At 40.5% G+C, this 144,179-nt stretch overlaps 7 protein-coding genes and 1 long non-coding RNA gene across 8 annotated transcripts; 2 read left to right on the forward strand and 6 right to left on the reverse strand.

Annotated features, from left to right (window-relative positions):
- Window positions 1-342: 342 nt before the first annotated feature.
- Window positions 343-38,900, reverse strand: LOC307025876 (voltage-gated delayed rectifier potassium channel KCNH4-like). Its single transcript, XM_079660835.1, has 16 exons — window positions 38,686-38,900; window positions 28,991-29,224; window positions 26,721-26,852; window positions 25,859-25,989; window positions 17,238-17,478; window positions 15,748-15,905; window positions 15,347-15,548; window positions 14,141-14,335; window positions 13,417-13,616; window positions 12,876-13,125; window positions 12,585-12,799; window positions 7,860-7,898; window positions 3,600-3,982; window positions 2,633-2,724; window positions 2,202-2,278; window positions 343-1,281 (listed from the first exon to the last, which is right to left on the reverse strand). Exons 1-16 carry the CDS (start codon window positions 38,759-38,761, stop codon window positions 487-489), a joined length of 3,420 nt encoding a protein of 1,139 aa, XP_079516961.1. The 5' UTR covers window positions 38,762-38,900; the 3' UTR covers window positions 343-486.
- Window positions 38,901-43,352: 4,452 nt separating this feature from the next.
- On the reverse strand, window positions 43,353-48,807 carry ghdc (GH3 domain containing). The gene is made up of 11 exons (XM_079660593.1): window positions 48,667-48,807; window positions 47,964-48,254; window positions 47,159-47,355; window positions 46,859-47,053; window positions 46,594-46,713; window positions 45,743-46,040; window positions 45,209-45,398; window positions 44,761-44,832; window positions 44,493-44,626; window positions 44,283-44,371; window positions 43,353-44,195 (listed from the first exon to the last, which is right to left on the reverse strand). Exons 1-11 carry the CDS (start codon window positions 48,731-48,733, stop codon window positions 43,974-43,976), a joined length of 1,875 nt encoding a protein of 624 aa, XP_079516719.1. The 5' UTR covers window positions 48,734-48,807; the 3' UTR covers window positions 43,353-43,973.
- A 281-nt stretch (window positions 48,808-49,088) lies between these two features.
- Window positions 49,089-54,890, reverse strand: LOC307025737 (FERM domain-containing protein 6-like). Its single transcript, XM_079660594.1, has 13 exons — window positions 54,037-54,890; window positions 53,332-53,422; window positions 53,063-53,142; window positions 51,982-52,040; window positions 51,669-51,882; window positions 51,441-51,596; window positions 50,938-51,003; window positions 50,738-50,806; window positions 50,311-50,485; window positions 49,730-49,891; window positions 49,400-49,510; window positions 49,282-49,304; window positions 49,089-49,201 (listed from the first exon to the last, which is right to left on the reverse strand). Exons 1-13 carry the CDS (start codon window positions 54,106-54,108, stop codon window positions 49,160-49,162), a joined length of 1,320 nt encoding a protein of 439 aa, XP_079516720.1. The 5' UTR covers window positions 54,109-54,890; the 3' UTR covers window positions 49,089-49,159.
- LOC307025738 lies at window positions 50,362-53,158 on the forward strand. Its single transcript, XR_013804246.1, has 2 exons — window positions 50,362-50,499; window positions 51,756-53,158. It is a non-coding gene; the product is annotated as an uncharacterized lncRNA (long non-coding RNA).
- A 364-nt stretch (window positions 54,891-55,254) lies between the features above and the next one.
- gpam (glycerol-3-phosphate acyltransferase, mitochondrial) lies at window positions 55,255-75,799 on the reverse strand. The gene is made up of 21 exons (XM_079660592.1): window positions 75,609-75,799; window positions 71,224-71,360; window positions 70,970-71,089; window positions 69,976-70,049; window positions 68,480-68,593; window positions 68,230-68,379; window positions 67,884-67,983; window positions 67,498-67,634; window positions 66,485-66,581; window positions 64,734-64,946; window positions 64,397-64,510; window positions 63,728-63,813; window positions 62,960-63,075; window positions 61,712-61,782; window positions 61,014-61,281; window positions 60,201-60,358; window positions 59,991-60,068; window positions 59,712-59,849; window positions 59,400-59,589; window positions 58,058-58,116; window positions 55,255-57,946 (listed from the first exon to the last, which is right to left on the reverse strand). The coding sequence occupies exons 2-21, from the start codon at window positions 71,305-71,307 to the stop codon at window positions 57,830-57,832; spliced, it is 2,484 nt and encodes an 827-aa protein (XP_079516718.1). The 5' UTR covers window positions 71,308-71,360; window positions 75,609-75,799; the 3' UTR covers window positions 55,255-57,829.
- An 829-nt stretch (window positions 75,800-76,628) lies between these two features.
- Window positions 76,629-79,052, forward strand: LOC307025126 (large ribosomal subunit protein eL19). Its single transcript, XM_079659722.1, has 6 exons — window positions 76,629-76,686; window positions 77,790-77,887; window positions 77,978-78,100; window positions 78,362-78,482; window positions 78,590-78,700; window positions 78,860-79,052. The coding sequence occupies exons 1-6, from the start codon at window positions 76,682-76,684 to the stop codon at window positions 78,981-78,983; spliced, it is 582 nt and encodes a 193-aa protein (XP_079515848.1). The 5' UTR covers window positions 76,629-76,681; the 3' UTR covers window positions 78,984-79,052.
- An 11,387-nt stretch (window positions 79,053-90,439) lies between these two features.
- On the reverse strand, window positions 90,440-117,944 carry LOC307024091 (SH3 and cysteine-rich domain-containing protein 2-like). The gene is made up of 11 exons (XM_079657908.1): window positions 117,482-117,944; window positions 106,513-106,882; window positions 104,114-104,208; window positions 97,946-98,030; window positions 97,660-97,772; window positions 97,487-97,550; window positions 96,259-96,314; window positions 96,001-96,089; window positions 93,877-93,928; window positions 92,731-92,868; window positions 90,440-92,405 (listed from the first exon to the last, which is right to left on the reverse strand). Exons 1-11 carry the CDS (start codon window positions 117,569-117,571, stop codon window positions 92,307-92,309), a joined length of 1,251 nt encoding a protein of 416 aa, XP_079514034.1. The 5' UTR covers window positions 117,572-117,944; the 3' UTR covers window positions 90,440-92,306.
- A 13,071-nt stretch (window positions 117,945-131,015) lies between these two features.
- med1 (mediator complex subunit 1) lies at window positions 131,016-141,527 on the reverse strand. Its single transcript, XM_079659710.1, has 15 exons — window positions 141,332-141,527; window positions 140,090-140,196; window positions 139,398-139,476; window positions 139,025-139,079; window positions 138,541-138,673; window positions 138,318-138,418; window positions 138,141-138,215; window positions 137,641-137,804; window positions 137,385-137,496; window positions 137,122-137,246; window positions 136,896-137,023; window positions 136,242-136,443; window positions 136,021-136,116; window positions 135,788-135,893; window positions 131,016-135,493 (listed from the first exon to the last, which is right to left on the reverse strand). Exons 1-15 carry the CDS (start codon window positions 141,450-141,452, stop codon window positions 131,638-131,640), a joined length of 5,460 nt encoding a protein of 1,819 aa, XP_079515836.1. The 5' UTR covers window positions 141,453-141,527; the 3' UTR covers window positions 131,016-131,637.
- Between the last annotated feature and the right edge of the window lie 2,652 nt (window positions 141,528-144,179).

Below are 144,179 nucleotides of genomic sequence, written 5' to 3' on the forward strand. Positions count from 1 at the left end.
AAAGAATAAACAACTTTACCATGCAAGGAGGTTACAGGTATTATCAACAGCAAATTGCTCTGAGGATGTTGGAAAAAATAAACAGTATATACTGGAACATTTATTTTTAAAGACACACAGTAAATTCAAGATAATGCACAAATAACATGCTTTTGCATAGAAATGGTGTAGATTGGATTTTTTTTTTAATATGAAAGCCCAGGAATTAAGAGTGGGTATATTCAGCACACATTGACAAACACTGTAAGAAGTTGCATTATATTCAGTCAGTGAGTATGCACCTGAAACAGTTTAATCTGTGAGGTCTGGACACCACGACTGCTCTGTGTTCTGAGTCTGGACGCCAATGCTGGCTCTTCGCGACGACGTGCTCTCGCTGTCCCTGCTCTCCATGGAGCCCCCGTTCCCCAGCAGGCACTCCAGACTGGTGTGGTCCATGGCAGACGGGTCGCCCAGAGGAGGACCGGGTTCTAAAGCCTCCGATCCTTAATCCAGGGAGGATCCAAGAGGGTCGGGTGGCAACGTGGGTGCAGAGGCAGAGGGGTTTAAGTCCTCCATGTGTAAGATAGAGTTGTCCTGTATCAGATTGTGGGATGTTGGGGCGGAGATCAGAACACAAATGTCCTCTCGTGAGGCTTGTGAAGAGCTGAAATCAGGGGGCAGACAGAGGTGGGGGTAAGAGCTGGGCGGGGAGTCCAGCAGGCTGTGTGTGGACGTAGCTGGACGGGCGCCGGACAAACGGCAAGTGTACTCATCTCTCTCACTGGGAGGGTGGAGGCACAGAGTGGGCTGGGACTGGCTGATGGTGGTGGGGCTCGAACTGAGAGGTCTGTTGTCGGAGTGTTTGTGCCCAGGTTGAGGCGCCAGGTCTGGGCATCCACCCTGGAAGCAAGGGCTGACTCTGAGAAGAGGAGGGCTGGTCCGTGGATGTGTAGTCACGCTCTCAGGGCCAATGGGGGCAGAGTTTGCAGAGAGACAATAGTTTGCAGGCGGACTCGAGGATTGGTTGCTCACTGTTAGCGTCTCACCAGCTCCACCGTAGCTCAAGTTGGAAGCATGCGGGACACCTTGGTGGATCCCAGGGTCGTTATGGAGGTGGTAGGTTGGAGGTAAGTTGAAGGGCGTGCCGGGGTCGGGGGCGACGAGGTGGCCAGACACCGTTTGGACGCCATACGGATATGAGACTTTGTAGTGATGTACAGATAGATGAGACTGGAGAAGGTGCATCATGTGTTGCAGGCTCCTGGTGATCTCAGATACTTCCTGGTTTAGTGAGCCCATCTGCGTAGAGAGGGCACAAAGTTTAGCTGTGACGTAGTCTTTGAACAAATTCTTGCCTACCTTACATTTTATATTTACACTGAGCAATGGAGGCAAAGCACAGCTTCAAAGTACAAACAAACAGTTTTGCCCAATTGAGTCCCCCACTCATCGTCTATCTTTGAGGTTAAATATTGGATTTATGTCCAGGTATAATTTTAAGTTGGTCTCCCAAAAAAGAAGCAAACCCTTTTTAATCCCCTCTATGACTTTTAGAAATGGCTTCTTATGCGGTAGTGAAATCCAGAGGGACACAAAGTGAGGTAACTGACGCAAATAGGGAAGGAAGCAGACAGGGAACTGAGTACAAGGGAGCGAAACAAGAAGAAAAGGGAGCAAAAAGTAGAGCTAGGTTGTCATCTTAACTGTTTTTTTTCTTCAGATTGACGAGTCAGCACTCCTGGCTACCCTCTGCATTGCAGAAGTGCCCTGCTGATTAATTAATATGAACCTCACACAGCACCTACCTGGGCCCATCTGGATCCTGCCAATGCACCTTCTTTAGCTTTATTTACATTCAGGTGAAGAGTGCAGAGCAGACTGAGATATAAGTAAAGACTACTTCCCCCTGTGTACGTGCACAAACAATGGCTTATTCTGGATGGGATGCCAGAAAATAAAAGAGAACATATGTTGAGTTTCCTTCTTATTTTGTTTGCTCTAAAGTTAATTTTAAGACTGAAACAATATATTTAATACCAAAATAGCATGCAGATCATATTTTCTAGTCAACATTTCATCAATGCTACTGTATTTGTATTTTATATGCCCAAAATACTTGAAACGAAGAGAGGGATTCCAAAATAATATATTCAGATCTTTTAGGCTACGTTTCCTTTGGTCCGATCAATGTGACTTTAGGTGAAGGGGCTGTACCTTACCTTTTGGTTGAGTTGACTGATGCTGTGTCGGACATCCTCTGTCTCCAGCAGCAGAGCGGCATTAGCCTGTGTTAAGTCTGGGTAAAACAAAAAGAGGTGGACTGAGTATGCACTGCATGTATACAGTGGAATATTTTACAAGTAAATGTGTTGGACTTCCACTGAACTGAATGTAATAGTAATCCCAGAACGATAGCAATCATCAGTAAGAGCTCCGGTCACACTATGTACGCTGCTTTGACCCCTGTTGTCCTTTTACATTTTCTCTGACTCTTTGGACACATGGCTGTCATTTAATTCCCCCTGCCCTCTCATATTTCCCCCAGAAGGACGTGGGGAACATTATTGGATCCACAGTTTGACCTCTTGAGTTTACCTCCAGCCATCTGGCACCCGGGTGACCCTCGCAGCTGGAGGCGGGCTCTGCTTACCTTGGGTGCTGCCTCCCGTGCTGGCTCTAGGCCCGCTGTGCTCCACGTTGAAGTGGAATGCGTGTCCGTTGTCTTCGATACCGTCTACGAGCCTGGCAGGGAGGAGAAGCTGGAGTTAATGTAACAGTAGAGCTTTTTCAATTATCATCAGAGCTATCAGAGGGCACAGGATTGGGCCATGAGATCTGCTGTTGGCAGGGGCCCATGAGGGTTTGAACATGAGGAGGAGAGCCCGGTCTGGAGGGGCGGACACCCGAGCTCTCTGAACCAGCACGCACCCATATCTCGGACTTACTGGATGACTCAGGGATACATTATGAATACAGATGGTTGGGGCAAGAGGATAAGGTGCTCTGGTAATGAAATGCAGTGACATCTGCTGAAATATGCAATGCAAATACACTCCATTTACATTAAGTGGATAATTCAAGTACCTGTGGCACGACTTTAGGTGTCTGTTACTGCGACACCTTACTTTAATCCGTCAAAGACCATCATAGATATGTACTGTAGTCTAGTTGGATGATGTCGATGGCACAGGCAGTTTAGTTCATACATTGTTATGTTATTTCTTAAAGGGAGGAAATTATAACAAATATTACTTAATGTAAAATATTTGAAATAGGCTCAAAAATGTATGTAGCACTTCAGATAATATGGCTTATTTAAAGGTAATTTACTTGTAAGACTCGTGCTGTTCTAAATTAGTTTCCTCATGGTTGATTGCACATAAGGAGTTGCTTTGGTTAAAAGCGTAATGTAAGCTGAGCGAAAACAGCGTGATTGCAACGTAAACAAGACATTTTAGCTAAGGATAGCACTAAGGATGAATGTTGTTCCTATATTGCATGGCATTGCATTACGATGAATGAATGGGTGTTCAAATATTTCAATTTTTATACATTTAAAAAGTCATTCTGGCTTCTTTTCTGCTTGTCTTTTTTATTTAATTGTATTTGCACAATACCTGGGACTGAGTTCAGGGGGTCCAAAGCAGGTAACGGTTGGGATGAGCACCTTTGAAGGCTTTTGCTCGGCCCCCGTCGCTACCTGAGCTGAAGTTGAGGCTGTTGAGGATTTAGGGGAGGAGTTGTGCTCTTTTTTGGACGGCGGCTGTGGGGACGAGCTCTGTCCGTGGACGGCACGACTCAAGTTGGGGGAACGGCAGCGTCGCAGAGTGTTAAACTGACGCAACTCGTCCCCCAGGAGGTTCCCCAGAGAGGTGCGGCGAACAGGGCTGCTGAAGCTCGGCAGCAGGAGGTTTCGGCGGGAGCGGGTAGCCGGAGAGAGGGGGAAGTCGTCAGGGTCATCCCCCTTTGTCTCCACGATAGAGGGGAGCCTGGATTCCTGCTAAAAAAGTAAATAAAAATGTGACATACTGTAATAACTTAGGGTGACCATATTTTGATTTCCAAAAAAGAGGACATGCTGCCCCCAGCCTCGAGATACTTAATGATACTCAACGTTTACTCAAAGATGCCTTATTGTTTTAAAGTATGCCTCTTCTGTATGGATATACAATTATTATTTATATTATTTTACTGTATATAACACAATAATATCTCTCTATAACCAAAGACACACCAAACCAAGGTTACTCAACAATCAACATGCTTTATTATACCTAGAATTATCTCTGACAAATCTCAAATACACAAGAATAACTTAAACATCAATCTGTAACAAAATAATAGCTCTCTTTTCAAGTCTTACTGGACACAAATAAATAACAAAATATATAGTAGAAAATAGAAAATCCAGCTTTAACAAATAATCTCTTTGTATCTTGTCAATGTAAACAATAAAACAGTAACCTCACAAAGATACTAATGTAATTATTTTAAAAGTGCACTATGCAGTTTTGGATTTCACATTTGCATAATTGCCATTAGTGAACATAACATAACATAACATTTGATTACCTAAATCAAACCAAACACATTTTGAGTCACCATGAACCAAATATAAGCCTACTTTAAATGTTTGTAAACACAATTCCAGGCCCTGTCATTGTAAACAACCACAGTGAAATGACAACTTTTCACATATTTCTAGCTTCAAACTGTTTTCTAGGGTCCCAATTTAAAATTAAAAGTTTAAAGTTTCTCTCCCACAGCTACATAGCTTTCTCTCTCTGCATAGCTGCATACTTCAATCTTCTTCATCCTGCTTTTCTTCTTCATCCTCCTTGTCTGCCCATCGATATTTAGCTGTGGAGCTGATCTTTCCCAGCAGGTTTCGGTTGCTCAACAAATAAGCATGAAAGTCTTTGCAAGACATGTCTTTCAAATTGTATTGCACAAATAGAATCCCCTTCAGTGACTCAACAGACAGCTGGTTCCTCTCCTTGGCCCACTGGCTCTGCATCAGTGAGAAAACCCTCTCAACATTTGCATTGTGAGAGGAAAGTGCAAAGACAAACTGTGCAATCTTCAGTAGTTCTGAGTAACATGCAATGCTTTTGGCCTCCTCAAAATATTTGGTCCACTTCTGGTGCACCTGCAGGCCACTGAACTCCTCATCACGGTTGCACCTTTCTGTGAATCTCTTCAGATTGGTGACCTGGTCAAAACACTTGACATCATCAATTACCACCCCCTTCTCTACTAGGAACTTGATGCAGGCCTCCACATCATTCCACTCTGGTGGCTCACTCAGATCCATCCACGTGAATGTGGAGAACTCTTCCATGGGAGTCATCCACTTCTCCAGATACTCCAGACATGTACTGTACAGGCCTTGCACATCAGCACAGAACTGGTCATATTCCTTACCAAGTCCATCACTACGCTTTTGTGCCAGTAGTCCCTTAACTTTAAGGGACATGAAGTTGTTGCTCTTGCGTTCAAGAAGAATGGTGTGGATGCTGTTCATTATTTTCTCTACCTCCATAATGGAGTTCTTCTCCTTTTTCATGTCTTGAATGTGGGTGTGGAACGCAGACATGAGTGAGTGCATGTGCCAGAGGTAGATCTCACTGAATTCGTTTACAAAAAACTTCTTGATCACTATGGGTGGTTTTTGCTGAGACAGAAAGAATGCCTTTAAGGCTGGAAAAATCTGTATCATCCTCTCAATGCCTCGGAACAATGACAGCCACCTTGTCCTGCTGTGAGAAAGCATCCTTCTGTTTTCAATGTCAACAAAATCACAGTACTCCTTCAGGCTCTCAGTGCGCACAGTGTAAATGTGGAAGAACTGGTAGATTTTGAACATGATATTCTCAAAGTCAATATCTATTTTGTCTGCCTCATGATGAACAAAATTATTCAATATGTGTGCTGGGCAACCCACACCGATCAGAGTGTTCTTCAGCAGCAACCTCTTCAAATTTGCAAACACATTCTTTCCCCCTTCATCACGTCGGATTCCTCCAAAGTTTGTGTTGCAATTGTCGCCAGTAAATGCAATGCATTTTTCAGACAAATTGTTTTTTGCCAATGTTTCAATGAGATATTGTGCAATGGTTTCTGCTGTCTCATTTGGTGTGTCTTTAAACTCGATTAATTTTGTTTGCATGCCACCCCTCTTCCAGTCAAAGTACTGGATTAGGATTGGGAATATTTTCACTGCTCCGTGGTTACTCCCGTCACTAGAAACACCACAGTACTGGATTTCTTTGAGTGCTTCATGTGCGACATCAATCGAGGGGGGCGCTATAACACCATTGACAATGGCTTCGGTTTTAGTGCGCGCACTACTGAATTTTTTGGCAGTGTCAGAGTCTGGAAATGCTTTTTTTAGCAAGGCACTTGTGCAATCCATAGATCTGTAGCTGTTGTGATGTTTCACAGTGTGAAATGCAAACGCACCCTCCGCTGCATTTACAGCATCCTCTGTTTTGCCTGGTCTAACAAAGAAGTCTGTCAACTTTGCCGACAAACTCTCACCTTGCACAGCTTTCCTATGTTTGTCTGTGTCCATGTGCGCTTTAAGATCGTCTGCACCTTTATTGGACACACACACGTATGTGCAAGCTTTGCACACGGTGCACTCCGCCTCCCATTTGTTCCGACCGGAACATTTGGAATTTCTTCTGCAATTCATCTGTAAAAGTACATTTGCGCTTTGGCATTGTGAATGTGAGCGGCGGTCCGCTCTGTCCCCTTCCTCTGTTTGTGTGTCAGCGTAGTTGTAGAGCCGCCCACAAAGCTTCAGACTCAGGGATTACGTCACACATGCAACAGAGTACCGTAGTATTCTGTGCAATTCGCCAGTCAATTTAAGTACATGCAAACGGTCCGCGAAACCCGGACATTTTCATGAATTTATAAACCCCCCCCCCCCCCGGACGACCCGGACAGGGCGTGAAAAGAGGACATGTCCGGGCAAAAGAGGACGTTTGGTCACCCTAAATAACTGGACCCTTTTTATTGAAATGTTCACTACCAAGGTGTGCATTTATCCTAAATCTGCCTGTTTTATTTTGAAGGATGGTGATGATTATATATGGTGACACTGAAATATTACATTTGAAAGCTGCTGATTATTGTGTTATTTAGATTTTAAGATAAGATAAGATGGACCTTTATTAAACCCAGTGGGGAAATTCAATAGTTTAAACAGCAACAGGATGAGATTGAAAAACAGGACAGCACAGATTCACACAAGATTAAAGATTAATACAATTAAAGATACAAATTCTAAGTATACAGGTAAGTAACTGTTAAAATGAGAAATGAAATATGAGATATCAATGGGATAGAGCTGATCATATTTTCATTACATAATTCTGCTTGTGAGTAAAAAACTATTAACTTACATAAACTTTTAATGCAGACACAGTGAATTCTGTAAACAGTGTTTTAATAGTGGAAGAATAAGGCTGGAGATGAGCATAGAAAAGTAGCTCATAAGGTTTCCCATCAGGAGAGCTATACTGACCCAGTTAGCTAGCTCCAGGGACTAAGCCACTCTACTTTTAAATGGGGTTCAACCTGTAGGGGAAGTCCTAGCACAAACCCTCCCTCAGCAGCACTCACAAGCAATATATATAAGTCCCCTGAAAACACAGGAGTTTTACCTTAAAAGAACAGAAACGCAAAAACTCTGGAATTGATTTGACACAAATGCACCTTTAAAGACAATTGCATTGGGGTCTACTTTCAAAGAAGTCATGAACAGGCTTTGGAAAGTATTATAACTTACAACTACGTTCAGGAAACCGTGTGTGGTGCTAAAAAGAATAATGAGAGCCCTGAGAGAAGAAAACTTAATTTGAACTCACGTGGTGAAGCCTGGGAGACCGTGAAAACCTGCTGAGACCCTGCAGTAACAAAAAGAAAGCGAGAAGGATTACAAAAGATAGTCTCGAACCAAAACTTGTTTTTCAAAATACTTCTGTAACAAACCTTTAACTTGAATTTAAATGTATTTACACATTTAGGAATTAATGGTGCCTTTTGGAGTTTACTTATCGGCATACAGAAGTCATGTAGACTGAGGGCTGAACCATCACCTAAATATATTACAAATCGATACGGATCCATTGTTTGAGACATCTGTTTTTGACCTCCAAGTCTACTTCCAGTGGTCAGCAACACATTACAAACATTCATTGTTATTCCTTATAATACATTCTGAAAGATAACTTTAACTAACGCGGAATATATCTTGGCATGTTACCACCACCTGTTGATCAGTGGAATAGTGGGATTCCATTGGGAGCTCCATAAAGAAAGTAGAGGTCAAAGACTCCACAGGGAACATATTATTAATTTAGCTGATGTCTGGCCATTTTTAAAATGCATTAAATCCAAATGTGTCATTCTAAATGACCTTGGCCAGTGATAAAGCCTTTGCTTCACACTCTCTAAACTCGAATGCAGAAACATCCCAGTGAAGGTTTGTCTTTCTGCTGGCTAAATTGTAAGCAATTTAGAAAAATGGCCAGCTGGATGGGAAATGAAACTGTGGTAATGGGAAGTCTTCCTTCATGTGTGAGAAATATGTGCTTCTGACAACAGGGCTTAATGTGACAACACAAGCCACAGTCTATCGCTCTACCAGTGAAATAGTGCCAGTAATGCTCCTTGATGCAGAACGGCAATTCACAAAGGAAACACATTAAATGTAATCCTTCATCGAGAACAATACTGAGTTTAAAAATCATAAAGACGGTTCAAAGGAAAACCTAGTTGGACTGCATCTCCACAGATAGTGTTGCTATGTGAAAGGAAGAGAGGACAAATATGTGAGTCTATTCAAGGCAGGGACTAATTCCCCTCATAACGAAAAACTAACCCTGGGGCAACACGGACTGATTAGCCAGCCAGAGATATCGGTGCCAAATTAAAAAACATCAATATCACTTAATGGGGCACAGATGCCACAAGTGTCCTACATATCAAAGTGGGTTTGCAAAGACTTCATTGAGGGAAGGTTTTCTGTCACTTTTAAGTGTGCTGTCTTGACATACTTACAAAACCTTTTACAGACATAGAGAGTGTGTCAGTGTTTTGCATGATGGGCCACTTTTCAAATCCAGAATTCATTTTGTGGGATCTGTTTTTGCCATGAGGTATTTATAGTTCATTTTGAATCAGTAACAAAGAAATCCAAAACACAAGAGGGAAAATCTGCAACTATGGTATACAACCAGGTGTTATGGTTAGAAGATGAATCAATCTCACTAAATATCTGGAAATCGTGTTGGCGGATAAACTGGGTTTATTACAAACATTGTTGATCTATTCTACTGAAAGCATGAATTGAAAATGTTGAATAAAACCTTTTTTGTCAAATCTTCTCTGAGCTCCTTCAGTCCTGTCCTATCCAGTCCAACGTGTCATCAACATTTCTCTAGCTTTAAAGAAAACATTCTCTCTCCCACCACATGGTTTCCAGTGGCTGTCTTTATCAACTTTGTTAAGCTGTCGTTGTCATGTGAGGCTCCACAGGGGGTTGCTTCCCTATAACTCCTGACCGGCCAGCTTGTTCTTCACACTCCAAGTCTACCGACAACTTAACTCTCCCTGTGGCGACACGGTCCTTATACTCTGGCATATCTGGACTCAGTGCTGGTCCCCTGGAGGTGGAATGACCTTAGCACTCTGCCCAGGACAGCACAGTCCCCCCTTATCTCTCAAAACTCACACCCCCTTAAGAAATAAACAATAGTCGAATTTGATAGAATTTGCATTCCCAATCATTTTACCTGACCTTAATCCTGCAGCAAGTTTTTTAAGGCACTAAAGGGAAACAAAAACATATTTGACATTGACATATCATTTCAAATTGCTAGAGGCTAACTGTGTTGTTATGCCCATTGGTGCTGAGCAGGTACAGCAGGTGTTCATTGTTTGTAATGATTTTTCACTGGCTGCAGCAAAAACAACTCTATGAGAGCAGTAGGAATAAAGCCAAACATCAGAGTTGCGCCCCACAGCCAATCAATCAGCTGAAACTCACCGGAAAGCTCCGAAAGCCAAATGGGACCTGACCTTTCTAACAAATATGATTATGATACATTTAAATTATAGCCACGTTTAAAAAAAAAAAATCTTTGAACTATTAGAGTGTTGGTAATCAAACAATTTTCACGTATTTGACTCCTACAGTTTAAATCATAAAAGAATAACTTGAAAGTCAACTTTAAATGTTGGTCCGATGTTAAAAAGAAAACACAAACAAGTATTTGTCTCTGTTTGCATTTAACGAAGTGAAAGAAGCTGTGTCATGGCCTGGCTCTTGGCCATAGCAAAAACGTGGAACGGACACGATATAAGGAAGGTATTTATTATAAAGAAAACAACTAAACAAAAGAGCTAGCACAATGGGATGTGTTAATCAGTAAGATCACTCAGTAGTGTAGGTGTGGGTGTGTGAACATGGTGTGGTGCAAGGTGTTGAATGCCAAACTAAGAGGAAGGGGGAAAAAAGCATAAGTCTGGTAGCTGCTCTCAAAAGCAGATCCTCAAGCAGAGAGAGCGAACGAGACTCTGGCTCGAGCCTTTCACTCCTCCGGTACCGGCGGCCAGGTGCCCTCAATCAGCGCTGATAGGGAGGAAGGGAGATCTTTAAAAGGGCCATAGACACACAACAGGAGAGAGTAAAGCAGGGGTCGTCACAGTTATAAGATGTTATTGTTCTCTAACAAAAAACCCATGAAATCGAAATTAAATGGACACCACTGCAGTAAAAGTTCAAATGACAAGATAAAGAGGAATACCTTTTACTGTAATTGGCATTCCCACCATCTGTTTGTTTTCACTATGACTGATTGCTGTACAGTCAGCATACAACTCTTATAAGTATCTCTCAAGTGTAAAATAACCTCCCATCCTACAACAGCCACCCATGTGTGTGTGTGTGTGTGTGTGTGTGTGTGTGTGTGTGTGTGTGTGTGTGTGTGTGTGTGTGTGTGTGTGTGTGTGTGTGTCAGGAGTCTATTGGACCTGGCAGCTCCACCAGACAGCTGAGCACTCCTTCATCCTGTCAGGGGGGAGGGGGGGGGGGGTGCCCTGGCTTTGCGCTTGAGCATAAACTCAAAGCAGATGGTGTGAGATACAAGTAGAGGGCCAGTACTCAGCAACACCGCAGAGAAACCTGCTTGAATCACAATGAAAGACTATCATAACTCTAATCATATATGTACATATAGGGCATGCATACACAGAGGAGGAGTTTCTGAGCAGAAGATACTTTTTCTCCAATAATAATCCATTATGCATGGGATGTGTAAGAGGCTAAATTTTATCTATGATGTCTCTTTTTGGAATTAAACAACAACAAAATTATCTTTGTGTTTTAGAAAATATCATCATTGCAGTTGAAGCTGATTCATCTAGGCTAGCTGGCAACAATACATCCAGTAAATTATTGCAGCCAGCATAGTTTCCCTGTTCTAATATTCCAAAGCAAACAAATAAAAAACAAAATGAATGAACTAATGAGCAACCAAACCATCAGACAAAGGGAAAGGCCTGTGGGAGCTAAGGGAAGTGCTTGAAAGTATAAAATGCCTGACACAGTGAAATGAGGATGAGATTGGTAAATTCCTTTGGGGAGAATTGGCAGTTTTGAGATTAGTCTGAATACATTTTTTTTTCCAGACAGTTAGAAAAAACGCTATGCAGGACAGCCATTTATGTTTATGCAATGTCTTTGTAATGATTTAAGCTATTATTTTGGGGGGGTTTAAGACTTACTTACTTGAGACACATCATTTAACAATGTCCGACAACATGTGTTACATGTGTAAGTTCAACGGGTGCATTTTTCTGCAAGTTTGGAGAATTGTCTTTCCTTGCATAATGCTTTCTTAAATAACTGTGAGGGGCAGCAGCATTGAGAAGAGGTCAGTGTCTGGGTGTAATGTCATCCTGCTGGGCTTTGGGGTGGCAACATGGAAGAGATACGGCCGCCTGACAGTGGCACCCATGCATAGAAATTGGTCTGACAATCAAGCCACCAACAGCCCTTTGGTTGTTGTGGTAGAACAAGTGTCAAGGAGAGTGAGAAGCACACCTTGGGCGGGGGGGGGGGAACAAATGTGTTGTATTGTGTGTTGTGGGCTCTATTCTATCAGACGATTGTAGGGGGAAAAGGTTTGTGTCTGGGTCAATTTTTTTAGCAAGAAAAAGTTGTCTTACACACAAACATGAACTTTTGGTGTTAGCACTCTAGAATCAAAGTGCACATTTTTGACTCTTTTGAACCAATGTTTAACTGTCATGCAGGCTGACATTCATTGTAGAAGTTGAATAAATAGTTTCTAGTTTCTTGACCACAATATCATTAAAAGACACTTTGAATTTCTGACTTTCCCAAGTACTACCGCTATTCTCATCTACATTTTCTGTGTGCTTAAACATGTGCGTAATACTCAGAGTTAAGCATACTTGAAAATCTGTGTTCTTTGCCAGTGACAGCTTTAAAATTCTGCCCCAATTTGAACCCCAACTACTTTTGACCAACACCAGATATCTGTGTGTGAGTTTGTTTTCAGTACCTCATCCTGGCTGCCCTCACGAAGGTTATAAGTGAGGTTGTTGTGGATGTTGGATGCGAACACACTGGCGTACTCCGGATACAGTTCCAGCACCTCTCTCAGACCACGCACGTTGATATACTGCAGGTCGCAGTAGGTCAGCGCCTTCACATCGGCGTTGGTCTTGATCACCTGGTCTGGTCCAGGCAGGTCAGAACCGAAGAGGTTCCCTTTTACTGAAATCCAAAAAATACATTATCACGATTGTGATTTTATACAAAAACATGATGTCAAAAAAGCCCAAATACGAACCTATTAACGCCAGCACCATGTGGTCTTTCAGCACCTCCAGGGACCCGGAGCAGACAAAGTAGTTGGCATGCAGCGCGTCACCGTGACGGATGAGGTACTCGCCAGGGACGCAGAAGGAGGTTTTTATATGGAGGGAGAGCGAGCGCAGGCAGCCACGACTGGCCCCCAGAAAGACCGGCAGCTGGAGGATGTCCTTATTCAGATGCATGGCGATGTCGGCCCGCAGCTCATCAGGGAAGTCATGCAGGAGCTGGGGAAGTGTGACAGATGTAATGAGGTGTGACACTCATTGGTAATTAGGGAGTGGACTGTGTTGCCACCAGTTACCCTCTTGTGAATTTCAATAGGATGTCAATTGGTTGTGTATGGGGCTGGGCAGCCATGTGTTTGGAAAGATCAGGAATAATTGCAGGTGCAAAGGGTTCTGATTTCAGATTTCAGTGCTCAATTACTATCTAAACATCGCCTCGGAGTTTCAAAAGGGCAGAAAGCACCATGTCCTAAAGTGTTAGATGACAACAACAATGTAAGGGACCCCTACCATGTTGACATCTATACCATTGTTGACCGACCACGTGGTCTGGAAGTACTCCAACATGCGCTGCTTGATCTGCTGGGGCAAACGGTGGACACGGATGAAGTCCTTCAGGTCGTTCATGCGTGTGTGGTAGAGAGAGCGCCGGGAGTACATGCGCTGGATGATGGCCGTCACGTTACCAAAAACCAGGGCATGCATCAGTGCTGTGTGAGGGAGAGAATAGACAAGTATTAAAGCCCTTAATGATAATGATATAACGTTTGGATATTTGTTCATAGGCAATCTAAATTCTATTCTGAAAGCTGTTCTTTTAGCACAATTTTAATGGGTTGAAATGTGTTTCTATACATTTTCAAGGGTTACATTTCCTGCTTTAAAATATGAATCTCAATTTCTATTGATCACAAAACAAATCTCACACTTGTTACTGTTTATTTGTCTTTTGATTCCCACGGGGAGCTCAGAAATTGATAGCTGCATTTATCTCTGTTTTAACAAGCAGTCTGTGAACAAAGCATAATTACCTTCCGGATTGTTGCACCAATAATTGCCACCTCAGCTAAAATAATCTGTTTATTGGTTTATAAAGATGGCTACAAGCTGTGTTTTAAAGGCCAGCCAATTCCTCCATCCCACTTCCTGCTGAATCACTAATGCTGGCGTGCCACACAGAGGCACTGATATGCCAGGACACCAGAGGGACAATGAACCGTGGCGTCAGACATACCGCCGATGAGCATGGTGCAGATGGAGAAGATCTTCTCAGCATCGGTGTTGGCACAGACATTGCCGAAGCCCACACTGGTCAGACTGCTGAGGGTGAAATAAAGGGCGGCGATGTAGGAGCTGCGCACTGTCGGGCCGCCCACCGTGCTGTTGATGTAAGGCGTCTCCAGCCGTTTGCCCAGCTCATGAAGCCACCCTTGAAGGAGAAGGCAGAGCAGGAGCGAACAGTGTCAAAAGGTTCATGTTAGCATTGTGTCTGCGTGTCTCCTGTCGGCTCTGAGACAGATGGTAGTGTCAGGATGGTGCGGGATTACCTGGTCTTGGACAGACAGCAGTGTGTGTTTGGGTTTGTGTGTGAGAAAGAGATGTCTGCAGTGTCAGGAACTGGCATTTTGGTGAGGGACAGGGTCGAGTTAGACAAGGTCTTGCAGGGTTAAGAAGGCATAGTGTTAGCAGGTGTGCACTAACCCTGCTACTGTATAGATGGAACAAACTGCCAGAAATGTATAGATAATCACATATAGGGACACTAATGGAAACGGCAAATTAGGCTTGATGTTGAATCGTATTTATTTGTATTTTATTTTGCTGTAGACTGTCACAGTATGTGTGTTGCCGTTTATGTTCGTTTAAAAATAATAAATGGTGGTTAAACTGTAGAATTAAACAAGTTTGTAGTCAATTTGGACATAAAAAAAAAAGCTTTGTACTAATGCAGGCAATTATGTAAATAATAATATGTTCAGAGAAGTGTTCAGATATCCTAGAGATAATTCCTAGACTAGAAAAACCTGTCAAGTTTTTAGGTTTTTGTCAACCAGTTGCTTTTTTGTATCAGGATTTGATCTGCGTACCCACGGCCCTCATTAGAGTGTCAGTCAGGTATTCGCAAATATATCACCACTGAGCAGGTCTTCACAACCAGTTAAGGGGACCATTTGGGACTACAACTAAATCTAATCTATTTTCTTAATTATTGGGTTTTTCCTTTTATACAGAGAATTTAACTGACGAACAAAAAGGTAAAAAAAATCAGCGCAGAAAGCGCAGCGAGGACAATGAATACATGATGGCACATGGTAAAAACAATGTGAAACAATTTCTAAATGTATCCTTTACCGAGAAACAATGCATGATTCCCCCACCTTTGCTGCATAAAACCCCCAACCTGACCTTCATACAGCAGCAAGGCCCCAATCAGACTCACCTATTTCCCTGGTATCATTGGTCGCTATCTCCCAGCGTCCAATCATGTACCAGATGCAGGCCATCCAGTGTGCCAGCAGGGCAAACACAGACATGAGTAGGGTCAGCACCATGGCGCTGTACTGGGAGTAGCGGTCGAGCTTCTGAAGCAGACGGAGCAGGCGTAGCAGGCGAACTGTTTTAAGCAGGTGGACAAGGGAGGTCTAAAGAGGAGAAGTGGGGGATATTGTGAGGGAGAAAAGGAAAGAGGAAGTGAACCCATGTGCCATGTTATAGCTGGAAACACACTTTGACTAGAAAAACACAGCTGAATAGCACAGCTTGGGTAAGCAGTGATTTGCTTTGCTCAAACAAATGTGCTTATCTTGTATACAATGTGCTATTTAGGGAGAGTGCATTCACCACGGTGATGTTAAAGGCATACAGCAGGTCAAAGGGCAGGGCAGCCAACAGGTCCACAAAGAACCAGCTGGTGGCGTAATGGATCCAAATGGAGCGCGCCTCAACCACCACCTGCCCTGACTGGCTCACATAGGTGGTGCGGAAGTTCAGGATAATGTCTGCAAATAAAACAAAAAGGTTATTCTGTTTCCCCAGCGATTAAAAGATGGTATAGGCATTCGTCCAACTGGAATGTAAAAAGTGTGTGTTTGACTGACTGATTGTTAACAGTGAGAAAAGGTTTGTTATAATGACAACAATAAATGATTTGAGATGACATGTTAGACGCTTTTATCCAAAGCGACTTACATACTCAATACTGTGGGCAATCCCCACAGGAGCAATTTTGGGGTGAAGTGTCTTGCCCAGGGCCACAACGACATGCTGACTGCAGTGGGGTTTGAATCTGTGCTCCCCTGATCCGAACACCAACACACTAGTCCACTGCGCCACACGCCTCCCGAGATGAGAGGAATATGCACGCAAATATAGAACAGCTTGAATAGGAACATACAAATCATGGAGAGACAGGTCATCTTAATCTTAGTGTCAGAATGTGGCGATAAGCACATAACAAGCAGACCTCTGGCTTTGTGGTCTGATGTAGGAAAACTCATCTGTGATGCAAGCTGTGCATGTTTGCGGAGAAGTTGGCTCATCACTCAATTCACCTCTCAGTTATGAAAATCTACAAGAAGGTAGGATGTTTATGCCAAAATGTTTCATTTCAAATTCAAATTTCCCTGAATCCTTTTGGCTAGCATGCTTTTTGTGTGCTATTTGGGGCTTCTTTTACATGCAATCTATCAATGACATGTCTTTGGAAGTCAAATTCCAATAGAATAAAAGTCTGGAAAGTGATATAATATATTGAGCTTGCAGAAACAAAGTTGACAAAAGTCCCTCCCTAGCTTGGCTGATGGCGTCTCTCCTCGTGCCATGCTGAGAGACTCGGACATTTTCTCATACACTAAAGGGAACATGTTGAGGTTCAGCCACCTGAATTCTCGGGTGCATCCCTTTGGACAATAAAAGGCATTACAAACTAGGAATTCCTCGGAGAGTGGAAGGAAATTCCTAAGGGAATACACAACCAGGTTGATTAGAACTTGAACATGGGGTACTTTCAGTGGGAAAGGATGCCTCTGTGGCTCTTGGATACCCTGTTGCCATAGGCGTCAAGAGAGCAAAGAAAATGGACAGATACCTAATGAAAATGTCATGTCATCATATATGTTTTTGAAAAGCACCAGAATGCTCTTGTGATTCTTAGTGTCAAGTATAGTTCCACATGTATTGATTTGACCAAACATGACCATCAAGATGTATGGATGAAATTGGCTTGATGGTGTTTAAACCACAATTTGTAATCTACAATAGCAATAGGTTGATCCACAGAGCAATGACTTCAGGTAAACATCATGGAGCCGTGTCTTCTTTTCATCACTAACCTATCATAAAGAGCATTTCCACTACAATGTCACTGGGGATGGTGGAGCGCCCGTCTGTGACGGTGTCATCGTACGGTGTGAAGCTGACGTTGTAGGGCACGGTGACAGCCACATAGAAGGTGGCCAGCAGAATGAGCCAGTCCCACAGCGCCTTGGACACGCTGTAGTGGAGCAGAATGAAGCGTGACTTCTTCACGGCCGCTACTTTATACTCCGGTATTGAAGGCTTTTCAATCATGCTCTGTAAAAGAAGTGAGAAAATACCTTGGTAAGAATACATACACAGTCATTAAGATAAACACAACAAATAGCCTCTTATATTTCAAGCTTATGTTGATATATATACAAAAAACACCTGCAACACATTGGAGAAGCTGCATCACTTAATGAAAAGATGGTTATGGGCAGAGCTGTGTAAATAAATATTATTCAGATTTGAGATTGCCTCGCCAACATTTAGCAGAAACAGTTGATATAAATGTCAATGCTGTCTATTGTGCCCTGACCGCTAATAATTTAATACCGTATGCAACTCAAGTGAAACTGAAATGGCTATGCTGCTTGGTTATCTATTCTTGACAGCCTCCTTATAGACAATGATAAACCTTTTAAATGGCTGTGCAGTAATAACACCAAATGGCAGATATAGGCCTGTGGTCAGTGAGGGGGAAATTCATTACCAACAATGACGCCTTATACTCTCATACATGACTTGGCTTTGGCTTAGATTCGTCCCTCCAAATGCCATTAGTGCTTTAAGCGTCCAGCGGTACGGTACAATTGCCGTCAGCAGCGTTTATTTCGAAAAGTCATGCTTATTCATTCCACTCATTTACTTTTTATTGAGAAAATCCAATTGCAGGAAGCTTGAATTGCTCTTGCTGATGAGGTGGGGAATCCATTCGATGCATAATGAGAGCGCAGTTCTCCAAATGGAGCCTTGCACTCGGCACATAATAGCCTTAACTATGTTTAGGAGACAGGAGGAGAAGCTATTAGATTTGACAGTGGTGAGAGGGGAACAGAAAGGAGAGTTAAATGAGTAATCTATCCTAGAACACCGCGGCCCCTTCAGAAACAGTTGGTGGCAAGCATCAAGGAGGTTGGGTAATAAAGTCGCAACAAGAGATTTCATTATAAGGGCTGTGAAGCTAACTTGGAGAGAATAGACTGACTAGTTTATAGCAACAGAGTGCTGCAGGAATGAGTCCTAAAACCAGAAATATAAGTTAACAATTTTGCCCTCCATGTTCTCAAAGTCAACCATTTTCTTTGCATGCGTTTCTCATGAGATGTGGCCTAATCGGACTACAAAGGTGGTCAGGGAAATTAAACATCCTCATGAGAAGTCTGCTTTTACAGTGGTGTTTGAACTTGCACTCTTGCAAACTATTCCATCTAAAACTTTCTTACTTGTAGATCAATTAATGTATCATGGTATGAGAACATATTTTTTTAGAAAAGATAATCGTGTTAAATGAAATTACACCTAATAACCTAAGAACAGAAGTGATGGTGTGAAGTTTGTGTATATCCTAATGTAGCTTTTTACTTCAGTTAATTGCATTTATGTCGTAATTTTTGTTGAGGTAACCAATGCTATGGGTTAACTGCCGGTTTAGCCTACAAAAGTACGTCATCCCTGTAGCCGTCCTTTCTATTGGGGAAGGATGTATAACTTTTTCTTGTATTATTCTTAGAAAAAAAATACCGGGGGATATTTAAACCAAATCTTAAAGTTCAATGATGTTCCCAGCTAAATAACTTTTAAAGCTGTATTAATTGTGGCTGCTTGACACGGGACATTCAATGTATTCCCAGTGAAAAATAGCAGAGACCTGTCATCAACAGCAGTGGCATATGATGACTAACTGTGTCAGCAAAAGCTGTTTATTTTCATTTGCCTTACAACACAAGAGGTCAGTGCAGCCAACTGACCTTCGGCACCCAAGGGCGTCACGTCCCAATGATTAAAAAAGAAAAGCCCAGCACTTTGGGGACATGCATCTCACACAGCCACAGCTGGTCTGCTCTTCATTAACTCACAATGTGGCTAAGAGCTTACTGTTCCAACTACAAGTCCCAGCATGCTCTGGGCTCCAGCACTGATATCATGTGTCTCAAGCACTCCCTCAAGCAAGAATCTATTGCAGAGGATGCTCAGCCAATATTTTTATACCACAAAATAATAACTTTCAACAATGCAGCGGGAGTGCAGAACAATAAAAACTGCAGTCAACCTCTATCAATTGACTCCTTGCTTTGCTCGGTACTTATTATTTGATTTTAGAATCACTGGTCTACTACTCTTGGCATTAAGATCTGCCGTTTCAACAATCAATAAATTGCCTAACAGCAAGCAACTAAAGATACACATATGCTGTCTGAAAGTGTGTGTGAGTGTGTGTGTTTAGAGGGCAAAAATAAAAAGAAGAAAAACATATGAACTGAGGGAAAGTAAGATGTGAATGTGAGCTCTGCATTTCACAGTCAACCAAATAAGTATTTGAATCAAAACTTTAAAATGCCTCCAGATTAGACGTTTTTGACAAGTGCATTAAAGTGAAAAGAATTGTGGCTCTCCCCTGGGAAGTGCCTAAAATGAACAGCGTGCCTTGTTATACTGTAGTGCGGTACCTGATACACTCATGGGTTGACAGCATCATAACGGCCAGAACAGACACAACAACAACTCAGTGTTTGTCTTCAGGCAAAGAAAAGCTCAAGCTGAACATGTTTTGAAGAGGCAACGCAGTGTGTGGTTTACGGTCCAATTAATGATTTTGCTTTCTTCTATATTTTGAAAATGTGGTACACAAAATGTACTTTTGAAATCAGTTTACGGATTTACATTTGAGTATTTTTATCTCAGTACTTTAGATACGTTAAGCAGTCACTTGCCACCTCTCTATGTTTTGTCTTTAAGGCTTTAATCTGAAGATGCATGTGTTTTACAGGAAGGAAATAGTATAGCACCCCCCTTTTCTTCCATGCCTGGGATGATAGGCTACAAATAGAGATCAGAGGAGATGTGACTGGCCGTGCTGTGGAGGCAGAGGAAGATAGCTAACTTCTACTGAGAGGCAGACAGAAAGACACAGAAAGATGGACAAAGTCAGAAACATATAGAGGGAGAGACAGAGTAAGAACGAGTAAAAAAGAATGGGAAAAATATATGCATAGAAGGCAGTGGTGGAGTAAGTATGTTTGACCCGTGCTTAACTTAACAAAGCAAAACTCTATATATCAAATGAATGCCCTGAATATCCAGAAACACTGATTTTGCAGAAGAAATGTCAGTGTCAGCGTTATTTTGTTCATGCTATATTTCCTAAACAGGATGTTTTTTTCAGTCAAGGTCCCCTTACAAAAGAGAGAACAGAGTCTATGAACTTTTAAAACCCAAATATTGTGAAAGCATTATGTTCAATATTGTATAGTTGCCAGGTCATTTACTTTTTGAGTATCATATTTTAAAATGTTTTATGTATTTTATATATAAAAATTTAACAGTATTTCCCTCTAGATTTTAATCAAGTGTGGACAATGAAAGTGTTCCTGTTGAGGACAAGCAAACCATTTTCAAATTCCGAGTGGAGAGGCAGCCCTTCAATATTTGAGCTGTAGTGGGAAAGCAAGAGCGAAAGGGAGGGGTAATTCAGAAGCAGAGAGAAATTGGTGGCTTCACAGAGTGACTGACAGACAATCCAGAGGGATGAAGCCGAAATGAGATGACGTTAGAGTGACAGATGGAGAGGGAGAGAAAATGTGCGAAAGCAACAAATACAAAGAAAGCTAAATGCAGGGGGAACCTAGGGCACCAGTGGTAGTAAATAAGTAGACGTACTCAAGTACTGTACTTACTGTAACTACAATTTTGATGTAGGCTACTTCACTTGAGAACTTCAATATTTTGTTACTTAATTCCTACACTAGTACACACTATGAACGCGACACTCCGCGTTGCCTAGAAACCACCAAAGCACAACGCAGTGCGTTTTTTGAAAGTGCATCAAGTGGTGCTAGTAACGGTGGTCCTATGATAGCAACTCTAAAACATGTCTCTCTCAACTCTGAAGGTAAACAGACTAGAGACACAACGGTCATTGATCTTGTGGAGCAGATGCGCGCATTCCAATTCAAGCTGGACATTTTCGCGACCGACTTGAGCAAGGGTCGGATGCTGCATTTTCCGACGCTCCACAAACACATTAAAATCCCCGGCACAAATCACGGATGTGATGACAGATTTCATTTCGAGGTTGAAAGAGAACTTTGCCGGTCGATTGGACCGTGATGGGCTTTGCCAGAGACCCCTTCACTGTCGCAATAGAGGGGGACCGTACCCACCAAAGCAAAGGAGGTGGTCCCCTCCATCGACGAGGGGAAATGTACACTGGAACTTATTGACATGCAGTCATCCGTAACCATGGCACAAGAGCAGCGCAGTAACGGGCTAGCGAAGTTTTGAAGTGACGTTAACAAACAGCAGTTCCCTAACGTTCAGAAAGTAGTGATCTGTGTGCTCAGTATGTTTGGATCAACATGTATGTGAATCAAGCTTTTCACACATGAACTCAATAAAAAGTAGCACTCGCCGCTCCCTGACTGACAGCACTCTTCACGAGCCAAAAATCACTTCTCTTGTTCAAAACAAAAAATGTCACTTCTCCCATTGAGAAAGTATTGATCCATTAGAGTCTAATGCATCAATATTTATAATAAAACATTAACAATATTAATCTAATATGGGCTAATCTGCATAATGAGTACTTTTACTTTTGGTACTTAAAGTATATTTTAATGCTAACACTTTTATGTCTAACATTGTGATAGCAGGACTTTTACTGCAACTGGGTATTCCTACACTCTGATACTTTTTCCACCTCTGTAGGGTAGTAAAGAACGATGAGAGGTAGAGACTCAGAAAACAACTAAGACTAACTCGATTACCAAATATAAATAACTCTATGAATGCCGATCATTTGACACATAAACCAAACAAATAGACCCTGGGATGTGTTTGTCAGTTATTATTGAGAAAGTAGTAGGCTATTAACTACTCACCTTAACCAAATTCTGATAATAATCCATGTTTGTTCCAGGTTTGTTTATCTTTTCTTAGTATTTTTAGTTCAATTATGCGTTATTATAAAGCTAGTTTTTTCCAAACCGGTTGTTAGCTAAACTTGCTGCTTGCTACGTTAAACTTAAGTGCCGTTTCCATGGTTACCCACAGTGTATTTTACCACTCAAACGGTAGAAAATATGTAAAATGTAAGTAGTAGCCAGGGGCGGACTGGGACTACAAATCAGCCCGGGACTCTCGACCGGCCCACTTCGGTACCGCCGGCCCACCGCGGTACCACAAGTAAACCGCAAGTAAATTGTCGACGGGGGTCTAGTGACTTACCGCAGAGGTAGACATTAAGGGTAAAATGCAAGTCCACCGGCCCGGAGTATGATATGTATTATCACTGGCCCCACCATTGTAACCACTGGCCCGGAGCATTCGTCCAAAAAAAAAAATCGACTAATAATGAATAAAATTAACACATTTGTTGTAATTGTAATTTATGCACTACATTACTACTTTTACTACAACATTTGAATCATCAGTTCTTCCTCATTTTCCTCAATTGTTCATACTTGGTTCATTAAAATAATGATATTGTGGTCATTGTTAAAAAATGTCTGCTATTATTATGAGTATTATTAGGCCTATTTGTATAATGCACTTTCTGCCTTCATGTCATTAGGAGTTAGACATGTAATGGCTATGTAATTGATTTGATTAGAACCTTCATTATCCTAAACTGCTGGGACATTTCGCCAATACCTTTATATTGTCTACTCTTCACTTACTTGTCAGCATAGGTCGGCATTGGTGTACAGAGCCGACAGAAGACCTTGTTTATATTGGCATCATATTGAGAGGTGCAGCCAGTGACACGTCCTAAAACCAGGAAGTAAGCTGCTGGTTCCCTCGACACAGCCGGATAATCTCCACATGTCTACCCTACTTTTATAATGTTCGAATCATAAATATAATCGATAGATTATAAAAGGGTTTTAGGATGCGTCACTGCACCACTAGAACTGAGTAAATGTATTTAGTTTCCCACCTCTGCATATTTATTTCTCATTCTCCATAACTCAAGTACAAAACTAAATATATCGTTTTTATACATAAATTCCCCCAAAAATACAGTTTTCTATTATACAATACAAATATCCACACAGTGTTGATCAGATATTGAAGGCTTGGCTACAATCGCCTAAGACCTGCTTGTCACTTTAATTCATAGTGTTTATTAATCTCTAAATCCTGATTTATTTAGTTTGCTTTGAGTTCTATAGCCAAATCATTGCAAATATTTACCACACAAATTGAAATAAAGATGAGAACATGGTTGCAATGTTGCTGTGAAGAATATTATGTATTGCTTTATAAATTATTCCTGTAGTCCTAAATTGTACAACATTGCGATTTCCAGATATAATTGTTAGGCTATACAATTATATTATTTAAGACTTTTATGATGGTGCATTTTAATATGAAGATAAGTGCCATAAGGGAAAAAAAGAATATGTTTTAGGGCATTCATGCTTTCCTAACATTTTCGACATTCATCAGAAACTTCATTCAGAATTGATATTATGATATTATGCTTTATGAGTAGGCAATTTTATGAATTGAACAGTAACATCGGAGGGGTGCATGAAGAGACAATCCAGTCAAATTATGAGTAATACAAAGTGGGAGTCTGGAGTTTGAGTCTATTGCATGTCATTATTGCTTTGAGTTTCATTCTCATTCAAGATGCATTGTATCTGTTTAACACTGTTGGCAGGTCTGAACAAATATTTTCCACGATCCCTGATAGATTCACAAGACACATTGCAATGAGCTGTCAAATACCCAGAAAAACAAAACAACACCTTACAGAAATAGATCTAATTTGTATTCTAACCAGTAGATGTTTTTGTTTTGTATCCAAAAACACACAGTTTGCCTGCATTTATAATATGCACCATCATCACGGGCTTTTTATGAACTACTCATAGTCTAACTAGTCTGTATGTTACTTTCAGTCCCTCCCTAGGGATAGAAATGAATTAGGCGCTGGCTATTTTCTTCAGCATGGAATTGAACATTTTTTATGAGTTAAAAGAAAAAAGGTATGTTCAAACTAAAATGCTGAATATGGTTCATGATGTGCTTACTGTGCTCATTTTCTCCTACCTACAATTTGATTTTTATGTAAAATACAGATTTTTTGGCCTCTTAAGAGAATTCACATATAACATCTGTGTGAATGACTAAAAACTTTAAAATGTTAATGTACCTAGTGGTAGAACACATTATCGCTGATTGTTGAGGGTTTTATGTGTTCATTTTTTTTGGTGCATGAGATTGGACTATTAGAACAGGTGTGTGCATGATATCAGTGAACTGTGCCATCTGTAAAAAGGTAAGAATGGAGGCGAGTCAGCAGGAGGTCTGGCAAACTGAGTGGAGGTTTAGCACGTGGATTTCCGTGAAGACACCTGCAGGTCGGTACAGAGAGCAGCAGCAGGGCTTTTGTTTCGTGAACAGGATGCGGGTCAGGTTCATGTGAGGGCCTTTATCACTGCCTTTACAGAAACGTTCTAATTTGGGTGCTTTTTAAAAAATCTGAATTGATAATTTTTTCGGTTAAACGTTTAATCATTTGGTCTATAAAATGTCACACAAAAGTAAAAAAAAATGGACATCAGCCTTACATGACCTTTTTAAATAGCTTGTTTTTTGTCTTACACACATTCAAAAACACAAATTCCTCATTTAACAACCATTTAAAACTGAGAGAAAGCAGCAACTTACCATGTCAGCACGATAGCTTAAATATCTACAGTTAAATGTGGTGTCTTGTAATAACAGGAAAATATGGTAGATATTCTAACATAAATGTTCCCAAGTTAGATACGAAGTACCTCCTTTTTCTTTCTACCTGAAACAACTTTTCCTGTATGGTATCTGAGAGCAAACCAGGAGCTCGGTTTCATGAATAACATTTTCCTGGAGTGCAACTGTATTATTCACAGCCTATGAAGGCCTTTGTTCTGTAGAAATAACAAGTGGGAATGAAACCGATGATAGCTAGGGTCTATTTCACCTCAACATGGCCCCTTGAGGTACTTGAAACACAAACGCACTTGAAACACAAAACAGCACACTTATCTGAATATGATTGAAAGCTATAAGGAAAGAGTCCATTGTATCCTTAAACAACAACTTACATCAATATATATACTGTATAATGTGAAGATATAGCGGCCTAATTTTGACATAACAGCAAATGTAATTTAATGGAACATGGTGGTGACAATATGACATTCATCATGTAGCTCCTAATTTGAAGTGTTGAAATTCCCACAAAAAATGATGATGATGATGGGAATCTGGATCAAGACATTTTATATTTCCTTCCTAGATCTCATCTCTTAAATATTAACATTTTTAATTTTACTTCAAGATTTAGGGTTGTGCATTTCATGGTATCCCAGAGGGCATGTGTCACACACAAATATACCGTCGCAGCCAATCAGCAGTATTTGAGAGTAGTAAAAGTACTTACATCCCCAAGGTTGACATCCCTTTTTCTTCCCCTGCAGAACTGGCTGGTCAGATGGTACAGCACAGTGCGTCCACGCTTCCTGGCCTCCCTGAAGTGAGAGCTGCTCTTCCTCCTCCTCTTGTCCTCTGAAACTGTCACAAAGTTGCTCAGATCAGCGCAAGCTCAAATGAATTATTCTATTTGAATCTTTTTTCAACCCTCCCCAATCTCTCTCCTCTGACTGACACCTTTTCCTTTTTTTTTTTCTTTAAATATCTTTCTTTGTTTCTTATTTTTAATTGAATTGATATAGTTCCCTTTTTAAATTTGTTCTACTTTTCAACTGTGATTCTCATTGTTAAAGGGGCAGTATTTTCAGTTTTTTTTAAGTTTCATATATCCTTTTAAAGATGATAAAGAATAAGAAAAGATCAGGGCATGTCAGTAAGTAAGACAAATAACACTGAGGAATATTCGTCAACATAAAGTAATTACATTTCTTTTTTTTATGCTGAATATTCCTCCCTGTTGCAGTTCCCCAAGTAAGACACAAAAACACCTCCAACTAGTAGGTGCTTGACTTTCCTTTCGATTGCATTTCCTCACAATGATTTCCCCCGGCATACTGCTTGATTTTTGCAACAGACTGTGTCCAGGTTCCACTCGAGGAGATCGACGCCCGAATCAAACTACCATTGCGAAAATATTGTCTGAGTTCGGTGAATCGGATTCCAACACAACCACAAACTGCTGGGCAGAATGTGACAGTGATGAACAAGAGCAAAGGTAGAAACGGAAAGCTGGGAACCAGAGGATGACCTGCTCGTAAATCATGCTCCAAGTAAGCAAATACTTTTCTTTTCTAAGAAACCCTGTAGCCTACCTTCCTTCTTGCTGTTGTGGTGGGCCCTTCCATAGGTGTCGGTGATGTCCTTGAATGAGAAGAGGAAGAGAACCATTTCGCCCTTTTCGTTCTTTATGGGCACGATGTCAAGCAGACACCAGAAGGCCACACCTGGAACAAAATCAGAAATCTCTATTTATTGAAAGAAGGAAAATCGTCAACATGCAGTGTAATGTTATAGATCTCTTAAGGACTTCAGTGATGGCTCCAAGCACTGTGATATCCCATGTCATCATGCCAGCTCTCACCATATTTGTCACGTATAGCCTTTCTAAAAATATACCTCCAATTAGATATGGATCATGTTCAGGGGGAGTGTGCACAGAGAGAAAGAGCAAGTCACAGGGTTGGTTTTGACAAGTCAGGCAGGGAAGGAGCGCCATAGATGTAAGACCTCGTCGTAACCCAGAACGCTCATTAGCTACTCTGCAGAATCGCTGCTCCGCATCTCTTGTCCCCTGTGTGTGCTTGTGTGTGTGTGTGTGTGTGTGTGTGCTTGTGTGTGTGTGTGTGTGTGTGTGTGTGTGTGTGTGTGTCTGTGTGTCTGTGTGTGTGTGTGTGTGTGTGTGTGTGTGTGTGTGTGTGTGTGTGTGTGTGTGTGTGTGTGTGTGTGTGTGTGTGTGTGTGTGTGTGTGTGTGTGTGTGTGTGTGTGTGTGGCGCCAAGGAAGACAATAGTTATGTTGTGTCTTGGCTCAAGGCTGTGGGTGTAACTACACTGTACAACATGAGAAAAGCTATTTGTGTTTGTTTTGTGCTTGCAAGCATTAGGTGCTAAAAGTACATTCACTAAAGTATTGTACACATTTGAGGTACTTTTAGTTTACTCAAGTATCTTCTTTTAACGACCATTTTCTACTTCTACTCTTCCACAGGGGGAAATCAAATGCTTTGTAATGACAGCTTTGGTTACTGGTTATTTCACAGATAAGGATTTGTAATACGGTACTGAAGAAAATGAAATGCATGAGAATGGAAATGGTGTTGTGTCTTAACGGCATTATGTTTTTTATTTGGGCATATAATAAATGATTGTGTCTTTCCCCTCATTAGTTATACTGTCACTTCCTTACTGTAACTGCATTACTGTACTGTGAGAGAAGAAGAAAAAAATGAAAAGAAAAAGCTATTTTCACTACGGAGCAGATTTGGTATCCATCAGCATAATTAGCGGTTCTCACACTTCGAGGCAGCAGGTCTGGAAAGAGAATCCTGTGTGCCGATCAGAGAGGATTAAACTGTGTTGTATGTTCTTTTGAAATGCATGCCATCGTATTTTGAGTCTGATACAGGTTGTCAGAAGGATTAAGAAGAAATGGATTTAAACTACAGTGGTAAACAAACACATATACAGTATGTACAGTACCTTGTATTTTCTACACTATAAAACGATGACTGGGGCGAGGTACTGGATTGAGATCTGCTGGAAGTGTGCCTCTCTATTGACAAATGTGTAGAAGATTTAAAAACAAGTTCAGGCACTTGTAAATGTCCTAAATCGTCACGATTTGCCCAAAATGGTGATATTAAGGATGCATTAGAAGTGTGTGCTATGGTGAATGAAATATATAACATATATTATTTTCATGAATGTGTCCCATGCTCAATCCTATATGTGACTGTATTTTTTGATGTTTACTTGTTGACAGCACAGTTTCAACTGTTAATCATTTTTAGATTTGTATTTACTTTATTTTGTATTATTATCTCACCTTTTAGTATCTTATATGATGCCATATGTTTGAATCTAGGACAGTTCTTGTGTAAACAAATTAGATCAATAAACATATGTTAATAATGAATAATGTATTCAAGACTGACTTTAAGAGTTTTGATCCGGCACACAAGTTCAGTCCTTCAGACCGTTTGCCCTCATGTGAAGGGATAAGAAAAGCGGACTGCAGATTTTCACTTGACCTTATGGTTTTATTTTAATACTAATGAGCACCAAGTGCAAAACGTATTGAAGTGCTGACATGCTTTATTTCAAATTCAGGATCACTGTCGGGAATCATAATAAAACCAAAATGTTAAATCTAAAAATAAATGTGCTCTCCATAGAGATGAATACAAACTAAATCACACAATGAACTGATACAGCAGAATCAGACAGAGCAGAATCCATCCAGTTCAAATCAACTTAACACAGGATGAAAGGAATGTTAATTGCCAAACAATCTTTGAAGAAAATGAAGATTATGCCAACACATTTAGGGCTCTCTCCTCCCTATCTTCTTTGCCGTGCACCCACCATTTTTCTTGTAGAAGTGGACCTCGGCCTGGTACTCCTCTCGGCCCTCCAGAGCCTTCTCCATCTGCTGGGCCACGTGCTCGCAGGTGTCCATGCCGTACAGGAAGCGGCAGCTGCAGTTCTTCTGCATCACCTCAGTTCTGGTGAAGCCCGTCAGTTCACAGAAGCCGTCCGAGCAGTAAACGATGGGGTAGCCGCGGTGACCCTGGGCGTTACCCAACAGGAAATTACTGTCTGTTAGAAGGAAATGAAAAGGTGTTAGAAGAAGTTCGAGGCCAAGGTGAGACACTTTTTCTTTCTCTAATCTTTAGCAGATGAGCGGCTTGCTTCCGTCTGAAGTTTATTGAACTATAATCAAAGTCTTTTAAGGTCTTTGAACTTTTGTCAAAGTGGTCCAACACTAGTTTAGCAGTTCAAAGTAAACATGAATCAGACTTTGGTGTGGACTCAGTGTCGGGCTAAATTCATTCCCCAGAGCTGTCATCATCTGATTTCAGGTTTACTGATGTCGAGGGTTGAAGGGAGTGCTGTGCTGGGCAGCAGAAATAAAAAACAGCTGACTGGAGTTTAAAAAGTGCACAAAGGTCAGTGTTAGGCGTACTTGATTTGCTGATGGGAACATATAGGAACCTAATGGTTGTATAATAGAGGAATGTGAAGTTATTTGATAAAAAATTGAAATCTGCATCAGCAGAGACTAAAATCCCAACGTTCCCCCCTAGAGGGAGTATCTTTTCTTGATGTACACATGTCTGTTACAACAACGGAAACTGCTTATCATGCGATTATGTGCAATTCCCTTCAGAATTCATTATTGTTGTCTATGAATGACTTTGAAATAATCACACAAAAACATATATTTCAAGCTAATTGACTTCACATGAGTTATTAAATTGGCTTCATATGAAATTTTTATCCGGGTCCTATAATAGAGAACCGCAGTGACGCGTCGTAAAACCCGGAAGTAAACTTCTTCCGGTTCCTTCTTGAAAAACCAATGCAAATTCTCCATAGGATTTTGGAAAATAGCTCGAAATAAGGTCTGTGGTTGACAGACATTTAAGAGAGGGATCACGTTTTGTTCAGCCGGATAATTTCCACATGTCAACCCTACTTTTATCATTTCTGAATCCTAAATCTAGTCGCCAAAAGCGAAATGCTAACGTTATGCTATAAACGAACTACAATAACCCAATAAAACCCAAATAACCCAAACCCAATAAAGCACTGGAATATTGCACCCTTGTTCTTGTTGCATGTTTCTTCGCCTGTGCATCTCAAGGTAAGGATAGTATTGCAATGTGACTCAATGACCTGACGGATACCCAGTAGATCCACATATCTAAATGTCCAATTAAAATGGTGCAATATGACATCTGATGTGCAGGGTTTCCCATTATGTGGATCACATGATGTGAATATTGCACTCCACCTGTGCTGTTCATTCAGCACCAAGGACTCAACGCTCTGCTTCTTCACTGTTCCTCACTGGGCTTCAGCACCATGGACAGTTCCCCAGCAGCAGTACGGCTGTGTTCCTGCTCTGCCACAGTGACTCCCGGCTGCGGTGCGTTTGTTTGCTCCTATATATAAACATGTGAATCCTGGTGACAGGTATAGTTTGACTTCACACTTTCCCTCGATTGCTGGGTGCATGTGACCTTAACGAGCTGAAGCAGCTTCTTGCTGCAGTGTTGCCGCTTTGTTAGAAGAGATGCTTGAGCTACAAGTGGAATAAAGTGATATACACGTCCAAAGGGAAAACAGCTTAGCAAACTGGTGCCAAAAACATTATTAAAATAAATAAGGAAATAATTGTCCACAGATTAGCGATTAATGGAGCAGACACAATAGCAGCTGAACACTAGTAAGCCAACAGCATATACAGTAAATCATTGTTAGTTTTCTTAGTTTGGTAAAGTTTGCACTTATGCCATTGCTTTTGGTGACAGATTCTGGACAATTAAGACAAATATTCACCCTTTTTAGTTTAAGTGTTCAACTTTTCTTCTCGAGAGCTGTTCAGACTGTATCTACAGAGTCCCTTGTGTGACACATTTGTAATCCTAATAGGATACGTGACTATACTGTACAGTATATAAAACACATGAACATGTATCCCTCCTGGGGTACAGAGAGCTCTTGGATTGAACTGGATACCAAGTGGATTAACCCCGTCCCCGAACACGTACAAATCTACGGATCAGGGTTATTGATGTATTTAAGGAAATATGAGTGCATAATATTTAGCTAATTCTTTGCATTACAAAGGCATTACATTGTGCTCCACAGTCTCTGACATCGTTGCACTGCTTAACTGAAAACATCAACCTCGCTATTTTCTGTACGCAAAGCAGAAAGGCAGCGCACTTGTAGTCTAAATTCTCCCGATTCCACAGAGAGCGAGACTAAGAAGGAGCGGTGTTAAGCAGCTGCTACAGCGCTTTCCGCAATCTAGCACTTTAATTGGCCAGGCTGAGCCGAAAGAAGTCTATAGGGGATGTCTTTTCTGAGCGGTGACAACCTTTCTTGGGTGTGCAGTGAGCAGCAACTAAACTGTCAGAGTGGAATTATAGGAAGAGACAGGCATTAGTTGGATCCATCAACAGGCAGAGGGGTCTTTACGTCTATTCCTTTGCCTTGCTACAGTTGCTGTTCCCCAGACTTCAACATGGAGAAACTGATATGTTTCTGTTCCCTGTGCGCTGCGGATCCTGGGGTTCATGTAAAGCGATTAATAGCTGTTGTTTTTTTTGCTTTTATAGTTGTTTGTGCATGCAAAGTCAAAACTCCTAAGATGAATTGCTCAGCTTCTCTGTGTCTATGTATCAACGCCTCAACAAATGATCCTATAACAGTGGCTAAACACCATGTTTTAGCATAGCCTAATACAATATGTCCTCTTTCTAACACCCCATCTGAGAGAGCCAGCAGGTGTTAGAGAGCAACCGCATTCATCTGTGGTTTATGTAATGTTTACCTAAGAATAGGTTCATCTTTACTTAGGATCCCTAAATCGGTCTGTAAAATAGGTCAAGGGCCAGGGTATAGTCATAAATCACTTTGTAAGGATGTATTAAAACCAACGAGTGCCAGCGGGAAAACAACTTTTATGCTGCGCTTCGAGGAATTGAAACTGTACTGCTTCACACTGCGGATAAGATTAGTCGTTGAAGTTATAAATGTTATTGATCTGCTCCATTCAATTTAGCGAACTCAGGCTTTCTTCAAAATCCTTTAAATCAAGGTGGATTGGTTTGTAGTTTGTGTTGAATACAATGAAAGAAATAGCTCAACATGTATTTGCTGTCTTGCCAAATGTTAAACAAGAAGAGAAATAACATTCATATTTGCATGCTAATGTGAAGCTACAGACTACAGTCAGCATACAGACTGGAAACAGCAAGCATGGCTCTATGTCACCACTAAAAGCTCACTCAAAGACACATCATAACTCATTTGATTACCAGACCAATTATAGTTTTTGGGGGGTGCATGAAGTCACTGATTCAAGAAACAAATGTGGCAAATCGTGCCTTGAAACACCATCCTGTTGTTTTTAAGATTTGGATTTCGGATGCATTAAACATAGCATCATATCAAAAGGTGAGGAGCTTTGGAACTGCTCGGACAGACTGTGTAACCTTTAAAAACAGCCCGGCTAGCTGTTTCAAAGCTAACAGGCTGTCAGCTCCAGCTACATATTTGCCGCACAAATATGACGGTAGTAACAAAATCTAACCCTCAGAAGGAAAAATAATTTGCAGAAAGTACTGTTCCTTCAAGAAATTGATGCGTGTGAGGGTGTCAGTATATATCCTTCAAATCGGATGAGGTCCTCGAAAAGAAAAAGCTCTTTCAAGGCTTCACTTTGGCTTTTACAAACACATACTTATTTCTCCTGTGGTAACTTCGTAAGCAAGCACTGAACGCCACTTAATAAACAGTTTCTGTGGGCATATTTGTGTGTGTGTGTGTGTGTGTGTGTGTGTGTGTGTGTGTGTGTGTGTGTGTGTGTGTGTGTGTGTGTGTGTGTGTGTGTGTGTGTGTGTGTGTGTGTGTGTGTGTGTGTGTGTGTGTGTGTGTGTGTGTGTGTGTGTGTGTGTGTGTGTGTGTGTGTGAGATGTTGACAATGCCTCAATTCTTAGGCTGTAATCCTCTCAGGGATATTGCTTTGAGTGGCCGCTCCGCTGTGCTAGCTCCCTTAATTACACATCTGTGCTGACTCGCTGCAACTGTAATCTGACATGATGATGCTACATGCTACTGCTGACTGCAAGCCGCCTGCATCGTGTACATGTTGCACAATTTCCTCAGTGTATTAAAGACAAATGAAGCCCGCCCACTGCTTTACCAGATAATTAGCAACCAGCAGCATGTAATGACTTATAAGAGAGGATGGGTGAGAGTACAAAGAAAGGTGGCCTTGCAGGAGAGAAGGTCACTGGTTGGGTAGAGAGGTCTGATCAAATCATCAATGAGGTTTATTTGGAAATTAGATATTAATAAGAGTATTTTCCAACAGCATCAGTGCAAAGTTTTATTAAAAGCTTGTTCCAAACCAAAGTATCTGTGCTGTTGAATCCTAAAAAAAGCTATAAGGACTGCAAGCATGTGGCGCCTTTATTCTGGGAACGGTGCAAAATGCATTACAAAGACTCACACCAACTCACACCAACCTAGACCAACTCACACCTACAAGCACCCACCGATGGAGGCGGAGGTCCCACGTAAGGAGCAGACCTGCACATCAGGAGCAGATTTAGATCGTAATCAAATACATATATTTGGGAGGAGGCCGTAACCAAACCACCCATACTGTAAGTGATAACTGAATGAACTCCATTTACAGACTTTGACAATGCCAGCTAAATACTTTTGCTGTTGTATGCAAGTAAACACAAATTTTTTTATCGTATTGTTGTCACATGTTTCGAAGAAATATTACTTTGTAATTGTTATCAATGTCAGTCGAGTATATCATTGTTTTATGGTTTAAATCATCCTTGACAGTGCTTTACTTTCTTTCAGCTATTTTATCAGCCCGTTAAACGGCTGTTATCAGTTGAATTGTGGGGGAACTTCCACCAGCAACTTTATGAAAGGCTTGCAGTTTTAATAAACTTCACTTTCATTTACACAATGTCACATAATGTTAGGTAATGTAGCGTAAAACAACATACATAACGGACGCTAGTTGAGCTTAGTTAAGTTATAACTCACTTTTAGTTTAATGCACAACACATGTAGTACAGCTAAGAACAAATGGACACAACCTACTTGTATTTGGATTGGTCGGGAACCATAAATATAGATGTGTACTTCATCTAATTATTTGGGTAGCAGGCCCCTTCTTAACCATATTTAGGAGGCTCTTCATCTCTCATAATGTAGTAGAAACATAGAAAATGTAACAAAACATTGGGATTAACTCGTCACATGGCAAACTAAATACAAGAAGCTTCAGCTTTCCACTACATACAGTATGTAGCAGTTTTCTGGTATTTCCAGCCGCCACCAACTCATTAGCGGGGTAACATTGAGCCACATAAGGTTCAATCTGACTCTAACACATCTCCTCTTAAATTCATCCACCCATCGCCTTATATCTGAAAAGTGTTCAGGGGGGAAATAAACCCCGTTCTTATCTCTGCCTGCAGCTGCCCTGTGGTTAGGTCGCCCCACATGGCAAGCGCTGCTGTCAACGGGAAAACGCCGCCGGGGAGGTCATGTGAAGGAGCTGAGAGCGGTGGGAATGAGTGCAAAAGACTGACGTGTGTGCTGTCACACAAATACGACAGTGGCGGGGCATGATGGAAACTCAAAGGTCGAGTTCTTTTCGCCTGCGTGACAACAAACATCAGCCTGCAGAAGGGCGGAGGTGCCGCTCTATGAAGGGACCCTGACCCTTGACCTCGGTTGATTCCCCTTCAGGGATATACATCGCAAACATATGGAGACATCATATAGAATCAGCATTATAATGCAAAGCTGCAGATCTTTGGGGGAACAGGAACGCTGACTTTGCCACGAGACAAAGGTTACTGACTTAACCTGTTCTGACATTTGCCCTGTAGTGTGGGGAGGTCGGTGCTCCACACCAGTTATTTTTCTCAATCTGTTCCATTATAATCAATTTAAGGTTAAGGAACTGCAAACCTCTGATGGCATTAACATTTGAAATATAAGCTGAATGATAGATAAGGGCTATTAAAAGCAAAATGCTCTATCATTTGTCATACAGAGCAGTTTTCATAAAGGCAAAGGGTGGTCTCGTTTTGCATGGAGACACAATGTGAGTAATTATATGGATAGCTAAATAAATGATAATGGGAAGATGATATTTACATACACAATTGTTTGAAATACATCATATATTTATTAGAGAGGGCAGTCTAGGCAAGGGCGATGTAACAATGACACATTACATAAAGTGAATGGCTGCTAAGTCAGCAGTTTGTTTTTGTTTAGCTGATGATAAAAAATGTTTTTGACTATGTGACTAAATATATGAGACAGACATCATGTTACATATTTCAAAGCGGCTTTATTTATTTTAACTATTTAATGTAAAAACATTGGTTCAATGTGATATCGGCGTTATGTTTTAATTATTGAAACCCCTCTTTTCATTGTTTTTAAGTGAAATGCCAAAGATGTGATACATATTGTATTTAACTCTACTTCAAGCCCATTTTGAATATTTAACACTGCAGATCTTTTTTGTATGTGTTTGTCAAAATGAATGATGGACAGGAACATCTGTTAACGGGAATAATGTATGCTATTAATTGCAAATGTTGCATAAAATTGCTGAAAAGGTGTGCAGAAGCATCAAGTTTGACTTATTTTGAAGCTGAAAATGGTTTGTTTTTGTATGCAGATACATCTTAATGTTGTAATTGTGCTCAGAGATGGTTTATTTCTCAACCAAAAAACAGGATGAATATGTCACTATATTTATTATTTAGTTTGAATATGGTTAACTTAATTCTTGATATAGCTTTACTTTTGTGGTTTTGCAGTGTGTCGGACTGGAAACACTTTAAATATGCATCTGGAGGCGTTTCAGTTTAAAACTAAGAAATTAGACAAAGTATTAAGTTCCTACAGTCATCTTTTACGACAAAAAAAGGATTATTGGAATATATTTGTGTAAGATGAGTTTTAAAAAAAAGTCATTTGTGTAAAAGTGGACCGTGATTGGCTCTGAAGTCAGTGCTATGTGGTCGCAAAGGGAAAGGAAGCAAAACACAGAAACTGTCAATAATAAAAGTGTATGTCTGTATATAGAGCCAGAGTTTGTTCAAAGTCAAGGAGGAAAACCACCTTATTCTGAATGAGGTTAAAGGCGGTCTGAGTTGACCCAGAAAAGTGATCGCAGCTGCACGACCCACAATGCCATTTGTTTAAGAAGCACCTTCCTTAAACAAGAGAGCAGCTGGATTCTAAAAGTCCTTGATTAGAAACCAATTCAAGTGTGTTCTCTTTAGCGGACACTCTTTTTTCAAAGACCAAAGTGTTCAAGCATCATCCATGTCAAGTGGCGGGACCGTGTCGCCCCGGCAACAGGAAGAAGCTATTTTGAGCCGTTGGGACACTGCCCCTTCTTACGGAGCCACAGCCTTATGGTGGGCTTTGTGAATGGCTTGGAAGTGGCACAAACTGGCATGTAGTTGCAGGGAGGTGTATCCTGCTGCTACAAACACACTTTCATCTCGGCCATTAACTGGTTATTTATGCACAAGCAAGCAGGGGAGAGAATAAACACTAACAAAAACTGACGTTGTAGAGCAGATATAAAGTAGTTGCCATGCAGTATGAAGATATGAAATAGTTTGTTGATTTGCCATCCTTACATGGTGAATGTAGGCTCATCTGCCCAGAGTTACAATCAAGCTGCAGGACTGTTGAAGTTGAGGACTTAAAAACCACAGTGTAAGAGAGAAATGGCCCCGTGGCCCTTCATGTTCCTAGATTTAAGTACCAATAATTAATACACTTATACCAACAGAAGAGAACTTGGCAGATCAATGAGGTTTCTCTTCTTTTTAAGGGCATAGATTAGCTAATATTACGACTTATTCAGAGAATAAAGCAACCGGTCGATAAGTCGATTGACAGAAAAAGAGTCCGGGACTATTTAAATAATTTATGTTGTGCATTTCCTTTTTAAAACAAATGCTGTTTTCAGCCTCTAAAATGTGGGGAGGTGTTGCTTTTATCTTATTTATGTCATGTTCAAGAATATCTTGAATTTTCTTTTGAATAACCAAGGATTTTTGGATTACATTTTTTTTACTTTGAGAAACAGAGATGATATTTTTTTTACAATTTACTCACATTTTAAAGTAATTCATCTATTAATTTATAAAGAAAAGTGGCAAATTCATCAAAAAGGAAATGAGTTGAAGCCCTATTTGTAGCTGAAAAGCTTCTGTCGATTGGTGATGTAGCACATTAGAATAGACATCCAGCCCCAAAGCAAAGGGTTTTCCTCCCCTTCCACTGGGAGGTTAGGGGAGACGTCCACCCAGAGAGCAGCCCTGAGGATTCGGCAGGGAGTCCATGTTTAGCTCAAGAACCCCTCAGCAGGACAGATGCACCATGGGATCGCGACCCGTTATCCTACGGCTGAACTTTGTCGTCATCTCTACATCTGATGTGCATCTTCTAAACACACAAACCTCTTCATCTGTTTTTCAAACTACAGACAATGTTCCTGATCATGTTTTAAGCTCCTGAGAAATCCTCTAACGCCTCATTAGAATGCCTCACGAGTCAAAGCTGTAATTGCGCACCCACATCAATTACACAGTAATGTCCCCCATTTCACTGTGTTTATTTCCCTGAGTCTGCAACCAGCCGTTCTTTCAGGCTCAATCGACAACAAAACACAGAAATCCCCACGGTATTTGTTTACAACGAGCCACAACCTCCCCTGAGGTGGCACAAGGTACAAAACAAGACACACGAGTCAGGCTCGACTTGACTGGCTGCCTAATGGCTGCAGCGGCTAGTCTGGAGCTCACTGTGTGAAACAAATGTGAAAGGACAACATGATTTCTGAAGGTCAATTTTCGGCTGCTGTGTCTGACTGTAAAAGTCGCAACAAACTTTTCTCCACATTGCACTGCCACTGCCTGCAGACGGGCCTTTGGTCAGGCAGTGCTGATGTGTTGGTGTTTAGATACAGGGCCCATGGACCGATCTGAGAACACACACTCATATTCACTCTCAAGATTCAGTCTCATCTGCCTGTGGCTCTCCTGCTTACATTTTGTTTCTTTCAGATTTTTTAAATTCCAAATACAGTTAATGTGGTCAACAAAATACAGTAAACTGAAATATGACAGGGTAGGGTTGCACACCACACTCCAACCACGGAAGTGGAAGTTACATGGGAAGCAACTTAAACCACTTTGCAACCAGAAAGCTCCAATTTGAAAGTACCAAAACAACAATATACTTTCCTTCTTTAAGGATATAGTGAACACCTTGCAATAAACGCATTGTACATGTTTGTTATCATTTTATATACACTTTACTGTTATGTTTACATTACACATGTTACTGTGTCCTCTTCGCTGCATTTTTTTCTTCTTAATATGTTTCTCATTTGCAATTTCCATAATTTGCACCTAATTCTGATTATCCTGATTGTGAATTCAAAGTACTTTGCACTTTGTACTTACGGGTGCCATCGAAGCGGGTGGCAATGGTGTCCAGAAAGGTGTTCTGAGGGGCCAGGAGGCCCTTCATCACTGGCATCTTGACCCAGACGTGGGACGGCCAAAAGCTGGCTGGCGGTCACACCATCCCAGAGGCACGACAGGGGGCTTCCAGGGGCTCTCAGCAGGTGCAGGACACTTCGAGGGTGACAGTTCGGCGCTGGTTGCAGGGTCACACATTTACAGTAAAAGCGACCCCCCCCCCCCCCCCCCCCACCACACCTTCCTCCAAGCGATGTCTCTCCCAAAGACAACAGTGCAGTCTGGGAGGACTAAAATAGCTCACTCCAACAATGCAGAGGGTCCAGGTGTGTGCAGCCTAGAAATGAACAGTAGCAATCACCAGCAGCTGCTCAGTCAGCAAAGAGAGATCAAGTCCAGATGACGCTGACATCCAGAGAGCTTCAGATCACAGCTGTTGCTTGTCGGCACTTTTCAAGAACCAAGGGCTCATTCCTGCAGGAACATGGTGGAAGTTATCCTTTAAGTCCACAGCTTCGCTCTTTAAGGAGGGGGGAACAAATCTGCAAGACAAAAATGACAGAACATTTGCTCCTACACCTCTGACACCCCACAGCTCAATGCCGTCAGGATGCTGTGCCACAGTAGTTGCATCTTCTCTCTCTCTATCTCTCTCTCTCTCTCTCTCTCTCTCTTTCTCTCTCTCTCTCTCTCTCTCTCTCTGGCTACCATCCACTCCTCTAATATCCCAGCCAATGAGATGATGGCATCCTCTGTGGGGACCTGTTTTCATCTGTGGTGGGGGGGATAGAGAGAGAGGAGAGAGGGAGAGAAGGAGTGAAAGCACGTTGAGGGAGGGGAGGGAAAGGAGAGAGGGAGGGAGGATGCTTTCGGAGCAGCTGACAACACCATTACACCCCAAGGTGCTACTATCAGCACATGGCTTTTGTGTGCATGTCTGCTAAAGAAGGAAAGATGGATTACCTGGATGTCGCTCAGTGCAGGCTATTGTGTTCACTTTGACGGGGTGCTATTGTGTTGATTCGTCTTGTCCGGCTCGAGGGGAATGGTGGTTTGTGTGTGTGTGTGTGTGTGTGTGTGTGTGTGTGTGTGTGTGTGTGTGTGTGTGTGTGTGTGTGTGTGTGTGTGTGTGTGTGTGTGTGTGTGTGTGTGTGTGTGGAGGGGACAGGATATATTCAGGTTCATTCTTGTACCTGCATATACACTTTGCTAAGTGACAGAGCTGCACGAGGAGTGAAGCCCAAATTATATCAATCTTCGAATAATGTTGTTTGTTTTTTGTCTCTGCTTGAGAGGGCTGGTCACTGTTGCCCTCACAGCCCTTACAGTATCCTCATGAAAGAATTAAGACTCTGGGATGAGAGCGGCTAAGAGCGGATTAACAGGATAAGCCCGGAGATGTTTTTCATGACGACTTGATACTAGACACACCAAAGTAAAGTCACAACTTAACTCACTTTTACAAAGCTCTGCCAACGAGGAAAACACCACGAGATAGTGAAGTAAAACAAATATTTATCATACTGTGTTATTATTAATAAATTGTCAACAGAAACCTCATTCGATTTTTTTAGTAATGAGGGGAAAGATGATCCCACTATTAAACTAATTGATTCAACCGTCATTAAATATTAATTATTCCAAAAGAAACCTGATAATTGGGGGACGTTTTAAAGTAGACGTGTCCTCTTCTTTGGATAAGTGAGTATGGTCCTTATGTTAAGTGAAAGCACATGTTGATGTCTGCAAGGTTTTCTTTTTGCAGGAATATTAGGCCAATAGGAAGTAGACTGATTTGTTCATTTTAAATTGGTCTATGGAAAGTTTTCAGTATGGACTGAGTCTTTCTGAAAAACGAGGTGTTTCTATTTTGGTCTCTGTGATTTATGTGAAGCCTGAGGATAGATCCAACTACGGCGCTCGGGTAGTATAGATTGTTCCAGAAGCTAGAATCCCTACCAAGAACTATATATCATTTGGAGTTTTTTATTTATTTATTTCAGCACCCTCACTCTTAAAGTTAGCATGACACGACTGTCTTAAGTGATGGTTTAGGAGGATATTAAATAACCTACATGTAACATGAGTTTGAAACTTGGATATTTTTAAGTCTCTCCATCTGCAAAAAAAACAAGACAATAAATAAGAATTACAATCTTCACATTATATCTCCTAGACCCTGCATCAACTGTAGCTTTATGCTAATTGTAAGCAACAATGTATGAGAAAATAAACTGAAATATAGATACACAAGTTTCAAAAGCAATCTGGGAAAAGTTGAGCAGAGTCAGCCGCTGTGTGGGCGATTCCTCTAGCCAGAAATGAAGTTTGTAATCTGTAGGGAGAAGAATGCGTTTGATCTTTATGGACCGTCCCGGCAGCACTTGCAGATCTCTGAGATGAGGTCAATGAAGTGGTGAACGGAAATTACCTCTCCGAAATCATTTCTGAAAAAGCAGCAACAACAACATGTAGGAGAAGATCATTTCCTGAGCTGATGATCACTAATATTCTTTCAGTCAGAAAATGTTGGAGAGAAAAGGTGATTAAAAATGCAGAATCCAGCTGGCAGCAAAGGTGAGCTGCATTTAGAGAATAGAGGAGAAAAAAAACAGTGAAAGTAAAAGGCCGGCCCTCAGACAGTAACAAAGTATTTTTCCCTTCGCGGATCCTATTCAAGCCCTGGCAGCCCGTCACTGCTATCTATTTTTAATGGCTTCTCATTGTCCTTTCCTCTTGTAGTTCATCCATCTCTGCTTGTCGCCAATAGAGAGGCTAATGCATTAAACATGCTCACTACCTACATTCTAATACGACCGAGTGACCCCACAGGCGGCCAAGTGAAATACTATCCCAAATACATTTCCCACAATCCTCAGCTCTGCCTGCACTGCTGGTGTTTCCCCACATTTAGTTGTTTGAGGTTAAATCTGACGAATATTCCTCTATTTCAAATACAAATGTGGGTAAATGATTTGCTTACATTTACAAAAAGAACTCCAACTGAAGATATATTTTAGATTAGCAGGAAAATCCCTATAATAATCCAGACTGTGGGATCAATAAGCTTTAGAGCTGGCATCATTCACTCAACACGTGAAATCCCTTCTCTAAATGAAATACATCTCCGTCCTCCAGTAGACCCATTGAGAAATCAGGTCTGTCATTCTCAAATCTCTGCTGTTTACATTGAATTAACTGGTGACTGAGCAGATGTGCTTAGGAGCTCTGTGTGTTTGTTTGTGTTTGTTTATGTATGTGCGTATGTGTGTGTAAATCCTCCAGGCACGAGGATGATAGACAACAATCTGTCATAAATAAACATAACATGCTGTAAACTGAAACTGTGCTTTATTAACTACAGTATGCTGTCATGATGTATTACGTTGGAACTACTGTACAGTCAGGCGCAACTATAATACAGCTTTTGTAAAATCAAACATTTCACAAAGTCTTTATTTATTTCTATATATCAATGTGATTTGAGAAGCATTATTTTAATGTAAGTTTCTTTTTAGTTGTATGGTGAAACTTGAAACAATAGTTACAAAAATACACCCTGCAATAGGTTAGCTTAGCTTAGCCAAAATACTGGAAACAGCTAGCATAGCACATACACGTACATTTACTTATTTTCATTTGACTTTGATTTGTCAAATCTCGGCTGAAATGAATGAAAATATAAACCCACAAGAGGGGCATCATTGACATGTTTGACATTTTAATCAAATAAATGATGAAGCTTGAAATAAACACTATTATAAGAATCTCTCATCGGCCTCTCTGTTTAAGATGGAGGCATTAACAGTTAAAGTTATCATAAAGAATTCACTGATTATGTTTGGACGGAGTTGTAGTGAACAGCATGAGTAACATCTAGTGCAGAAGTCTTACATACCATATGTACTACCCCCCCCCTAGTGGTGAAAACAAAGCCCTGACAATGGAAAGTATTGCGAGTAGAGAAAAGTCAGGTATGTGCAGAAACTGCCCACCCTGTGTTTGCTGCCTGCTGTCATGGGACAGTTTGCATTAAAATGAATGTTACTCTTAATTTGCTCATGATTTTTGAAAGGCTCACTGGAGCCAAAGAGAAACTGGGAGCTCACTCCAGGAGGCCAGCGCCAGGTTATCTTTATATGGTAGTTCAGAAGACAGAGCATGCTGAGATTCATTAACAGTTATGAACACATTTCACAAAGAAATAATGAAAAATTGTAAATCATTATTAACCAATCTACACTGAACAAAAATATAAACGCAACACTTTTGTTTTTGCTCCCATTTTTCATGAGATGAACTCAAAGATCTAAAACATTTTCTATATACACAAAATAACCATTTCTCTCAAATATTGTTCACAAATCTGAAAAAATCTGTGATAGTGAGCACTTCTCCTTTGCCGAGATAATCCATCCCACCTCACAGGTGTGGCATATCAAGATGCTGATTAGACAGCATGATTATTGCACAGGTGTGCCTTAGGCTGGCCACAATAAAAGGCCACTCTGAAACGTGCAGTTTTGCTTTATTGGGGGGGTCTGGGGGGGTCCGAAAACCAGTCAGGTTTACTACTTACTTACAAACACATCCAGTCTGTGACTTCAGTTGATCAGTAGGATAATAAAGGGACAACAAAGACACCCATGTACTGCTTTTGAGTCCATATTTACTAAATAAACCACAAAATGAAAATTATTAATAAATCCAATAATACTTTTAGTCACTCACTTTGATTTGTCACTTGGGATCACAGCCTAAACATCCAAACAGATGGTTTATAGGCAACAGGGTTCAGGATGTTTTTCTCCCTTGCATTTCAGCCCTTCTCCATTTTTACTGCATCAGTTTTCTTCACAGGTGAGTGCACTTAAGGGACAATGTGGATGTGTCGGTGCCGCAACATTCAATAACACCAGATGGCAGAAATTCAAAGGCTTGTATTGAGGAGAATTTACAATCTGTTATTTTACTTTTTCTTTAGTATTCCTGACAAACATTAGAACATGTAGGTAGAACACTTTTCTATAAACAAACTTGTACCCTTGTAATGATAAGGCAATAGTAAGATATACATTTATGTCATATTAATAGATGAAGACGAGGTCCTTAAACATTTAATTCAACAAAACTTACAGTTGGCGTTATTTATAATTATAGAAATATTCAAGAAATAATGAGAAGTTGATCAAATATCCCATTTCATTTGGTCAGCGCTCACCACAGTCAGAGTCCACTGTTTTGTCTCTCCCTTAAAAGAACAGGAGCTTTCAGGAAACGGTTTTTCCCAGGAGGAAGTCTGCGTATTCTTTCCTGCGCAGCACTCGGTGCATTTTGAAGGTGTTTGGTGAGGTGTTGGAGTACGCCATCATGTGCTCACGGAGTTCCTTGAACGCACCCTGCGCCACCAGCTGCACCCTCATTGATCCGATGCTGCCTTTGCTACGGAAAGACCTGTAGACAGCAGAGTCCTGCTGGAGACAGATGTCCAACTGGAGGGAAGGAGAAGGAACGGCAAAAGAGTTAGGATCTATTTCATGAGAAAGAAAAAAACATGCTTTTTGCCAGATTTGCCTCACCCTGTATCTTTGCTCCTCTGAGAGGTTTCTCACACCTTTCAGCTCTACAAACACCTGGTAATGAGGATCTGAGCCTCCTATTGAATCTCCTACAACACAACAGAGAAGAATCGCATTCATTTTAATGCAAACTGAACATGAAAAAGTCCCCAAACTATTAGCAGATCCCAAATTCTGCTGTGGCTTTGGGGTGAAGGTGAGGCGTCTTACCCATGATGCCGCTCTCAGCGCAGCAGTAGTCGACCAGCTGAGCTCCAGGCCACAGAGCAACAGCTTTCTTCAGAGCATCAAGGAACAACGCCTCGGACACTTTCTCCCCTCGAACGCTCAACATCTGACCCCGTCTGACAGAAGATGGAGGGAAGCAAGGAGGAAATACTTGATTGGGTTGTATATTTGAACACATGAGCAAACCATCAAACAGGAAGACATGCAGCACGAGATGATACAAGAAAACTAATATGCACAGGAACAATACCTGTATTGAAACTCAACAATGGGACACTGGTTGTGGAATCCAACTACTTTCACAATGTCTCCAACACGATATCTGAAACAAAGCAGGCACAAATCGGGTGTCATTTATGCAACTGTCAAATGAGACGAATGCTGGTTGTGGTTCTGACCAAATGAAATTGGATGTCAAATTGTCTGTAAGCACGCATCTTGATATGACATAGCATTATTCATCTTTCTTGATAGAGTGCAGTCAAGTGAAACCATATCACAATAGCAATGGCAAGAAGCAATTACTGAATATATTTCTTTCTCACCATAACTTGTGCAAATAAGTGCATTAAAATATACCTAGAATCGGTAAAATAGGGATTTACTTCCCCAAAAATGATATAAACATATAATTTTCCATGGACAACATGATTTGATCCATCGTTTGATCCATTTCTGCTTGTAAGTTAAACCCTGACCTGAAGAGTCCTGAAGCGTTGGTGATGATGAGCTCGTAGTTTTGTCCCTCCGTCACCTCCTCCATCAGCAGGGTGTGAGGCGCCTCCTCCTCCAGGCCGCTCTCTGGCAGGAACTCGCAGAACATGGAGCGAGGACACAGCAGATAGCGTCTGTTTGGCTCCTGGGGCCACAGGTTCACCCCTATTAGTCCTGCAGGGGCCCATATATAACATTAATGCTAATACTAGTAGCAAGTTTCATACTGAATATATCAGGACTTTTGGCCACCAGAACTTTTAGAGCAGATGTTTCATCTAACTCACTTTAAGAATTCAATCTTATTTTATATCATCCTTTTTATTTCATGTAAGGAAATTCTAAATACTAATTTCAACATTGCTTATCAGTTTTAATCAGCTAGTTAGCAACAAATGCCACTTTTTTTCATCTTGCCAAACCAAACAACTTAATAAACCCTATTTATCTGATTTGAAACCCACACAAAATAATCAAAAATAACAAAGACTTCCTGTAATACCTCCCCAGGTTCCTACCTTCAGTAGCAGCGTAGAAAGGCGAATAGAAAGGAACTCCCTGGCAGTAGGTCTCCCTCAACATTTCCCCATAAATCTGATTGGAGCCTGAGTCCACTGCCAGCACCAGGTGGAGGTGAGGCCACAACCGCTTGGCGATGCCACGAAAGCCGTCCTGGAAGAGGGCCCGGAGCTGGGCGGCCCTCTCTGGGTCCGGCTTCATCAGAGCCTCCAGACTGGACCTCACTGCGGGCTCCAGAGCCAGAGCGCTGCTGACCTTCCCTCGCTCGATGTCCTCCACGAGCTCCTGCCAGCGGTCCTTTTGGGACGCACAGGAGATGGGATAGAAATTACTTTTTTAATCCTTTCGCCATCAGAGAAATTACCTGAGCTTTTCTTTGGGTCAGTGGGAGCCTGACACCTGATTCATGATTTCTTCCCACTTAACTAGAGAATGTCCCGGTGGGACTCGGTCCAGGCATGCATGAAGGATACAGCACTAAATGACTTTTCTCCAAATACAAAAAAATAGAGTGCTGCTTTTGGATGATGTAATATTTTTTTCGAAGCTTATTTTCGCTCACATTTCCCATATGTTTCTACTTTTTAATGACTCGTAAAATGACATTATGATAATAAAAAAAACAACAGTAAAAGTGTAGGAAGGGTGTAGCATTGGCCATGGGAGAACCTATTACCTGTAGGAGTTAAACTTAACCACAGGGTGGATTCACAAATAATGTTCTGCTTGCTTTATCATTGCGAGATTATTTTAGCTGCACTCATGTGGTATACATTTAATCCAAACAATTAGTGGACTCATAACACATGTTCCTTTCATTCCAGTCCTTATAATAAAGACGGTGCTGTACCTGTAAAGCGCTGAAGGCGTAGAAGACTGTGGAAGCAAAGTTGGACTCGAGTGTTCCCACACTGGGATCTTTGAGAGCAAACAGGAGATGCAGGTAGAGGGTGTCCTTCTCACTGGGAACCTGGAAGGAAGGAGAGTACAATCCCTTAGAAACTGTTTAAAATGAAAAAAATAAATAAATAAATGCACTTAATAAAAATAACACGTAAATCCTACTTGACAAGATAGTGAAGTGAGATTCATGCTGATCCTCTTGTAAAATGTACCTCAAATGCAGGTGCTGGGGTAGTGTAGAGGTTGAGCATGTGGCGGGAAGAGGCTGGTGTGGAGGAGTTTGGTCCGATGGGAATACCAGCTTCAGACTCCCGAAAGGTAGGGGAGTAGAAGAACTTGGTGGTGCGTTGGAGGCTGTCGGTCGCAGGAAATGCTCTTGCCATGGCATCCAAACACACAGCAACTCCCTGACAGAAAAGAAGAAGGCATTGTTTTGTTTTACATGCACGACAACATATCATAAGCTACAGCTGGGCCGACACATCATCATCATCATCATCATCAAGCTCCACCTGCAGGAAGAACTCAGAGTTGGTGTCCTTGGTGCTGAGCAGCATGGCGCTGGCTCCTGATGTCCCGGAGGTCATGGCCAGAATCAGCGGCTTGTCAGCAATGATCAGCCTCTCCTCTCCCGCTGCAATGCGTCTGATCAGCTCACGGTAGTGCTCGTATGTGGTGATGGGGTGGCGCGACCGGAAGCCATCAATATCTAGAACATAAGTTTTATAAGAAGAAACACAGTTTTGAATATTGCCATTTACTACTGCACATACATTTGAAGATTTTCTTTCTGGTATTGAACAGCTACAATATACAATACAATATTATACAGGCTGTTTTTTTAGATTCCTTTTGACCTTTTAAAAAGCTGGAGAAGTAGCTTGCATTACTCATCCTTCATGGTGAGAAATGACTAAGGATAAACTGCACATGTCATTTTATTTTTCTGATCAAAAATCTAAATGTCATTTAGAAGTGGAAAGCAAAATATATGCATACAAATGAGACAATGGTCTGTACTGATTGTATGTACAAAGAGAATGTTATATTAATATTAATCAAATGATCAAAAGGTTTCAGTGTGTAAAAGTGTCAAAAATATGTTAAGGGAGGTGAAGTTGTGCTTTACAATCTTGCTGTGCAGCCTGACCATAGCCATATACACAAAACATAATGTTACATCAGAGCCACTCAGAGGACAAATCAGAGTCAGAGGAGGTAAAACACAAATAGTTGTCACAAAATACTTACATGTGCTTATATAAATAAAACACAATGTCACATCTGTTCATTAACACTATCGTAATCATTTCATACCTTTAATAGAGCTGAAGTCATACTGTTTTCCATAACTTGTGTTTTCGTTTTTGCGCAGGCGCTGAAGCAGGGTCTCCTCCTGCACTCGCTTCACATTCAGAGTGTCCGCTTCCAGTGTCTTTCTCTGCCTTCTGCCCAGCCAGCCCACTCCCTTCACCGCCAGATACTGACTCAGCAGACTGCTCCATGACCGTTTCCCACCCTTCATCTTGGAGCTGACGTCCCTCCAAAGGAGCGCCATGCCGGCCAGAGAGCATACACCGAGGGCGGTGGGCAGCGGAGGCGGCATGACTGTGGAGAGGAGCCGGTGTTACACAAGAAACATAACCGGTAGAAGAGCCAGGAGGGGGCGCTGTGAGCCAACATTACACATCATATTACATCATTAACTTCTAATCATTTGAAAAGTGTATATCATTTGAACGGTTTGGCCGTTACTTTTAATTTAATTCTAACGTTACCACGTAGGCCTATTCATATTTAACTTCCAAGCACGCACTTTCATTAACATGTGGTTTTACTGCCTGTTTTTTATGTGGATAAGAGAATCATTTCTATATTTACAACTAAGTTAAGCTACTCTAAATAGCAACAGTTACTCTTTGGCAACAGCAGAAGTACAGTACTAAAATGGATTTCCACTACAGTTTAAAGGCCTCTCCATCGTTTTAGACATCAGCTTTATCAAATTGAAACCACTTACCTTGGTTGTGTCCAATGATAGCGCATACAAGACATACAATAGCAAGGAGAACCCAAGGGATATACATCTCAAGCAGACAATCTGACCTGTGGTTTTAAATGTTCACATGAATAATAACGTTTAATCCTCCTTTATGTGAAAACAGAAATACTTTTGCTTCGCAGTAGTTTCAACTGCTTCCGTGTTTGGGTCGCAGCCTGTCGCTCTGATTGGCTGACTGCAGTGTGACGTATGCATGTCTAATTTACACAAATACGCACTGTATACTATACACTGACATACAATCACATTAAATCTATCTATGTTGAAGAGAAGCAAAGACTGACATAACTTGAATGTATCATTTTATTTTCCTCATATTCTTACATACTCAAGACCTCAATGCATGAGTACTTTTACTTGAATTGCTAACAACAACATCATGTGAGCATGCAGTAATATTAGTAGTCTTGTTCTCAGCTTGCAATGAACTCCTCTTGCCTCTGGCAGTATATTAGTCCACAGAAACCCCTTCATCGGTTCTCCTCCTCAGAACCTGCATTGACATGAGAGGAAACACTGACATTATTGATGTTGGGTTTTGCTTGAAATTTGTAACCAGAAAGACCAGCTCACCTGTTTCATTTCCATGGCAACAGCTGATAATGAAAGAGCACAGCAACATTATGTAGTTCACATTCATTGATACATGATAAATACATTTCTTTTTGCATTTTTTGGACAAACCTGTTACCTGTCCAATAAGAAGAGGGGAAAATCAGAGGTTCATCGACTGACAGCTCAGCCGTCCACAACACCTCATCGACAAATATCTCCTCTGGTTCGTCCACACACAGCTCAAACTCTGCCAACATGAACACAGAAGATCAATGTATCCTCATTATTCACAGCCAAGAAAATACACGACAAATATAGAAGTAAAAACAATATTAATTGAAACATTCTCCTTTAATAATTTAACTATGCGATATTCATATCACTCATGGCATTATTACTGTATTTAACTGCACATCAGACCACACAGGGCTGCAGTGTGTCAGAATAATTTTTCCTCTCAGCTGACCTCTGACTTGTTCTTCCTCACACTCCTCCTCTTTGGACCAGGCTGTGGTTGTTTGGATTGCCACACTGCAGTCGGACATGGATGATGAGAGGCTGTTGGTCTGGAGTCTTTGTGCTAAACGTGTTGTGTCACAGATGTAGGCCTCTTTGTACAAGTGACTTGCTGCAGAGAGACAGAGAAAAAGAAAGAGACACCTTTGGATTGTCATCAGCTGAAAAACTGATTTTTTAAGTCCCATAATATATGTGTTATGATATTGTTTTTAATTGCAAAGACTTAAACTACAGTATGGTTAAAAAGGATATTTAGATAACCCTTTATACTAAGGTCCTTGTAAACAGCGATAGTTAATATAGTCAATAATACATTTGTAACATTATTATTGCCTTCCTCTTAAGAATATGTGTGTGTTTTTGTTCTAAACTAATATTTAATTCTTTATTCACATGTTATCAATCTTGATGGCAAATGTTAAGGTTCCCTTTAACCAACTCTCACTGCAAGGACCTTAATATACCAACATTTATTAAATTGTGAATGGATTGAAGTGAAATAATGATTTTTTTCTTCAGATTTCTGACCCTGCATGTCCTCCAGCTGTTTGATGCAGCAGACTGCAGCTCTGGTGTTGATGTGGAGCCGGTGGCTGTCTCTGAGGTGTGTCAGGATGTGTTTGGAGTGGCAGGCTGAAGCCGTGTAAAACACCAGCTGAGGGAGGCACAGAGAGCCCACTGCAGAGATCTCAAACCTGCTACCCTGAGAACAGAGAGGTACAGAACCATCCATGCAACATGCACGTCTATATCAATACGTGTGTGTGTGTGTGTGTGTGTGTGTGTGTGTGTGTGTGTGTGTGTGTGTGTGTGTGTGTGTGTGTGTGTGTGTGTGTGTGTGTGTGTGTGTGTGTGTGTGTGTGTGTGTGTGTGTGTGTGTGTGTGTGTGTGTGTGTGTGTGTGTGTGTGTGTGTGTGTGTGTGTGTGTGTGTGTGTGTGTGTCTTTAGAACCGACCTGGAAAGTAAGGCGGTCAACGTGGGTCCAGGTCAAATCATACAACAGGCACAGCTTCCCTTCCACCTCCTGAATAAAAGCATTCAATGTTAATACATGCAAAGGCAGCAGTACATTCATTAAGAAACTTCCAGAAGGTTTCTTCAAAGTCAAAAACCTTAAAGAATTCTAGTTAAAAAAAACTCCCAACACAAAGCCACCTGATAGATATGCACTCCTTTCGATGCAACACCAAGAAGGATTAAACTTCTCAGCTCCTTTTTCTCCTGCACATGAACAAAGTCAGACAAAGAAGCGGAGTTACTTTAAACAAATAGATAATGATCTCATAAAGCCGGACAGAATATGTTAAGGGGAGACACTACAGGTGTAAAGTAATAGTTATTTATTAAAAGAAATCAGAATGAAACTTCCCAGTTGATATCTTAAATTGAGACAATTATTGTTTTATATTAAAAGTTCAAATGTCAATTTGCAAATAAGGCTATATCTTATTAAATATTTGCTAATACAAACAGTTCTGAGATACAAATCTGAATAAAGCAAGGTTCAAAATGTTTTGTTTTGTTGAAATATTAGGGTCAAAAGAAGAATTTTGGATATCTCTTTGTATCATGTTCCTAAATCAGAACATTTTATCAACAGACAAAACAAAAAAATTTCCATTTGGGGAATAACATATGACACTTGAAACATTTCCGACCTGTCTCATCCTGTAGAAGGTGACTGCTCCATCCTGCAGGTACCCGGCCTCTTTTATAAACTGCAGGATGGCTTGGCCTTGTGTCACACCTCTCAGCTCAGCGTGTAACCCCGGGCAGTGCTGGAGCAGGAAGTCCCGCCCACGACGCTTTATTAGCTGAGGACATATATGTTGTTACACACACCCACACAAAATAAAACAGCACATAATGGTCACACTTCTTTTTACCCATGAGGGAAAGTAATCCTCAGGAAGAAAGTAAAGTCTGTGTTTTCTGTTCTCCTCTTCATCCTCCTCCTCTTCCCTCTCCTCCAGATCTCCGACCTCAGCCTGCAGTGCAGACGCTGCCAGCTGGAAGAACACAGCTTCCTGGTGGCGGCTCTTTGAAAGCAGCACCTTTTGCCTCAGCTCAGCGTAGTACAGCTGCTGCACCTTGCTGCTCCTGAAACAACCAAATAGGACATCAACTTAAAACAAGAACAACATTCATGGTGTTAAAATGTGGGTATAAGAATAAGATGCAAATGGGAGATCAGCTTACATTATCAGCAGCCCACTCTCTACATAATACTGCACCCTCAGAAACAAGATGAATGGGACCTGAAAAAGTTAAATAAAGAGAAATATTGCTCACTTTAAATCAAGCATAAACCCTCTACTATCTAGAATATTCAAGGTTCAAGGCTAGACTATTCTAGACAGTCATGGTCATATTTGAAGAAACAAAAAGAAACATGTTACACAGACCCAGTGGTGGACTGGATAGTAACAAAGTACATTTACTCAAGTACTGTACTTAAGTATTTTTTTGAGGTATTACCTGAGTATTGTCAGTTTATGCTACTTTATACTTCTACTCCACTACATTTTATTTGACAACTTTGAGTTACTTTTTAGGTTATATTATTAGCTAATACACAATCTAAAGATCAATGATTAAATACACTTTGACATACTGTTTATTTATAGGTAAAAATATCAAGTAGCAGTATATACAATTATTCAAATTAGCTGTACATTTACCAGTTGTGATAAAAACACATGAATAATCTTAATAGATACGATTCTGAGTACTTCCTTACAGAGCCCCTCCTCCAACACACATGAACGCGCACAAGACCAATGAGGGCCCGAGATAAGTTTGTGCACGAGATGGAAGGCTGACAGGCGGGTAGGCCATCCAGTTATTTTAGCCGGGCCGGCTCAGATGATTGGTCGTGCTTTTTACAGCACCACCTTTCACAGAGGAAATGTATTTATGTATTTATTGTCAAAGCATTAATGTATTCATTGCTATCGGGATGTTAAGAGCATTCCATGGAATATAACAAAAGGTGTTTCTGAAGTGAATTGCCTATCCTACAGTTAAGTACGATTTGGAATGCAGGACTTTTACTTAGTAACACATTACTTTTAAAATGCGGTATTGCTACTTTTAATTAACAAATCTGAGAACTTCTTCTACCACTGCACAGACATTATGCACATTCAGTTTTAAGATAAAACATATACAATACTTGGACAAAGAGTAGTTTGCACAGAACATCTGGATTAAAGTCAATAAATGATAGAGTTCACTGAGGCACACTGTAAGTACATCTATAGAAAGAGTTTTAACTCACCATTAAGGATCCTCTCTTCCATGTTTTGCCAAAGTATTTGCTAACCTTTTGCTCCAAATCAACAAAGAGGTATTCATTATCTGAAGGAAAAAGACACCTATTAAATTAACATTAAGAAAACACTTCTTTGAATCATTGATGGATCAACTTATCTTAACTTCATGGGCTCCTGTGAGTTTTTTAATTTAAGAGCAGCCTCCCTACATTCAGGCATCCCTCAGTAAATGAATTCAAAACATTTTCTTAAGCACTCCCACACAGACGCTGACCTTTGAGAACAGCCAGACCAAGGACCTGGAGCTCACTGACGCCCAGCTGCTTCAACACTCTGTTCAACACCTCCTGGCCTCTGGCTCTCACCTGGAAATAAACACAACACAACACAAATTAAAAACTCACGATTTTATACAGTAAGGTTGGGTTTCTATTTGGCAATTTGTTGGCATGAATATGGAATTTCGCTTATAAGATTTACAGCAAAACAATTATTTAAAGTAATAGACAACAAAAGTAGAATTTCTAAATTTCTTTAAAAAAAACAGATACAAAGTTGTGACGCTAGTGCACTTTTGTGATCTTTTTCTTTTATTCTTTTGTTGCTTATATTCGATCGTAGCATCAATTATACATTTGACCCTTTTTCAGTATTTGTGTCTACTATTGTGTTTGAATTTTTTCACCATTGTTTATTAAATCGTATTCTTTATCTCTGAACAATAGTCCCTGTCTGGTTTATAGATTTTCCCTTTGCTCAAAAAATGAATGTCAGAATTACCATCAAGTAAAAAAAAAAAGGTTCCAAATTATGATTACAAGATCACATATCATATTTAAAACAAGCACACACTTTAACTGACAGCTCTTCAAGTCCACTCACATAATGAGGTCCATACATCCATTTAAATTCTAACTGATGCATTAAAAGAAATACATACACATAAAGAAGACATACAAAATAACTTTTAAGCACTCACCCTGACATTACAGTCCAGGCGCTGCTTGTTAGGAAGAAGGATGGACACTTGGCGTTTCTGAGACGTCCTCATGGTGACTAAAGCTTCAGATGGTCTGAAGCCTCCATATATATCTTCCTCCTGTCCTCCCACATGTCTTCCTCCCTAACCTCACATGTAATGACTTTGCACAAAAAAGCACCAAATCCTCACTTTGCACATTCAATTATCACAGATTCTTCTTGTAGAGATGTGTAGCATTTGAGCTTCATCCATTTATACAACATTCTTGCAAAACTGTTTCTTATCAAAAAGGCAGAATAATTCAAAGAGGCTACAGGAAAACGAGAATGTGTGAGGTAAAAGCTGAGTACCTTGTAAGTGTCTTGTACTTAGATAAAAGTAGAATGTCAGATTCTATGAATACTCTGTTACAAGTAAATGTCCTGCATTGAAAATGTTACTCAAGTAAAAGTACAAAAGTATTAGCATCCAAATATACTTAAAGTACCAAAAGTTAGAGTACTCTGCAGACTATGTTTTGATTATAATGATTGATTATATGTTATCAAAGCTGGTAAAGATGCAGTTATTTTTAAATCACTTTGTATACTGCAGGGTAACTGGTGAATTTACTCCAGGTGTAACTAAAGTCTTATTTAAGTGATGATTATATTTAACATAATTTATCCAAATCGGCAAAGTAACTAAAGGTATTTAATACATTTACCTCTGAATTGTAGTGGAGTAAAAGTACAAAGTAGCATCAAATGAAAATACTCAAGTAAAGTACAAGTATTTCAATTAAGTAAAGTACTTATTTACATAGTACTTAACATGACAAACTGTCCAAATTGAGAGATGATAGGAAAAACTCAACATATGGAGGAAAGAAAAACATAAACCTAGACAGGTAACATGTCTGTTAAATCATGATGTCCACTTGCTGTCCCTCCCCCTTACAAAAATCAATACATACATAAAAAGACAGACAACCAACCATTGTTAATCTATGATTAATTTATTTAAAAACAAAACCTAATAATGCCAATTGTGCTTGCTCTGAGAAAGCAAGAAAGTGACACTTTGTAGCTGGTGATTCTTCTTAGTAACTACAAGTTCTCTGCTCGTGTTATCGTTTTTCTTAATTTACAATCTACAGTGTTCTTTTGGATTCCCACACACAAATCTAAGTTAACATGCACAAAAACAGAACAAAAAAACACAACCAAAGAAAACTACAGTGCTTTAAAAAGGCACCTGCTCCCCAGACACAGGCATTTTCTTTAATCCTACAGTTACATAGTTGCAGAGGGATGTTGTTAATGCAGCTTCAGTAGCAACGAGTCTCAACAATAACCCCCCCGTGAGCAGTTCATAAAAATCATGTTCGTACCGACTCCAGTGAGGACTTCACCACATCACATTGACCTTTTTCAGGGGGACAGATGAGATACATTCAAGAGGTAACAAATTGAACTTCATCTTCTAAACAAACAACTATCTTTCTCTGAAACATAATTCACACACTAGGCTGTAAAATACAATTCTCAGGTTAAGTAGAGTTCACATTGAAATGTCGATGATTAAAGGCGACCAGAGGAAACATGCAGTACAGCAGGTAGAGTGGTTTCATCTTGGCGGCAGGGGGGGGGGGGGGGGGATCCCTCGGCGCGGGGGACTTTTAAACAGATTGTGGGCTCAGAAATGCTTTGAATGTCAAATCTCTCCGATTGTTTTTCTATTAACATAACATACTTTTTCTTTTCTTTCACATGCTACGGGTGGCGGTCAACAATCCTTCATAGGTTTCCATTTCAGGGATATTTCGTACATAGATTTGAAAAACTGGACAAAAATGCAGGTTTATAATACTAAATAAAGCAATACGTTGACAGAAACACATTAAAGTTAATTGTAACAAGCAGTGTTGTTTATCACTGTCAACAAATCTTTCCGTATAAATATTCACTTAAATATCACATACCCGACTCCCATTCTTTTTTATTGCCCCGACGATGAAGAATGTCAATTTCTAACATTCACAATGTCTTCACATTATCAATCTGACAAAGAAATGTAGTAGTCCAATAAATTCATCAAACTTACTCTGCCCTTTCCACACACACTCCTCCTTTTTCAGTTTTGTTCACTCACACACCACTATTAACAACATAGATGTACGTTTATGTTCAAAACAAAATGCCTTCAGATAAAGAATTACACATGTCAGACGAGAACTAAATACCGAGTGCTGTTGATCCTACAGTACAAGTTAAAAACATGTTCGGCTGCTCAGAGAGGTTTCACTTTCAGGTTTTTTATCTTTTTTAGAGTTATTTTTCACAAACTGACTGACTCCATTTATTTTGACATGTCCGAAAAAAAGAAATGAAATTATATTGATCTCCTTGGTGTACCATTAAACCACTACAAAGTTAAAATAGATTAGCCTGACAGTTATGGAAAATGATTTCATTTTCAGTATTCTGAATTTCAAAGTAAACAAAGGATAAAGACGTCCTCTACATCCTAGAACAGAGACACTGTCTTCAAGAGACCTTTCGTATGAAGGGACTACACACTGGATATGTACCACTTATTTGTACCTCACTGTGTAGTTCCTTTGTTTTGCGAATGCCCAACGAGTCAGTAGAATTGCTCTCAGCAGTGATGCTTTAACAGACTTCATACAATGTGTTTATAATACAGGGGGGAAAAAATGGTGGTTATCCCAAATCTCTGCTTTCCCTGAAAGACATGACCGAAGAGTTTCTGAGCTCATAGCATTTGAAAATAAACGGGATGTGATGGCTGGTATGATGTTTTTTTTAAGTGCTGTGCTATGTAAAATTCATTGACACGTGAACAAAGTGTTACAAAAACACATAGATCACTTCTCATCAAACCCCATGAAGATAAGTGGAACTGAAAGCACTTAGATATTAGTGGTTTGAATGCACTTAACTGTAGATGTTTGTGATTTTAGCTGCACCGGACTTATGACTTATAAGTAGATATTAATGCACAGCTTTTCTGATTTGCTGCCTATATTTTTAAACCAGTATTAAAAACGGACCTAAGCCGTCTATAAGGAGGATTAGTATTGGACATTTAGTGTTGCAAATCAAAACGTGTACGCATTTTGCAGGGACGAATCTATCTAATGTTCCTATATTATTTAATTGACACCGGAGTGCGTCTTTATAAATGCACTGCGAACAAGAACCATTGTTCCCGTGGCATATGTACAGAGATTTGTTTTCAAAATTAGCCTTTCGTCAGATTGAATTTAGACCAGTTGTTTCGGTATGATAATAGAGTGCACTGAAATGAAAACAGCAGTCTTACAAACAAGCATAGTTTACGTGAAAATGCCTTTGTTGTTGGTTATGTTCACCAATATTTTCTATGCATATTGTCTTGTTCACTTGAATAGATGAAAGGCAGCTTGCTTTGTTCGGATTGCTGTAAAACTCTTATTTTCTAACCTGCTTAAGTATATTTTGTGATAGTTTAAAATGTTGATCATTTTAAAACCTCATGACTTCACTGGTAAAGTTCACAAAGAGAGGATGATCCCTCTTCGAAGAACAATACATGTTGTTTTATCAGCTGCACAGTTCTAAGTCTTAGACTGGAACAAAAAGGGAAGACTGGCTTTAAGTCTCTTCCGGCTAACAGCTAACAGTTAGCGGCTGTTACGTGAAGGCACTTCCTGGTAAAGCTTTCCACAGAGTAGCACCTGGGATTGTTTAGAAGTAACCAGTAGAAGCCCTTTATTGGAAGGAGCCTGGGCTGATAGGTGTGTCGGTCACAGCAGGGTGAAACCCAAGATGTACTGCAGTAGTTTGTTCCGATTGGCCTGAGGTAGAAAGGTGCTGCTCAGCTCCAGAGTCGTCACCTGGTTCTCTTTTCTCTGCTTAAGGACCTGCAGGAGAGACGAGAAAGGCATGAAATCTACTTCCTTAACACTTTCTATAACTACAGACAACACATCATGTCATTATAAACTTGAACTATTTAATAAACACACTCTTACCCCAAGCTCTTTGAATGTCCTCACTGTGTTCTTAACCAGGTAATGAGTCGCACTTTCACCTGGAAGAAAGGAGATCAAACATACATAAACAAAGGCTGCACATTCAATTATACCTTTTCAAATGTTCTTTAATTCATGGTTATTTAAGAAGTAGTCTTTGCTATGATATATATATTTCATAAATTGGATTGTTTCATTTCAAATATGAAAAGATATTTGGTGTACATGGCTGATTGTGTAGATGGAAAACTAGATCGTGTTGAATATCAGGTATTTTTGCAGAGATTATTTGTGACCTGCTCTATCGAAATCAGTCGCATTGACCCAAAGACACATTTTTGAGTTGTATACACTGCTGGAAAGAGGAGATTCCTAGCTTTCTAATGATATCAGGATTGTTGTTGTACTCCAAATATTAAGCAAAATATGTCACATTATATAATGAATGTCACGAGTCATCATTTTGAGAAAAAGGCCTTCAAAGTTTCCCGTTCTCTGGAATCCATCGATCTGATTGATTATTGGTAGATTAAATGATCAAAGTAGTACGGAGGGAAAATATTTTCGTTTGGATTACTGGTCTGGGGGAAGCTCGCGAGTGTGTGTTTATGTACGTGTGTGTTTGTGTATTTTTGCGTTTGTGTGTATTGTGTTTGTTTCCCGGGGAAAACCCTCACGAGAAACACCGGCTGTTGTTATGCCTGCTGTGACGTTAAGTTGCTCCGTTCTCCGATTGTAATATTCCGCTTCAAGCTTCAAAGTTGTATTTATCATCTGAATTTGCCGAAACAAGTTTAATATTCTGAAAGCCAAGACTTTGTTCATTTGAAATCAGATGGAAACAAACTGTAAAGGACCCTGCCGTGTTATCTATGATTACTATACGCCTTAGATTCATAATGTCAGCCGGAGGGAGGGGAAGCGGCGCTGCAGATCAGCAGAGTGGCGAGTGAGAGCTGTCATCTTCCCTTTACAAGCTTCAAACATGTATTTATCGTGTGATTTTGGAAATAAAAGTTTCATATTCTGAAAGCCAAGACTTTGTTTATTTAAAATCAAACAAAACACCCGAACCCCGGAAAACTTTTTTTTCCCTCACAAATTTATTTTGAAATGAGCCGTTGCGACTTCCGACTGATTTCGATAGAGCGGGTCACATATACAAATTCAAGGATATCCTTAACCTATCAATAAACTCTTAAAGTAAAACATTTTCTTAACTTAAAGCCTGTGTAAGATCCCAGATCAAATGAAAAAATAAAAGAGACTTGTTTTTCTTTCATGTAAGCTAAACCTGGATGATGAAAAGTGGACAGTATGGAGGTAGACAGTGCAGTTTTACCATAAGCAGCCACTCCTCTCTCTGTGCGTGTGAGCAGGTATCTGAAGAGCCGCTGGGTGTAGTCGGACTCGGCCATGGGCTGACTCAGACTGTGGACAAAGATGGCGGCGCCGCTGTAGGCCTCCAGCACGGGGCTGACGAGTCGCTGTAGGAAGACGAAGAACTCCTGATGCTCTGCGGAAACGCTCACCTGATTGACAAAAAAAAACACATGGAGGGGGAAAGACAACTTAAAAAGTGTTGGTGCAAGGCTAAAGGTTATGTTGGTTTAATCATAAAATAGATCACGTTTATGATGTTATTTAAACAGACCTTTAGATAGCGATCTCTCTGCTCCTCTCCAAAGTCACTGTCCTCATCCTCCTCGTCACTTCTCCAGGAAAGGGGCTCTGGGAACTTTTTGGGCCAAGGTTCCTCTGTGGGGCTAGGACTCAGTTCCTCCTGGTCCTCCTGTCACACAACAACAAATGCATTTGATCGAGTTGGCCAACAGCCATTCATTAGATGTTCCCCATGATACTTCTAGCACAAGTCACAGCTTTCACTTTTAGTTTTGTCCACAAGCAGTGAGGTTTGTATCTGTAAACTGACCTCTGCTACGTAGAGAACTCCATATTGAATGAGCCGCGCTACTGCGTCATGGAAAACCTGGTAAATAGTCTGACATGGCTGTAGGAGAAGGGAGGAAAAGGAAAAACACTTAAAAAAATCAGTTTGAATCCATAACAAACAGGGACATCGAGAGGCAATTCAAACGTTTATTGGTGTTTAATGCAACTTTTAGAGAAGTGCAGGACTTACTGGTGCCAGTGTCACTTCATTGACAAGGAAGTGAGAGAGCCCGGCGGCCTTTCGGATGAGTCTCTCCTGACTGAGGGGGAGGCTGCTGAGACACTCGGGGGGGTGGTCGGACTCTGATTCAGCCACCAGCTCTCGCTGCAGGGACAGGATGCTGCAGGCTGGAGACACGTCAGGAACACATGTATTGGTTAGTCAAGAACTTTTTGTAGGTTAAGTTTAAAGTATTTTTGTTATATTATAATAATTATTATTGTAATTATTTGTATTATTAATTGTATCATTTAACAATTTGATTCATGATGTATTTGAAATGTGTGTATCTTGTTTTTTTAATATATCTATTCTTTATAGTTTTTGTTATTAAAGAGTTTTTCTCCTGTGTTTTTTGACATGTTTCTTAATATAGAGAAAACAAGCGTGGCAAACCATGTTTGAAAATTATGCTTTTTAACAATCAATTTGAAAAATAAACAATTTTGTAGAGGAAAATCTAGGCCTGGGATAGCGAAAGTCTGCCTGATGAAATGTATTATTGTATGTAGATGTAACATCAACAGCAAAACAAGTGGGGATGCCAGAAACTGACCATGATCAAAACCGAAAATCGGACAGCCCTGGCGAATAATAATCGATTATTCGACGCCCGCCGCCCGCGCCCCCAAACATAAATAATAATAAAAAAATATATAAATAAAATCGAATTTCAAAAATAATTTTCGATTATGGAGACTCTAACGAATATTCGAATAATCGATCAATCGCTGGCATCCCTTCAAACAAGTCAAAGATCAGTGACCGCAGAACTCTACATACCGATGATTGCATCAGAAATGAAGACATGGAAAAGGCCGTTGCTGTAGAAGTTGAGCTCGAAAAGCGCTGGCACAGTCTGGCTCGGCGCGATGGTGAACTCTCCGTTGCGGTTAGCGCTGCTGGTCACGTTGACGCAGTTTCCCAGCAGGTGGAGGGCACGCACCACAACATCCTCAGAGTTCCCCGAGAAGCCCAGATCAAAGTCCCGTGACAGGATCTCCTCCTTCATGTTGAAGAAGTCTTCCACCAACTTGGACAGCACCACCCCCTGGAGCAAAGCGGAGGCAAAAGCTCAACAAACAAGTCAAAAGAAACTGATATAATTTGCGCCTCAAAATGTTTATGCAGTATGAGAAAAAAGTTAGACGGGGCTTGAGTTTGATTATGTAGAAGTGGCAAATTCCTTATTTCAGTCATTTTTGTCCACTGCCACCTCTTACATCAGTGTGCCTGCAGAGGGCAGCAGCTCACCACTAGACGAGGTAGCAGGAAGAGGGAGCTCCAACACTGAGGGACTTTCATTACTTTCATGCAGAGGTATGTGACATTAGGATCACCTTGGTGTAATGGAGGGAGCATGATGGGGAAAAGGAGTAGAAATCTGAGAAACAGAGGGGCGAGGATGAAAAGGAAAAATGGAAGATGGTGCGGTTTACTGTGGGGAAGCACCAGGGGAGGACATGAAGAGCCAGACTTACCTGTCTGTGTCTGTACAGCAGGAGACAGGCTATAATGTGGGTGGACATGATCGCTGATGACTTATTAGCCGCTGTGAGGGAAGACACAAAGAGAATACAATGAGTTACGCACAAAAGACGGACGACAATATCAATACCATCGATAAACTTGTATTTACAACACAACAAAAACGAGTTAGGCTGTTAAGCAGCTGACATGAAGTGAAGTGACTTGAAGAGTATTTATACATTTTTGGGACCGGGGAATTCATCTTTCTTGTTACTGTTTAACTACAACTTCAAAAAAAAAAAAATACCTGATTCACGTGTTTAAAATAATTACAATTTCACAAATAATCAGCTTATAGACCTCAATCCTGTGACTAGAATCTATGACTGACTTTATGTTGCAACACATTTTTTTATAAATTATACATTTTTATTATTATTTCCCTTGGCATCTTACCTACCGATAATAAAGTGTGTGTGCGTGTGTGTGTGTGTGTGTGTGTGTGTGTGTGTGTGTGTGTGTGTGTGTGTGTGTGTGTGTGTGTGTGTGTGTGTGTGTGTGTGTGTGTGTGTGTGCGTGTGCGTGTGCGTGCATGTCTTAGTACAAGGGTTACTAGTGGTCACGTTAAGCATGGCTCAAGTTCAGGGTTGTAAAGCATGTGTGAGCAGTGGTACTGCATTCCTCCCTTCTGCTGCTTCTCTATCCTCCCCTTCATCTCATTGGCTGAAAACAACATGCCATCCAGCAGGAGGCCTTGTGATTGGCTGGGAGCAAAACACAACTGCCTAGCGTAGGAGAATGCAGCTGAATGAGCTGGGGAGAACCGGTTTCTGTAGTGCTACCCTCATGGCAAGAAAAATCCCTCAGTGATGTGGGGCGGATGGACTGACGCTGAGCTGTTTTTTAATTCATGCAGGCAGAATGAGGGATAGTGTTTCATGTGTGCTGCCTTAGTTCTGGCTAGCAGACGCACCTTTGAAACAGGATGACAATAAGACCATGTGCTGGATAGGAAAAAGATAAAAGAGCCTGATAAAGCTACATGTGCTCCAGTATTTGAAATAAAAGAGACATCCTGATTGAAAGACTTGGAATAAGATGACCTTATGATGATCCGGGACCTTTCAGATGCATTTCTATTCTGAAAACTGAAAATATTGTTCTTGGTGAGGCTGATAGTGATCCCTTAATGTTGTATGCAGGAGGGCTATAGTGAAGGTGTGGTGAATCCCCTGTCTGTGGGGCCGTGAGTTTCTTACTGAAGAGGACATGCTTGGCCAGGTTGTTTATAAGTTGGCGCCTCACGATGTCCTCTGGCATCTCTCTGTTCAGCTGCTCCTCCTCCTCCTGCCCCTCAAACAGCTGGGCATCAGGTCTGAAAGGATAACAAATCAACTATTTAAAGCCAAGTTCGACAAATGTATTGTTATGTAAGCTTGATATGGCATGAATGACACACCAGTTCATTTCACAAACAGTTTCCTTCTCTTTACTAAAAAAGTTATAGGTGGGGGTAGGTAATTCACTTCAGAAACACTTGTTGTTATATTAAGCTGTAAAAAGCACGAACAATTATTTTAGCCGGCCCGGATTGTAAGTTAAACCCTGCAGGGCACTTTTTCTGCAAGTTGAGTCAGCTCTGCTAGCATGAGTTCAAACTTGTGTCCAAACCAGCTGCCATGGAGCGCTGCTGTCTTTGTTGATGTACTGTTTGACTGTATCCCTTTTATTTTGAAGGGCCAGCTCTGAACTGCATTGACCTCCGCCATGCTAACTCGAGTGCTGTGTTCTCAGATGTCAGAGAACAGAGCGTGCTGTGAAGTAGCAGGAGGGCGATGTCAAGTTTAGACTAGAGAGTTCATAATATTACAGGTGGGAATGTGGGGCCGCTGCTATGTGTTCAGATGAGGTGTGTGTGTGTGTGTGTGTGTGTGTGTGTGTGTGTGTGTGTGTGTGTGTGTGTGTGTGTGTGTGTGTGTGTGTGTGTGTGTGTGTGTGTGTGTGTGTGTGTGTGTGTTTGGCCTTACTGTGCAGAAATGATGATGGGCATCAAGGTTTGCTCCAGAGACACTGCTGGAGGAATATGGCGGTTTCTCTGGGAATCCAGGTACTCCTATATTAGACCAAAAAAAAGGTTCATTTCAAATGAAAAACCCACTGATTTATTTGAGTAAATAAATATGAAGAAAAATCAAAAGAAAACATGACATTTTATTGTAAGATTCCGACGATTCTTTTAAGCGCTTTAAAGCAATACTTCCCCCACAAAATAACTATGTGTATTTCAGTTACTCACCCTGTGTTACCGTGAGTTCAGAAGGAAAAGTAGTGCCAACATGTGAAATATGTGACAGTGCAGTTAAAAGTACGTTTGAAGCAGAAATGCATGTGTTCGGAAAGAAGTGGGCATAAGACTGATTAAATGAGACTTAGACTATACTGTACAAGTTGTGTAAGACCTCGTGAATGTTTTATATATTTTTGCTGATGTTAAACTCAACCCCGATTTACTTAAATTCATCAAAACGCTTCTGTTTTTGGTTATGTTTACTGGGGAGTCAGGCATTAAATGCGATGTTTCGAAGTAAACATGTGTAGTCATTTTGTGGGTGAAGTGTTCCTTTAAAATCATGAGGGTTAGCTGAATGCCGTCATAGTTAGAGCTTCTTTTATTATATAAACCTGCGAAAAGTCACCTTTAAGGAGAAGGGCTGATTGAAGTCAACTCGAACACAACCGTAGTTCTTCCTCAGCATCCTAAACACTCCACATGCAATCCCCCACAAACTCTCATTCTTCTTAGGCTTGCCCTGGTGGGATGGAGGAGTTCAGATGGTTAAAATGTAGACTTGCATAATAAACAAACAACGTGTAATAGCTGCCGACACCACACACAACACATTTTTACCACAGCTACAATTTTAAAAGTAAAATGCTATAATATCTATTCTGTTTCCTTTAATAACTGAGTAAAAAGCCCTTTGTTGGCAAAGCAAAAGGGCCCACAAAGAACAGACGCCACCCGACACTCACCAGCTGCTCGCTATTATAGTTGCCCTCAAGAATACGATCATAAGAGATGCCAACTGGCACCACCAGCACGTCTGGGATCGACCCGGTCCACATTGTGTCTACCACGATGGACAGCATGCCCGCACGCGCTGTCGACGGCTTCCCGCTGCGGGAGCGCGTGCCCTCCAGGTAGATCTCCAGAAACTGCTGCTGACGCAATAACTCCTCCGTGTACTGAGGGGAGAGCGATCAAACACAGAATGATGTGGAAGGGAGTAATGTGGGGGGAAGATGGATGATGAATGCACGCACTGGATGTCAAAAACCAGACAAATGTCTATAGGCTGTAAGTAAAGGTCATAATACTTTGATGAAAATGCAATTTGCTGCCAAGTCTTTGAGATTCTGAAACACAACATTGCCGCTATTACAAAGATGGAGGTCAGCACTATGCAGCTGGTGTACTGTATATGCAGCCTGAATACAGGATAAAGGTGAGTGGGGGGTCACCGACGGTTTGACCCCTAAACACACTGCGGGGAATGGCCACGTGCCGAGGCGGCGGTGTTGTAACAGTATCCCGCTGAGTACAGTACATATACACAGCTGTCTCTTGCTATGTCGACACTTTTGGGGGAGAAACATTATCCCGAAATGGATTGTGTGGCATTTAGATAAAGCCGTGAAGAGGACAGAGTTCTTTTTTCGGCTTTTACCAGAGCGACAGAAATGAAAGCTTATTACCTTCTGCATGTGTAAGAGTTTGGTTTGTCAAAATGTCTGTCAGCGACACATTGAAATGGTATCTTTTCCCATCTTAGAGCAGTGCATAATCCACCCGTACACGGTGTGTTGGTGGAATGTGTGGTGTTATATTTGCGGTACAAAGGGATAATATTTAGGTCATGCTTTACAACCGTTGTTCTTGCCTTAAGCTGATACCTCTTATCTTGGAAGCACAAATACTCAGCCTTTCCTGCGTTCAGTACCCTGAACTCTCTTCCACACACTCTAAACTTACAAATTAAAAGCAATTACCAACTGGGAGGGACTGGTACAATTAGGCAAATCCACTGCTCAGAGGAGCTATTTTGTAGAAAACACATTAGCAGTCATTAACATTAGTTCTACTTCAGATTTTCTCATTAGCTTGTTAATCCACATTTTCCAAATACTTGGAACAAAAGGAACAAGTCCAGTTCTTTATCTTAATTCCTATTCAATCTTTTCAAAAGGCTTTGGAGCAGTGAGTTTCTTGAGGTACTTATCATACCAGGGACACAGCGCCGTGACATATTAACCAAATAGCGGTTGAGTTTGATGTAACATCGACAGTACTTTAAAACAATGTGTAAACTTTTTTAACAGGCATGTGAAGGTAAAAAATGATTACGCTTGCACAATTTGGACCCGGTCCTGACTTAGTCATTTTAAAGCAGTCTACTGAATGTACTTACTCAAGAGTTGTAATGTCTAAGTAACTTATTTAAAATGCATAAAATATCGACTGGTAGTGCAGCACACAGAGGGGGGGGGGGGAGAGGAGGGAGGGGGGGGGGGGAGAAAAGCACTAACATTATGTAAGAAAAGCTTTTAACCCTCCCTGTCCATCACTCAGGAATGAAAAGAGCACACCGAGCAGAAAGGCATGAAGACAGCATGCAGTTACATAATAAGCCATGGCAAGAAACACACTCAACATTTTGTGACTTGAGGAAGAGTATGCTAAACCAGCCTTTATTGTAGAAGAGAAACAGACTCTTGGGACTTACTGCGTGTAAGAGTGATCTGTACAAAACGTCTTTCTTATCTCCCGTCTCGTCCATTCTCCGTCGTATGAAGAACCCTCCAAGTTTTCGGATTAGAGTGCTAAGAAAGAAAAAGAACAATCACACGGCTTCAACGTTAAGCGGCGGCAATTTGCGACGGTTCAGATATCACGTAAGGCCAATCATGTTGATATTGGCTTCGCTGTGTTTAAAGGGCAATGCTGTACTGAAGTAATGCACCTTCAAAGTCATTATTGGGAATATTCAATGTGATTTAAACAATGAAGTGATGATGACAGCTGACAACGGTGGTTCTCTACCATCTCCAAGCAAATTTGCAATAAATGACTGCCTCTACACATTTTTGTGCTGAACCCTTCAGTTGTGTATACCTCTATAACTATCTACACTATTTTGTATACAGATATATTGTAGGCAGTTCTCCTTTATTGGAGAGGCAGGACGAGGTGAAGAGGGATGGATGACATGCAGCAAACAGCCAATTGTTGATGTGTGGCGGCCGCTTGTTGTGTTCCTGTTCTCGGTAAAGATGTCCCGGGATGTACTACATAAGATCTGGACTAACACTTTAAAAGCAGGTTATGATAAAACAGCTTCCCGACTTGTTGTAAGATTAGCTTCCCTGCTATTTGTATTCCATAAATGTACAATTGTCGTCAATCTCACTCTTATGTACAATGGTATAACAATGTCGTGGTATTTTCATTATTGCTTTTAGGATGTCCATCATCATCTGGCAAAGGGAGTATCGGTGAAAACTAGCCTTTTTGGTTAATTTGAGTACTTTTACATGTTTTTAAAATGTTGATTAATGTACACTGTCCCTTGTTTTAAATCAATCAATTCAATTCAAAGTTCTGCGCAAAATCCTCTCTCATCTACTTCCGAGGAATTCCCTTCCTTCTGATATTAAACTGATCTTTGAGTTCTCCCTTACACAGAGCCTTTCGTTGCCAGATGATCAAACCTGACGTGAGGCTTCGTGGGCTTTTTACCTGAGGATAGGGATGCTAAGGTTGTTCCCAGCTGCGATGTGAGGGGCTTTGATGTTGTGACAGAACAGGATCAACGTGATGAGCAAGTAGTCGATGTGGGATTTGTGAACGGGAAGGAAGACCATGGGCACATTTTGCTGTAAAGACAAGACAAAGAGGATTTGAATATAAACACAGATGGAACAATGACAAATACAAATGGTATCTTCTACTTTAATCTATTGTCTCAGCTAATATAGAACACAGTTATGATGATCAATGTGTGTATTTCTTGTTAGACAATTTGTTTAGCTGTCACAAATATGTGTACAATTACAATGCAATACATTGTTGCACATGTTGTGTAGAAGACCATGTATAGAGATTATTGTTTATCTTTTGCTGACCTCTGTCGCAGCTTTTTTGACCATTTCCAGCTGACCCTTGTGGATCTGGATGCTCCAGAAGAAACCATTAAAGAGCCTCAGGAGGACCCAGCCAGTCAGCCTGAACAGAAAGAAAAGAGTGAGAAGATGTGCAACAGAAACAAACAGTCCAAACGTATAGCTGTGGGAAAATATAGTACATTTTGGAGTGAGGTAACATTATATAAGTCTGGATGAACCTTTTGGAGCATTCAAATCTTGATTCAGAATATGAGCGCGACACTTTGATTTGAAATTTGTAGCACATATTTATTGAGTACAGCGCTGGTTAGAAGCCCAGCAAAAGCAAGTGAGCTATAGTACGTGCCTGATGAAGGCCGGTGAAATGTTGGCCACCATCTCCTGAAGGAAGGCCCGGGCTTTCTGCTTCACTTTTCGGACCGCTTTGTGCTCCTGGCCAGGTTGTGTTCCTGCAGCGTCCACATCCGCGGCTACATTCGCAATCGCACTCTCCACCCTGCCATGGACCAAAGCACATCACAGACATGCCGTAAGTGGAGGAAACGACGGACTCTCGTGATGCTCAGATGCACATTGATGGCTCGTCGGGCCTTTACCTGCTGTTGTTGAGCACGTTGTCCACTACGTTCCTGGTGAACATGTCCTTGTTGACATCTCTCTCCATGACAAACAGCACATAACTCAGCCTGCGCGCCAGCCAGCCCCGCTGCCTGCATGAGCACACACACACACACACACACACAAACCAATGTCAAAACATGTAAAGTAGAAAACACATTCTTAAATATACTTCGTAGACGCTAACGAATGTATTGACACATTTTTCTATAGATTAGAAATATGTGTTATTGATACTCGTTGATCTGTTAATTACATACACCCTTACACAAATAATAATATATACTGTATAAGGCTGCACGATATATCGTGTCGTGACGATAATCGCGATATTCACATCGCGTGGACATGCGATTTAATAATTTTTTTTTTTTTTTAACTCAAACACGTCATGTTACAATTATTTTTGCTGCTTGCTACAAAAGGAAAACTTGCGCGGCTCTCATTTCCGGGGTACTTGAGTGAGTGACATGCAGGCTCTGCATGCACAGCAAACCACCAATCACAAACAAATCTCCAAAGCAAACGGACCCGGTGATTAAAGGTAAAAACACTGAATAAAGTAGTTTCATGTGTTCCTCCAGGGCTCGGTGCTGCTAACTGAGCTAGCTCAGCTTGTTGCTCTGATAACTTAAGATCCAGACGTCCGTGACTAAAATCCTTCATCCGGTTAAATATAGTTAAAAAAATACCAATTGTATAGCATTAAAGTTCAAGAAAGGATGGTTTGCAGAAAAAAAAACAGTCTTTTCTTCAATTCCTGTATATTTTCATATCGCAGGGGGGAGGGGGGGAAATCCCAATGTCAGTTTTTCCAATATCGTGCACCCCTAATACTGTATATAGTTGAACTGATCATAGTTTACACACATTTCAAGACAAACTAGGTATTTGCTGGTAACTTTACACATGTTCAGAGATCAGCTTTGGCCAACATATCTATTACATGCAGCTTTCTTGCAACAATGCCTTTGTTTGGGTGAGTTCCACTTGAACTTATACATGACACACACATGACTGTGTTAGACAAATCCAACACTAACACCCTGTGCACATTGACCCTAAGCCCATCAAGGCCCCAGAATGTCACTGTCTACATGCTAATACACAGCAGTGCTATACAAAACCTCATACTGTTTGAGGTATTAAGGAGCCTTGCTGAGTCTTGCCTGCTCAGGTCAGTCACTGGATGCATCTGTCCGGTGTCTACTGACAAACACTTTCAATTATTCATCAGTCTACCTTTCCACTGTTTCACAGATCGGCCTTCTTGACTTAAAGCTATTTATTATACACAGGATGTTAGGATTACCAGTGTCTGTCTGTACTGTTTTGATTGGACCGTACAGGAGGAGGTATAGAGATTACTCTTGGTTCAAGGTGCAGTTAAAAAGGTCACACAGTGAAGCTCGGCAGAACCCTGTGTAATGAGATGATGTTATAGCGGTGGTATGCTAGACTTTGCTTTGTTTACCTGGTGTGGGTCTCATTAATGAAGATGACATTGCGCAGTCCCAGAGATGGAATACTGGGGTTGAACAGTTTCTCCTGGGACCAAAACAAAAATGATTATTATTATTATTATGAGGAAGACAACAGTATCAGAATAACTTTGACTAAGAGCCTTAGAGACAGCGATGGGTTTGTAGATTTGGGAAACAATCAACTTGTCTTTGACCAGCACTGAGCTCATTATAGGATTTTTTTTTTGCAAGCAATGCGGACCGAAATTCAAATGAGAAATCTTTACAGAGGTAGACAAGCTGGAGCCACCAATGTGTCACCTTGGGCAAGTGTGTCAGACCACATTTGCATGGTGTTTTATTCGCTTGTCACACACTAATGTACTGCGTTACCTGTTACCAATGCTGTGGGGAAACGTACTCCCCATGCTCAAAACAGCAATAACTCATGCTGAACACATTGTTTTTAAATAAATGTGTTTAATGTCTGTTGCCTAAGCGGTTACAAAAGGCCTGAGGTCTTTTAGTCGGCCAGTGTTTCTACCGTCTTTTAGAGACGTTAAAAGTAAGGTTTTCCTTGGATCATGAGAACACAATGTGGAAAACCAAACCTTGGCAAATGTAGCACATATCGTATGTGTTTTTTTATTTGGATGTATAGAAGACGCCACATAGGGCTGCAAAAACGATTATTTTAATGATGGATTATGTTCTAGATTAATGGATAAATCGTCTAAAAAATGTCAGAAAATACATCAAAATAGTAGACAATTAAACCCAATCTTAAATCACGATTGATTCACATACAAACGATTTGGTGCTTAGATGGACTTCTTGTGTCTTCAGTCTCTACATTCTTTTTTGGAGGGTGTACTTTGCATAAAGATCATTTTCTCCTTACTCTTAAACATTTTCTCTTTAGTCTTAAACATTTACAATAGAACAGATAATCCCCTGGAGCAAAGGGACTCGTGTTAGAGATTATGAGCTCTGGTGTAGCATTACCCAGCTCTGTGGAGTGCAGGAGTGACAGCAGCGGCCCACAAAGGGCCTCTTTCTGCTCAGCAGGCCCTCCTTCCACGTGCTGGCGACGCAGCGCAGGACAGAGGGGCTGGTGCTGCGATCCTGGGGACACAGCCACATACACTAATCATTGAAGGTAAAAGGAATGATTATAGATTAAACACTCTGACAAGATGTGTAATGCTGAGCACAGTGTATGAGAGCATTAGCGAGATGGATGGATCGGTGTGTCTTACCGAGTCATCGTTGGGATGTTTCCAGCGGTTAGTCCACTGCTCTCCATTGTTGACCTGCAGCAACAAGCCGTCTGACAGCGCCATGTTCTCTGCTGTCCTTATCTCTCCCTCCAGATCACACACCACTAGCTGGCAAGCTGGCAAGACACAGATATCACATATTCTCATATTTTAATGCAGCCGTCGCTCCGGGTAATATGTATGTTTCCCTTTTAAAAGCAAGAGTATCGTCTATTAAATATACCTGGCATTCCACAAAATCCTAATTCACTTTTTAGGTAGTAAGGACACATTTGAAATAGACCAACATAAAACTACTGACAGTTGTAAAACTTAATCACCTCATTATTTTTATTTAAATATTTATTATGAAGATGAACCACACTTTCTGTTAGCGATGTGTTCACTCCAGACAAGGTTATTATTATTATTATTACTATTATAATAAACAATATTAGAGACATTACAACCTGCCTCAAGCTTTCGCTGAAGTCAGCACACATATGGTCTTGTATATAATGTATTTGTCAAACTGATTCTATTAATTATTTCACAATGAAGGACTTTTATTTATTGTGCTGTTTTATGTAGTGTACGTTAGGGCTGCTCAATTAATCGTATTTTAATCGCGATTACGATTATGGCTTGCAACGATTACTAAAAGAACGTAATCGAAATAAAACGATTATTTTTATTAATTTTTTTCTTTCGGTTTTTCAGTTGAATTATACTTAAAGTTCAGGGTAATCAACTGTTAAAAACATACTGTTAAACATTTTTTTCTCCAATAAATGGATGTTTTCGAAGTCAATGAATAATCGCAATTACAATTATTGACCCAAATAATCGAGATTATGATTTTTGCCATAATCGAGCAGCCCTAGTGTACGTGTTGTCAGCCAGCTCTGTTGCAATAACTTTCCAGTGTGCAAAAGAATCAATATAATAAGTAGAATACATATATTACAGTGGAAGATATAGAGAAGATACTCAATGCCAACATACTGCATGTTGTGTGACAATGGGATTGCTATGTATATTGTAACAATTTGATTATATGAATATCATATTAAAACAATGGTTGGTGTTGTGATGTATACATGTTGCCCTCCGCACCCTGGTACATCTGCCTGCTGCTCAGCATTTTCACTGAATGAGGATTAAGCATAAAACAGGTGTTACCAGCCTCACCAGGTGAAAACTAGGTGTATCTAAAGGCTAAAAGAATGTACACCACTCCCCCATGATGCATCACCCTGCTAGTAGGAGAGGCTTCAATGAACACCTGTTTGCTCCAGTTATGCCATTTTCTAAATAATATCAGGATGACGTTGTTTTACTAGTCCCAAGAGCCTTTGAGTGCAATTAATGGGCTGATCTCCTGCGGTTCAAATAACCAGCAACACTCCAATGAAGAACGTTTTGTGCCTTACACCGAAACCCCTGAGACTGAAGGAGCTTTCAGAAAAGCAAGGTCGCTATGTTAAAGAAACGTCGACAATGCAAAGCAAAAGGCTGGGATTATTTTACCATTGTTCATGAACACTCCAATATCATTGTAGCCTTGGTTACGACTATATTTGACTTGTTTTAGTCTCACTTCTGCAGTTTTAAATACCACAATTCACTAGTAGAGTCAATTACTTCTTCATTTGAAACATACTCAAAACTATTCAGAATTCAAACATCTTCCTTTCCTGTATGCAAATCAGGATTATTCATCCAAGTTTAAAAAAGAAATTAAACAGACAGAAAACTTCCTTGAAATGTACAAAGGTTAAACTCATATACAGTATATCTAACGTCAGTAAACATGTATATTTAGACACCAGAGCTAAGAGCAATAACAGTTAACATTTGCATATTTTGTTTACAGTAGCAGTGAGTACTAATACTTGAGCGCATACTCTAAAATTTTACAATCACACAAGTTGCTCAGCTCCACATTACATCATATTAGGGAATCTGGAACTATACCCAGACGATGATTGGGATGATTGGGATGATTCACTCTTGTATTCTCTCTATAAATATCTGTTGCAGCAGGTTAATTAGCTACTGGCCCATTACAAAGACATTTATCCTCATTTGATTTGTGCCTACTGGCTATGTGTTTCACCAGACCGATGTGCTGTCTACTGTACACCTAAAGGTCAACTATCTTTAAATAGCTTCTGGTAGTTTATATTAAGAGTATTTAACCGCATGAGAGCTGGGCCTTTGAAACTTGTTAGAGGCGGTAAAGAGGGGTAACAAAATAGTTGCACAAATTGAAGTACGGTACAGTAGTTGCCGTATTACTTATAAAGTATTGAACTCTACAGCTTCAGCTACTCAAAATCAGGAATGACGAAGGGCATGGCTTTTCTCAAGCGATAAAAGTGGAATTAATTGTCAGATATGGATTCTTAATATCCCAGTTCATTGCAGCTTTGATTGATATTCTGCGAGAATGTTTTGATGATTTAAACACTGAACAATATTGTACTTTGTTCCGACCACAAAAAACCTGATTAATACTGGTTTCATTCTGTATTGGTTACTTTTTGTTAACATTTTCAGTAAATTGGAGGTGTGCAGTGTCTAGGCCCCAAATAAATACAATTTCTGTTATTCCGCAATTGTTCATTCCAACAATAAAATACAGAGTGAAGAGTACAACAGCCTCGAGAAGTAAAAAGAGGGCGCTAAAGTAATTAACAGCAAACACATACAGGGCCCCTGTAAAAGGCTAGTGAGTCACTCAATTATTTAATATTTTCACACCAAACATTTAAGAGTCTGTGTGTAAGTTAAGGGGGGAATGTAAGTCCATTTTCAGTTAATATTATGCTTGAGGGGGACAGCATACGTTCCAGCTTAACTGGTCCAGCAGCACATTAATGCCCTGTGAGCCGTTGTGCTGTTGCAGTGTTGTGGTGCTAGTAGGTGATATGCACACTGATGAGGTAAACTGGGCTTTAAAAAAGGGGGTCAATGGCCGAGAGTACTCCCCTTGATGGGGTGACTTTGCTGGAAGCAAAACAAAGCAGTTGAAGGGTGAGGAGCTGTGGGGATTAAGGAGCAGGAGAAGGTAGCCATAATTAAAGATTAGCAGAAAAGTAAATCTATTGACTGATATAGAGTTTAGTTAAGAATTCATACACTATCAATAACTTAACAACACCAAAACATACATATCATATCCACTACTACTTCCCATTATATATGATTATGTTAATTGGAGCTTTTTATATATTTATTAAAATAGTATACCTTTTTCCCATACTCGTGTAAATGTATGGTTTATTTCACATTACAGTGCTGTTCTTTGTGTTTGTTCTGCAAAAAGTGTGACATACTTCTTATCATTCAAATCGTATCGTATTATTAAGTATCTCAGCATGATAGAAATTCAGAGCTAATGTTAAGATGTAAAAATGCAGATTTACGGAACATACTACCAATATTCAATATTTACGTATACCAACTGATGCAGGCTATGGTCCTTACAGGCATATATCAAGGGAAACAATTTCACAACAAAGAAACAGTTGCAACATAGATAACAAACATGCCAACACCACATTCTGCTGATTTTAGATAGTACTGGGCAAACACCAGTATTGATTAAGGAGTAAGGGTTACACCAGAGGATGCTTATCTTTGAGAAGACAACACCATCTCTGTTTGGATTCACTGCACGGGAATACAGTAGGTTAATCCGACTCAGGCGCTCCAAGAAGCTGTCTGCAATAAGCAGGTCAGGCAGCAGAAGTCTCAGTGACAGATGGGGTGCAGATAACTAGCTGTGCAGACAACAATGGCACAAACCAGGCAGCAGGGTGTCTGCTTAACATACGTATTAACGCCGAATTGTTTGGCTGCTAAAATGTCTTAACACTATCTGGTTTAAAGGCTCCAGGTGGTTTATTTGGTAGTGAAAATCTTAAATTAAATGTGCAGTTTCATTCACCGGGTCAGGCACATTATATGGCATGCTGCCGAGCCTCATGTGGCAAACCTGACGTTAGGGCTTACGCAGAATGGAATCCCTTTAGCTTAACGTTGGGTTAGTTAATGAGCAGCCGGTTAAAGCTATTTGTATGTCACTAAAGCCAGCCAAAGTAAGATATATACTGTCAAGGGGTCTGCTTTCACTCAATGTCAATGTAAAGTTAACCGGCTAACGTGAGGTTATATGCCACTAAAATCGGCCCTGACTGTGTTTAGCTTTCACCATTCACAAATATGTCAACGCCGTCGAGGAATCTATTGTTACAATGCAGTTATTGTTTCCATGACAATAACGCGCGGCTTTAGTAACAGTTACTTCAGCGTTGGCGATGTAGCTATAGCACTAGCTCGCTCCTAGCCATGGCTCGCCAGAACGAAATCTCCCTTACCTTGAACGTTGTGTTACGCTGACTCATATCTCAAAAATAAACTCGTCGACAAAATTGCAGCCAGCCTTGTGGTTCGTTGTTGAGTGCCCGTGTCTCCCTGCAAAAGCTCCACTCTCCTCTGAATACTGGACGGCTCAGCTCTGACAGACACAAATGTGTCACAGGACAGGAGGCAGGAGCACTGTTATTTTTGGTATAGAGGTGATCCACCGGCGGTGCAGTACTGCCATCAGCCAGGAGAGGGCAGCACTGGTCGATCAGATCCATATAAAGATAGATGGCATTAATATCTTAAGCCTAAAACTAATACATATAATAATAGTTATATGCATGTTATTTGTTGTACTGAATTGTGCAAATTTTGACTTTACTTGTTTGGACATTTTCCTTGAACTGCTTAGGTTTTAATAAAATATCTCTCTTTTTTCTTTATTGCACATTCCTACTTTAATTAATTATGTGTATCTACATCATATTATTGAATCTGTTATTGGACATTTTTAATTTAACTTCTTATGTTTGTACAAATATTATACATCTATTTTATTTTATATATTTTTGCACATTATTAATGTTACTGTTAGTTTGAATATTTATATTCTATTTTGTTTATTTACATTATTTTTGTGTTATTCTAAACTATAGAGCAGCCCTCCCAAGTTCAATAGGGATGAATAAAATATATTGCTTAGATAAAACATTGTAGAGGAAAAACACTAACACAAAGACCAGACGTTTTAGAAACTAGAGTTCTTAAAACATGTACATAGTGCGTCACCCAGTGGTCAGATGTACACATTACATTTTATGGAGCGTACCACTGTGCTACGGTGGGGGGGGATCTATTAATACACTCAGTTTGACTTTAGAACTATATTAAATCATAGATACAACATAAAATATCAAAATGTTTAATCAAATCTTAATAAATACTGCCACTGCCCACCACCGGTTGCTTTATTAACGCTTTATTTAAAACTGCCGCAGTTGAGTTCCCCCGTGACGTTATTTAAAATGGGAGGCTCTGGCTCTTTCTATTTCCTTCGTCCCTACTAACCAAGCTAGCTGCAGCCATGAGGTAAGCCAGGCATTTAACATTTAACAATGTGTTTCTATCCGAAACAAAAAATAAACAGGATTTTTCAACTTGTAATTGTTATACAAGACTAGAGAGATACATTGAACTCTGAATGAGTTTGAGTAAGGTCGCCTATTTCTAGCGGAATATATGTAGCATGGGGCCTATGTCAGTGAGCTAACCTGAGTTAGCTACACTAACCAAGACATGACACACCATGCACTTTAACACCTAAGGCCCCTCGCATCAAATCAAATCAACTGGCATAAAATACAGTTTTTAAACCATGGTCAATCAAACATTTCAATAAAATAAAAATAAACTAGCATAGTTGCTCTATTCCTTCCCGTGCCACGCTAACGGTGGGTCATTACGGTTATTTGTGCATCCACGATCCTCACATTTTCCAGGTGGATTAAGTCAGAATTTCTTTGAGGCACTTTCCAAATGTCTCTCTCTTTCAATTCTATGCCTAGTAGTAAAACAAATGTCATGACATCCCTATGGGACTGTCCATTCTGCCTCCTATCAACCCTTACGAGCAAATAACTGATACCTGTTTTTAATGAACCAGTCATCCTGCTAATTCGTTTTTGTGACTGGCACACTTTTCCTTTTTAAAGAAATAAACCATGTATTAAGAGGATTATGGCACCTAGTAGTTGAGAAATATCTGATGAGGTCAAGTGAATTGTTTTTATATGCAAAATAACATGGAGGGCCTCCTCCAATTAACAATTGGGGAACATTATTAACTTTGAGTCTTTAATTGTTTAAATGCATTTGGCAAAGAGTTCTTCTCAGTTTATGATAAATCACAAACCAATATATACTTTAGTATTAGTAGGCTATTCAGTACAATAAGTGTATGTTCCTCCTTTTTAATAAATATTTTTTCTCCATGTGCCTTTTATTTCTAATCCAGATTATACATTTACTTCAGTTTGTAGCAATATTTCTTTGTATTTACCCTTTCAGTCAATACTAGAGCACATAAACTACCTCCCGTGGTTAGTGTTTTGTACAGGAAGTAAAAAAAAAAAGTCAAAACAACTCCGATGAACCACGACTACTTGCTGTAATACAAATCCTCCCTTTCTCAGGCTCCAGAAACGCTTGGCGTCCAGCGTCTTACGCTGTGGCAAGAAGAAGGTGTGGCTGGACCCAAATGAGACCAACGAGATTGCCAACGCAAACTCTCGTGAGTAGTATGCTTAACATTCGAGAGCTCTCCTGTAGATTTGTGTGCACAAAAGGCAACCATCTTTATTGCATTGTTTTTGTTCCACAGGCCAGCAGATCCGAAAACTGGTGAAGGATGGTCTGATTATCAGAAAACCTGTGACGGTTCACTCCCGTGCTCGCTGCCGCAAGAACACGTTGGCACGCCGCAAGGGGCGTCACATGGGTTATGGTGGGTAATCTCCTTTTTTCTTTATTTCGTTAAAATGCATACATTTGCTTTGCTTTTAAAGACTCTAGGATTTTACTGATGAATCGAGTTCAGTAGTTTCTCTGTGGACAATATGAAAGTCAATGGCTCTTGTACATTTTTGAAAGAAATAAAAATGGCAATTGTTTTTAATCCTGCAAATAGTAGTTTTAAAATGAGCCACTGATATTTTAATCTTAATTTATTATAAATATATTAAATTGTGTTTTTTCTCCTTGCCAGGTAAGAGAAAGGGAACAGCCAATGCTCGTATGCCAGAGAAGTTGTGCTGGATGCGCCGCATGAGAATCCTGCGCCGTCTTCTCCGTCGCTACAGGGAGGCCAAGAAAATTGACAGGCACATGTAAGTGTGAAGTTCTTTTCTGGTGACAGTCAGTCGAGTTTGACTTCTAATCAGGAAGGGAAGAAGCATCTTGTTTTGAGATGGTCTGAATATATTTGTTCCTCCAGGTACCACAGTCTCTATCTGAGAGCCAAGGGTAATGTCTTCAAAAACAAGCGCATCCTGATGGAGCACATCCACAAGCTGAAGGCAGACAAGGCTCGCAGAAAGCTTCTCTCGTAAGTTGCTCTTTTTGTTGGACCTGTTTTGATATTTGTTTTTAGGATCATTTCCCTGGCATAGTTAAGCTTGCTCTTTCTGAAAGTATCCATGTGTAAAAGTATGTTTTCGTTTAGCTTCAGTTGTACTGACCAATCCTTTTCTCTTTACCTATCCAGTGACCAGGCTGAGGCTCGCCGCTCCAAGACAAAGGAGGCCCGCAAGCGCAGAGAAGAACGTCTCCTGGCCAAGAAGGAAGAGATGATCAAGAGCTTCGCAGAGGAAGAAGCTACAAAGAAATGAATCTAAACTGGAAGATTTTCATGTCGGATTCCCATTTTTCTTGCTAATAAATTTGGACAAAAACAGTCATTGTTTGGTAATTAATGACTGTGTTCTTTATCCTTAAAATTACATCATAAGGAAACACGGGGTACAATACTTGTTAATCTGTACCGAAGTGCAGTGATCTTGCCTCGAGGCAGTGACTTTAGGGCGACTGATAGTTGAATGAATTTAACCTCGTATTTTAAACTTTACTAAATGAGATCGCAGCGACCCTCCCAATTTTGGGATAATGTGCAGCGAGGCAGTTATTACGGGGAAAAGAACACCGGACAGGCTGTTCAGGAGCCCGACGCGAAGCATGCAGTTTGCTTTTCGGCCAAAACTATACAGTTCGATCAAACTTCTTTCTGCAGATTTGTACGTCCTTTACAACGGTCAATAAGTCATTGACAACGGTCTGTCTGTTTTGGATTAACAACGTGTCACGTGTTCTGAATGGACCAATCGAGTATTCAACTAAGCCATGTAATAAGGGAAGAGTAAGCCTTTTTATCTCAGAGAAAGGTGTGCATTTGTTATGGCTAAAGATGTCATGGATACATTCTTGTGTACGTCTCAACAGCCCAACAGGTGGCACCATAGCATCAGTTTTTCATCTGTCATCCTGATGTGTAATAGAATACTGGCAGATTCATATGGGCTTAAATGTTAGTTTACCACTTCCTAGAGGCTTCATCAGTTGCATGAACATTATTTAATCCCATTTGAGTTCTGTAACCATATCAGCAGGCTGTTGGCATCAAAGAAGGGCAGTTTAATATTTAACTAACTCTTGGCAATGCTCTTTGCCACTTTGAGGTCAGCTTGACTCTTCAGTGTGGACTTTATATTGTGTATATTGCTGACATACAGAGGAACCCATACAATTAGTTAAATACCCAACTCTCATTTATTAACCATGTAGCAATTAAGTACTTCATCTACTTCACTTTACCCTCAAACAACTCTCACACCTTCATACAAACAATGGCCATGCTTCAGTTCACAGCCACATTAGACCTGAGCTGCAGATGCTCCACTCAAGTCATTTCCGCTTCTTGCTCAGACCTTGAAGGATGCATGCTCCCTGGAGAAGGTCTGACTGAAGTGTTTGCCGATGCAGCTGCTGCTAACCAGGACAGACAGGCTGCTGTGGGTATGAGAAAGGAGATTAGGGGAATTCAAATCATATGCTATTCAGCTGCTCAGCTCAAAATGACTTGGCCATGGATAAGACCTGCAACGATAAATCGACTTATTGATAAGGTGAACAATAGACAATCAAATAATCATCAGAATACATTAGAATGAAAAAATGCAGAATAGGCTGTTCCTTCGCCTCAAATATGGAAATATCCTGTTACTATCATATTGAACTCAATATCTTTGGATTTGAACTGACAGAACAAGACATTTATAAACATCTCTTTGGACTTAACTAGGATAGACATTTTTACTCAATTTTTAGAACTTGAGTCAACTCCAAATAATCTTTAGAACAAATGTATTGTAGGCTTTGGACAAGGAAATCAACAGTTGAACCTCCTTAATTTTCCTTGACAGCCTTTCAGGAGAGCTCACGTGGGCAGATGTTTTTAACACATCTTAAGACTCGGTTGTAATAGCTTCTGTTAGTGGATCATGCACCATCACGCATAAACAGCTGACAGCCAAGCTTTAGGAGGAAAACATCCTTGAGGAGCTGGAGTAAAGCCTTACACCATGACATCCTCAATTCATTTTGTTACACCGTAAAGAAAATTCGATTTAAATGTCATCATTAGTAAATGGATCTGAAATGAACATAAAGACAACACCATCTATTTATATACATGTGAGATCTCCAGAGAGATGTCATAAGGATTGCTGAAGGGGAAAACAGGCTTTGTTCAGAGGGGCCATTTTCTAGCTTGGTTAATGTATTTCTTCATTACAAGGAGGCACTCTTATTTCCTGAAGCGTGAGCCTTAATGGGATTAGATAAGGAGAGGAATATGAGATGAAACGAAGCAGCACTTTTTATTACAGTTGGCCTTCAACCCTGGCAAAATAAATGGAGAACATCGAAGAGTTCAACAGATCTCCAATAACAATTAAGATGAGGAGATAAAAGTAATGAAAAGGGAAATTGTTTTTAGAAATATTAAAAGAGTTATCTAACATCTAAAAGCATTAACCGGCACTTGGCAGTTTGATGACCCTGTTTGCATCGAGTATTGAGCTGTCTCTCTTCTTCGGTGGTGTAATTAGGTATCAAGAGACCTTTATGGATTCACAGAGGTCTTGGAGGATGGATTGATAAATGTCAAATTTAATGTGCATGGGATAAATCTGTAATCCTAACCTGACAACACAACCACATGCCTATAAAGTGACGCTATTACCCTCACTATTATTTTCTCTTCCTTTCCCTCTATGAAGATTCACTACTGCTTTACGTGTGTAGCATAATATGGATGCATTTCCCTGTTTAGAATGACAATTACTGATCCACAAATATGTAGCCTAATTGCTTTGGTTAATATATGGAGATGTATAGTATCGTGAGGCATGGGAAGGCCTAAGCACGCTTCATTCTGCCTCTCGTGTTTTCACTCTTTCAGGGTGATTGAAAGCTGGATTAATAGAGCTCCATGATACAGATCACAGATCTATGGGATCAGACAGGGCTGTCAGATGGTGTTCAGAAAGACGCCTCAGCCCTTTCAGGTCTCGTGCTTTTACACATCACACATCCAGGCACTGCTCTGTAGTAAGAGACATAATTAAGCAAGTAGATCACAATTGATATACAGTGTGCTGGCTCAAAGAAGGGCAATACTTTTTTTTCCAACGAAAGATTTAAATTGGCAGCTTCTTGATCACAGCACATTTGGTTCAACCTCATTGTCATTGTTCCTACATTCTCTGGTCTACTTTACACTGATAATTATGCAACCAGTTCTACAACTTTATTATACATGCATATTATATTCTCAAATTCATAATTGTTTCGATCAAAGGTAAAACATTTTGAACTTCTGTACTGTCACAAGTCAAGTCAAGTGAAATCAAACAAGAACAGCAGCAAACTATAGTAACTCAAACCGCATTTAATAGACAGGATTTATTCTCTCTGCTAAGAATGTATATTTGTGGGTTGGTTTGTTAATCTTTTTGTCAAAACTACTATTGCAATGTTCTTAAAACTTGTTCAAAGGGTGTAGCATGGGCCCAGTAAGTACCCTTTACATTTTGTGGTGGATCCGAATCACGTGATGAATAGAGACATTACTGTCAGATGATGGAAACAACCTTAGCGAATGTCTTCCCTCTACTATTTCTTTCAAATCCTCATGATTTGTTTGGATGCAACCTGGCTGTCCTATTGACAATGACTTGTCACCACATGTCCTCCACCCTCTGACTTGGCTAAAGAAATCACATTTAACATTTTGATTTCACTCCTAAAGGTTGTTAAAGTGGTACAAATACACTTGTCAGTTATGATTTGTAAATGTACTGCCTCAGCTAACAGTGAGAGCAGACAGCTTAACAGCAAACCAAGCTAAAATAATCAATACAGCTACAGTATGGGGAAGTGGCAGATACAGCAGTAAACTAAATGCTTCTATTAATATTAAGTCAGCTATGCCCATTCATCAATAACTGATTAAATGCTGAATCAATCTGTAATCCTCTGCATGATCAGATGATTCATTTTTGATCAAGTGTGCTTAGTTTAATTAATATATTCAATGTTAGGTTGGGAAATTCAGGAGGAATTGTGATTGAAGTGGTTTTCTCCCACGAATCCAGTGGTGACCATAGTTCTAGTCCTGACCTTTAGCACCTCTAAACACTCTTTTGAGAGTGCATGTAAGAGAAGAAAGAAAAACTATAAATTGTTTACAAGGAAACGACAATCAGATGCAGTTTGAAATATGAACACAACAAGGATGAGACGCCTCCGAAGAGAGAAGTATGACAGAAAATGCTCAGTGTATATCATCAAGGTGAGGTGGCAGCAGAGACAAGGGCAAACAAGTTGTTGTTGTTGACAAAATGGCTGAAAATAAAATAACTTTGTTGTGCACAGGATGTTCAGAACAGCTCAAGATTAAAAAGTCATTCAGGCTGGAGATGCATTTGTCCTTGCTGTGGATGTAGTCACATTTTGTAATTCCACTTTATGCATTGCAGACAGTTTCAACACTCTAAATCAACTAATGGAATAGAAAATAGTTGTGCCACTATTTCACAGTCTTCTTTTTTCCGTCCTCCTCTTCCCTCTTTCTCAAAAGCTTGCCCTTTCCTTTGTAAAAAAATAACCAAGCAAGGCGAGACCTAGCCTATTACCAACTCTTTTCCTGTCTTGCTGATTCTTCAGAATGCTGAATGTTCCTTTTTTCGTCTTTGTATTCGTCAAAACAGAGTTGTTGACTTGGGCGGCGAGTAGAAAAAGCAGCACTGGGCTGATAGCAAGCAAAGCATGCTTGGCAAAAAAGAAGAGCTCCAATTATCCTCTTATCCCTGCGCCTTGACGGCAGAAGCCCCAAAGTCTGTGACACACTTCAAATTGAATAGATTAGTTTAGCTTTTCCTCTTCATACCAGGACGTTTCAGAGTGTCCTTTGTGGAAATACAACCAAATCGAGGACTTGAATGAATTGAGCCGAAACAAAAGACTGCTGGAAAGTCAAGTGTGTCTGTAATATTGATTTATATGTAAGCAGAGAAAAGAGCTGAGTAGTTGAAAAATTAATATCTCCAGATTCACAAATGAAGCATAATATGAGCCTTGGGGAGAGGGAGAGTGCAAAGAAACCCTGTCCCATGGATTTCAAATCCTTCTCTTAGCGACTTAATGGATTTTGAAGTTCGCTTTCAAGATTTTAGAGCATGTTGGATTGGGAAAGCATTTAAAGGGAGCGAGGGCTGAGGCTGGGAGGTGAGGCGTAAAGAAGACCTGTGCAACACACTCTTTCATCATGTACGCCTCAGAGGAAACACATGGCTGTAGAAATCTGAGAGCAAAACACCTGCTGTTGAGTCTTCAGTTGGTGTCAGTTTCTTCTGTATTTCTGTGCTGTGGGGCATACCATTTTCAAGTTTGATCTCTACATTGATGGTGAATTAGGTAAACCTTTAAGAAAATACATTTTCCCACCAGGCTTGAAATCCCAATCATTACGTTTTTTTTGCTAATTCAATTTTTAGCTAAGACATCAGCACCTCATGGCATTAAGACATTTACATATTTGGGTTCCTTACACAATTGTTGGAAATGTTGAGTCTAAAAATCCTATTTTGAAAACTAAAAATAATAAAATATAGGGTGGGTAAGAAAATATAATTTCTTTTCAGCATGTTTTCCAGAAGACTTGTGTGATGTCACTCCCTCCTCGCTCATGACAAATGGTATGTTCCATTATTTCAGGGGGTAAATGGTATGGCTTGATTTTTGTTTTTTATTCATTCATATTTAAATTACTTAGAGAGAAACCAATACAATATTGTATTTGGCTTTCCTTTTTAATTCAATTATATATCTAGTTATAATTAATGCATTTAACTGCATTTTAAAGGCCTCTTAATTATCATTATCTTGGCTAACAGCTACACTATATCATCCACATACAGTAGGGTGGCACAGTAGTGTGTGCCAGATGGAATAATGTGTAACTACAAAGCAGTAAGTAACTAGGAAACCTGGACTAAGTGACGAAAAGAGTGTGTTTACCCAATAATTAAGGAAACCGAAACTGTCTTCAGACTGTGTTACTAATGCAAAGCCGATTGGTGTGGAGACAAATCACCGGAGGTCATTAGCAAACATTAACACTAAAGCAAACTAATCTTTTTAAACATTCTTGATCTGGATACAATCAAGCTGGGAAATACATTAAAAAACACTTTGGTCTATTCAGGAGCTACGTCCCCATGACCTTTTCCTTTAATCGTGCTGCTTGACCTTTCTTGATTTTCATTTTGCGGCCGAGTCAAGAGGCCAACAATAACATCACAGCTACATAATGGCATAAGATTAAAGATGAAGAGGAAAACAGAGTGGTGTCTGATGAAAGGGCCTGTAGGGTTAAGTGTTGCAGGGTTTAATCCTGTTGGAGTGTGTGTGGAATTGTGGAGTGAGAGCAGGTGTGGAGGTGGGCTGTGTCTGCAAGACTGTACCTTAGTGTTTTCACAAGGTGTCATGGGTTTAATCCAGAGAAACATCTGTGACCACCCATCTGTCCAAGTTCCTTTGTAGACATTCACCTCAGTTAATTAGGATTAGACACAGTGATAGTAACATTACAATCAAAAAAGGGATAATTTCACTCTAAAACAGCGGCAAGATTTGACAATAGCAACTTACATTCCCACTTTTTCCTAATGTTCTGAAGATGTATCTTTAAATGTAATGATTGAAATGCCTGACACTCTACTGATGAGTTGGAGAGGGTCAGTTTAAGGTTACGGGCCCAATGATTGGGCGCTTTAATTTGTTGGATAAATGCTGTTATTTGAATGATTATGTACTTCTGAGTAAAATAAGTGCTTGTTGTTATGATTGCCAAGGTGCAATAAAACAAAATAACATTAATTCAAGCACTAGTGCAAAACAAATTCAAATATGACCTTGTAGAATGAGCGTCGCATTTCTGATTTAACGGGTCATTTTGTAAAGTAGTGTGATATGTGGAAAAATACAGGTGCCCGCCAATTGTGTTGGCTTAAGAGCTGAATTGGCAGTGACACACAAACAGTTTCAATGTCACACGAATGTCAATTTATCTCTTATAATTTCAGGGTAAAATAAATTAAGCCTGAATGATACATCACTTTGTATCATTTTGAATATTTATTAAATGTTCTCCAAATAATCTGTGAAATTGTCCATTCTGAAACGATGAAATATGTATCTCTGATTTACTTTGGAATATATATGTATTCATTAACCCTGGTATTGCCTTATTTCGAGCTGTACTTCCAACTGAATTTAGAGAAGAAGAAAAATAACTACTTTTAAGATTTATTGTATTCTGCGATGCCATACTTTTCCTTATCTATAAGAGAAAGCTTTTTATGATAGAACGATGATTTTGGATACTCTCCAACGGTTTGAAGCTAACCCATCCTCATATATACAACTCTCTTGATCTATTTGTATAAATGTTTGAGAATAAGCAGAAAATCACCCTGGGCCTCCCCTAAAATACTCCTTCTGTAGAAGCAAATGCGCAAATGCTCAAATCTACCATTACCAGTGTTGCATGCTTCAAAGATAGCTTTAACGCATTAACCTCAGGGCCTATTCCCTCCATCCTGCCCGACCTCTAAGATCAACTCAGAGGTTTTGTGCTGACTTTTCATCGGTCAGATTGGGACTCGGTGCACTCTCGTTGACCTCAGGACCATGCCACTTACTCCTGTCACAGAGAGAGTGTCTGAGCAAGTTGCATCCTGGGAAAGCGGAGGTAAGCCTCGAAGCACGGAAATGAGACCATGCATTAATCATGCCGTGTACCTTCTTCATTTTTAATGGTCCAGTTGGCCGGGTTTCTGGAAGAATGTAAACACGACTGGAACCTGAGGACGGTGGCAACATTAGACAGGGAGGAGGAAAAAATAACCCTAGATTTAGATTTGATTAATGTTGTTGAATTCAGGTAAGGCTGTGGCTTAAGCAAGAAGTGTTGATATTCTGATTAAACAAATTAGTTCCCCTGGTTTGTCATTTTACTTGCAGCTGTGAGTAGGTTTAATCGCCTTTTTTGGCCTAAAAGTATTGATTAAAACTGACAACTTTGACGAGATGGTGATCACATCTATTTAAAGCTACAGCTGATGAATGCATCACATTTCTTTACCTTTTATTCCTGCAGGTCGATACAGGAAGGTATACGTCAAAGTTCAGGAATCAGAAGCTCAAAAGACAACATTGCAACTTGAGGTTCTGACAGAATATGAGTAGAAAGGGGTCAGTTATTCTGAAGGGTTGAAAGGAAGTCAGGTTACAGCTGGAACAATTCTGAGGGCATCTAGTGGACAGGTGGCGAACGGTTATTAATACTTTTGTGGAAATGAGGCTGGAATGAAAGAAAATGATGCAGGAGGTGCAACCATGTCTGCCTATAAAACGAAACCACGACCTCCAACATGCTCAAATACGTTTTGAGGGACACATATTTTCCTCCAGATTATGGTTGCATTGTTAGTTAGTGTGTCATTTTGAAACATGTCTCATTACAGCTTGTTTTTGCTGTCATCAAATGGCCAACATCGAATCAGATACTGCAGATTCAAGTAAAAGAGGGTAAGAAGCCTTTGAATTCTTCCAAGCAATCCAGTCCAGTGAGAAAAATACTAGGTTTATCTGTGGACTATCACTTGCAGGGTTTAGATTTGATCAACCCTTAAATGCAACACATGGATGCATACTTTGCAATAAGATAACTTCAAGGTGTCAGTGCATGTCATAAACTCAATATTCAACCCTTACTGGGTAGTTGATAAACATCAGAGCTTACTGTAGAAGCTAGATCTAAACTCAGTATGCATTAACATAATGAAACTGTAAATCATGAGCCGACTGATAGAAGCGCATTTTAACAAAGATTTAAGGAAGCTTCCATAAAGTATGAATAGTCTGGGTTACATAAACCAAGGCAAGATATTCATATTTCAAGCCTTCTATGTGTGTAATCCTGTCACATACACCTTTTTAAACAGACAGTAAGAGGAAGTGAGGCGTAGGAGATTATTTTTATTTTCCTGATGCAGGGGTCTGTAAAGTGTTTTTTTCTTCGCGTCTGACATGCACCACAAAGCTTTATTTCCCTCTGACACTGCTTTACTTATCCTGCTGCCTGCCTATATAATCAAGAGCTATTTCGAGCACAGATTTTCTTCCAGAATTTGCATTGTTGCTGTATTCCTGCTCCTTGTTAACGCCCTTGTGCTGTAATCATCACCCCTGTTCAGCAGCTGATGCTCAGTTTTAAAAGATGCAAAAAAGGTAGTGTGAGCATTATAGGACAGTAACAAATTGCACATTTAATGAACCGTTTTACTTCATTTTCTGGAGCAGGCTGAAATGCTCCGAACCAGCCTCTTTGATACTTCAGTGTCTTGTCTTAATGTTAATGGATTTATTGTGAAATAAGAGTGAAAATGATTTGTTGCGGGAGAGAAACTCAGCCTTACATTCTCATCGCTGCCGTTTGAGCCACATAAAGAGAATTGGAAAGGATTTCAACCTCCTCTGCTAATTGTCATGAAAGAGAGAGAGAGCTCAGCTGTACAGTAAAATGAGAGCAACATAGAATCTTGGGTACCAAAGTCAGCAATTTATTGAAATACAAGAGCGGCTTGATGTACTGCCAGCTGCACACATATCTGTCTCTCTCTCTACAAAGACAAAAATCACATTTGATCCAACTGGATAACAGAACTGGGTCATGATTTGAGAAATGTTCCTCACACCACAGCAGGGACACACACACACACACACACACACACACACACACACACACGCTTTGCCAGCTTAGTCTATAGCCTGCCAGCAGCTCTTCTGTTGCCAATTAATTCTTATTGGGAGTTAATCATATTATTTATGGTCATTAAGAACAAGAAGTTCTCTGAGGCTCAGCACTGTCAATTCGCAGGAAAGATCCGAGTGAATCTCTGTGGCCGTGAAGGGGGACATTTGACTTCTGGATGTATTAGCTTATGAATTTAGGTGTGAAATTACACATTCAATATGAGGTTAAAGTGCAGATATTCAGCTTTAAATTAGTAGTTTTTAGTAGCAGGCGGATGGGTGGATGAAAAAAATACATTTAATTATCGTCTCTATAGGGTTTTTTGTCATACTTACGGCTCCATAGATGTCAATGTTAATGTACCACTATGACCCAGACTGGAACAGCTGAACAACCCTTGGATGAATTGCATGACATTTGGCTTTGACTTCTGTTTTCCCCTTGGGATGAATTTCTGTAACTTTAAATACTTTTGACTCTAACCAAAATTGTGTCAGACTTTAGTGTATCACCAAATCCTGCAGAATTTGACATTACCAACAGCATCAGCGTCATGTTGTGCTAACTAGCAAATTTGAGCATGCTATATTAAGATAATGGAAAAGGGAAACATTAAACCTGCTAAACATCAGCCCATTAACATTGTCTTTGCGATCATTTTAGTATGCTAACGTTAGCATTGAGCTCAAAGCAACAATGTGACTAATTACAGCTTTACATTTCCGTTAGCATGGTTGTAGACTTAGTTTTTAAAAAACATTATATAGTTCTATTCAGATAGTTGAGGACATGGCCATTAAAAAAATGTGCTTTGTGAGAGGAAATATCGTTTTTTATTTTAAGGATCGGTAAAAGTGTCCTTCACCGTGAGGTCGCCGTCTTGTCTTCAACAATCTGATTAAACACAGTGAAATATGACGCCCAATCCTCCTGTCATTCATCACTTCAGCTCAGGACGGAGTGTGTTTGAAATCATTACTGATGAATTTCAGGGTCACTATCTGATTAGTGTCCATCGCCGACCGCACAGAACAAACTTTGACCAGATGAGGGATGGACAGAGTTCCCCAATTGATGTAATGGAGTATATTTATTTGGAGGTTTTTCTACTTTTACTTGAGAATGGTAAATCATTTTAATACTCCTTCCCCATTTACGCTAATTCCAGCATTTACGAGGTACAACAAATCTGAATTACTGTACTGTACTTTGAAACTTAAAGCACGTTTTTGCATATGAAGTTTTTCGAGATTATGGAAATAAACCAATAAATAAAAACAAGGATAATTATGTGTTATTGTTGAGTAAATAACAGAGTGTTATTTTGAAAAGAATAACAAATCAGAAGGAAAAAAAGATTGAAAAATACAGATTTCAGTATCCTGAGGCTCTCAGCCCCATTTATTTTCCTCACAGACGGCAACCAAAGTCAGAAATTATACGATTTAAAATAAAAGCAATAATTGTGGCTTGCTATTGAGTAAGAACATGTTTTTATGAACCACACAGCTTCCGGTCTTCCTATAACACGTAATGCCGTGAGACTACCAATAGAAATACATTGCTTTTAAAATCGTGCTGTGCAACATGAAAAAAAGGGGAAAATCGTGTTGGTGAACACGAATCAATAGATTAAAAATCGTGTTGGTGAACACGAAATGCCGTGAGACTGGGTTGGAAGTTTCCTAGTTTTACATGACTTTAAGAGCTGAAGTGACTTATTCTCTTCTTATCTTGCAATAAAGAACATGTTCTTTAAACCGGATTTAGAATAGTAGCCAGCAATAAGTGCTGCCTTTTTCTCGGCCTCAAGCCTCTCTTCACACTTTTCTGCTGTGTGTATCTGAGTGATACAAAGCACCCAGCTGAGATATTATCTCTGAAATAAAAGAGCACACAATCTGACAGTTCATCTGACTTTATTGAGATATGTGAGGATCAAAAAGCAGCTAGCCATGCAAAGAACTAGCCTGGTAGTGTGCATTGAGGTGAGAAAGGTATATCACCTGGGTAATATACAGATCCTGAGCCACCCTTGGTTCTAGCCAGTGAAGGTAATGTTCAGGAACAGCATGGTGCAGGCTGATCCAAGGATGGACACTTTGTAAAAGCTGGAGTCCAAATTAAAATCTTGGCAAAAGCACAGGAATATACAGACACATGTGTGGCTACGCTGGAAATAAGCTGAGTACAAAATAAACTAAGTGACTAGAACTGTTGTGCATAGTATTTGAAAAGATTTGTGCTGACAGGGCTGGGTGTTAATTGAGCAAAGAGATGCATACATTGTTAAGTGGGATACAATAAATAATGATCTCCTGTTGTTTATAACTGTGAGGTTAATGCCCTTAGCTGGATAGCTGCAAACCTCTTCATCAGAGCGCTATTCAGAATTATTATATATTTAATATCTTTATAAGGATATTTACAAATACAGTCATCTTTATTTACAGTTATTGCCGCAACCAAGGCAGTTTGTCACTGTCTTGTGGTTTATAATGAAACAGCAATAAATCAAGTGATGTGTGGTGGTGTTCTGCCGTGTCTCACCTTAAATAACAGACAAAATAACAGTCCCTCAGAATAATGCAAAGTAAGCTGGGAGAAACATAAGCCATTCTTGAACACTTCAGCCTTTTTTAACAGTTTGGAATATGGCTTCTGTGAGACAGAACGTTTGAAAACACTTCACCACCTTTTTTAACAAATAACACTAAGTTTGGTTTTCCTTCATCCCCCTGAATTACCTTTTTTTCTCTGCTCTTCCATGCAAGTAAAGCGTCAGAAAGTAGAGACGGCACACCATCGTCACGCTGTGGTACGAAACCGGACAGCCATTATTACAGGACTTTACAAAGAGATAAACAACGCTGACGATATCATGACAGGAAGCAGATACTCTTGTTTGATTTGAAAGTTACATGGGTGTGTGTAAAGAGTGTCATTGAAGTGCGTATAAAAGCTCCCAGAGGTGCATGCAAAGCATTTGTCACATAGGAGCAGTGAAAAGCAAAAATGTACAGTAATCCAATCACGGGAGAGCAGTCTGAAATTTGTGTGTGATATGCGAGTGTGACTTTCATGTGACCTAGATGTAGCAGAGAATACTTTGTTTTCAAATGTTTTTCTTACACACAATGTATTACCTGAATCATTTTATATTCGGAGCAGGACAGACACATATCCTGAATCCAGCCGTGCTGCATTCTGCACATACAAAACTGGATCGATATGGTTTATTTACCCTTTAGGCGAATCTACTTGACTGTTAAAGGTTTTTTGAAACAACCAACAAGTATTGCACAAGCCACTACAATAAACAGCTACAATCTTTCACAATCTCTTTTGTTTTCTCTACACGAACAGTGAAATGGAGACTCACAAGGCTTGGACACGCCTTGACATCATAGTAATGAAGTCCAATCGACGGGTGACCAATGGAAATGGCTAGTGAGGTAGCCAGACTTCCTGCACACTATCCTCTTCAACATGATGCTACATTTCTGTTGTGAGTGTGTATAAAACCACACAAAGTAAAGTTGTGCTACAAGAAAAGTAGCCCTCCCTCCCCGCCTCCTTTAAGTCTTAAAAGCTTCTGCAGTGAAAAAGCAAAGTTGTGGAGTTTCCCCCACTTCCGCTGCTAATTCACGGCCACTTTTTGGAGGTGATGGAGGTGGGTGGTTTGCGGTCAGTGAGGTGTCGGGTAAACACTCCTGAGTATTCCTCCGTCATCATTGTGAATTTCTTTATCAAACTGAGGGTCAAGGAGAAGTCGTCATATTTCTAACAGATAATTCAGAGGGACGAGGCCCCTCTTCTTCCCGCTGCTCAGCCGGAGGAAACCGTCAATCTCCTCGTTCTTCCCCACACAGATCTGCAGAGGGAGGTGGGGATGGAGCAGGAGGAAGACGAGGAGGAGGAGGAGGAGGAGGAGGAGGAGGGGGGGGGAGGAGCAAGTTACATTCAGTATTGTGAGAGAGGGTTTGTGGATTAAGGCGAAAAAAAGCGTGCTGCAATGGAAGCCATAACATGCTGTCCTCTGTAATATCAGCAGTTTTCTGCATGCATTTGCATACATTTAAAAATGTATCCAGCCAGTGTGTGTGTGTGTGTGTGTGTGTGTGTGTGTGTGTGTGTGTGTGTGTGTGTGTGTGTGTGTGTGTGTGTGTATGTGTGTGAGAGGAAAACTGTGTGCTCACCTGGGCCTCTTTTACAGTCATCTGGCCTTTGTCTCTGTTGCCATGGAAACCATCTGTGACCTTCCACACACGCTCACCAGGGCGGACCCGCTGCACAAAATTGGCCGGGAACAATCCCACCTTGTCTCTGCTTTTCCCCTGGTAAACACAACCCGACATAGACATAGTTAGAAATAGATTTTCCTGTTTGTGGCTGAATTGGGAAAAAAAGGCTCCTAATTGCCCATACTTCAATAATGCATGATGCCGACTACTGTCATAATAAGCTACTATAATTTGCTGCCTTGTTGACAAAAAGGAACTACAGTATTTCTATCGTTTATGTCTCAACAGAAACCAGTCGTAGGGTTCCTCCACTGCAGTCCTCGGCGGAGCATACGCTCTTTGAGGTTTTTTTCTGTTGACTTGGCCGGTTGCCTACATTTGCATAGCATTTATATCATAGTAACCTAATGGAATTTAAATTAAGCAACACAATAAGCTGAACAATACAAATAAAAACAATGTTTGTATTCCCTAATTAGCAATGCCGGTTCTAGAGCAAAAAGCATCTGCAGTTGTGGAGCCCTAATCCCCCCCCATCCTCTTCAGAGACTCTGGCTGGCTGGAGTGTGCAGAGCCCCTGGGTGCTTAGTAAGCTGTTTCACTCGTGTCCAGATGTTGGTTCATCCACATTTAGCAGAGGCATGTTTACATTAGGAGGGGGTTTAAATGTGTTTACTGTAAGTGAATGGCTTTGCAGTGATTATCACTTTCAATAATATATGATACAACACCTTTTTGTACTTTTGAAATCTGCAATAAAATGTATTTGATTGAAATATTGTACTACATTTTCCTGTTGTCTGATGTAAAGAACGTACTGTCCTTCGCAGGTGAAGGTGAATATCTCCAGCTGCGTCATTAAACACAGACGGCAATCCTCCTCTTCTCCTCTAAATAATGACTAGATCTGCACACCCACACCTGCGGTCCTTTAAGCACATCAGTCAGCTCTTCAGTACTCTGATCAGTTCTGCTCTGAATAGAGGAACTTCAACTGATTGTTTGACCAGTTTAATATGTGTGTGTTACTGTCATAAGTATTTACAGGAAATCTGGTGATTTATAACATTCAAGTTCTATTAAGATCTTTGCGCAGCCTACCTTCCACCAGTCCTCGTTGGAGTCATCTGTGACTTGAACTCTGTCGCCAGGCCTGGAGGAACAAACGCCATCAAAAAAAGGTTTAATGAGAATTGTTATATATATATATATATAAATAAAAGCATGTATCACTGCAAAATAGGAAGCTTCATCCAGCAAACACTTACTTATCATAACAATTGTAAACAGGGGCACACAGCTAGCCTCCATGTAGCTTCCAACATTCAAATGTATAAACTTGGAGTTTCAGGCTCTGCACTTTCCCTCCTCACCTCATACCTCAAAGACCGCACCTACAGGGTAACTTGGAGAGGGTCGGAGTCCGACCCTTGTCAATTAACTACAGGGGTCCCTCAGGGCTCGGTCCTTAGTCCCCTCCTCTTCTCTCTGTACACAAACTCGCTCGAATCGGTCACGAGCCTGCATGCTTTTTCATACCACTGCTACGCTGACGACACCCAATTAATTCTGTCTTTTCCCCGCTCAGAGACCCAGGTCGTTGCACGCATCTCTGCTTGTCTAGCAGACATCTCTCAGTGGATGTCTGCTCACCACCTCAAGCTCAACCTTGACATGACTGAACTGCTTTTTATTCCTGGAAAAGATTGTCCCACTCTTGACCTAACAATCAACATCGGCCCCTCTGTTGTTTCCCCGACTCAGACTGCAAGGAATCTGGGTGTGACCCTAGATAACAACCTTCACTGCAAACATTGCTGCTACAACCCGCTGCTGCAGATACACTCTTTACAACATCAGGAGGGTAAGTCCCCTCCTGACCCAGAAAGCAACGCAACTTCTGTTCCAGTCTCTCGTCTAGACTACTGCAACTCCCTCCTGGCTGGTCTACCTGTATGTGCCATCAGACCTCTGCAGCTCATCCAGAATGCAGCGGCTCGTCTGGTCTTCAACCTTCCAACATTTTCCCACACCACACCGCTCCCTTCACTGGCTTCCAGTAACTGCTAGAATCCACTTCAAGACACTGGTACTTGCGTACCATGCAGTGAATGGATCTGGCCCTTCCTACATCCAGGACATGGTTAAACCATACACCCCAGCACGTGCACTCCGCTCTGCATCAGCCAAACGGCTCGCTGCACCCGCACTGTGAGGGGGACCCAAGTTCCCATCAGCAAAAACACGTCGGTTTGCTATCCTGGCTCCAAAATGGTGGAATGAGCTCCCCATTGAAATCAGGACAGCAGAAAGCTTACACATCTTCCAGCGCAGACTGAAAACTCATCTCTTTCGACTCCACTTCGAGCAATAACATTACTAACAAAGCACTTATATACTAATAAAGGACTGGCTTATCTAAAGCCAGTTGAGTAGCACTTGACATTTTTTGGCTCTAGGAAACCTGATGTACTTATATGATTCTGTTTTCTTCAAGTTTGTATCTTCTTTGTTGAATGTACTTATTGTAAGTCGCTTTGGATAAAAGCATCAGCTAAATGAAATGTAATGTAATGTAATGAAAGAGGGGTCCATCCTTGGCAGAAAAGCAAATATTTCCCCAAAATAATTCCTAACACAGAAACAGGTTTACAATTAATGAGTTAATAAGTGAGTAAAATTAGGCACTTATTGCCACATTAAGCACCATTTAAGTAGCATTTAGACTGCTTTTAAATCAAGGCCAATTCTAGCCCCAAATAAGAACAGGCTTCAATAGTCAGGTAGCTTTGATATCACTAAATACCTGTACTGTAACTTTTGTGTGAATAATGTAAAGTACTGTGAATGTCACCATAAATGGCTATTTTTCAGAGGGAACTGGACTGCTCTGTCCATGTATCAGTATCCCCTTTGTGCTGTCTTACTGCACAGACGCATCCTCCAGATTAGTGGTGGGTGTCACCATACTCAGCAGTTCTCTGCACCTACTAACATACAAATACTTTTTTTCGGTTATGTTACACACTCAACGCAGCTGTTTGTCCTTTCCGGCCTCCCAGCACACTCCCCCCTCCCGATCCAAACGCTGCAACCCCCCTCTGATCCTCCCGCCGAGGAGGCAGATGGCGTGTGAATGTCAGCAAAATGATGACCAGGTACACAGTTCCTCCTCTATCCTCTCATTTACACAATCAATACAGTATGCAAAGAAATGTGACTGACTGTAGCTCCAAGTCGTTCTTCTCCTGAGGCAGGAACTTGTAGAGAGCCACATATGTGTGGATGGAGTGCACCTCCACTTTCTTAGGAGTCTGATTAGAAGAAGGAACGTCGAAAGATAGACAGAGAGAAAAAAAAATGTTATTCATTTGTTTTCCAATGTGGAGTTCTGACTTTAAGTGAAAAGTAGGGAGAGTTTGAAGGGAGTTGACAGAGTGCATTTTCACCCCAAAAAATGGGAGAAGAGTGCTGACTACACACCTTCAGACTGACTCTGTCTTCTGAATCAGCCTTCTCACTTTCAGGAGGGGTGAGCACTGGAGAGACACAGAGAGAAAAGAGGGAGAGAAGGAAAGACAATATGCGTGAAATAAGGAAAGGTCACGTATAAAAAACAGAGAGAGGAAGAGTATAGGTGCGAGAGAAAGAAAAAAGTGTGAGGGATACACAGAGAGGTCACTTGGCGACAAACAGATGGAAGACAGAAATCAAGGTCATGTACTGCAAAGTGGCAGCAGTACAAACAGAGATGATCCCTCCTCCTGGGACTAAAGACAGAGAGGTTAAAGAAGTGTGGAGAGAACACACACACATACCCACTGTATCTCTCACATTCTGTCTCAATAGTGTCACATTATGGAGAGAATCTCACTGTTGGTACTTTATATCTTAACAAATAAAATGTATCCTCTAAGGATTCCTGTGAAATGTACAGATACTCAGACTCAACTGTTTTAAAAAAGGGTTGATGAACCAATCAGTTTAGAGTTAAGCTTATGGGGAAAGGCCTATCTTTCTTGCTTCAAGTTAAATGAGAAGATCACTTCCACTGCCACGGGAAATACGATGGAAAGTAAGGGTAAATATAAAGTAGAAGGCAGCATGTGGTTAGCTTAGCTTAGCATGTAGCCTTGAAATGATAGAAAACAGTTTACCAGTTTACACACTATATATTTTTGCAAATTGTACAAATTTGATATAATGTTTTAATTATAGTGAGATTCATTTTAATAACCTGTGTACTGTACAATTCAGCTGTAAAGCTAAGCTAACCGGCTGCTGCTAGTAGCTTTATGTTTAAAGTAGACATCAAAGCGGTATCTATCTTTTAATTTACCTCTGGAAATAAGAGCAAACAAGCCAATTTCAAAAATGTGAACCTATTCCTACAAAACCTTTCAGTATTGATCTAAAAGATACAGGGTTTCATGTGTTTTGTTTACATTAACATTGAGCTATGTTTTAATTGATTTAAAACCGAGTCGTTGTGTTTCAGTTCAGAATGAACCATTCATCTTTAAAAAGGGAATGGGTCTTCTTAAGTCCCATGTTGCTCTACCGTGTTTCTACAGTACATTAGCCCAGAAAAGGCAAACCAATTTAATGGACACCATAGTTAATAGTCACATTTGAAAAAGAGACACACACTGGTCACGAAAGCTGCCAAAACAGACATTTATCAGTTACGAAGGTAAATTATTTGACTTACTTCCTGGGATGGGCTCCTCTTCAGCGATCGGCTGGTTTTCCAGAATGTCTGGCAGGTTTTCTTCCTATAACAAAGAAAGAAATGAAGTCATCAAAGTCAGCTTTATTTCTGTGTGATTAATGTCTACATGAATTTATAGAAATGACATGAGTCCACTATGTCTGTTTTTATACCTCGTCACAAGGCGACTCTGAGATACTGCTGAAGCTGGAGCGGCTCAACTGAGCCAGCGACGTCCCATAGCGCAGCGCCTCATACACAGGGTCAACACTGTTGTTATCTGCCTCTACACACACACAGGGACACACGTGCGGTTTTATGGCAGACAGTATATACGCACAAACACACACATCTCATGTCAGGCATCCAGGATCGAAGGCTAGAGACACGGTGATTAGTCACTCTGAGATTTTGGTTGTTGGATGCTGTGAGAAATCATCCAGAGTTTCCATCACTCACCCTGAGCAGCGGGGGCCTCTCGGACCACTCCCAGCGTGTCCGCGGTTAACAGAGGGGAGCTGAAGTTTCTCTTGAAGGCTCCTGACTGAGAAGCCGGGAGAGACACAGGGAGACAGGAGGGGGAGGACAGGGGAAGGAGAAACGTTACTTGAGGCGGAAAGAAAACAAAGGGCAGATGTGATATTATTCTGTAAGACAATACCTGTGTGGTTTGATCTGGAAGACGTGGGCCTACAGTGACATAAAAGCTCTTTGTGTTGCGGTATTTCAGCTCATCAGAAATCTCCTACAAATAACTTTGATAAAGATACTTTGAGGAAAATGTGGAGGCACTTGGCTTATGTTACTTATGTACTATCCCTGGGGACTAATCCAGAGTAATTGTATTTACTTGACTATTTTAATTGTATTCTCTTAATTTTACATTTTCCTCCAAGTGAACTGGATGCTTCAAGTTCCTCTGCCAGTTGACAGTAAATGATAAGTATTACTGTAACAGTTGTATCTATAACCCAGCACAAACATTACAACATTAAATTAATCGAAATGCTAAAAAACATGTATACACTTTGCAACCGATTTGCAAAAGAGTTAGTCAGGGAGGAGCTAGAACAAAACATCTCTTTTTAAATGTTCAACGGACAGCCATACAACATTTTTAAGTTAATTCAGCTCATATATATATATGCTAACATATTATTTAAGTGCAGGGAAGGTTAGAAATATAAATCTGGTTTTCAAGCTTTTGAAACCAATACATCTGCTGAAAACTAATGCCAATTCTCCATCTTAACCGCGATGCCCCTCATTGTTACTCCGAATACCCAGCCCACTATTGACAGTGAATTCAGAAACGTTGCAAACAAAAATGTTTTTAGTTTGATGTCTAAATTGATGTTATTCCTCCACTTTATGGACTGTAGGAGGAAGAGGAGGATTTATAATGCAAACTAACTGTAATATAAAAAACGTTTTCATCTTGACACTTGTATGTTGGATCTGCGAATATGATCCATGAGCGTTTTATTGCCGTCTAATGGTGGCAATAATACACTCACCATTAGCTTTAACATGGTGCTTCTGAAGATATATCCCCGAACACGCCTGTGCACCTAATGGAGTATGAGTCAACTTTTTTTTTCTTCCTGCCTTCAAGCTATTCATCCATGTTGTCTGCGTATTGGGGCACCAGAAAGATCTGTCTCTGTCAAATTGTAGATCTGAAGCCGAACACCTTTGATATGCGATTGTTTCTTTATTTAGCAAGAAAAATATGTTTAGCTGCAGAACATGACTCAACAGTCTGAAAGATAAAAGTCCTGTTTTCAGAGGCTGTGATGAATATGTCCTGTGTTCCCCAAATAGAAGCGTATATATTTAAAAGAAAAAAGTATTTCTGCTTTTAATCTCTGCATCTTTTATCATCCGTTTTATAGAATGCGGTACATGCTGAGAATATAACATGTCATCAGAAAAATGCTTTATCTTTTTAGGGTTGATTTCTTCTGGCCTGTGGGACATGCAGTTAAAACCCTTCATTGTATAACAAAAAAACCTTTATCAGGTCATACTGCTCAATGCTAAACATGTCAAAAAAACATCTATAAATCAGAAACTGCGTCATGAAGTATATAGAAATATCGTTGCATACTCATTGGGTGTCTGAACGTTTCTGAAAAGCCAAAGTGAATATATTTATAGAAGAACAGAAAGCAATCAAAATAACTGCCGTGACGATCTGACAGCTGTTGTGAGTAGAGCTTGTGAAGAGCACAGAAGTCATCCAGAAGTGAAACATAGCTCTAAGGTTCGGAGGGAGTGTGATGGCTGTTCAGGACTGACAGACAACAATTTGCCCAGAATCTCTTCTTTATCTCCCTTCTCACAAAACACAAACTTCACCTCTACTTTGAAAAGACTACACGAATCTCACTGCTAAAACATGACTGTGTGATTGTATCCGTTTATGCAGCAATTCTAAGACTGATATTTTGGATGGCTTCATATATGCAAAAAAAACAACATATCTGATTTAAAGTTATTCTGATATACAGCAAACTCAACCATTTATAAAAAGGCAAAAGTGCTCACATTTAAAGGTCACCTATTATGCAAAATGTGTCCTCTCTGTTTTAAGCGGAAAGTTTCTGGAAAAAAGATTCTCTCTCTTTTTGTCCTGATCCCTCTATATAAAAACCTGTCTGAAAATGAGCTGATCAGATTTTTTGATTTGACTTTGTGATGTCACAATGTTGTTTTGGGTTCTGCAACCATTAGCTAAAACCCAACCAAGGTAACACCCGTGCACCTTATCACCTGAATCCGCTCCTTTTTAAACCACACACTTCACAGAGGAGGCGTGGCCAGAAGCAGTTCATTAGCATTTAAAGCTACAGACACAGAATCAGCCCTTTTGGAACAGGGCTGAAACAGAGGGGTTTATGGCAAGCTATAATGCATGATCTGTTTGGTGTTTGGAGGTGGTTTTGTATATATCCTATAATATATTGTTGATAGGGGACCTTTAAAGAATGATTGCACACAATAATGTTTTCATCATTAATGAATCTGCTTATTATTCAATTGACGATGATAAGAATTTGAAAAAGGCAGCGGTCAGTTTCAGTTCATTTGAAATAATTGCGAACTTTCCTGCCATTTGACCAACAGTTGCAACTCAAGAAGAAGTCAAGAAGTCTTTCCGGGAAACACAAGATACAAATAAAATGTAAACACGGTCTGTGAATAAACCATTGACAATACATCTGGCAAATGCTTCACTTTCTTTTAAAGTAAATTAAAAACGAGTCACACTCTGATCTGCCACTGCTCCCATTTTAAACATACTGATGTGGAGTAGACTCATTCTTTCCTGAGCAAAATAAACTGTTCAACATCTTATAGTACTACTACCATTCATCTACAGATCAACATATCAGAAATGATGACTGTGTAGCGTGACTGGACAGTTTTAGAGAAAAGAGAAGCTAAAATGTCCCTCTTGGTCAGACAAAGCAAGATGGGACTGTGGAGTAGTCTCTCACAATTTCGGGTAAAATGGGTTTGAGTGTAAATCTTTCCTGCAGAAGCAATTATTTTGTGCAGCGCTCAGCAGGCCTATTTCCTTAATCAAAGGGTAATACATCTTTAAGTCTAATTAACATTGATTAGCAAAATGTTGTTGGGAATCCAAAGTCATTTTCAGCAGCTTGGATCTGGAGATATTTTAAGGCAATCAGTCATGGGTGCACTCAGCAAATGGATTAGGAGTGACTCAGAGGGACAGCGTTCATTGATTTTCCTATTTTATTTTTAACTTCACTACCGGTACTTTATATACCTATAATTTGCCAGTTGTGCCCGCTTTAGTTTTGTTTTTTTGCTGTGAATTACTAGAGGTAGAAGGACTACTCAGATTCTTTGTTGAAATGTAACAACGCCACATCCACAACAACTTGGTTTTAGGTAAAAGTCCTGCATTCAAACTGTACCCATATGTAGAAACATGGTCCATTTTGTTTCCCATTGATATGATAACATATTGAGCGCTCCAGTAGCTCAGCTGGTAGGGCAAGCCCAAGGCAAAGCAAAACAACGGTGGATATTATTATTTGTGTGCCTCATCTATTCATTAACTTGCAGTATTTTAATGACAAGCTAATTTTAACAATTGTATATGTAAATCTCTCAGTCCACTAGGATTGTCTTAACCTGTAATCTAAAGAAACCAACTTCTTATCGAGAATTGAGTGTGGCTCTTGACAAGAAAAAAAACACATTATTCTGCAAGATTCATTAATTAATTAGTTAATTGTAAGGGAAACTTCTGCAGCAATGGAGAGTCAGGACTCAGAGAGACATGAGGAGAGTTGGAGCTTTGATGTCAAACATGGATCTTTAATACAAGCATCGGCCGGAGAAATTCACATCACAAGTCACACAGTCAAAGGTTCTGAATGCACGGGTGGGTTGCCATGTCAAATCTGTCCAGCATTTCTCTCGATAGACCTTTTAACTAGTTTACAGAGAGAATTCACATATTGGGGGAGGGTGCGTAAACACTGGGAACACTGCAGATATCCCCGATATCTGGAAATACTCAATCACCTGTCTGGGGAGCTTAGAAAGCCAGCGTTCTCACAGCCGTAAAACCCTCTGTGACCGATAATAAAACTGAGAATAACATCACATGATTCCATTATCACATTCCTTACGAGAGATAACGGACTTAGGGCTCGTTGTAAATGTCAACAGGCAATAAGGTTAAATATTTAGAAGTAAAGACAGAATTAATCCCTAACATTAATTATTGGAAAATAATACTTGAAGGACCCTTGAAGAAAACAATTAGGAGGTGAGATGGAGAGGTTTTCAGTGTGAGTAATATGTCGCTGATAAAAGAGAAGAAAGGCTGTGCAAAACATTGTACCTTAGTGCAGTCCTTAAATTAGTGTACTTAGTGTAACTTTCCACAACTGCTACTTAATCCACACAGCAGCACCGATACAGTGTTTACTACGTCTAATGCTCCTCCTGCGCTTTGTGGAGTGTCAGCTCTCTCTTCTTCCTGCAGCGAATACGAGGCTCTGGCCTCAAGTCATCCCAAGAGTCTGACTGCACCAAACACAGGAATTAGATGTATTGTCAAACTAATTGCCAAGAACATTCCAGCCTTTCCTACATTTCAGTTTCATTCCAATATGTATGATGAATTAAATAAAAAAAGATCACCTGAGCAATTAATGCACTTAAGATACAGTAGGTGACATTTCAGAGGCAATCTTTTTGCGCACAAAAGCTTTGGATGACGCTCTTTGGTTGAGAGTCAGTGGCCCCTGGACCTACAGGTATGTGGATGTATAAGAAGGAGCCTCGACCTCCATGCAGTTTCAGTGAAAGGCCTAATCCTTGCTTTGATGAGTGTGCAGTGATGGAAAAGGAAACCACCGAAGGCTTGGCGACAGCCTTCCGTGTCGTATCCTCCAGGGATTGTGTGCGCCTCAAACACACTGAATTTCACACTGAATTAGCCAGACCAGCTGGTACAGAGAGATATTGATTTTCCAACAGAGTTGTGAGGGGAGGAAGGAAATGTTGCACGCAGACAAGAGAGGAGAGAGGAAAGAGAGCGTTGTGTGAGAAAAGCGGCACATGCAGGAGGACGGACAAAAAGGCGGAGTGAATAAATGTTGGGACCTGGCCACCGAAACTACATCAGTGTCATCCTGATCCGATTTAGTTTTTCTTAGCTAGGATATAAGTGATATGAGCGTTACCTGTACAAACATTTCCCCCGTAAGTTAGTCTAAGCTGTGGTCAACCAACTTTCCATTTGTAAACTCTAGCTTTTTGTCCCTCCTGCTTTGAAAATGGCTTTATCCTCTTTTACAGTAACAGGACCAGGGATTTGGGGCTAAGCATATTACCAGGACTAAAGGCTACGCCAACTGACTGACAGAGACAATTACAGCATCCAGATGCTCTTCATTTCTGCTGACACAATGCATTCTGGACATGGCACCAGCCTACAAATAGCACGTTCATATCCAGTACATTTGAGAAACAAATACACAACATATTAAAATGTCTTTAACTACCGTATGTAAATAAAATGTTTGACCATGTTGGTCAGTCGGGTTCGGGAAGAGAACCGCAGCAAGCAAATGTGCAAAGCAAAAAGGACGCATGGATATTGGATTATTCTCACAAACTACCCAATGTAAACATGGTGAAAGGTGATACCAAGTGCCAAAAAAAGAGTACTCATTTCATTTTGGAGCATATCCGAATCATAGTGCAGATATAAAAAAAAAATTCACTTACGGAAAAAATTGGCGGAGGTCTGCATTAAGTAAGTGTGATGCATTTGAGGCAAATCATATGAACTCTTAAATATCATGTGTTTTTGATCACACATATGTCCCTGCTGTCTCAATAACCAGGTAGCAAATCCAAGTACTTTATGGATATTTCGCCTCTCAGAGTTTCACACCCCTGTTCACACTCGATGACCACATATCTGAGAGTCATATCGCTGCCAGATAAGTGCTAGAAACTTCGATTTTTATAATATATATATTGTATGTGGGCAGTAAAGTGTTACAATAGCTTCATAAAAAGGTGAATAGATTATGGTAGTGAGGTTAAAATAAGTTGAGGTGTTCTTACCTTTCCATTGCAGGGCTGCTGGGAGAGCTCCGAGGAGCACCAGAGGTGGGTCGCCAGCTTGCAGGCTCGACAGCGCAGCCCCTGCTTGGAGTTACCTGCAAGGACATCAGAAAACTCCCTTTAACACCTCTTTGTGGGCTGAACACCGCGGTCAATATTTCTATTATCAGCAACACATTAAGGACACAGCGAACGGCAATATCAGGTGCAGAGAGCGTGATGGAAATGGAGGGAAGGTGGGCATTCTGTGGTTTGTGAAGTTCTTTTATTCTTTTAGGTGTTTGAGTGATTTAAAAATACTTTTCTTTCCGAGAAGCTTGGTAACCAGTTTATTTTAGCAAAAAAGTGTCCTATTTTTTCCTCACATGTGAAACCCACACTGTGAGTATTATATAAACTGCCATACAAACATCAGCATTGACAATTGTACGCCACATGTTCTATATGCACATTTTCTTTTACCAGTTCATTGGCCTGTATTGAACCAGGTAAGGAATGTTAAATATATATTATTGAATAATTTACTGATTTTATGACATAGTCTCTAAGCTCTAGCTAAAGATTAAGAACATTTAATGATCTCAAATTGATCAATGTGCTTTCAAGTACGTTTCAGTTTTGTCAAGCATTCAGAGTATGCAAATTGTAAGAGCAGTTGCAGTACATAATAAAAGTAAAAAGAAGAAGACTGCTGAGAAACGTCAGCACACCAATTGTAAAAAAACAAGATACAACTCACAGGGGAGCCACATAAACAGGATTGGACTTCTGCACTTGCAGTCAATCTTTTTTTATTGGGAAATTTTTTTGCTGAAGAATTAGACCCCTTGCGAACGATCCACAGTAAGATTTGTGGATACCTGAGTTACAACCTTTAATCATTTGAGAACCACAGACAGGCTGTGTTTGATTATTTTTGGATGAAGTGGCAGAATTCCCAGCGTTGAAACCTCAGCAAATAAACCCAAAATATCTGCAACACCCTTCAAAATATGATGTTACACTCAGCCTATTTTTAACTGATATCTTTGCACATGTGTAAGAAATGCCTTGAATCAGAGAGGCTCATCAGGTCTAAAACCAGTTTCATTCCACAGGCCATAAGACTATTAAACACATTAACTTTTTAAAGAACATCCATAAACATTCATCTGTTTGCACCTAGCTAATTATTGATCTAATATATCATATTTCCATTTACTTGTATATGGACTCTTCTTGCACTATTTCTATTTCTATTTTATATTTACTTGCACATGTCAAAACGTTCTATTGCACTATTTTATCTGTTTGATGTCCTATATACACTGAACAAAAATATAAATGCAACACTTTTGTTTTTGCTCCCATTTTTCATGAGATGAACTCAAAGATCTAAAACATTTTCTACATACACAAAATAACCATTTCTCTCAAATATTGTTCACAAATCTGAAAAAATCTGTGATAGTGAGCACTTCTCCTTTGCCGAGATAATCCATCCCACCTCACAGGTGTGGCATATCAAGATGCTGGTTAGACAGCATGATTATTGCACAGGTGTGCCTTAGGCTGGCCACAATAAAAGGCCACTCTGAAACGTGCAGTTTTGCTTTATTGGGGGGGGTCTGGGGGGGTCCGAAAACCAGTCAGTATCTGGTGTGACCACCATTTGCCTCACGCAGTGCAACACATCTCCTTCGCATAGAGTTGATCAGGTTGTTGATTGTGGCCTGTGGAATGTTGGTCCACTCCTCTTCAATGGCTGGGCGAAGTTGCTGTATATTGGCAGGAACTGGAACACGCTGTCGTATACGCGGATCCAGACAAACATGCTCAATGGGTGACATGTTAGGGTTAGGGTTAAACTGACTGGTTTTCGGACCCCCCCAGACCCCCCCAATAAAGCAAAACTGCACGTTTCAGAGTGGCCAAAACTGCACGTTTCAAAGTGTTGCATTTATATTTTTGTTCAGTGTATATAGATAGATAGATAGATAGATAGATAGATAGATAGATAGAATCAGAGGGATGAAACCCTCTTTCATGGTCACACATGCAGAGCACACAGCACACAGTGACATTTAGCCTCTGTATTTAACCCAACCTAGTACCAGGAGACTAGTACTAGGAGCAGTGGGCAGCTATTGTACAGCTATTCATGTTGCACTGTTGGAGGAGCCTTTGACTTAAGTTTGTCCATTGCCATAGCTACACTGTAGCTAATGTGCACATGACAATAAAGTCTTGAATCTCAGTAGATTAACTCAAGATAAAACAACTTTTATCTTAGCTTTCAGAAGTACACAGAATCAGCTTATCTCTGCATTTTGGGAGACCTTGTGCAACACATTTATTTCCTTTATGAAACAACGAAAGTAAGAAATATTTTCTGGAAGTATCCAGTACCCCTGACCTACCTTGGATCATATGTTTGCACCCCTGGCAGCTGGTGGGCCGGCGGAAGACGTGCTCCTGGAAACAGTGGGTTTTGAGCGGCTGCACCGAAGACTTTAGCTGGTTTTTGGAGGGCATAGACAGCGAGGGGCTGATGGAAGGTGAGCGGGATGACAGTGAGAGGTTGGGACTGGTGGTCGGGGAATGGGACGGAGTGCGCTCATAGGCCAGAGGGGAGGAGGAGATGGGGGGAGGAGGACATGGCAGGGCTGTAGGGGAAGTGATGAGGGCGGAGGGAGGGCGGGATTCGCCGTTATTGCGCTGGAAAAAGTTGTCCATACTCTTGCTACGCATGACAGATTTGAAGGACAGGGAGCGCTTCAATCGTTGCAACTGAAAGACAAACAAGAAAACAAGAAAGGTAAATATGAAGTCAAATTACAACCAGTTACAAGATATATGTGTTTTCTGTTTCAGAGGAATAAGGATATATTAACTGAAAAAAAAACACCCACTGAACCTCATTTGTCCTAAGGCCTAAAACATTTTCTACCACAGTTAGGTCAGTTTTGTTTATTCCTCATGCAACATACAGTACGTATTATGAATGTGTTTTTGTTTATTGTTTCTCTACAAACTACTCAGAATTGGGCTCGGCTCAGATCAATAAAAGCTTTGATGCATTAATCAGAAATTGGCAACACTTGAATTAAAATGTGTTATTTATGTTTCCAGGTCTCTGTCAGTTAATATGATTAAACCACACACACACACACAAACACAGTCTTCTTAATTTGATTGTCTAGTTATGACGGTTTAATGTTACAGAAAATAACTTGGCCAGGGGCTTTAAGTCCTAAAGTGATGATTGATAACCACTTGGATACCATCCTTTCCTTTTACCGTGACAGTATAAGCAATAAGGGGAAGTTTAAAGCTGAAACAATAAAAGTGGCAAAGACAAGGGGGAAATTGTCTGGCTCGAGGGGATGTGCAGTGTTTGAGAAATCAGTCTGTTAACAGTCTCTTAGCTCTACCCTCTGACTGTCCTTGCCCTGCCACGCTGGCTTCTGATCTTCCAGCTTAAGCCTTTTCCCCCTTCTTTCCTTGGATCACAAATTTGCCATCCCATGCGAATCCAGGAGAGTCAATACACCCTAAAATTCACGTTTGATTAGTTTTATTGAGCGGCCTGCATCTTCGCATTTAGTGCAGTCAGTGATGCGCGGCGAACACAGTGTTTATCTTTGACTGTCGGCCTCCATTCCAGCATCCATTGCTCTTGGCTACAATAACGAGGAAGGGATAATGACAAACAATTATGGGGATTTATTAGCGATTGGATCCAATATATTGAAATAGTAACCTCTGTGGACTCGTACATCAAGAAAATTGCCCGGGGAATGATCGCAAGGATGTAATAGTTCTAAGAAAAAAAATAGTTCTCTTCAGTTTACACCAAGCTCATTAGCTTACTGTGTTAGCCACAGGGGTGATATGCAGACGAATGATTCAAACTTATATTAAATCATAGATTGGTTTATTTTGTGGCATTTACATGTTTTTGCTTGTTGTGGTCAAGCAAAAAGTCTGACATTTTTCCTCTGCAAAAGAGGAGAGAAATGTGAAAAGGTAGCATCCTCATCATGCCTGTTGTACCTTTAAAAAGGCACCGATCCACCTGATCAATAGCATCGAGCTGGTTCCTCTTTTTCTCCCTTAAGCTTCAGATTCACAGATGCCAATTAGTTTGAGGGATGAAAGAGTCTCCCTGTTGACCCATTAGCGAGTGCCTCTCGTAAATGTTTTCTACAGGGAGCTGAGTCCATGCTTTCCTTAATGCCCTTTTCTTGGCTCGACCGGTGGCCCATTCAGTAATGGATGTTCGCCTCTATTAGATTTTTTAACTTGTCTGACTTGGTTAACCTCCTCTGCGTTGAAGGCCTGTCTTTGCTTCATTTCCAGGGGGAAAGAAAAGCAATTTATTTAGGCACAAACAAGGTACCGCACCGCTGATAATCAAAGCTTAACAAACCTCGCATAGCTTTCACACAGATTAGAAAAACTTATCTAAAGATGAAAAATACAAACTTAATTAATGCCAAATAGGTTTTTAAGAGGGTTTGAATTATCATGAGACGCTTTAATATTTACTCAGTTTAACTTGCATTCAAATCTACGGTAGTATTTCCGCAGTTAATTGTTATGCTAGTGAAAGGGATTTCCGATAAGAAATGGTTCCTAGTTGTCGGATTCCTTGTAATTGCATGCCTCTGTGACTATTGATTCATTGTATCAATACTTTCCATGTTTAAAGTGTCAGGAGGTGGGCTGGTTAATGTTAGCTGTTAGCAGCCAGTGGGCAACACAGTCCTGCTGCTGAGGTGAAACACTGAGCTCACAGCCAACAGAACAAAAGTTACATTGGGATATATTCAGTACAAATTAGTGATGGGCAAAGATAAAATTATGTGTTCAAAGGTCATCTTGTCAAATGCAGTTTTGGCAAAGAAGTTGAATGAAAGATCTATGTGAAGTCAAGTTTAAAAGCTCAATGACTGTAGACCGTATAGTTTGCATGAAAACCAGAGTAAATACAATCACTACATAATAATTCGGGCTCATTGTAAGGCAGTATTTGTAATTTTCAATAAAGACAAGAGCCTGTTATGCCTGTTAAAAGAGATTTGATTAATTGATCCATTAAACCAGAGTGTAACTTTAGGATTTGAGACAGGTCAATTGAGAGAAGGCACTAAACAAATCCACAGCACAGGTCCAGTCCTTGTACATCAAATCATTATCTTATCGCCAAGCTTCTCAAATGTTGTAGCTGCAGAGCATCACAGCGCATCTATCCGTCATTAACATTACTTATGCGTGGCTATTTGTAGGGCTGCTCAATTAATAGTATTTTAATCGCAATTACGATTATGGCTTGCAACGATTACGAAAACAACGTGATCGAAATAAAACGATTATTTTTTTTATTATTCCTTTTTTTTTTTTTTTTTTTACTTTTTTGGGGGGTTTTTCAGTTGAATTATACTTAAAGTTCAGGGTAATCAACTATTAAAAACAAACTGTTAAAACACATTTTCTCCAATAAATTCATGTTTTCAAAAATAACTGGACAACCATTTTTAGTAATCGTGATATCAATTATTGAACAAATAATCGAGATTATGATTTTTGCCATAATCGAGCAGCCCTAGTTATTTGTAAATATCTTAATATATTCAGTCTATAGTAATTATGTGTGTTTGTAATGTAGAGAAAAACCAGCTTTGCTGTGCTTTCCTAAATTCCTACAGTATATCCCATAACATCCAGAACTCAAAAGCAGGCTCTAATGATTGCACATATCTATATTCCTGCATGTCTCTCTGTAAAGGTTTATTTATGGATTACAGAACGAGAGAGCCATCACACTCAACTACTGATGGTAATTAGCTCATCACAGTGCAAGCAGTCTGGTGTACTACAGCAGACTGGGGTTTGAGGATGAAGATGAAGCAAAGAATAAAAGAAAAGGCATGAGGACAGGAAGTAAGGAAGGAATAGGAAGAACATAAGGAAGAAAAAAGGAGCTTAGTGAGAGAGGATATAGAGTGAAAATACTCCACCAATGCACCAGGGTCTTTCTCTCTCACCCTACTGACAGACAAATGGTACAGTGGAGACAGAGCAGACGTCTCAGCCTTGTTCTGCAGCCGTTTGAAAATGAGCACAGAGCAAAGGGATGTTTGGTGAAGGCTTCTATAAATAGGCTGTTGTGAGCAATGCCTGGATAAATTAATGATTAAGAAAGAGTAGGGGGGGGGGGTATTCACAAAAGATGCCTGTGAAAGGCGAAAAAGTCATCCTGCTGCCACGACGATAACCAACTCCCAAGAAATATCTTTTTTACAACTCATAGGTGGTGCAGTGAGAGGATAGCATTATAAATAGCTAAATCTACCAGCTAAGAGTTCTACTTATAGACAGTTCTCTGAGTTTCACACTTATGTAATAATGTTTTGACTGTGGTCATGCCTTTAAGCACATACCGTACGTCTCAGCCTATTGACTGAGATCTTCAGGAAAGAGAATTAGACTTTCTAAACCTGAACACAATGTTTGTTCTCTCTGGTTTTAAACATGCTCTCCTCCCTTCACTGTGTGTGTAGGTGCACAGCTATGCAGCCAGCCAATTCTAACAATGATGAAACTTTGAAAACAGTATCTAAAAACAACTTTGATGATAGTGATTACGGATCCCAAAAATAGCTGAAACGCCTTTAACAATCAGTCTACGCCAAATGTAAAAATATGATTAGAACGGTAAATATTACACTGGCACCACATCTATCATCAGTGAAGGAAAACATTGTATTCCCAAGTAAAAGTAAGAAAGTACAAATGTTAATACTCTGCATTAGTATTACTGTAAAGCAGGGGTGTCAAACTCAAGGCCCGGGGGCCAGATCCGGCCCGCGGCTTCATTTTATGTGGCCCCACAAGAGCTTGCAAAGAATATAATATGTTTATAATACGGTTAGATACCGATTTACAGAAGCACCCATAAACTACATGTCCCACAATGCATCTTAAATATGCCTTTTTTCTCAGAATTTGACTTTTTTCCTTCAAAATATGACCTTTTTTCTTAGAATTTGACCTTTTTTTTTACCTTTCCTCAAAATGTTCCTTTTTTTTTCAAATGTCACTTATTCTTTTTGATTTTGACTTTTTCCTCCAGAATTTGGCTTTTCTTTTCAAATCATTTTGTGACATTCTCACTGAAGAGACTTGCAATTATTTGCCCTAGACTTCTGCTTTCAGACGTAGTTAATTATGAAGTTATTACCCTATCCGATAATAATCCAATGCAGAGGCAATAATGTAATATGATACATTATTTTATATATATTAAATATTTATATATGTATTTTTATATAGTCTTAAAGTTACAACCGGCCCTTTAAGTGCAACCATAATGCGAATGTGGCCCGCAACAAAATTGAGTTTGACACCCCTGCTGTAAAGAGTAAAAAGCTACTCCCCAATTTCCGCCAACTCAGCACATTATGCCCAGTGCATTGTTTTATTTCCTCGGGACATCTCTAGCTGCTCATGAAATTAAAAAGGTATACTGAAAAACACAGAAACCTGATTAAGTTTGCCCCGTATTCTTGCAGTGACCCGAGTTTTAAATTAATGGAGACCTCATTAGGCATTGTTCCAGCTGCATCCTGGTAGGTCCTGAGACGACCTTTTGTGCAAATGGAAAGTTGTAATGCTTCACTGCACTGCTGGCTGCTTGGAACAAACTGAAAACGTCCTATAACCGACAGTTTAATCCCTTTTTTTGAGCTCAGATATTTACTATATCTATCACAGAGATGAAGAGCATTAAAGAGATAAATACATGTGAGAGGTTGGACAGTTTGTATTTTTAGGCACATTTAGACGTAATCAAATTAACTTTGTATAATAGTTTTTCCAGATGTGAAGGGAAACTGAAATTAACCTTAAGAACCAGAGGTGTGTCTGTGATCTATTGTATGTACAACGCGTGATTTCACAGGTGAAAGAAATGGTGTGATTCAAGGTAAATGGTTCTCTCTCATTGTCTAGGCTCCGTGTGTGGCTTCCAGATATCTGGCTGTTGTTTGAAAGGCTGTTTCGCAGAGATCGGTGAGCCTCTTTCTAGCAGGGACTTTGCCAGCTCGCAGGCTGCCTGTCTGAGCGTGCAAAAGAAGCTTGCATTTCCCAAATCCAGCCGTTTGAAAAGGCTTAACTGCATAGAGAGCCTTTGCAGTAAACATTAAGTGACTTCCACGACGGCGCTTTGATTTTCAAACCATGGGGAAAGAACAACTCAGCAGGGTCTTCATAACAATTTGGTTACCCAAGAGGCTGTCTCACAACACACACCAAGATTATGTTTTGATCTTGAGTATGAAGCTTGAGAATTTGCTAAATAATGTTAGCCCTATAGCAATCCCATACAGTAAGAAAAGTGAATGACATCCTGTTGGATGTATTATTTTAATATGAAAGTACTGAATATCTCAAAGCCTTGATAAGAAAGTACATTCTTAAATAAAAGCAGGAACTCTGACATGATTTATTTAGCTCATAAACGACAGTCGAGGGAAAGTAAAGTATTTTTCTTTTTACTTTAATAATCTAATGTTATTCTAAGCGCCGTAACTTACCTTCAGTGCACTCATGAAGGAGTGATATTAAAGTTAAACCATAGTTGCCGTCTACATGATTATTTGTGGATGCATTAAAAAGTCTTGCAGCTAAGTGTACTTTTTACAGTCCTCTTCAAGGTGAAACAGCCGTTCAGAGCGGAAGCTCTCTTTATAAAACTGTCTTTTTTTCCAGTCCATTAAATTAAACATCTTTTTGCTTTTACAAAACAACCTCTGAAGTCCAACCTCTCCAAACCTAAGGTCAGTACTAAGCAAAGGACTAAATAAAGTCCACACGTATTCCCTCCTGACACTGCACGTGGGAATCTGCTGTCTCAGCAGCATTTTAGAACTCAATCAAGGACAGTAATTCAATCATCAATAATCCAAAAAGTGCTGGATCAACATTAGATACATCAGCACAGCGGTGACAATGTAAAGTACGAAAACTTGGTTTGCATTGAATCATAAAACAGTATTGATGTCCCATTATTCATGTCTGTCTTTCCTAATATCAATCTCTCCCCTTCTCCGTCATTGTGTCTCTTTCTGTAACTCTTTATCTTTTTTCCGTGCAGACTATAGTTTTTTCAAAGGTCTGCAGTACAAGTCAATCATTCTGGCAGGACTCAGGAGAACCACAAACATATTGTGGTCTGACAGAAGTGAGTGATTGTCCTCCTGCGCTAAGGGATACAGAGGATACAAACACGAGGTATACGCTGTGCAGACATGTCATCTACACCGTCCAATCATATGATGGCACAGACACATGCTAGGGCACATCAGAAAACCCATTTAGAAACTTTAGTTGCCTTCTGAATTCTAAAAGGAAAGCAAAGTGTTAACGCTATCAAAACACGTCCAAAACGAAATCAATAAAACAGAATTGAATAATTGTCCAATGTTTGGCTTGATAGCTTTCAAATGATTTGTTTCATGAACTGTAGAAATAACAAATTGATTGTTTTTTGATGTTCAATTTAAGAAAAGTTATTTTGAGTCTTAATTAACAAAAACTTTAGTTAAATGCCTGCACTCGCCAATGTCCAGTATGTTACCCATCGGATTAATATATTGCGTAACCCTTCCACTTTTCTGTTTTAATAACGTGGTATTCTCTTGTTTTTCTGCAGTTTCTTATCTCCTTTTCATGCCTTTTTCTCTCCACAGGTGTACTCTCTTTCTCTCCATTTCTGTCATTCCTGTCCTGACCTCTGGCGTGATATCCTATTCTTAAACCGCCCTTATCCTCTCAAGCACATCATCAGCCAGCCGCTCAGAGCTATGGTGGAAGAGGACAATGTAGGAAAGGAAGAAGGAATTTGAGATATTAATGGTGTAAGACGAGGAGAGGTGGAAAGCAGGAGCAAAAAGACAAGGTGTTGGGTTTCATCTATCTGGGCCACAGTCAATAATACAGGGAAATAAAATACATAAATGGAGAAATAAATAACCAAGAGAGACAAAAGGGGATGATAAGGAAGTTAGCGAAAAGAACAGGGTGGGGAGGAGTAAAAATGAGTGTGAAGGACAAAATCAGGAGAAAACCAGTGCCATCATTTCACCTCATAAAAACGTCTTTGTGCCGGCTGAGAAAGTGATGTGTTGGGTGAAGGCCCCGGAGCCCAGGGCAAAGCTCCACTCATTATCAGCATTTACACCTGCTGTCTGTTCAAACTGAACTTTATGTGGCAGATTATTTTCAGCTAAGGTCTCATTTACTCCTCTAATGGTTAATTCTTTGGAAAATGTTGTTTATTATGCCAATAAGTCTACAGGAAGATTGATACCACTGTTATGTTGGCAAGGTAACGACAGGGCAAAACAGCTAGCCTGGAGACATCCAAAAGTAACAAAATGTGCCTACTGGGAGTTTAAAAAGTCACTTATAACCACCTTTCACCAATAGCTACTGGTCTTGGCCAAAAGAAAAAAAGCCAGCATAACCCCAATTACATTTTTTATAGCATAGATTGTGTGGACAAAACAAACAAAAATATATTGTGATAAATAAGCAGATTGTGTCCTCTTGGTCCATGCTATTTATTCCCCCATGTTTTAATGCTTTAAAATCATAATTAGTTAACAAACATGCAGGGTAAAGTAAATGAGGTAAAGTCAAATATGTATGGTTTGAAAAAATAACCTTAGTCCCTGGATTTTTTTGACCTACCATTCTTCAAAATATAAAATGTCAGACGCTACGGACAAAGAGTGGTATCAAATTAATCTAACTCTTGTCAAAGTGGATAGGCGTATTTTACTAAATGTAATTGTTTGCCTTTAACCATTGTTTGGTCTTTCATAACTCGTCGTCTACTTTACCATGGCTACTGTAGTACCACTAGATGAAAAACACTTGAATGGCATACGCTGCGAGTGATTAGAGAGGAATAATAATAGTTTCAGAGCCATCACCTTGCCCGTAGGTGTAGGGGTGGAATAACTATTCATTCTCTGTCACAGCATCTATTAGAAGCACTCTAGAAAGCTGGTAGGCCCACTTATCACTGTAATAAACACTCAAAGCCGAGGGACAGTCGGGGGACAGAGAGGGAGTGGAGAGTGAGAGATGAAGGAGAGAGAGCTGATGAAGAGATGAGAAAGACTGCAGAGAGAGGCGATATGAGGAACCGAGGCAGAGACAGACAGTGAGGCAGAAGAGGCAGAGCAAAAGGGTTGAAATAGTTGTGAAATAATACAGTAGGCTACAGAAGTGGGATATTGAGTGGCAGAAAGAAGCTCTAGAGATACCCTGTAGCAGAAAAGAGACCCTGTGGATGTAACACACATTTAATCTTCCTTTCCCCCTTCGTTCTTTTTTTCTGAGGGATGTGGAGCGGTCACTGTTGCCAGCTTGGCAAACACCGAGCTCCACGGCTGACGCAGTACGGAGGATTGTTTCCTCCCTGTTCTGTTTTGCCTGGACCACCATTTGTGTGAATTATGACCCAGGCCACAGCAAGACACAGCAAACATCTGCTAGCTGATAGGCTCGTAAATTCACCAAGCACCTCAACGCCCACCATCCATTGTGTGTGTCTGTATAGTCAAATAGAAACAACAAGGGGCCCGTCCTGCTAGGCTTGTTACTGGTCCCCGTGGTGATGACTAACAAAAGCCAGCCTTAATGGGATTTGTTGTTGCGAATACTGCCGCAATTAAAGCCTTTCTTGAAGCACATTTGAACATTTCAAAAAAAAAAAAGTTCTGTAGGAAATGTAGGTCAAGTCGGTACTGTAAGTGGGAGTTTGTTCTCCCACTTTGAAGTTCAGCTCCAGTTTTTGTCATGAAAGATCAAACAGCAACAACTAGTCAAATCTTTAAAAAAAAATACTTAGTACTGTGTAATAATGTGTTTGGTGGCTTGTGCTTGTTTGATCAAAAATGAGTTGGGGAATATGCACTATTGCTAACATGAGAACTGCATTAAGGTGGGTAATACTTTTCTTCCTAATCTTGAGGCAACTTATTTAAAGAGGCTTTCATTTAACATACATCAAACTGAGCAAACGAGCTTATGTTTTGGGTTAAGTTTGTTTGTTTACAGGATTATGCTGAAAACGACTGGTCGGATTTTCCTTAACAGTTGATGGAAGGGTGGGGTTAAGGAAGGGAATAGATCTGAATATAAAGGCATATAAAAGATATGTTCTTTTTGGCATTTGGCCTTTGCGGAGGCTCTCTGAGTGACTTTTTGTAAACCTATGTTGTTTCCTCAATGTTGAACCTCCCTCGCAAGGGTGGTATGGCTAAGAAAGCAGCATATACAGTTCTGAACAGAAATACTTAGAACATGTTGTATTAACTCTGAAAGAAGCCTAGAAGTAGGATAAGAAGATTAGCAATAGAGTCATTTGACAAAAACATTAAAGCAATCCTAAACTATTACAGATATATTCTTCATTCATCTATTTGAATTCCATGTTGCTAGTGCAAAAACTCAAAGGCTTTCCTCCTATCTCTGACCATACAGAAAGCAGATACGTCTTGTGATCCAATATCGTGATTGCAATATGAACTCAGGATGCAACATGGTTTCAGAATACTGTATTCATGTGTTTGTGTCATATCTGGAGGGCAGGCGTTATTCAAGCAGAGAAAGCATTTAAAAATGGGGATGAATGGGAAATGAATTGGCATCTTATTCTATCCATGCATCTGCAATGTTTGCCACCCTGGCTCTTGTGATGGTCCCCTTGATTTTATTCCAAGATAATGGATGCAAGGCTACAAAAGGCACAGGCTCATAACTCCACCTCCAACATTTACTGCATGTACACAATATTATTGATGTCTACGTTAAATCAAAGTGAAGCCCAACCAAAAACTGCCTCACAGCATATTTCTTATCTTGCCTCTACCTGCAGCTATCCATAACCTGTGTTTACTCCATAATTGTAGTTCTCTTACACACACAGATGCACACACACAAACACACAGGTACACACATACACACACTTTCATCAGGTACACACATACACACACTTTCATGTAATCTCTGCCCTCTGCTTACTTTGAGGTCAGGGTAGTTACAAGAATTAAAGCAGCTATTAAAGCGGCTTACAGTTGTTATGCAAGACATGCAACCACTACAGAATTAGCCTTGCAAGACAGAAGGCACCTTATTAAGTAATGCATACCATAACCATAACACATGACTCCAAAATAGATAAGATTAAATACGATTTCACTCTTTGTAATAACACATTAAACTAGAGAAAAACCTTGCTTTGGTCAGAATAGCCAAATGTCTGTTTTTCATGGGTTAAATCAATGGAATAGCGTACAGGTGTGTTGGTACCTTTGATTCTTGCTGGCTGGGCACGGTAGGCTGTGTTCGGTGAAAGTCCCGGTTTTGTGGTTCGTTCTCCTTTTCGCTGATTTCCGTCATGTCGTATGCTCCGCAGAAAATGCTCCTTCAACAGCCAAACTGTCCACGGTGACGGAGGAATGGGGGGGAAATATGCACGCAGAGGTTTTAACACATCGCTACAGTCCGCAGAGGTAGAGCCGGTTTAACTGTCAAGTCATCTTTCACCGGTGCTGCACGGTATTCCGTAAAAAGGTGCTTCGTCTTACTGGTTTAAAGCTGTTGTTCGGTGCAGAAAAGACCGGTAAGGATGCATTCAGCGGGAGAAAATATCCGGTAGCCGCTGCCGGTGGGTTTGTCCACCACCTCTCTCTCAAACACCGGCTAGTTTTCCTCCGCTCTTACAACAACTTTGATTTCGACGTGACGAAGCGCTTTGCTCGTCCTGATTGGTCGAGCCGTCTCAAAATACACCAAAGGTGACAGGTGGAGCGCAATCTGATTGGCTCAGATAAATATGTGGCATAAGATTGAAATCTACAGTTTTTAACGTGTGTGTACTACAGCTTTGTTGTTTACATCTTTACTTTAAGGTGTATTACAAGAAGATTCACGTTCACATTGTCCATAATCAAGATCAAACTCAATAAAAAAAATAAAAAAATCAATGATGGAAATTATGAATTGTATGTTTGATTGATTGTATGATTGATTGCATGAAGGCAATTACATCTTTGTCTAATGTAACCACGTGAAGATTCAGACTAATGTTACAAAATGATAAAATATGATTTTGTGTTTATATATTGTGCACGTACATTAGTGATGTAGATACTAATGCATAAATAGTTTTAATACAGTGACATTATATTATATACATATTTCTAAAAGTACATATTTTGATTTTTTTAAATCCCTTTATTGTCATTGTACAGGTACAACGACATTTAAAAAGCAAAATGCACAAATGTAAACAATATATGTTTGTACTTGTGAGATTTTGAAGGCAAGACCTTTACTTTTAGCAAACATTTTTAAACTTAAGTAATAAGTACTTTCACTAAAATGAAGAATCTGAAAACTCCCTCTTCTGCTCTCCGTGTCTTCACATAAATCTGGTTTTAATTAGATGTATTCATCCTTGGCAAGCAAGCAAACAACAGAACACATAACAATGAATCCTGCTCTTATGAAACAAAATACCCTTACAGGTGCATGCTTGTCCTGTACCTACCTGCATTAACCTAAGGTTTCAGTTCTGCTTAAGTTGTACTAAACAAGCAACTAGCAAAAGCACATCTTAATCTATTATAGAGTAGTACACCAAAAGCTCCAAAAAAAAAGGAAATCGCTCCTATTGCTTTTTGTAGCTTCCCTGCTAGTGCTGAAATGTAGTTGAAAAAAACACAACACGTTAACAATGATGGTGTGTAACACTTGTGTTTAGAGCCACAGGCGACCAGACAGACACAGCAGTCTGCAGAGAGCACCAGAAGCCAAGTGCGGGTGGCTGATTCAGCACCAAGGACAGCTCCTCCCTGCCTCTGTATGTCAGAGACAATTGATCAGCCTTCCCTGTATGTAGAACTGCACCGTTTCCTACTCGCCAACATGCCTATTTTTAGACACTGACAATATCTCGTATCAAACAAGCTCATTTTTAGTTCTTTAACAGCCTGCGCACAGTATGACACTGTATATTACCACTCTGAGCTAATTATAGAAACAACTCAGAACAAAAAATGGCACTGACTACTATTTTTCTGCTTCTTTCCAAAGCAAGCATATGTGAATTCAACAGGACAAGTGAGGCATGATCATTACTGTAGCAAGCTAGAAGCTGGATAAGTAAGTGAACAGCCATTACAATTCTGCCTTAGGCGCTGAATGTCATTAATATTTAGATATATTCTCAAACAAACCAGTTCACCCTTAAGCATGGAGAAAACGCATCTATCTATCTATCTATCTATCTATCTATCTATCTATCTATCTATCTATCTATCTATCTATCTATCTATCTATCTATCTATCTATCTATCTATCTATCTATCTATCCATGGTTGGTCTTAAGCCCCAGCCATTCTCCTTCATTTAGGTAAAACTGTGTTGTGGTGCAGCAGGTAATTATGCAAATGAAAACCATATTATTTTTATATAAATGCATAAAAACCCTGACAAGGACTTTTCAAGGGCTTCTCAGATGAATTATGGGTAGAGACAGAGTTAGTATCACAGTTGCATACAAACTTAACTGTGAAACTGAACTGATGATCTCCTTCATGTATACACAGTACAAAGTATAGATCTTTTCTAATGCATTAACACTAGAATCACCAACATTACATTACACCTAGAACTGCTGAGGGGGTTGACCAGCACTCACAGAGATGTACATTTTGAAACACTTAATTCGTTCATTTTCATAATTTCTTTAAATACTAAGTAGGACTTATCAAAAAACTATTTAAGACTCAGTTAATACCGTACATTTTAAAACATTCCGAATAACATGCTTTTTTATTTGCTTAAACTAAAAGGGAATAACTAACACCAGTGTGATTTCGGTGAGATTATGATCATCTTGGCCGAAGTTACAGGGGCATAACACCAGCCCTTCCAGATTTACAAATCCCTCTTCCATTTGATACACCATGAATCCATAGTATAATGCTTTTGTTTGCTTAAAAATCACTGTAATTGTCATAAATCAGCAATTGTCTGATCTGATCTTAATATTTAACAACAAAACACATGGAAGACAGATAGGAAAGGAATATCAGTCATATCTTTTTCTGTCATGTCATCTTGGAGCTCTAGCCGGTATCCATTTTGCAGCATCATCTTTTATTAACGGCTCTGGGGGAACTTTTTTCGCTCTAGTTACGCTACACTACCCTCCGTCCACTCACTCTTTCTCTGTCTCTTTTACACACACACACACACACACACACACACACACACACACACACACACACACACACACACACACACACACACACACACACACACACACACACACACACACACACACACACACACACACACACACACACACACACACACACACACACACACACGTACACATGCATTTCCTGGAGACTTATCCTAACCTTAACCATGACCAACACATGCCTAACCCTAACCCTTAACCTAACCAAGTCTTCACCCTAAAATGAATGATTCCCCTCATGGGGGTCTCCATTTTGTCCCCATAAGGGAGGCGAGTCCCCACACGTGACTGTGTAAACAGATTTAGGTCCCCACAAGTATAGTAATGCTAGACCACACATGCCCCCCCCACACACTCACACTCACACACACACACACACACACACACACACACACACACACAAACTCTTTGACATACATTTGAAGGGTGGTTCACATAAATGTTTTTATTTTGAACACATTGCAGTTCATTTAAACATATGCACTTACATTTCACAATTTCTTGTATAATGTGTGTGTGTGTGTGTGTGTGTGTGTGTGTGTGTGTGTGTGTGTGTGTGTGTGTGTGTGTGTGTGTGTGTGTGTGTGTGTGTGTGTGTGTGTGTGTGTGTATGTATGTGTGTGTGTGTGTGTGTGTGTGTGTGTGTGTGTGTGTGTGTGTGTGTGTGTGTGTGTGTGTGTGTGTGTGTGTGTCTCTGTGTGTGTGTGTGTGTGTGTGTGTGTGTGTGTGTGTGTGTGTGTGTGTGTGTGTGTGTGTGTGTGTGTGTGTGTGTGTGTGTGTGTGTGTGTGTGTGTGTGTGTGTGTGTGTGTGTGTGTGTGTGTGTGTGTGTGTGTAGATTAGGGTCTTGTCTCTGGAAGGCACATGACCTGATATGGCTCCATTTCATCTCCCACTCCACTCAAATTAGCATTCTCTCCGTTCTTCCCGTATATACTTATCCTCTCTTCTTCTCCTGTCTCGTTTTGTTAATCAGTCACTCTACAGTAGCCCTTTAGTTTGCTAGTTATCCCTCTTCTTTAATGCCGACTTTGTTTCTCATCTGTATCCAGTGGAAATGGAGCCATATCGCAGTGGGCGGTCTGCTGAGACAGCTGACGTCAGCTGTCTCTCAGGCAGGGTGGCCAGGGATTTTTGAGTTTTTGCTTTGGGAGTTTTTTGGCTCAGCCCTGCTTGGTTTGTGGTTTATCTGGAGTCAGACAGGGTCCCACGTTGTGCTGCTTGGCCACAATTCAGTAGCTCCTTCTCTGTAGTAATATGAGAGTCATTTCTGGCGATGCTGACTGTTTTAGATTTGGGATGGTGGTTAAATCCATACTGTAACTGCATACAAATGTATGATGTGTACATTTTTAATCATTTTGATAATAATTAAAGTACTATAAAAAACAAACCATAGTAACTTGAGTAACTTTGGTGGGTTATTCTCATGCTGCAGCCAAATCGACGTTTTTCTACTTCATTATATGCACAGACACTCCACTGAAAGGGACATCGGGCCCATAATTAGAACACTATACTGGGAGATGACCTTGCTAATGCACACATTATCTCTCTATCTTATTCCCGACTTCAAAAGAAACTGAAGGAAAGTAAATGAAGGTTGCACACATCCAACCCGCAGCTCGGGGAGCTTCCATGCTGGGTGCCAACACATTCTATTAAACAGAACTACACCACAGAACTCATGTGGGTGACATTACACTTTGTATTTAATGCATAAGTCAGCTGCTGACCTGGTCAATATGTTATTAGCCTCAGAAGGAAAAACAGCACATTAAAAGTTCATGAGAATGCGATTTAATCTAAACGCAATCAGGTTGTAATAGTGAATAGTAAAATAATGGTCACCAATTATGTGAATATTTCTACACTGACATGGAACAACTACAGTAAATTCATGAGGTGTGGAGCAGATGGATTGAAACTGCAGAAACAGGAACTTAAAGACACACATGTTTTCATAGATTGGTTCAGGCAAGGTAAAACTGATCAGAACAAAATCAAAGAACCTAACCAAAACTGAACTGTAAAGGCTTCAACACAAAGGGATCTGACAGGGGACGCAGTGCAGGGGGGGAGATGGGCGGATGAGCTCAGGTGCGGGGAATGAGGTGATTAGGAAGCAGAAAAGGCAGTGAGATGATTGGCTGCGAAAAGCTTTGGAAGCAGGGAAAAACTAATGAGGCTTATTCAGAGCAGGTGTGTAGATATGCAAAGGAGGGAGAGACAGCCAAGGAATGGAACACAGGAACCAATAAGGGACAAAGGAGGAGGTTCATTGTGGTATATTTGGCTACAAGTGGCATCGAGGATGATCGGATTGATTGATGTCTGGCTTTGGTGGATATAGGAAGAATTCATACATGTTTCACACCAGAGTCTGTTTGCAAGGCCTGGGGAGGACCACTGCATATCTGAGTGAAGTTGAACTACACCCTATTTAGCTCCAATAGGGGCTGCTGCAATCTGATTCAAGCGATTTCACAAAGCTACATCAGCTGCTGCTAACATATAATTGAATCTCCAACCAAACTGCATTGTGGGTAAATTAGGCGGCTGGTTTTGGCAAGGAAGAGGAGTGAAATGACATATATCTGGTTCTGCTGCTTTATACTATCCATCGTGAGTCTAACTGTACATTGCTACAGTACAATGCTGAATCGATACAAACTCTTTCACAAATCAAACTAAGCGGTATATCTACATTTCAATACAATGCTACTAGTCTTTTTTGCTAATGTCACCAAATACTGAATCACTCTGCTTGAGTCAGATTGTGATCATAATCCTTAATTGGCCAAAACAATAGATGTGTTATTCTTGGAGAGTGTGCGCTGGACTGTTCATAATCATGTACGTCACTGCGGACAGTGGCCACATCTTATCTTGTGGTGAGCAGCAGGGTTTAAGAACCAAATCTCTTGTCTCTCGTCCCGGCCTCGGAGCTAGCAGAGCCACCGGTTTTTGAACTCTATGACTGGAAGGTTGGCTGTTAGCGATCCTATAGAAATGTTCCTTTTTTTTGCCATACAGTAGCACAACGTTCACTGATGGAAATAACTTTGTTGGACATTGTGGTTCAGCAGGCTTTATGGGTGATATACAATTCGAGTGGAGAAGAAGAACATACTTGTATCTAATTATCCTTTTTGTTTTATGTTGACTAAAATACCTTTCTGTCATGTAGCCTGGCATTAAGCTGTAAGCACACTTTAGAAAAAACGTAGTTATTTTTAAATCATTTTTATTTAAATGAGAAAGCTTCATTTACAATTCTTTGATGTAATGAACATGCACACTGTATCTGGGTCAAACGTTAACCTGCTAATTCCTGATGGGAGACAAATCTCTTTCATGATGTAGCAAGCAAACGTTTGCTCATGTGCGAAGCAGTCTTGTTATTTATGTATTACTTTGAAGAGTTTTTCACGGTGAGCCCACTCCTTGTGGAATACATGTCCCACTTCTTTCCTGCATCAATTAGTTGATGTGGTGGATCGATGTTGCTCTTTTTGAACGTAGGCATTCATGTTGTTTTTTTAAAGGAAAGACCATTTTTCCACCATGTCAGAATCTGATGACAATGTGAAAACCGAGTCCTTATGGCACAGCTGATGTTAGACGGTTTCCACCAGGTTAGCTGTGAATAATGAAATATAAAAATGTGTGAGCTATCTCAGAAACAGCATGACTAATGCTTTTGGGGCGTGAAGAAGTGAGACGAGTGTTTAGTCCAAGAGAAACAATGGTGAAAAAAAAGAAAGATAGACCCAACAGAAAAAGCCCCTGAGGAATAATTCCATTCAAATGTATGACAGATTATGGCTAAGCAGCCATATATAGAAACCAACATCAGAACGTGCAGTATGTTATGTAGGCTTGTATTTGTAAACCATAACAGGCATTGCAACACCACGAGGAGCAGCACATGTTCCTGTAGCAGCAAACAGGTACAACATGCTGTCAATACACGGGAATGAGAGACAAGGTGTGAATGTTACATTTGAACAACAGATGCTGGTATCTGATAGTGACATAAATCAAACGATTATATCTTATGTGTGTTTGTGTTATGAGGCAAAAGCAAACAGTGAGACGTGGTGGCAGGTAAAGGAGTCACCTGATTATAATAAAATAAAATGATTATAACTTAATAAAAATAATAAATTCAATTTCCTAACCTGATTATATTAAGAAAGCATTACGTGGTGACTCTCACACTAAATAACATGCATCATTCACACGCTCAGTGAGAAGTCAGAGGTCAATATAATGTGGTTAACATGTGCTCTCTGTATTAAACATACACTATATCTACCCGGTATGGTAAAGTATTTATAATGTACATCAACTAAATATGTGACAAATAAGTTAAAAGGTTCCATAAGCGTTTAATTTCAAATTAGCATTGCAAGTAACACCACTAGTGTCATAGTGGGTTGCATGCTAACATGCTCACAATGACAAAGATAACATGCTGATTGTAACCATGTTTATTGTCAAGGCTGCTATTTTGATCTACAAAATCTTATTGTATATTTGTTTATAGTGACAATTAAGGCTTTCTATTCTATGTTCAACATATTAGCCTGTTAGCATATTGACATTAATAATAAGCATATTTTTTTTCTGATGGTAGAAAAGCCAACATGATTGCCACTGAAAACAAACCTCATGAGCGAACTAGAAGAGAGGTCAAGGGTAACCAAAGTAGTTGGTAGCTAATCTTTTTGGAACCACCTGTACAAAATGAAATTGAAATATATGTCCCACAGTTGTTAAGTATGTACGTCTGAAACAAAATGGCTGCTAGCATGGCTAAAACAAAGGATCAGGTAAGCTAAGAAACTAAGTTAAAGCAGACAGCGCCGTTGTGAATATTATGAAGAAGTGGAAAGTTACTACCAATGTTCACTGTACATAGTTGAGTATTGTCCTGAGGTACTTTAGTGTTTCCATTTTGTATACCTTTCTACATCTAGGAAAGGGGAAATACTGTAAGGGCTTTTTACCATATCCATTCAACGCTTTGATACAATTAAGACAGAAAGTCAGATGATTCGCTTGGGAAACATGACGGCTATGTTTAGCTCCAGAGGCAGATCTGCTGTTCACAGACTGTTGGTAGCCGACGTTGCGTGTTGCCGCTTGTCATAGTTTTGGTAAATGCCATAAGCTAAAACTAAAACTGCATCATGCCAGTGTACACACAGCATTACTGTGTTTAAGTGTTTGGTCATGACTGCTATAGGATGTAGAATCAGCGTTTTATTTAAGGGTCAAGTTTATGTTGGATTCACATTATGAATAAATTCTCATATTTGAAATTATTCATTAATATATTAATATAGCCATAGTGTTATTAATATTCAGCATAAAAATGTGTTTAACATATTGTCCCATTCATATCTAACAGAGGTTTTGCCTCGTAAAAATATTTAAGTGCAGGAAAGATTAGTGACATTAAATCAATTTGAGCACTAAAGTATTACATTTTAATATGTTACACAAGTAAAATCCTCTTAGGGGTAATAGATTCTGAGGACACATTGTGCTATAAAGAACAATAACGTCTTTAAACTCAGGGTGGAGCAGCACACTCACAGTCTCTGTAAGAGTAATACAGAGAGAGAGATTGGAAAGAAATGAATTATAAGCTGCAGAGGGAGAGGGGACGGCAGAGAGGGTGGGCGGGGGGCCAGAATGACATTGGGGTTTGTGTTAGACATGCCAAAAGGGGTTGGCACTGCCATTTGCTGAATCACGCCCCAGCCCCTAGACTAGAGGGATAACAGGGACAATAGACTTTCATTTATTTTTAATGAGTGCTACTGATAGCCTTACAGACACATCATTGTTCAGAAAATCAGCGTCTGACGGGAGTGGAGGACGCAGGCCAAAAGACCCACACAGATGCTATAGGTGGTTAAATCACTGCCCACAGCTACTTTCCGTTTCGATGAAGGTGCATGTAGTGGAGCAGAACAAGCTATTTATACAGCTGAGGGAATACATGTCTTGTGATTTGACATGTCACCTCGGACTGTAAGTTATTGCAAATTAGTTTCTGCTCTCTGACTTGACCCTGAAGAGGTGAAAAAGTAATTTCGGTGATTGAATTTTCTTATGGCCTTGTGCCTTGATGCCAAGGATTTCCAAGCAAATTGAGATGTGGCTTTTTTAACCGTAAAAACTCAAATTAAGTGGACTTTATGTTTAGAAGTGCAATTTCCAAGTCCGGTAATGTCGTTTCAAGCCTGGTTTTATTTATTGATTTCTGTATAAGTGACAAATCAGCAAAAGTTTGTAACAGTTTATGCAATATGTAAAATGTAGCTTACAGTTATTAAATGGTGTAGAACCCTCCATGGTGCTGAACATGTACCATAGTCCTGCAAAGCAGAACAAAACTGATAAAAATAAGTTACTAATTACATTAGCAAAACAATAGCATTACCAGCCATGCATCTCACTGTCAAATTACATTTGAATGGCTTCATTGTTTCATTTTAAACAACTCAGCAGTGGTTTTGATTCCAAAATGAAGAGGGAACTTCAGTGAAATGATTTCTGTTGACACACCACAGCCATGAACTTAGGTGTACCTTCGCTTCCTTCAGTTTTGCTGATGTTTCGCAAGCAACACAGTTTTAGAGCCACTTACATCAGTTTGCCTCAGCATAACTCTGATGTTTGATACAGCTATGGGAACTTGCCTCAGCACAGCATTTTGTGAAATGTGATGCAAACTGCTGATCAACTTACTAAAACAATTATTACCTTCTGAGGAACAACATCAAGAAATGAATCTACATGTTTTTGGCTCAGTTGCACAAACTTGTAAGGACAATTATTATTCTGTGCTTGATGCTGATCTAAATGAACACACGAATACACATTAGTGGCACAGTGACACCATTATGTTTCTATCATTGTTGAGTAAAACCAAGACATTTTTATTCAATTTAAGATTCAAAGGTAAATTGTTGCCCTGCCTTCATCCTGTCGTTTCTTGCTGTAATAATAGCCTTACCTAAGGGTATAGCACTCTCAGACTGAAATACATTTAATGTATCTTCTCCTCCCTTCTTCCTTTGCATTTATTCTATTCCCCTCTTTTCACCCCCCTAACCCCCCTTTTGCCTCCTAAAGATAAATGTGTGCAGCTATAAAGCTTAACTAACTGGCAAATGACTGCCTCTTCTCCCCGCTTATCTACAGGATAAGCTGTGAGGTTATTTCAATGCTATACGGCTCATGAACAGCCACGAACTGCAGCCCTTCCTGATATGCGAAATAGGAAACTTAAAAACTCACTGTCTGCATCTTTTGTGTCTCACTTGCATGAAATGTTTCAAAATCGGTACACCACAACGGTAAGTGATGAGATTGTTACACACGCTATCTTGTGAAACAGATGAGTGCACCTTCATCTTGTCATTGCCTTCTTTTCAACTCATGAAGACCAACTAAAGTCACCACAGCTAAGCATATATATGAGATAGCAGAAGAAGAAGAAAAAAGAAGAGGGCCCATGAGAGGAGAAAAGGGGGATTGTTAGATAAAGCAGAGCAATGACCGAATGAAAATAAATTGAAAATGTAAAGCAATGGGATGAGAATGGGTACTGCAAGATAGAGGATAGCTATTGAAGATTGTAAGACACATATTATAACGAACATGTTTAGACTACATATTGCAATGACATCCCTTGACAGGTTGAAGCTGGTTTTAAGGCCAACAGTATCACAATGTCAATGCTTGCTTTCTGATGTCCTAACATTTAATAAATAGCACCAAACACGATCTGCAGCTGAGGTTTGATGGGTTAGTATTGGACCAACTGACACATCACTAAGTCTTTTTAATGTAAAATCAGGACCTTGAACGACCGTTGTGAACGTCATTGCAATCCATTCAAAAGTTGTAGAGTTATATAATTCAGAGGAAAGTATGTCAACCTTGTGGTGAAGCTAGAAGGAAAGTTATGAAATCACAAAAAAGGATTTATGGACTAAGCACGTCATACCAAGTTCAATTAAAATAGAATAAATAGTTATTTAGATTTTTGGAAGGACATAAGGACCTTGCCATCCAGCCATTTTTTGATACTTTTTGCCTGGAGCACATGCAAGACAGTGACTTTCTATCAAAATACCAAATTAGGAAATGATTGTGTCAGTCAAGCAAACGGCTGAATTTGCTCAGCAACATCACAGAGACGTGCAGTCGGCCTCATTGCTTGTGTGTGTGAAACGATGAAAGAGTACACACAGGATGAAAGGATGACGAAAAAAAGGAATAATGTGGATATATTCCAAGCAGTGCGATTGAACGCAAAGCCAAGCAGAGAGTTTGAGTGGCAGAGTCAACAATAGGGAAATTAGCCGTGCCGAAGAACAAGCGCAGCTCAGCAGTTTGAAAATGTTGACAGGGAACAGAGTCAAGGAGCTGCAGGAGGGAGGAGCTTGCAGTCTCAGGCTTTCTTTTATTCTCCTGGCATTTGACAAATTGGTTTGGGAAGACCTGGAAGAAATGAGTTCATTGATTGTAGTGAAGAGCTTGGTTTATCTTAAGCGGAGTTAAAGTGTTTACACTCAATAGCAAACATTTGGACTGTTCTTAAGCATGAGTACGAGAACACATTAGTGTTTGGTTTCATTCGGTTTAGGGCTTCCAGAAACCATGGGTAATGATAGAATATGGAAATTCATTGAGCATTAACGCTCAATGAATTTCCATATTCTATCATTAATTTATGTTAACAGGTCTTTATCAAAGTGGGGAGTTCCTTTGCAGTGTAATTGACCCCAAGCATAAAATAACATCACTATGGCGGATTCAGTCAGTAAATGAGACGAATACAAATATTGTTCATGAATTGCCAATATAACAAATAAAGCACAACATCTTTCCTCATTTGATTGCATATATATTTCCTATAAAAAAATTGTTTATATTGTAAGAAAGAGATTTCCTATAGACCCCTAACGATGTGCTGCATGTCTTAGTATGAAGAAGCGTGATATATTTTTACAAATTAAACCTTAATGGAAGTGAAGACATTCAAGCAACCGTATTTAGCTGATTATGATATTTTCAGCATCCATCCCTAGTGCGAGTTAGCACATATACAGTACAAAGGGGTTAGAGGACCTCCCTCTGGACCCTTCAGCTGGGCGCATTGGGACTCATACAAATGGAAAGCCAACCAGCTACTATGCAGTAGCACAAAGTTTGCTGCTGCCTATTAAAGTGCACACGGTTCAAGATGTCCTTTTGTCATTTGAGCCAATTGTCATGTTGTCCGAGAATACATAATGGAATATTATTTTTCAACATAAAAAGACTCCATTCATTTGTGTCAGCTAAGCAGTTTTGCAGGGCCTCATGGGGAAAAACAGCCCAGTCAGCAGAGCTGGAGGAAAGTGAGACGATGGTTCAGAAGATCAGCTGACTCGGTCTGGTTCCCTGTAGCATCACTTGGGACACGAAGGAGGAAAAGGGTTAGTATGTTTTTCTTCAATTTTTTGCCTTTATGCATTAATATATTCTATTGATTTACTTCAATACTATATTCTGGTATTTTACTTTCAAATCTACAATGCATTGAAACGGAACAGCCGTTACCTTCTAAAACAGGTTATTCTAAACCTGGGGGTGGAGAAATATGAAGGGTCTCAAGAGGAAAAGAAGGTAGACATGTGCTAGGGTTTATTTTGTCAAACCTCTGCTCTGATATTTGCTTATTTTCTTGGGAATATTTGTACTGGAATAAATAATCAATTTAATGCAAGAAAAAAAGGGGTCCAACTCGAAAATAAAACTCTAATTTTGGTAACTTAATTCACATTTTTTTCAAGAAGAGAACAGTATCTTTTGGTGAGTATTTCACAAATCGTTTACACTGTAATACAAAGCTGTGACATTAGGTTGCCACTTCAACAACAACACTAGCCTCATTGTTGAGTCTCATTAATCATTTTGATACTTTTTGAAGCACAAGGAATTTATTTTAGCGTCTTAGGTTAGATGTAATGTTGCTTTAAAGTCACATTTCTTGTAGTATATCTACATTTGTGTTAATGTGTAAGCCCTTTCATTGAGATGTCTTATTTAGCCTCTTGTATTTGTAACAAAGACGTCTCTTGGATGATGCAAAGAAGAAGTTTTTTATCTTTTATTTTATCTAAGGATGACATTCCCTAAAGAATTTTGTGTAATTTGTTTTGGCTTTTCAGTCCATATTGCATCTTTTCACCAATCTTCTCCTCCAACACCTGTGAATAAAGGCGTGAAATGTCATTTAACCTCTGCAAATTACCTCTGGGAGTGTGTTACTCATTACCAAGTATCATGTGATTTTGCAAACACAGATTGAGCAACCTGGTACAGTGCTGCCATCTAGTGTAGATTTGTGGAAGAGCTGTGGAAAAGAAATACATAACCTATACACACCCATTTAAAATTAAAAATGTAATGATCAGTCATTTTTAATCAACGTAGTATTACAGACTATTACTGTATATGTAAATGAATATGGGCAAATACCTAAAAAATAAACGTGGCAGTGAGGTTTTTCCAGAAGCGAAATGTTTATTTCAAGATCCCAAAACTTCTACATTTAAAAGATGACCATGTCTCTTTTTTATCATCATCATCTGCAGTCTTCTTTTACTTACACTAACTTACACATCAACAGTTTAAATGTATCAAAATCGAAAAATTCCAAGAAAAGGCAACTGAACACTGTACACTTCTTTCTTTAAAATACTTTTTTTTTTTTACAGATGTCATACTTATTTAGTGGCATTCTGGTATGTTTGTTTGTAGCAACAACAAATAATGAACTGCGGCAAATGCATTAACTGTGAAGAGAAATTACATTCGGAAAGACATGTACTGTCCATTTTTGTTATATATACTGTTTAAAACCAGTTCCTTAATGAAGCTTTATGCAGTTGATGTTTTGGTATTTCAAAAACCACTGTTATCACAAGCCCCTGATACTATACACTGATACGGAAACAGTACAATCTGACATTAAAACACAGCTTAAAACAGGACAATGATCACTCAGAGAACCACAATATCCTTGTATCAAGTTCCCAATTGTGGTTTGAGTTAAATAAATAGAAGTTGCATTTGTATGTTAAAGGCATGTGTTAGAAACGTGAGAAAAACCTAATGAAATTAAAGGTTGCCAGTGAGGGCTGAGTCCATGAGGTCGTCGTCTTCATTTCTCATATACATTGGACTAGGCCGAGATGGACGCTCTGACCCCAACATGGACAAAGAGGAATCTGAAGCAGAGATGGGTGACCGGGACCAACTGTCTGCTTTTATGGGATGCGATGACGGCCCCATGGACATCGAGGACTTCTTCTTCTCTTTGTCCCGGTCCCGATCTCGGTCTCTGTCCCTCTCCCGTTCCTTCTCTTTCTGCTTCTTCTTCTCCTTCTTGTGTTTCTTGTGCTTCTCCCCTGAGCTGTGAGGGATGGAGCTCATGTAGTCCTGGGGGGGAAGCGGGCGAACGCTCTGGTCGTCGTCTGAGCTCGGGCTGTTCTGGTGGGACTTCTCGGCCACTGAGCTGCTGCCCGACTCGCTCTCGCTGTCGTGGTTGAGCGGGGTGAATCCTGGCGAGCGGCTGTGGCTCGGGGAGGAGCGGTCATGCTTGGGAGTGGAGCCGCTGAAGAGGGGCGATGCTTTGAGGCTAGAAATTTGAGGACGCATAGAGGCATCACCAGATCCGTCCCCTGTTTTCTGAAGGGTCACTTTGGCCTTGATGCTTGGTGAGCCGCCATCAGGTTTGCTAATGATAATTTTGGCTAGACCGGTTGCACTCCCCCCTCCTGCTTTTGGGTCCATCAGCTTTTTATCCCCACTGTTGCCACCGGAAACAGATACTTTAGGTTTTGTCTCCTTATCGGACTTTTCCCGCTTATACTCCCCACTTTGAGATGATGAGCTATGCTTGGAAGGACCCACGTTGGAAGGTCCACTGCCGGGAACATTCCCAGGACCACCACCAGGAGCAGATCCTGGACCAGTTACTGGTGGCCCAATCTCACAACCATCCTCCCCTACACCTCCTCCACCTACACTCTTCAGTTTGTCGATGACTGCCGTAAGAGAGGGTTTCTTGTTTCGACTGGGCGACTTCCCTTTGGCGTTGGGATTGTTTGCATTGTTCTGACCAGCCCCACCACTACTTCCGCCTCCACTTCCTCCACCTCCACCACTGCTTCCACTTCCACATCCTCCTGACCCTCCTCCTCCTCCCCCTCCCCCTCCACCACCCCCATACTGAGACTGGGAGGCGCCTGGGTAGGTCATCAAACCAGAGGACGAGGAAGAGCTGGACGAGGATGAGGAAGATGCTGGGCCAGAGGAGCCCCCACCAATGGGCTTCTGGGAGCTCATGCCTCCACCAGAAGAAGACTTGGAACCTCCAGAGCTGCCGCCTCCGGAGCCCATTGGGGATTTGGCCTTGGAAGAAGGAGGGGTTCCTGGAACCTGGGACTGCTGCATCTTCATCGGGGAGGACAATTTGTCAGAGCTGCGGGAGTGAGAAGGGGAGATGTTGGGCTTTATGTTGGGATTCATAAGTGACCCAGGAGGCTTCCCCCCCTGAGGCTTCATTTTATTACTACTTCCAATCCCACTACCACTAACACCCCCAGGCCCAGAGAGCCCATGCTTGGTGATTGGGGAGGTTCCTGGTTTACCAACACTAATTCCTTGGGAGGAGCCTTTAGATTGGGATGGCCCACCTCCACTCCCCATCCCTGCACTTCCTGGCTTGGAGCTGCTGCTGCTGCTGCTGCTGCTGCCTTGTGTCGTGGAGCCTTCTTTGGACTTGATTTTCCCAGAGGAAGACGAGTGAGAATGATGGCTTTTGCTGCTGCTGGTTCCTCCTGCTCCACCTGTGTTGCTAGAGGCTGAGCTGCTGGAGGTGTATCCACTATGGGATGATGTTTTGCCCCCAGTTATGGTCCCTTTTGGAATCTGAATGGTGATTTTGGGGATTGGAGGAGTGGCACCGCCGGGAGGAGTTTGTGAGTGCCCTGAACTACCAGGAGACTTTGAGCCTCCTCCACCTATGCTTCCCCCAGAGCCTGAGCCCCCACTAGGAGGGGTGTAGGGCCGCCCCCCTGAGCTGTGAGAGGGGGACTTACCATCAGGGTCCAGCTTTTTGCGTTTGGGAGGTTTCTCTTTAGACTTTCCCTCACTGGATGGGGTCCTGCTACGTTTTACCTGTTTGCCCTCTGTTGAAGTGCTCCCCATCCCCAACCCAGAACTGCTCCCTCCGCTACCCCCATTTTCATCTTTCGGTCGCACAGGTCCCTGTTGCTGTTTAATTTTGGGTTCTGCACTTTTATAATCAGCACATGCTGCTGCAAGGCCTATTGGGAGGGGGCTCTGTGACCCTCCGCCATGTGTGTCTCCCAGATCAGGAGCTTGCACAAGAAGTGGTTTACCACTACCACTGTTGCCTCCGAAAACTATCCCCATATCAAAAGGGTCCTTCAGCGATGGCTCGGGGGTGCTCTGCCCATGGGGAGTGGGATTCTGTGGTGTTCCCGATGGTGTATTCTGCTGGCTACTTCCCCCAAAACCCTTGACAAGGTCCATGTCTCCATCTGCACTTGGCGAGCTGTCGTCAAAGTAGTTCTGGGGAAAGCCATGGCCTGAGGTGAGGAGGTCAGGGTTGAAGTCAGCAGCATGGAAGAAGTTGGTGGAAGAAGAATCACTGTTGGGCGTGGCAGCAGTTGCAGTTGCCTCAGCAATTAGGTCAGCAGCATCAGTGAAAGGATTCTCATTGCTGTTGGTGTTAAAAATGTCTGCCGAGTCAAACACTGCGCTGCCCTGACCGGAGCTGGAGGAGTCACGGATGGGGGTACCTAGGGGGCCTCCATCCTCCCCACCACTTCCCATGGGGTGCTGCCCATGGCTCCCACAACTGCCTTTGCCCGTCTGCTCGGGCAGATCTGACAAGATTTCTGTGATATCAGGGCCGATGCTGTCGGAGCTAGAGAGGCGGACCATACGAGGTGGGACAGCTCCTGGCGGTTGTTGAGACTGGACATGAGACTGTGAATAAGGCATGTTGGGGCCAGAGGGCGGTGTTCCACATTGGCTAGGTGCTGGAGTGATGCTATGGGGCGTGTCTAGGCCATCACCAGTCAGATTAACATCAAAGATAGAATTTTGAGATGCGTCCACATCCATAGAGAGCAACTCACGGTGGAAGTCATCCTCATGCGAGACTTGATGGTGGAGCTGGGATCCCTGTTGTAGTTTCATGCCTAAACCGGCACCTCCACCACCTGGGACAGTCCCAGACATAACACCACCCTTTTCTGTCCCCCGTGGGCGCTTTTTCTTTCCTTTTGAATTACTTCCAGGGCATGCTGCACCCGCATTCTCGGTCCTTGGGGAGCCAGAAGAATTCTGCCTCTCCAATGGACTAGAAGCATAGAGCGCAGCAAAATCTTGTGTGGGGTTGTCTTTCAACAAGTTCATCAACATAGGATGATTCTTGGTGTTGCTGGCAGGGGAGGATGTTTCAGGTGGAGTTTGGTGGGGTTGTGGTGCATTCTGGGAGCTGGGACTAGAACCCACACTTCCAGTTATCTGTAACAGACTTGTCAGTATTGGATTCTGAGTGACTTTGTTGAAGTCATCTACATGGCCTTGACCAGCCTGCTGTTGTTGCTGGCCAGCCACCCCACCCTGGGTTAGGCATTCTCCTCCCTGGGCTTGCCTTTCTCCGCGGGAAGCCCCAAACAGAGGAGCAATCTGACCTCCAAAATTATGTCCCCCAGGGGGTCCTCCGGTTGGTGTGTTGCCCTCTGCGAGCCCATGCAGTCCCATAGGGTTAGTTCCATCGCCGTCCATGTTGTAGGTGGGACTACCGGAGGGTGGCAGGTTATTCTTCACCATGATCTCCACTGTCTGTGCGATTAGGGAGAGAGCTGGAGTGTCTGCCTGGATGGTCTCTGCTTTCCTTCGAATTGCCCGCATGGTAACTGGGATGGACATGCATCTATAGGGGGAAGGAAGCAATTACCATGAAAAACATATTAGAGCTGCAACAATTAGTTGACTAGTCTTTCAGTTTAAAAATAATTGAGAACTATTTGGATAATATATATATATACATATATATATATATTGTTGTAACAATCCTCTCAAATATGAAGATTGAATGCTTTTATCTTTTGATATTTTAAACTGAATATATTGGGGTTTTTAACTGAAAAAATATACATGTAAAGACATTATGTTGGACTCAGAGAAATCAGCATATTAACGAATTACTACAAGGAAGGAAACTCACCGCTGGACTACTTTGGTGATGAATTCATCAGTGCATATCAGAGCATCTGACAGTCCTTTATATAGCTTGCATGATACCTGTCTGGAGTCAATCACCTCCATTACCACTGGAGAAAGAAGGTCGAATAAGACAGAGAACATTTTAGAATCACTTTCATCTGAGGACATTGTTAAAGTTTCATCTCAATATGCTTAGATTTTTTTAAATTAAATAGTTAATTAGGTAATGCTTACCACAGACTAATGACTCGTTGACTGGATGCTGGAACGAGACGCTGAAACTGGAGTCGGTGAGAGGACATACTTCAAACTGCAGCAGGCCAGCGCTATCTGAGGGAATAACAGAAAATGTGAATTACTTATCAAATGTGATTTAATACATAACACACAAAAAAACGCAGTACATGTTGTTGATTGTCTAAATACAGGGAAGTCAATCAGGGCCAGATATTTACCATTTTTGATGGAAGTGCGTTTCACACAGCTGCCAATCAAGTTGTTATAGGCTGCCTGGTGCCGGATGATATCCAACAAGAGGGGCACTTGTGCCGGGTGGCGGAAGGGGATCTTGGTCACCAGAACTCCTTGCAGAGAGTGACCATCTTGCACCGGGGCATCACTATTCAGGAAATAACAGTGCTGCTGATCTGGCAATGCCTGAGAAAAGCATAAAAACAGCGTGATTTATGTGAATTAAAAATCTAATACTGGGTATATTGGCTGTGTGTGTCTTTATTTGTATATATCCAGTTTTTCCTTGACAGGGTTAAGGTAAGGTTACCTACAGACCATACACGTATTTGTTAATGAGCAGTTAATCACCTCTAGAACCTCAATTAATCTAAAGAATAGACAATTTTTAATTTTACTAAATTTCTGTTCACCAGAAGATCGCTCCATAGTAATATAGTCATGTTAAGCCCATATATATATATATATATATATATATAAAGCAGGCTTAAATTCCAACAAAGAGGTCTTACATTTCTTTAAACATGGAATAATCATGAAACAATAAAGAACAGGCTGGATGTTGTAAGAAACTAAGATTTTAAAAAAGGTAAGCGGACATCAAATTAGTTGTGGTGGTATTGCATAAGTTTGCTTACAAAATAGAAGTGCATGTTCCGTGAAGGTGGCGGCGTGGAGTTGCCCTCCTCAAGGAGCTGGCGTTGGCTCTGCACAATTAACTGGCAGAGAGGTGAGAGGGCGGGGGGGCTCTCAAACACTGGGATCGCTGGGAAAACACGGAAAGAGCTTCAAGTTTAAATAAAAAAATGAAATGAGCATTGTCCTGTAGGTACATAGAATATGGTGTTCAAGAGGTAAACTCACAAGTAGCATTGCCCAGCCTCTGAATAAAGGAGAGGGAGAAAGGCATTGGGCGGTTCATCTTGAGGAAAAAACAAGCTGGCAGGTCCACACAGTTTGTGTTGGTAACAGTGGAAAAGGAAGGTGTCCTGAAATACACCAAGAATAAATTAATCAGCTGTCTCTCTCTTCTACTACTTCTGCATTGGGACACAACAATAACTTGTATTGCCTAATTTATAAGGGAACATATGCAAGTTCTCTAATAAAGGGTTGTACTTTCTTACCCCTTGTTATCTACGGGGTGTGATCCAGAGATGAGTGGGGCAATTGGGAGCTTATAGGTAGCGGTGGTTCCCTCGATTGTCACAGAAACACTGACACCCAGAGAGCGTGGAACTGCAAAGATGACCCAAAAGAGGAGACAAATGACAGGTCACACAAGGGGGTCTTTAGACAATCAAATGGCTAGTTGAAGTATGTTAGTTCCCATTCTTATCCTTTCTAAATATATGAAGTGATCAACTCTCTCTGTGCACTTACCAATGCCGTCGGGTGAGTTTAGCTGTGAGTCTGGTCCCTCTTCAAATATGTCATAAGGGGACAAGTAACACTGAAGAGAAACAAGATGGCCACCACTTCTTGCAGTCAACAGGCCCACACCGCCATGGAGAATAGTCTCCACTGCATTAGCACTGGTTGCTAACCTATAAAACGCATATCAATCAAAGGTTATTGCATTACAAAACATGTGAGCTCCATCAGGTTTTAAGTCAATTTATAACACTACAGGTAGTTATTTATAATACTACAAGATATATATTTGACCAAGCAAACTGATAAATTACACAGAATTAGAGTTAGAAAATGTAATATTACACCCTTAAAAATACGCAGGTACTGCTTTTAGGTTTCCCTTTGCTGCATGACTCTCTAAATGATATTAAAATAATATTGAATATCTATATCAAATATTCTAAATACTAGAAGCCTACATACATGGATGATGTACATTGTAACAAAAAGGGATTTTGTGATCTTACCTAAACATGTGCATCATCTTGGTGAGGTCAAGCTCCAAAGACTGCAAGGCTATATACATCTTGGTTTTCAGCTTACTGGAACACAGAGATGACATGACATTAAAAACAATAATAATGATAAAGACAAGATGTATTTCTCTTATAAAACAAGTGCCTTTAATTAAAAGGTCTACTTACTTGTCCCCAGGGAGCTTATAGAGTTCGACCAGTCCCTTCAGATGTTTGGAAAACTCTTCAAAGTTCTTCTCCCTTAGATGCTGAATCAGCTCAGGACAACTCTGTGATCAACACATTAAGAACATGTATATAAGAGAGTATCAAATGTATGATAAACAACAACTTACTTGACTGTTATTTGAATCCACTTTATGGGCTTATATAGAGATTGCAGTATACTGACCGTAGGGTTTTCTCCCTGATGAGCCACCTTGACGTCCACTAGCTGGCCATTTGTGTCCAGCTGCACCTCCACATAAAACATGTCTGACGTGATGTAACACTCTGTCCCTGATGGGCTGAGGTGAGAGCCAAGTCTGATCACACACAAAAAGCAGGGAATGACTGAGAGGGTGGCCAGTTTGACTTTGACAATGACAATTTTAGGGAAGGTTTTGGGATGTTAATCACAGCCATATTATATGTGGGGGCCGTCTAGTAAGAAGACCTTTTCTGGGGATTGTTTCAGCACTAAAGTCATACATAACAAAAAAATAGACAAAGTTCTTGGATGTTTAAGAAATCTGTGGATGGCACAGGAAATAAAACTGCCCATGTCCTTATTTATGTTTTGACTGAGTCTACAATAGATGATTACAAGGTCAAATAACCACAATAATCTGCAATCTGCCTGCATGTCCTGTACTTGGAAAAGGAAAATAACTCACAGGTTTTGCCGAGCGATGGATTCTAGACGATCTGTCATGGAGGGTAGAGACGAGACTGAAAAAGAAGGCGGAGAAAAGGGGACATTTCAAATTCATATAATGAGACTATCATGTGTTATACAATGTTGCCCAATATTCCTACCATACATTTGCATGTCACCTAAAGCAAAGGTCAATTGAAGTGTGCTGCATTCAGATAATGGTGATGGGTTGTAAGAAATAACCTTAACATTATAGCTAGCCCTAAAACAGCTTCTCATTTGTTTGAGTCCACATAGGTGTTTCCCAGTCTATTGATGGAAAGTAACACATTCTAATGAAAAACGCTGCCCTGCTCTCCATGTGTTTCTGTCCTTGGAGGTGACAGCCTCACCTTTCAGCGCTCTCTGCAGGGTCTCCAGGCAGGTGAGCATGAGCGGGTGACCTGCAGCAGTTATCACTAAGCGTTTCTCCTGGAACACAGTATAAGGTAAAACAGAGGAATTAGATGATTGCAGAGAAAATATAAAAATGCTTCTTCATCAATATGTAATGTTCAAGTGTATTCTTGCACTGGCTTAGTCAGCGCAATAGGGCAGGGATTTAAATGTCACCACTATAGTTTCACAGGCCCAGCAGGTACATTATTAAAGTAGAAAACCTTTTTGTGCAATTATGTGATTAATTGCTGGAAATGTATTTTGAACAGGTTGGTAGTCTCTCGTCTACACATACTGTGTATAGTATGTGTGTTCTCAGCCTTTTTAAAATTGCAAGTTAAAATGTAATTACTCGCCTAAAAAGGAACAGCAAGTAATTCATATTTTATGCATACCCAACAGAAAACTTTCCTAAAGTTTTGTGACCTTTCTCTTTAGTAATTACCTCAAAGATCCTCATTAAAATAAAACTAATGTATAATTGAAGATGTGAGGGAATGATCTCTTGTACTGATTGTTGCTTTTTCATTTTGCATGAAGAAGCAGCTGACATGTTTTACCTGCCTGGCTTTCTGTGAAAATGCAGACATTATCAAAACATGCTACAGGAATAAAAAAAAAAAGGAGAAAGTTGTGTCTGTCTTACCATGGCCAGACGCACAATCTTGCAGGTCTCCTGCCATGGCCTTGCAGCATTGTGTTTGGCATGAAGCTTCTCCAGCAAAGCAGCCATGCGATTCTGCTTCTCCGCCTCTGAAAAAATATACAACGTTCAAGAAAACACATGAACGGAATGAACAATTCATATTCGTAGATATTCAAAGCCACCACACTGAATTAATCTCAGCGTTTTGAAAACCCCCAAACTAATTGTACTAGGTATGATCAGTTTGCAAGGATAATTGAAGTTTTATCCAATAATATGTTCAATTCATTTTGTTTTTCAAAACATTTAAATTAAAATGCAACCCGGACAACATACCATGAAAACTATTAATCAATGTATTGCAGTTCCTTACATTTGACAAACATCTACATAGAAGATGTAATTGGACTATCACAACATAATTGCGACTGAGTGATTTATAGGTAGTATTCATGTAAGTGAAGTAGCTATGATCAGCACTGAATGACAGTTTATTCCACACAACGAAAACTACTACAGCATCGTTTGTAAACTCCACATAAATAACACAAACAATATATTTATCTTGTTAGTTGATATTGTGATTAGTTGGGTAATCAATTGTGCAAACTAGAAACAAAACACAACATATAAAGACGTTAATCAATCAAGTCACATGACATACCAAAACAACTATTTAATCAGCACCACTTGCGCCTGTGTCGGGCAGGTCAACGAGAAATATGGTGTCAACTGAACGGATGCTAATGTTTTGTTTATCTGTCATAATGGGCTACAAATGTGCTGCAGGTTGTTAGTTATGTTAGAGTAGCTTAGCAGGGATAAGTTGCAGTGTAACGTACGTCACAACACCCCAAAATAAGGCAAACTTGTGTGGTGACATTAGATTACTTTTTTAGATCTGAATGGAGTCCTTAAAGTTAGTGTTTCCACAAAGTTGATGTTAGCAAGTTGCTAACGTTAGCCATTTGAGGACAACTACAAAAAGCTAGCTGCTAACTACGTTACAAAACATGACCAGTGGCATTAACTTATTTTACACGAATGTACGTTATTAAATTCAAGTTGAAGCTAAACTTGACCCAATGTATACGTCCAAAACATACTTAATATGAGCGTTAAAATTGCAGAGTCGGCTAAGTTAGCTGCTAGCCTCCGTTAGCATGAGTTGCCTTGCCCAGCAAACCAGATCATCATAATAACAGTTAGAAAGCCAAAATGCATTCAATTCACGTAATTTACCTGTTGCCTCTTCGGATTTGATCCGTTCTCCATGAGTCTGATTCCCTCCTTGCTGGACCGAGAGAGAAAGCTCTCTCGCAGGGCTAGCGCTCACCATAGAAACACCGGGCCCCGCCGCCATGGTGCCGCTACATGGAAGTATAAATCACTACCCGTTTCAGTTTCCCGGCTTCGACTTCCCAGCGTCCCCCTCCAGGCTTCCGTACAGCCCCATGCTGTGCACCATACTAGTTGGTGAGTGAACCCATGGACCACGCTGTTGTTGATTTGTTTGTTTCCTAAATGTAATCCAGTTTATTTGTGACTTTGTAATTAACTTCAGAACAATTAATTTTCTTATTTAACTGTGTGACTCATTTGTCCGGACCCATTTTTAAAGAGATGGTATAATTGCCAGTTTGCTGTGTTTCTACTTTTCTGTTAATTTATCCATTTATTTTTCAAGCGAGACATGTTTTTTCTTTATTCCTTAAAAACAAATTGAAATCCCTTTACTTTGACTGCTTAAAATAAAAGACAATGATCTGATGAATACTCCAGATGGCGTACGATTGCCACGAGTAAATGATTCATGATTTGCCAAGAGCAACTATCCGCCCAAAAAATCCAAAGGAAGGTTGAAATATTCACAATCGACATCAGAAACGGTCAAATGCAGAATTTCAAAAATGAAGCTTGTTTTTTTCTTACAATATGAACTTTCAATACCCTCATTTATAAGGCAGCCACACGAAGCAATAGACTATTAAGCATTAGACAAATACATACATTTAAGCAAAAGCAGCCATGCACAGGCCACCACGTACAAGCACACACCTGAGCCTATTGTACAGCTGAGCCTGTGGCAATGAGGGCTCTCTGGGGAGGATTTTCCCACCAACCATTATGACCTGCCTGAGAGATGGAGAATGAGTGTGTGCATGAACATGTGGACATTAGAGCATATGCAAAACTATATTTGTGAACATCCCTGTTAAACTACACACAGAGAAGATAGTTGTAGACAGCAGTGGAGATGGAGAGGGACCATATTGGCATCGTCTGAGTCAGTAGACAGACCCAGAGATAGACATGAGAAAAGAGGGGAGGTGCCGCTATGTAATTGATGTGCCCACCAGGAGCTTTAGCTGGCTGCCTGGCATGGAGAGGAGGTGGGCACCGCTGCCAAGACAGCAGTAGGAGAAAGAAAAGTGAGGCACGGGCCTTGGGGAGCACAGTAGCGAGCTGAAACCATGCCCATCAATCAGAGGCTAGTTCACCTTGCCATGCCAAGCGGGACCCCCCTCTGCGCAGAGGGAAGGGGTGGCACAGGGAGCGAGCCTGGCACAGTTGCTAAACCTTCCCTAATCCTCCTGGTGGGTGCATCGGTGCCACGTCCGAATGGCAGCAGAGTAGGCAGAGCCAGACATGAGGGGAAAAGAAAGGAAAGTTCAGCCCCTATTCTGAGAGAGGTCTCACTTCATGTTGTTAACATCAGGATGTAGAAATGTATTATACTGAAGGACTGAAGAAGGCCACTACTTCTATAAAAGGAGCTTAAACAGGGTGTCTTGTCCACTCAAAAACGATAGGAGTTCTAAATCATATGGCCAATCTCTCTTTTCAGTTTTATGCAATATGTTGCATGAATTGCATTGACTGTAGCTTTGAGCCTTAATGATAGTTTTTCTTCTTCTCTTCGTACAGAATATTTTCTTTGAATTGTAATGTATTATGAATGTGTCTAATTTAAAATGGCAAACTACTGAGTACGGCAACACAGGAAGCCATTGTAGAATGTAAGATAGTGAATTAATGGGCATATACATTAGGGCTGCAACTGTTTATTATTGATAAAACACTTGGTCTATAAAATGTCAGAAAATTGTGAAAAATGTAATTCACAGTGACTTAAAATCCAAGGTAATATCTTTAAAGAGTTTGTTTTGTCAGACCAAACCCAAATATATTCAGTTTAATGCGACATAAAAAAGAGAAGAGCATGTTTGTCACCATCTATTTCAGAGGCTGTAAACAGAATTCTCTGCAAATTCTTGCATGAAAAATGACTATAGTTATTAAATTATCAAAATAGTTGGCGATTGTTTTTCTGTTGTAGACTACTCACTATAAGTCAACCAATTGTTGCAGCACTGCACACTGTGCATACAAACTCAATTGTATGACAGACTCAATTGTATGTATTTTTTTATATTGTCAAAAATCATATGGTGCTGAAGGGGATGCCTGTGAAACATCTCTATAAACGCATGTATTTGATTTCCTCTGCATGTTTCCTGTTTTAACTCAGGGGATGGAGACGTGTGAACAGCTTGGCAACCTTATTGAGTGCTTTGAAGTTGACTACCCTCCTTTTTTCACCATCTCTCTAGTGAGCTCACATTTTACCTGATGCGAATAAATAAAAACCGACCACCAGACAAATTAACCAGACAATCCAAATAACAGATTTGCTATAAGGTTTTGTGGTTGGTTTACAAGCAGCTTTATTGAGCAGACTCTTGTATAAATGTGCAAAACAAAAGGAATACACTGAGCCATTTGCTTCTCACGTATCATACAAGTTTGAGATCAGTGAGCCTGAAGGCTGGAAACGGTCCAGAAAACAGTGAAGCATTACCAGGACACAGTTTCTGCTTCTTTGGCACCGAGTGCCTTGAAGTGCAAGGGCAGCTGGGAAGACTAGCTGCGAGGGAGGTAGAGGGAGGGAAGTGCAAGAGATGGAGGGAAAGCGAGAGAGAAAGGAGGGGTCGGCCCTATAGGACCATTTGTGATGAGGCTCATTTGCACAACGGCACTTAATTGGCTACAACAATTAATTAATGTGTTGGAAAGTTGGCACAAAAAG

This window comes from Notothenia rossii, assembly GCF_949606895.1.
Source record: "Notothenia rossii genome assembly, chromosome: 11".
Classification (NCBI taxonomy): domain Eukaryota; kingdom Metazoa; phylum Chordata; class Actinopteri; order Perciformes; family Nototheniidae; genus Notothenia; species Notothenia rossii.

Excerpts from the sequence above, each read along its gene's own strand:
- LOC307025737 (XM_079660594.1), bottom strand. The coding sequence starts at position 54,108 with ATGAGGACGTCTCAGAAACGCCAAGTGTCCATCCTTCTTCCTAACAAG. Across the intron at positions 51,004-51,440 it reads CCTTCTACAGGATGAGACAG|GAGAAAAAGGAGCTGAGAAG; the intron begins GTCGGAAATGTT and ends GTTCATGTGCAG. Across the intron at positions 50,486-50,737 it reads TTGACCGCCTTACTTTCCAG|GGTAGCAGGTTTGAGATCTC; the intron begins GTCGGTTCTAAA and ends CTCTGTTCTCAG.
- LOC307025126 (XM_079659722.1), top strand. Across the intron at positions 78,101-78,361 it reads GGGGCGTCACATGGGTTATG|GTAAGAGAAAGGGAACAGCC; the intron begins GTGGGTAATCTC and ends TCTCCTTGCCAG. Across the intron at positions 78,701-78,859 it reads GCTCGCAGAAAGCTTCTCTC|TGACCAGGCTGAGGCTCGCC; the intron begins GTAAGTTGCTCT and ends TTACCTATCCAG.
- LOC307024091 (XM_079657908.1), bottom strand. The coding sequence starts at position 117,571 with ATGACGGAAATCAGCGAAAAGGAGAACGAACCACAAAACCGGGACTTT. Across the intron at positions 104,209-106,512 it reads GTGCAAACATATGATCCAAG|GTAACTCCAAGCAGGGGCTG; the intron begins GTAGGTCAGGGG and ends ATGTCCTTGCAG. Across the intron at positions 96,090-96,258 it reads AAGACAGAGTCAGTCTGAAG|ACTCCTAAGAAAGTGGAGGT; the intron begins GTGTGTAGTCAG and ends TCTTCTAATCAG.
- gpam (XM_079660592.1), bottom strand. The coding sequence starts at position 71,307 with ATGGCGCTGTCAGACGGCTTGTTGCTGCAGGTCAACAATGGAGAGCAG. Across the intron at positions 70,050-70,969 it reads CCTGCACTCCACAGAGCTGG|GAGAAACTGTTCAACCCCAG; the intron begins GTAATGCTACAC and ends TTTTGGTCCCAG. Across the intron at positions 59,850-59,990 it reads GAGTTCTCTACGTAGCAGAG|GAGGACCAGGAGGAACTGAG; the intron begins GTCAGTTTACAG and ends GTTGTGTGACAG.
- med1 (XM_079659710.1), bottom strand. The coding sequence starts at position 141,452 with ATGGCGGCGGGGCCCGGTGTTTCTATGGTGAGCGCTAGCCCTGCGAGA. Across the intron at positions 135,894-136,020 it reads CAACGAGTCATTAGTCTGTG|TGGTAATGGAGGTGATTGAC; the intron begins GTAAGCATTACC and ends TTCTTTCTCCAG. Across the intron at positions 135,494-135,787 it reads ATCACCAAAGTAGTCCAGCG|ATGCATGTCCATCCCAGTTA; the intron begins GTGAGTTTCCTT and ends TTCCCCCTATAG.
- ghdc (XM_079660593.1), bottom strand. The coding sequence starts at position 48,733 with ATGTATATCCCTTGGGTTCTCCTTGCTATTGTATGTCTTGTATGCGCT. Across the intron at positions 46,714-46,858 it reads CCCCAGCACCTGCATTTGAG|GTTCCCAGTGAGAAGGACAC; the intron begins GTACATTTTACA and ends CCTTCCTTCCAG. Across the intron at positions 44,196-44,282 it reads CAGAGGAGCAAAGATACAGG|TTGGACATCTGTCTCCAGCA; the intron begins GTGAGGCAAATC and ends CCTTCCCTCCAG.
- LOC307025876 (XM_079660835.1), bottom strand. The coding sequence starts at position 38,761 with ATGCCAGTGATGAAGGGCCTCCTGGCCCCTCAGAACACCTTTCTGGAC. Across the intron at positions 13,617-14,140 it reads CTGCACCATGCTCATCGGCG|CACTGATGCATGCCCTGGTT; the intron begins GTATGTCTGACG and ends TCCCTCACACAG. Across the intron at positions 13,126-13,416 it reads ATGGTATAGATGTCAACATG|CTCCTGCATGACTTCCCTGA; the intron begins GTAGGGGTCCCT and ends ACACTTCCCCAG.